The sequence below is a fragment of the Carassius gibelio genome, chromosome A20 (assembly GCF_023724105.1).
Source record: "Carassius gibelio isolate Cgi1373 ecotype wild population from Czech Republic chromosome A20, carGib1.2-hapl.c, whole genome shotgun sequence".
NCBI classification, from domain to species: Eukaryota; Metazoa; Chordata; class Actinopteri; order Cypriniformes; family Cyprinidae; genus Carassius; species Carassius gibelio.
The window spans coordinates 15,366,441-15,510,619 of record NC_068390.1 but is presented as its reverse complement, the minus strand read 5'-3'; the positions used below and the strand labels follow the sequence as shown (position 1 = coordinate 15,510,619).

Below are 144,179 nucleotides of genomic sequence, written 5' to 3'. Positions count from 1 at the left end.
TCAAGCAATCATGTCGCAAGAGCCCTTGCCATTTTTCACGGAGATAGTGTTTTGATTGCCTGGGAAGAAAATAATACCATTTACTTCTCTAAATTGCCAGGCTGGATTTCCATTGGCTGAGAAGGAAGCCCCAGTATAAACATAACTCTCTCCTTGGCCTTTCACTTCCTCTCCTCCTCATCCAGGTGAAGCTCTGTTTAGTCAAAAAGTGTTTGAATGCTGAGCTTTCCAGACCTGAAAAACAGTCTTTAGAGCTAAAGGACTCCCAGATAGACGGGCAGAGTGGACTACTTGCAAACAGCAGGTGTTTACAGACGTGTTTTGCGAAATGAGACTCTCTCACCGGGATGAACTGAACAATGTCAGAGGAGGTTTAAAGGTTAACCTTAACCATGACTTAAAACTTACTGTGCTTTCAGAAAGCAACTTGACATGGCATGGCGACACCGATAGAAGCATAGGTATTAAATTCCATCCTTCTTTTGCATAAATTGACACTGGATTATAACAGGTTTATGTAATCAGTCAATAATTAAAGGTACAATCTCATACAAGTGTACAGAAGCTGCTTGCAAATAAGTTTAAACTCAACAGATGGACACTGAAACCACACTGAACAAAGAGCCTTTAAAAAGTTATACTTAGAGATTCGCCCAAAAATGAAAATTCTTTCATTTATATTCTTTTGTATTCTTCAGGAAGAAAGTCATACAGGTTTGGAGTGGCATAAGGATGAGTAAATTATGAAAATTTTCATTTTTTTATGAACTCTTTATTTGAATACTTTATATGTAACATTTTTAGGTTTCCTGACCATTTTCCACTGTATTCGCTTCAAGTGTAATCAGTGAAATTTGCTCTCGCAGCTCTGTTTCTCGACACTTCTGTTTCAGGGTTAAAGGTTAGGTGGTCTTGTCAGAATAAATGACCCTGCGAAACACTGGGGTCAAATAGATATAAATAAATATCTCTCTAAGCAGTTCTTACAAGGCATCTATATCATTTCTATGATAAAAGTGTGAAGCATTCCCAGAGGTGGGTAGTAACGGGTTACATTTACTTTGTTACATTTACTTGAGGAAATTGTTTTCTTATCAGCTCCAGTCAAACAAACAAAGCTCAGACTAACCCAAACGTGACTCTGGGCTGTGCTCAGACTGATCACCACAGAACAGTTCATCTCCAGCTCTTCATTCACTCTTTTTCAAGATGGCTGCCATGCTCTGTCTCTGAGGTCTCTAGCTCTCTACAATCTAATACAAATCATTGTAATCACATATTGGACCATTACTTTAAGGTCAACATTTGGTCAATATATGCATTTAGTCTTCACATTTTGAATATTGGACTTGTGCGGCGAGTGAATTGGACTGTTTTCATTGTTTCAACTGTTTGAGAGGCTTCTGGGTTTGGTGGGCCTGCCACTCCTATCTTAGTACATCTTGGTAAGATTGTGGAATCATGCCTCCCAAAGGTAGTAAACAACCATCAGAGGATGATACAGTTGTAACTATGGGTGTGTTGACCCACATGATGGATCAGCAGAGAGAATTTTATAAGGAAATGTTAAAACAACAACAGGACAACTTCAAGAGTTTCATTCAAATTATTATGGATGGAAATGCGAAAAGGTTGGATGGTGTGATTAGAGATGTACAAGAACTAAAAACTAGTCTACAGTTCACACAAGGCATCATGGATGAGATGAAAGCTAAGAAGAATGACATTGATATAAAAATTCGATCATTTGAGAGCAGCATTTTAAAATCAAAGCAGGAATTGGAGGATCTGTTTGAGAAGCTGGATCACATTGAAAATCAGTTAAGGAGATCTAATCTACTAATTGATGGGATCGATGAGGAAAAAGGCGAAACAATTAGTGGATTAGAAATGAAGATTCAACAAATGCTGTCTAATAACTTGGGTCTGGATAGTTCTACAATTGAGATGGAAAGGGTCCACCGGATTGGCCAATTCCATGAGGGAAGAAAGCCAAGAAAAATTGTTGTGAAGCTTCTTAGATTGAAAGACCGACAGCGCATCCTTTCCTCCACCAAGAAATTAAAGGGTACAAACATTTATATCAATGAAGACTTTTCTGATTTGGTGCAGCAAAGGAGACGTGAACTGCTGCCAAAACTGAAAGAGGCAAGAGAGAAAGGTGAAAGAGCCAGCTTAAGGTATGATAAGCTTATAATTTGGCCGGCAAATGGACAAAAGCAAGCATCTGACTAACTGCTTATGACCTTTATTTAGATTCTTATCCTGATGGTTTTGTTTTGATGTTTTAATCTTATTAATATGTCAAATTTACTTTCAAACTTGCCTAAGAAAGGTTTAGTTTTAGCTCATTTGAACATTTGTAGTCTCAGAAATAAGGTTCATGAAATTATAAACATCTGTTCCAATGGGATTCATGTATTGGCCTTATCAGAAACACACTTAGACCGCAGTTTTGATAATTCACAGCTAGCTGTTGAGGGGTACAGACTATTTAGAAAAGATAGAAATCAAAATGGTGGGGGTGTTGCATTCTATATTAGAGAAAATATTGCAGTCACTCCAAGGGAAGATTTGATGGGCAGCGATATTGAAATGATATGGTTACAGTTAAATATTCAGTTTAACAAACCCATTTTAGTGGGCTGCTGTTACCGACCTCCCAGTTCAAATATAGATTACTTGGAAAAGATATGTGTTAACATTGAGAAGGCATCTGCTCAAACCAAAGATATCTTTCTTTTGGGGGATTTCAACATTGATTGGTTTTCAAAGAAGTGTTATTTACGTAGAAAGATGATTACTATAACTAATGCTTCTAACCTTAAGCAGATTGTTACACAACCCACAAGAATTTCTTTGAATGGTAAATTTAAATCAACATGCATTGACCACATTTTTACCAATGTGTATGAGTTGTGTTCACAGGTCATCTCAGTTGGAGTAGGATGCAGTGATCATAATTTAATCATCACAACAAAGAAAACTAAATTACCTAAATTTGGTGCAAGGATTGTCTATCGTAGGTCTTATAAAACATTCGATCCTAATGCGTTTGTGGAAGATGTTGAGAGGTCCAGTTGGTCGGTGGTTTGTGACGAGGAGGATGTTAATGCTTCTTTACGTATTTTTATGGATAGGTTTGTGAAAATAGTTGACAAACATGCACCAATTAGAAAAAGGTCGATAAAAAGCAATAATGCTCCTTGGTTAGATGCAGAGCTAAAATCTATAATGAGGGAAAGGGATAATGCCAAAGCTGAAACTCTAAAATCTAAAAGTGATATGGATGAAAGGTATTATTGTAAGTTGAGAAATAAAGTGACAAAATTAAATAGATTAAAAAAGAAAATATATTTTAGCCAAAAGATTAGTAACTCATCAAATAATAGTAAGCAATTGTGGAAAGTTATAAATGAAATAATGTGTAAAAAACCAAAATGTTATAATATGTATTTGGAAACAGCAGCAGAAATAATCACTAAACCTTTAGATATAGCAAATCATTTGAATGACTTTTTTATAAAGAAAACTGCAAATTTAAGATCTAGTATGTTATCATACCCTAAGGATTCACCTTGTAGTAATGTGAAGACCATTATGAGGAATAAATCTTGTTCATTGATATTTGGTACAGTTAAAGAGGAAATTGTTGAAAAGATGTTGCTTTCTCTCCCGGAGGAAAAAACTGCAGGTATAGATCACTTGGATGGCAAAATATTTAAAACTGTTGCTAATATCTTATGCAAGCCTATCAGTCACATTTTTAATAGATCTGTGATAAGTGGGGTGTTTCCGGAAATTTGGAAGCAGTCTAAAATTATACCTTTAGTGAAAGATGATAGATTAGGTCTCACTGAATCAAATTGTAGACCAATTAACATTTTACCTATATTGAGCAAAATATTTGAAAAGTTACTTTTTAATCAAATGATGCAGTACTTTGTATCAAATAATTTGCTCTCCAATTCACAGCATGCTTATAAGCCAGGACACTCCACTAACACTGCATTGGTACAAATGGTAGACCAGTGGCTAACTTTTATGGATGACAAAAAGCTTGTGGGTGCTGTGCTGCTGGATTTCACAGCAGCTTTTGATGTTATTGACCATGACATTTTACTGTCTAAGCTTAAGTGCTATGGGTTTTCACATCAGTCTGTGTCCTTGATAGGCAGTTATCTCTCTGGTAGAAGTCAGCGGGTATTTTTCAACGGGAGCTTTTCTGATTGTAAACAGTTGTCATGTGGTATTCCTCAGGGCAGCTGTTTGGGTCCATTGTTGTTTTCTGTGTTTGTCAATGATTTGCCACATGCTGTTTCAAGAGCAGATGTTGTACTGTATGCAGATGATGCTACAATGTTTTATGCATCACCTACAATTACTGATATAAGTTGTACCTTGCAGAATGAACTTAATGCCATTACAAATTGGGTGAAACTTAATAAACTAGCTCTCAATATATCTAAAACCAAATGTATAGTCTTTGGTACTAAACGTATGCTTGGCAAGCCTTGCAACTTAAATCTAATTATTGATACATCTGTGGTAGAGCAGGTGAGTCAGACTAAACTCTTGGGTGTGAAGCTGGATAGTCAGCTCTCTTGGGCTGATCAGATTGACCACATTGTGTCTAAAATGGCCAAAGGCATTGCTTTTTCCCGGAGATGTTCAGTATATTGTCCACCATTAGTTATGAAAACAGTTGTCCAATCTTTAGTTCTGTCACATCTGGGGTACTGCCCAGTAATTTGGTCCAGTGCTGCACAGGGACATCTGAAAAAATTACAAATTGTTCAGAACAGAGCCGCAAGAGTAGCCCTTGGTTGCTCTTTTCGCTCCAGTGTGGATAAAATGCATACCTGTTTGGGCTGGCTAAAGGTGGAGGACAAACTTAATATAAGTCTTCTCTGTTATATGCATAATGCTCTATTTAAAAGCAATCCAAAATCTTTTGTAGATAAATTGGTTTTTAGTGGGAATTGTCACGCACATGTTACGCGTCAGGTGAGCTCAGGTGTGTTAGTGGTTCCATCCGCAAGGTCCAATTGTATGACAAGAACAGTTTTAGTTAGATCGTCATCTGCTTGGAATAAATTGGACTTAAGAACAAGGTATATATCCAACATATGTAATTTTAAGAAGACTCTAAAACAGATTATTATTAATAGCATTACACCAGTTAATTTGTGACTTATATAGGTACTGACATTTTCAAATGTTGTATGTGTGTGAATGTGTATATGTGGATAAATGTATACATGTGGTTATGTTATATGTAAGTTATATGTATATTATATTTGTGTATTTTTAATTGTACATACGTTTCAGCACATTATGGGCCCCAGGAAGACTAGCAACCACATTGTGGAAGCTAATGGGGACCCAAATAAATAAACAAATAAACAAATAAACTAATACTTTTGGAGTATATTTAAAGATGGGTACTTTTAAGCCCTGTTTACACCAAGAACGATATCTATAAAAATAACTATAAAGATAATGATATTAGCGTCCACACCAGCGAACGATATCGTCTTTTTATTCTGAGCGCACGTGCATCTAATTCAATTTGAAAAAATAAATAAATAACTTGTGCCCTCTCAAAAATAATGAGTGAATGAACTCTTCTAAATGAGTGAACTTTTCTAAATATATGAATACAAATGGACTATAGATATTCAGTATATGATCCAAAGTACCTAGTAACTAACTACTTGAGTAGGTTTTTTTTTTTTATCCAATACTTCTGTACTCTTACTCAAGTAATTATTCAGACTACTACTTTTACTTCTACTAGAGTAAATATTTCTATAAGTACTTTTACTTTTACTTGAGAACAGTTTTTGATTACCAACCTCTGAGAGTTAATTTTTGAGTTATTTAATAAAATATATCAGCCATTTATCCAGTGTCATTACTGCAATTGAATGGAAGCCTTGTATAGCTTGAGGTGCACTCAAAATTTTCTCTTCATTACAAGGTCTTACACATACAAAATGAATATTACATTCAACAAATATATGAAAAATTATTTTCAACCAGTTGAAAGTCATATAGCCTAATAAAAAGCTGATTTATTTTACATGGAGCAGGTTGCCTCATAAGAGCACCATGTTGAGATCACACTATTCGCTCTCAGTAACTTTAACGAAGAATTAATGAAGAAATAATTGCTGAATGTGGATAGCTCATTTCTATGATGGCATCGGAGTTTTAATGTGATGCTGCCTGCACACCAATAGATGTCAGTACAAAATAATTGGCATAATATATATATATATATATAATAATTGCCATAATATATATATATATATATATATATATATATATATATATATATATATATATATATATATATATATATATATATATCATCTATTGGTGTGCAGGCAGCATCACATTACAACTCAGATGCCATCATATATATATATATATATATATATATATATATATATATATATATATATATATATATATATATATATATATATATATATATATATATATCATCTATTGGTGTGCAGGCAGCATCACATTAAAACTCAGATGCCATCATATATATATATATATATATATATATATATATATATATATATATATATATATATAAAATTGACTTTGACATGAAAATGTTTTCCCCCAAAACAATTTGAAATAAAAAAACTCCCTGCAGCAAATTTCATTGGTCTACTCAATCATGCAATCACCTGTCAAGAAAAGTCCATGGATTCACTTTAGAGTGTAGGGAAAAAATTGTATATTTCTGATCACAACAAACAATACTGCTATATATCAGGATATCAGGGTTAGGTTACATGTTAGTATTTGCTTCAGCATTGTGTGGAAAATTTGCACTGTGATTGACCAATGAAATAATCATAATGGCTGGGGACAGGGTTTAAGAAATACTGGCTTTGGGGGAAAAAAAAAAACAAAAAAAACAATGTAAACCCAATTGGAGGATGATGTGCACCAATTATGCTGCAGAAAGCTGCAGTTAATGTCTGGTTATTTTAACCTAATGTAATTGTTCAAAAAATACAAACAAAAGTGCACCATTTAAACTCAATATTTCAGGAAGAGTCAACTCCAAAATGAAAATTCTCTCATCATTTCAATTTAAAACATTAATTTCAAAATCCAAAACGGCCCCAAATGATTTCACTCAGATATTTTTGGAAATATTTGAAATTGTTTTATATCAGGGAACACATATTTTACATTCGGCTCTGCTTGATTTTCTATGCCTTTATCTGCATTTCGGCACCTGCTTTTCCCAATTTATAGCTCCTATCATTTTACAATGCCTGCAAACCAAATGAAAACAATATGATTCGATCACAGTTGTTCTTTTCCACAACATGTTACGTTATTGGTAATAAAATCAGTGCCACTCTGGTCATTCAGAGTAACAAGCCCATGAGTGTGATCATATTTCATGCTGTGATTAGAATGTTCTGTGTCAGAGGGTTCCAGCAATTACCGTCCAATCAGCCACTTTAATAATCAATATCAATAAAGTTTGCAACAACCATGCCGCTCACACCCCTCTGGTGAAGCCCGTCTTCCACTTAACATTCCACCCATGGAAATCAGCCGGCAATTAATTCCTAATAAGTGTTCGAAAATGCCTAATTGCTTCTCGTGCCCATTCTATTCAGCTGTAGTGAGCAAATGAGCTTGGTGCTAATGATGCATTGCCTCTCAACAAGTCGCTGGCTTTAGCCACTGTCTTTTAATTAAATAGTGTGTGTAGTGCAACATCTTCTGCCACCACTGGCTCCTCTGCTCCCCACGGGTTTGAGGCCCCTGACAGCATGTGCTATCCCTGTCTGAGACAAATTAATTAAAATATGTGGCCTACTTCAAACCTAAGAATGTTACTGCTTCTGAGAGAGAGAAGAAGAAGAGAGAGAGAAACCACAGCAAGGCATTTCTTCCATCTGGCTTGATTCCATTATTCAAAGCTCACAAATTTGTAAATGGCTTTGTATCAGCTAAAAGAAGCAGATAAGATAGAGATGTCTGTGGTAAAAGCCTTTGAAAATGAAACCCGCCAACGGCACAATTTGCATTGTGCAATTAAAACAAACTAAACTGGGTTTTAGTTGATAAAATGCATGTTTGGGGGTTAAAAACATTAAAAAAGGCTCAAGTCTCTATAGGTTTGTTTTGCTGTCAAAAATGATGATGAAAACACAATGCTTAGATTCAGGAGGCCTTCAGTTTTAGACCATTTCAAAACACATCCTCTTCAGTTACTGTCTTTTATGTCTGTTGACCAGTCTTTGCCTTCGTTGTGGCGGCTCTTTAACTCCATTTATCTCTCTTTCTGTTTTCTTCTCTCATCTGGCCATTCACCCAGCTCTAATATAATCAGAAGTGCTGTGAAATTTGAAGCACAACATGCAAAAGTGGCTGCCTTGTTGGGGTTTCTTTTCCCATTATTTCGCCAATGGACATTATTTTTGATATAGTACCATGAGGGATTTTTCTCTCCCGCTGTTTGGCATCCTCAAATTTTCTTGGGGGCATAAAAAGCTCTTTCACTTGCTGTGTTTGAATTTTGGTTTCTATGGGTAATGACATCAGCATTCTTAACCTACATATTTCAGCAAATATATATTATGCAGAGCAAAAATTTCTCAGGCTATTATCTTTTAAAACAAGCAATTTATATTTCTCATTTCCAGTGCTGTAACATATAGAAAGAAATTAATAAGTGTTTTGAAATCCAGAAAAGAGGCAATTCCTGTCTGTGAACCTCATCTCAACAGTCTAGCAGCTAAAGGTGCAAACAACTGCACTTTCGTACTTGACTTTAATGTATAGTATTATCAAGGGACAGCAGTACCAACCCCATAAGCTATTATCAACCCCGCAGGCCATTATCAGCTATCACTCTGCTCTTTCTGAGGGAATACATGTTTTTTACATTTATATATAACAAAAATATGGTTGGAATGTCAAATGTATGAAATAGTTCTCTTGGTTGTAATCCAAAATACATTATGGAACCCTTAAACTAACTTTTAAAGATATTTAATAAGGTTCAATTACATAATTATTTTGTCCAGATATATTAATTTATGCAAAAATGTTATTTACATTTCTGAATTAAAATTAGTATTGTTATTGTTAACTAAAGCTAAAGGCATTTAACTGAAATAAAGCAGAAATAAAATAAAATACAGATTTAGGATGAACAACTTTGCCTTGGAAACTACCTGGCATAAAAATAAATTAAACCTAAGTAATAACACTTAAAAAAAATACAAATAAAAGCCTTTTTGTATAAATGTAATAATAATGTAATAACTTTGTATAAATGTAATAATAAGTGTAATAACATAAAGATAACAATCACATAATAAAATTTGTAAAATATTATAAAAAAATACTTAATGATATTATGTATTAATAATAAATGATGTAAACATAATGTACATTACATACTACAAAACATTACAAACCTACTGAAAAATATTACAAATAATTTACATTTATTTATTTTTATTTATTAATTATTTTACTTACACCACCATTTGTCATTTAATTTAATATTATATTTGAAGCCAACATAAATACATAAAAAATAAATGCAGAATTTAAGAACTTGAGACATTTAAAATGTTTTACGCTAGACACTCTTATTTGTCAATGACCCATATAAACAAATATAATATTTTAGTCAAAAATATTAAAATTGGATACAGGCATATTACAAAACAATGTAACCCAGATGCTTGTTTTGCTTCCATTCTATCCTTTGTTCCTTAAAATGAAAGGATGCATGTTTTGGGCTAAGTCCAAGTAAATGGAAAAGCTCAGACAAATTGAGTCATAAACATTTTTTTCTTCTTTCTAATTCCACAGGCTTCATCAACTTCACTGTATGGCACTTTTAGTATTAACATTCATCTCTCCTTCACTTTTGGCTTCTAGCAGGTGAGGACGTCTTTTCATGGGCATACAGTCAGACAGCAGCAGACGCCTGAGGGGGCGGTGGGATGGAAGTAAAGCGCAGGGAGCTGTTTGGAAAAAGTTACCTGCAAGGACACAACTCATTTTCAGTGAGTGGGTGCAATCCCTTAAAACTACAGCAAAAGTTGTGAAGAGTGTGGCGGTTGCCTATACATACATTATATATATATATATATATATATATATATATATATATATATATATATATATATATATATATATATATATATATATATATATATATATCCATTAAATCTTGTGAAGTGAAAAAGCATTTGCAAGAAATAAATACATCATTTTAATATTAAACCATCACTTCTGACAAAAAACACCAGTCCATAACCAATAATAACACTTCCTCCAATGAAAAAGTTCATCCCCTTTTGTCCTCTTACATTAAAACCCAGCAATGTATTTATTTAGAACTGCTTCGGACTGTTTTTGCTAGTAGGCACTTGATCTGTGCGTATTTGTCTCCTGATTCAGATTACTTTTTAATCAAAAGAAAGCAATATTATCGATAGAGGACTCATATTTTAGTTAAAAGTTCTTAATGACTGATTTTTTTATTACAAGCACACAGCTTGTGGATTACTTGTGGATTATTGTGATGTTTTTATCATCTGTTTGTACTCTCATTCTGATGGCACCCAATCACAGCAAGTGATGTACACTGTAAAAAATTTCTTGTTGTTTTTACAAAAACTTTTTGGCAGCTGTGGTTGCCAGAATAATTTTGTAAAAATACAGAAAACTGTAAACACATTTACGTCAAAAACTGTTAATTTTACAATATAAAGCTGTAATTTACAAACAAGAAAATGTGAATATAAACCAGTAAATTCAACAACACACAAAATTAAATCTGTTTTGTACCTTGAAAAATACTGACAACCACCATAATAATAAAGATGGTACTGTATAAGAGAAAGTCACATGAAGTATCAAAGCTCATCACAAGTAGCTTCACCACAAGCAGAAGTATATATATATTAACATATAGAAGGTGCACATTTATGGAAACACAAAACACCATCATGGTAACACACGTGATACTTAAATAATGCAAAAAACTTTCATTAAGCAACAGAAGATGTAACATAAAGCTCAAATGTACATAACTGATAACAAGAACTATTTAAAAACATGATTATTTAAACAAAATACTTTCAAACGTGGAGTGTCACGCAGGGAATTCTGGGAATATCAGTTTACAGTTTTAGACTGTAAATTATACATTGATTTGTTATTTTTTTACTTCTAAAAGCTGTATAATTAACAGAATTTTACTGTAAATTTACATTAAATGCTTTGTTAGATCTTTTACAGTTTTTCCCTGTATATAGTACGGGAACTTACTGTTAACCTATTATCAGTTTTTTTCCGTAGCGTTTTTACAAAATTTTACAGTTAAAATTACACTTATTTTTTACAGTGTACTGCTACTATTTTTTTATAAAAAAAAAAAAAAATCTAATCTTTTCCAGTAAAGAAACAAACTGACCTATACCTTGGATAACCTTTTTCATACATTTTTTTATTTATTTCTGGGTGTACTTTTCTTTTAATATCTTCACTGCTACAAAATATTAAATTATTTTTCTAAAAATCCTCTATTCAGCAGAGGTATGATTGACTGCTGCTGCATTGCCCTGATTGTGATGTTCCACAGAATTCGGAGTGACTGACAAGCCTCCTGGATAGGTCCCCACAGCAGAATATATTAAGACACTGTCCAAGCATGCAGAGAATGAAATCATCAGCAAAGATGGCAGTCAGTCAATCTGCTTGTCATCGTCACTGATGAAGAAGAAGAGAAGTTATTTTTCTCAGTTTCCTCACAAAAACACTACATGATATCACCAGCATCAAAGTGCAACCTGTCAATCACAGATGGTAAACTTAATTAAATTATATATATATATATATATATATATATATATATATATATATATATATATATATACACACAAACACACACACACACACACACACACACACACACCTTTAAGATTTCTTTGGGATTGGTTTCAAATATTTTAGAAATTCCATTCAGTAATTAGTTAATTAATTAATTATTTAGTTGTCAAACTTATCAATTTATTAGTTTAAAAAAAAATTTATTACTTTTTCACACAGCCACAACATTACAATGCAACTGCAATAAATGAAAATAATGAATATTTTCTCATTTGTTTGTTTGTTTATTTGTGACTATTTGTCCTTTGTTTATTCTTTAGATGTCAAAGTGGAACGCATCTGAAGTAAATAAATAAATGTGTATTTGTTTATATTCATTAATGAATTTTATGAATTTATTTACTGAAACGTATTTATTAACTGAAACGCATTTGCAATAAATATTAATAAGTGAATGAATAAATAAAATCAAAGATGTAGCCTAAGTCAAGCTAAGTCACACATTCGTGCATGGAAGCAGGAATATCATGGTACTCAAGGCAACATGCGAGTGTGTAAAGTACAAACAAATTAACGTCATCAAACGCCCCCAAACATCGGCAGACTCTGAAATAAAAGAAATAGATTTTTGACTCTCACGGTTGTACTTCAAGCAGATGACAAAAATTGGCTAAAATTAGACTGAAGCTCCGATGTGTGTGGCTTAAAGATGCTTTCTGGACAGAACACTTCACAGATCCATCTGTGCTAATTGACATTTATTTTCCGTTAGCAGCAGGGTGAGATCTAATGCTGATGAAGCGGCCATATTGCCGCAATATCGCCTGTCTGTCAGGTTTATGTGTCAACGCCAGCACATATCGGACCCTGGGGAGGTTCATGCCACAAACTCCTCTTGTTCTAAATGAGATTTATTGGCCTAATCTAATACAAAAACAGCTTTTTGACCAAATTACTCTGTCCTTAGTCTCCAGACAGTCTTGGGGATCTTCTGGAGAATCAGCAGTGAGCTAGCTGCACTCTCGAAATCAATTAGTTGCCTACCAGGTTCACTGATGTGATTGAACCTGTGTGTAATGGAAAATTCTAGCTAATTAAATTGGCAAAGAAGAAATGAGGGTAAAGAGAAGAAAGGGCGAGAGAGATTTAGAGACTTTAGCATTTTAGTGAGATTGTGCCTCGCGGCGGCTTGTGCTGCGTATTGGCATTTTAAAACTGAGAATTATGCCAGCCATTTGAAACAAGTCAATTAAAGAAAGCCCATTGCAAAAAATGCCATCCAGCACAGATAAAACTGATGATCTATAAAGCGTGTGACTTCCGAACAGGGTGGATCTCCGCTAAATACCTGTCATACATTTTTCAAAAACAAATAGAGCACAGTAGCTCGATCGATTTGCTCTTTGCTCGGTTATCACAGTCGTGCATGTTTGAAAGGGAGCAAAACATTGACTTTGTTACAGACTGGACATCTGACAGCTTCTTCTCAAGCAGCTGATTTATGGCTTGTGCAAATAGGGGGAAATTCACATTACACTGGCCGCCCTGGGAATGATGCATCCAGGTGAAGAACAAAAATAAGCAGTTCTGAATTACGCTCGGGCCGCCTAAACATCGGCTTTCCTCCTCTTTGACCTCTGCTTGGCAGTTTTGCTGATGTGTAAGCTGGTGCTGGCAGGTATAAATGAATCTCAATTTCCTTTATTAATTTTCCATGTCACTACAAACTTGCTTCTGAAGAGACCTCTCCAGGCATTTATGCTTGGTGGAGTCGAAAGCCTATTACAAGGTTCTACATGAGTAATTTTTGAACGTGCGTAGCAACTATTGACTGTACCTCAACTTTTAACAATGGCCTTTTTTCCTTTTTTTAGTTTTTCCTTAAACCTCTAAAGCCAACAATAATCAGCAGCAAATCTGCATATTTGAATGATTTTCAAAAGACCATGTGACAAACTAAAAACTGATGTAATGGCTGCTGAAAATTCAGATTGCATCAAAGGAATAAATTATATTTTAAAATACATTCAAATAGAAAACTAAAAATTTAAATAGTAATAATTTTTTTTTTTTTTTTTTTTTTTTTTTTTTTTTTTTTATGGGAGTATACACACTGGCATTGTGCAATTATGGTTAAACTGCAGTAACTTGGATTTTTTACTGCAATTATGGTTACTCATATGGCCGTGCGCTGTGCACCTGCATCAAGAAGCTTCCGGTGTCATGCCTGCCTCCTTTGAGGGTTTTGTTAGTATCTGGTGTCAAACATGCTAACTGACTTTCACACTCAAACCGGGCATGCATTTTAATCTAGGTGCAATGCAAGCACACCTGTTTACAAACAAACAAATAAACAAGCCTAAGATAAGCATCCCTAGCGTTAGCCTTTGGCATCTGACGAGAAAATGCAGCGTGTGAGTGAGTGAAAGAGAGAGAGGAAGAGACAGGAGGAGAATAACTTTATTTGAGATATGATGGCATGTGTCTCTCAAGCAAGCAGGCTGCTCATTACAGGCACTTTCTTTGACTGGCTCCTCAGATGTCAGCTGTCACAGTTCATCATGCTGTGCTGAGGTGAAGTAAAAACAAACAGCTGCCATCTCTCCCTTGGCAGGAACCATGCAGGGAAACACTGAATAATACTCAATTCCCCTTCACCAGTGTGAGACTCCACAGATCCAAATACCTCCACACTGCATTGACTCCATTATTTTAGGAAATGAAATGATTTTCAGAGAAGGGGGGGGGGGGGGAATCAAGCAGTAAGCGGTTCCTCGGCACAACGGTGCAGTTCTGAACAGAAACTGAGCTGTTCCTCAAAATGGTGGACGACAAAAGTGAGGAAATGAGGAATGACTGTCTGCACATAAACACTGTCTTAGAGAAGGGGTCCGTGGTTCTCCTGGTGGGGATTCACCACCCATTTTTTGGGAAACTTCAACACAGGTAATGATAAATTTAAGTTCAGCTAAATGTTTCATTGTCCCTCTCGTGTTAAAACGCCTTCAATGCAAATGTATATATACAAGTATAACTCCAGTATACACTCAGTAATGATTCTTCTTAAATGAATCGCAAAGTAAACATTATAAAATAGTATGTAATATGGTATTATATGCATATTTCTAAAGGCCAGGCTTAAACTGCAACACTACTTTTTTTTGTATGCAAGATCCCACCCCTATTTCTTAATGCCTGTTCAAAACAACATAGTGTGCTTATAATGTCTTGTTAATTGAAAGTCTTTCACAGGTTCCAAAGGTTAAGTTAAAACAGAAAAGGAGATTAGGTAAGATATTTATTTAATGTTTTTGAAGGAAGTTTCTCATGCTCAGCAAGGTTGCAGTTAATATACAGTTCTGTCATGACAACACTTGGAGAGTTTAGCATGGTAATATACATGGCAATGTTAATGTGTTTGGTCTTGGCGGAATAGATCTGCCACACTGCTGCTACTGCGGCAAAGCAAGTACCGAGATTTGCTACTGCATATACATCCCACAGACATGCTGGTGTGAGCATGTAAGAAATACTGCTGCTGCACATATAACACATATGAAATAACCACCATATACAACATACATGAAATTCCCCCATAGCAGATCTATACAGGTGGAGCTGGGGAAGGTGGAGGGTTTCTGAAGCACACTGCAACTACTACAGCAAGCACTAACAGAGTATTTGAATGTTGAGCAGCAAGCTCATTGGCCAATCAGCTGAGCCATGTGAATAGTGATGTCATTATGCCAGATTGCACCATCTAGAGTTTCATGACAGAACTTTGGATAAATATTGTCTAATATTATTAATATAACAAAAAACAACTATTTGAATATAGTTTTAAATTTAATTTATTTCTGTGATGGCAAAGCTGATTTTTCAGAAACATTTCTTGATGAAAACATATCTGATTAACATTTTGTGGGAACCATGATACTTTCTTGATGAACAGAACATTCCAAAGAACTGCATTTATTTCAAGCATAAATCTTTAACTGTAAAATTTGATCAATGTATTGTTTCCTTGCTGAATAAAAGAACAATTATTTTAAACAGTAGTGTTTATTTTCATGATTAAGTACCTGAAGTACCTGAAGTACCTGAAGAAGTTAGGGGAGGTTAGGATCTTGCATGACACCAGCTCTCCTCCAAGGTCTCCTCGGCTTAAAAAAGGCTAAAACTCCTTCATTATGTGCTCAACCAAAAAATAAAATAACAGAGACTAGAAGTAGAATAAATCAGAGCCTTTATATCAGGTCCCAGCTGACAATCTTAGAAACAAGCTTCAAACTCTCTCCTGACAAACGGAAAACAGCCTGATGCCCATTGTTCACACCCATACACCAAAGGCCAAGCTTTACCTCCAATGTTAAACTCAGTGGTCAGCTGTATGGACTGATGGCTAACGGGGTGGTCCTAATCCCACCGAATCCCCCAGTTTCCCGCACACCTGACCCAGTGGCATTGAAGAGAAATTAGCTGATGTCTTCAGCCGTATCCTGCCCCACAGAAAGCTCCTCTTAAAATCTCCTTTGAGACATCTGCCTTTTTTATCAGTCCAGTCCTCTACAGAAAGCAGGAGAAGAGATAGCAGGAGGAATAATCACAAATAACAAGAATGTCCTTGATCCCTGTCTGTCTGGTGCAGCAGACAGCCTATGGTGTATGATAGAGCTCTTCCCCTCTTTCTTTCCCTCAGCAGGGGGTTCTGCAGATGCAGACATTAACCAACAGATGCCCCTTTATCCAGAGAAGCCAGACACGGCTCTCCTCTCCTTTTCTGCACACTTCTTTTTATTGCAGCTTTTCTCCTGAGTGCTCTTTCCCTCATTATGAATGCTGCTCTCTTCTCATCACAGAAATGGACCTATGACTGAATAAAGTGCCAGTGACCACAAAATCTGAGGCCTTGACAGAAGGACGCACGCATTTCAGGCCACTCTGACTCCAATGTGCCGGGTTTGACGGACAGCATAATGAGGGACAAAGAATGTCACGGAGAAAGGCAGAAAGTGGCACATTAGTGCTTGGATTTTTTATTTATTTGACACGGGCATTTATGGTCTGAAAAACTTTTTGAAGAAGTTTTGGATATGTCTTATTAGTATATGACCAGTATTTAAATGGATTTTAAAAGTTCACCCAGAAATTAAAGTGGTTCCGACACAGAAGATCTGAAGAAGGTGGTTTTGTCCATATAATGAATGTTAATGGGGTCCAACAGTTTCAGGCTTCAAAAAGGACTTGCAGATAGCGTATTGTAAAGTAATCCACAAATCTCCAGTGGTTTAATCCAAGTCTTCGGAAGTGATTTGATAAACAGTGAAATTCAAGTAGCTATTTGTTCCCAAATCCAATCAAATCATTGATCTTCTATATAAAGACCAAATCAAACATGGATACATGTCAATAACATCAAAACAATTTTCTTTTTCTATTCTCTGGTGGAGATTTTTTCTGAATAATTCTGCTGTTAAATATACTTATTTAAAAATAAGTCTGCAGACTGATGGCTTAAAAGAGCATATACAGTACTATTGATTAACAACTTTGTAGCTCACACTAATTCTGTCTGTAAAGGTTTATAAGTTAGTTAAAAATCAACTCCCAATGGAGAAAATGAATTGGGAATTTTTTAGAAACTGACTGGCATTCTATTGGTTCTTTTGTGTCAAAGTCATGAGGGCATCACCAATGAAGCTTCAGAAGACTTAGATTAAACCATCAAAATTGGATGGATTATTTTTACGCTACCATTATGTCCTTGAAATTTTGGACCCCATTTACTTTTTTATGTACAAAAGAAATGTGTGTTCTGCAGAAGAAAGAAACACGTTTAGAACAACATAGAAGTGAGTAAAAGAATTTTCATTTTGGCTGAAATATTCCTTTAATTAGTTACTCTAAAAATCACAGCAAAGCCTGAGCTACACGGAGTTAGAGAGGTTAGATAAGTGCCTTGGCCACAATTTTTTTTTTTTTTCGAAGCTACTGCAGCCCATATGCTACAATCACAACGAGTCATTTATTCAGAGACGATGTGACCCTGAAAAAAGAAAAAGGCTGACCTCGGGGTCCCAAAAAAGCGAGTGTTTACTGGGCTGAATCCCTTGGAGACTGCTTTAAAGAACTAATCTACTGCTCTGGACACCATCCACATGGCATAAATCACTTTTTAAAATGATTGATTCTCTTTGAAATAAGATGTAGGCACTGCATAACAAATGGAGTGAAGCTAAGACAGAAAATAAGCAAAAGTGTGTCATAAAGAACAGAACACAGTGACTCACAGATATTCAGCAGGCCTCTTTCTGTAGCACTGCTGATAATGGTAAAGCTCTGGCCCTCACAGCTCATTACCAGACAAATGCTGTTCCTTTGGTTCACAGTGTTCATCTATATTCATGCTCTCATGAGATCATTGTTATTATTTTGTTTATTTTTGCACTTTACCACTGCATCATTATGAGGTAGAGTTGCAGGACTTTAGTTTAACGGATGCAAATATTTAGCCTTTGGCTATAAATTCCAATGAAAATTCCCTATAAAAGGTTTAGATTTAGCAAGGTTGTTGTTCCTTAAGATAAAAGATATTATACTTCAGAAAATTTTACATCACTTATTTCCTGAGAGAGAATATTTTGAACTTAATAATGTTTAATTTTTTACCACGGACTGCTGTGAAATTTGCATGACAACTTTGCATCAAATAAGAAATAGTACTCGCTCCATTTTTTCAGATAAAAAGATTTCAGATAGTCATATATCAGGTCACTTGAGGATAATGCTCTCATCTACTTATATGCATCTTTTAAAGATTAATAACGTCTGACGCCTTTGATAGAAAGGCCTGGCTCTAAAGAGGCGATGCAGCAGCCGCAACAGACAGAAAAGGTCATTCCCTGTGCTTGTTTCCATCCTCTTTAAACTTTGACTGACAAATTATCACAGGAGAGAGAGTTCTTATCGCTGGGATCTGCGTGGTCTGAGCAAGGCGCTGGAGCGCTGTGGTACAGACTCAGCCCCTGATGACCCCGCTTCTCGCTTGGCACTACTTATCAAGCGCAATGTCCCCCAGCTCGGGTAGAACAATTCGGAAAGGTCAGTCTCAGCTGGTCCCCATGCTCAGCAGTTGGTCTCCTTGGCTGTGCAGCCAGACTCCAGCTGAGAGCAGCTGCAGTAACTCTGTAACCCAACACCCTGCAGGGACGGCTGAGCTCAAATTATGCTTTACTAAAGAGAGAAGAAGTCATTTTTTCAAATGCTGTTATGAGGCATTCAAATAACTAAGTTCAGTGTGAAACAGCAATATCATGTATTATGTGATATATCATTGTTAACTCACACTATAAAAAAAAATAGGTTCTTTAATAAAATAAATGTTTGTAAAATCTATAAGTTCCTACAATGCTCTATTTTTGGCACCACTTTTCTGCAGGCTACATTGCTACAGGAGTAGGTGGCAGTAATAGACTGCCTTTATAAGTCATGATTCGTTCAGCTGATTCTTTCAAAAACACAATCCATTCAGTTATTAAACAAGTAAATTTGTTTTTAATGAAAGGATCATTGCATCAATAATTCAAGCAATTTGTTCAGAAGCCCTGATTGATTCTGGAACAAACAATTACTGTCTTTATGAGTGATACACAGAGGTATTCACTTAACCAATAAGTTTAAGAATGAGTCATTGAATAATACATTTCAAATATTTGTTCAAAAGCACTGATTCAATTAGGGGGCAAAATGACTGCCTTCATGAATGAGAAAGAGAATAAGTCACTAAACTGATTAATTTGTAAACACTGATTCACTCAGGATTTAAAAAAAGGGATTCTTTATAAATGAGTCACTGATTCATTAATTCGAACATTCTTTATGAAGCATTGACAACAAAAAAAAAAACAACTGCCTTCATAAGTAAGAATCAAATTAAATCATTTCATAAATTTCATGTTCATTCAAGAGCAAAACTAGTGGCTAAATTCAGAATGGAAATGGCTGAATTTGATACTGTCTTGGAAACATCAACTATCTTTACCTGCAATACATAATGCAGCAGAATTTCATTTCATTGGGGCTTCTGCACCAGTAAAAATAATGACATCCCTGCCTATGATTGGCTGGTCTGATATTGCATAAGGTACTTCTTTTAAGTAATTACATTCTATGAATAGTATGGATCTTTTCAATATGAAAGAAATCCGGATGTACTAAATTCATCATGTTGTTCTTATCATGTGGCCTATCGGCAAGAGTTGCATTGTTTCACAGCCATTCACAAATCCTTTCCTATGGCCTCAACTGTCCACTGGATGTGCACTTCTTTTTCTCACCAGAAGAAGTAAGACATCCAGGTTATTTTTGACTGTTTTAGGAATACTCTGAATTCGAACAATAACTCTTTTCACATATTGTAGAGTATGGAAGTATGAGTATTCAATGTATGAGTGACTTAATGAATCATTCTCTTAACTGATTCACTTTAAGGGATAAACAACCTCGTAAGTAATACATAATATATTTTTTTAAAAAAAGGAAAAGCAACATTCACCAAAATACAGTGTTTGTCAAAGACAATAATATTTGTATATGCAGCATTTGTGGTAACAGGCCATGTGCACATCAAACCACACTACAGATACAATTTGTTTATTTTGCTCTAGGCTTTTGCTGCGGGAAATGCAAGAACAGCACTCAGTGAGCATAGCAATTTCTCACAGGGCTCTTTTATATGGGTGCTCAAAGTTACAGCAGCAGCAGTAGACTATAGTACTAATCAGCTTGTTGGGTTTATTCTTCAGCTGATTTATTTTAAGTGTCACATAAATCCAGAGCAAATGAATGGAGCATTTAGATAGAGTTAAAATTCTTTAAGAAAATGACTGCACACAGTCCCCTGGTGCTCTCTCTGTTTTGCTTGTCTGGCTGCAGCTGAGGGAATTGTTCTACTTATACAAAATGATCTGCATGAATATTTACAAAGAACAGCCTTTTCTTGCACCCCAACCCCACACGCATACACACTCTTCCTACTCCAATTAAACATTGTTTGTCTTATTTGGGACATGGATATTCATAATGCCAAGCTTAAGAGCTTACGGCATCTAAAAAGGCCATAAACGAAAGACAAATGTTTGTCAGCTGCAGAAACATTATGCAATCAATCAACTTATTAGAGGCAAAAGATTATTTCCACTTCAACAGAGTGCTGATACCGGTATAAGGAAATTAATGAATTTATTCTAATTGTATCACAGCAATTCATACAGTATGTACCTACGAAGTGTCCTGTGGCTGCTTCAACACTTTATCATGGTGAAGGTAATGGAGCGCTTCCTACTGGTGATGCAAACGGGATAGAGCACCAGTGACACCATGTGGTGGGACAACAAAGTCAATGGGATTGCTTTTCACTTTTTTCTGTTAGTCCTTTAAAGAAACCACCAATAGAGTTAATAATATAGCTCAACATTTCGACTGTGTTGATGGCAAAGTGCACAGATGAACTCTCACTAAGGTTCTTGTTAGACAGAATGATGCCTGTTCCCACGCCTCGATAAAAAGCAGAAGAGGGCAATGTTGTGTGTCTAGGGGCATTCTGGATGAAGACAACCTAGCAACACAAGGTAAGCAAATATCATCTGTTAAGAGTGCAGATCCCTTACCATATGCCTACCTTTGTACTTATCTCAGACGAACTTGAATTAGTATTCTAATGAGCCATTTGGCTTTATCATTAAGCCTAATTATTACAAATGGCACCTCTGTGGCCACAATTCACAATTTAATATATCCGCTCAGCTTAATTACTATCACTGCATCATCATAATGGCATTATGTTTAAGAGAATCGATTGCATTCATCAGAATGTACTGAAAAGTCTATTTTGGATATTTATTAGGAGTATTTGTTTATGGATTTTAGATTTCTGTATTCTCCTAAAAATGTCCATAAGTATGTTTTTTTTTACACAACATTTTTGCTGTTTATTTAATTGTTTTGTGTTTCGTAATTGAATATATTTTGTTGAAAGCCAGTAACAAGGAACTGTATCTTTTTAAGTCGATTATTTATTTATTTTATTTTTATTCCAGACATTACAGGTAAGTGGCTATACACAAATTGAAAAATCAACAATAAACATACGCTGAGAAATATTCACCAGGGTAAAATGTTTGACTACTAGCCCCGGCCTTTGCTACTTCCTGCCAGTAGCACTATCTAAATTAAATGAAAGAAACAGCACCATTACTCATTCCGTGGAACCCACATTGAAAATGATGTCAGCGGTTCCCCAGAGAGGACAGCGCACCGCTGGAAAGGTTACTTCCTCTCAGTAACCTTGTTTGCATATGAACGAATGTTGTTTATGGTTTTCCGGCAGTATTTTTTCCAGTGGTGAATAGGGATCATTTGCAGCTGTCATGAAATGATGGTTGAAATTCTGGGTTTATATTTAGCTCACCGAGGGCATGTGACCAGTTCCCTCCACAAATTTGATTTGTTGATCAGTTTGATGTCATTCCAGTTAATGACACAACACTGTACAAATATACTTGGATAGGTGTGGATCACAAATGCTTTTAGACAGCTGTTAGTACAAGTGATAAAAAAAAAAAAAAACTTTTATGTATGTAATTCTTTAAAAAGTCATTCTAATGCAGCACTACAAAATTCTGTCAGTGGACAATTAAAGGTACATGTTCAGCTGTGATTAATACTTTGATATCACTTACCTCTAAAATTATTTTCAAACAAAACGGGTCTAATCAAAACATCTTCCCTATGGAACCTATAGTTATAGAGAAGAACCCTATTAATGACATTACTGGTAATCTAAAGTACCATGAAGTCAAATTAAGCCTCATGCACTATAGCTTTTGAAATATGTGAATAGTCAGCTTTTTCCATATTTCACCTGTTATGATTTCAAAAGTCACACATGCTTTGATCATTTTTATGTTTCTAATATAATTTCAAGTAATTGTGCTTATATTTTCTGTAACAACCCTGACATTTCATCTTTGTCCCATTATATTCGATAATTCCCAACTTATCTGGTCAACAGTCATTAGGCAACTGTGGTGACAATGGAGCTGAAAATCAGTTTGGAAATGCATTCCTTCATTTAAGTAAATTCTACATAGGTGTATTGAATGTTGAACATATTTATACATATGTAAATAAATACATATATCCCGTTTTGTCCCAAAACTCAATAAGTTCTTAAATAAGAAATTTATTTCATATTTTTGTAGGCCTCAATACGTTACCTGGTGCAGTAAAGATGCAACTCAGTAATTAAATGTATCCTTTTTTCTTATCATTAGAAACACACCTCCAGATAAATAATACAACAAGGCGAATGCCCCGTTATAACGACTGGAAATAATTCTGGCAGGCCTTGCTTGACTCCAATCTTGGAGACATTTCAGTTGGCATGGACTAGAGGGGGCACAATACAGAGAGCGCACACTTCCTGGAGCTCAAAACCAGCTCCGCAGAAAACAAGAAAACAAACGAGCCCATGGAGGCGAGAGCTGGAAAGTTCTAGCACCGCGTCCGATGGCCCGGATGGTTTGTCCTGGTTAATGGGACACGAAAAAGCAGGTTTTACTGAGCGTTATTTTCGGATACATAGAAAGGCCGATGCGCGGAGTGGCAGCGACGGTGTGGAGTGAGTGTTGCGCGGAGGGAAGATCCATCAACCGGACCAGCGCGAGCCAACAAGCGGCCTAGCGCTAACACACAACAAGCCAGCGCTTTTATGTTGATGGGATACCCTTAAGTGTACTTCACAGAGACTCTAGGACGTATTCCCCTTATGAATGAAAACATTTTTTCCGTCGTCTGGCATGTCTGGCATACTTTAATCTGGTTTGGAGCCTAGTAGCCGCTTGGCTAACGGATTAGGCTGACAGGTTAGCTCGTTAGCCGCTAAACAAGTTTTTAAAGTGACTTATCATACACGTATGTCTGTGTAATGCAGACCGTGTCGAGGGAAGAGCTTCAGCTTCCGTTTTTATTCTGAAACTATTCGGTTGTGAAGTCTGCAGAGTTTTTGGGACTATAAAGTCTGTTGTGTGTGTATTCATGACTAGCTGGCTAACGAGCTAGCGATGTCTATGTTCTCCGCCGAAATGCTGGAAACAACAACACCTAACGTTATGTACCCGTTTGAGGAGATAGACGATGATGATATTGTGGTGGAGGAGGTGAGTGGCATGATAAGCAGGTGACGGATTTAATAAACACACTGACAGGAGCGTGGAAATGCCCTGCAAACATTCTCGTGATAGCTAATACTATCAGTGTGATGTTTGACATTATATCTCAGTAACGTTAAACATAACCTCATTTTTGTTTTACGTAGTCTCTGTTAAAGCATACTGTTTTTGAAGTAGGCCTACTGATACATGTCTTTGTAGTTTGATTAATGAAACACCTTTACATCGTTCTAGGTGTCATTCTGTGTTGTGTTCTCCTATAGACTCTTGAGTTTTTGTGCTAGATTTGTTTTGAAATGTTCTGCACTGCTGTGAGATTGTCAGTGTGTGCTTTCTTTTGGTGTGTGATGTTCTTTTACACACGTGTTGTATAGGTGGTTGGCAGAGGGGCATTTGGTGTTGTGAACAAGGCCAAGTGGAAAGGCAGAGATGTGGCCATCAAGAAAATAGAGAGTGAATCGGAGAGAAATGCCTTCTTTGTTGAGGTACTATAGTATTCTGTTTCACTTGTTCACGTTAGTAACTATAGTCAGAAACAATATATTGTGCATATACAGACAATTGGTCTGTTTTGTTTCAAAAACGCATTTGATTGAGTCTTCTCCATTCTCTCTGCTCCAGCTTCGTCAGTTGTCCCGTGTAAATCATCCCAACATTGTAAAGCTGTATGGTTCCTGCAATAACCCTGTAAGTCTTGACAACATGTTGGGATTTGGTAGATTTTGATCATGAAACTTGATGTTGAAGTGTTTGCCATGGTCAAACTTCTTTTTTTTTTCTTGTGAACTGCAGGTATATCTGGTGATGGAATATGCAGAGGGGGGATCATTGTATAATGGTAAGTATTTAGTAAATTACATTACAACACTTTATTTACACAGTAACACTACAAGATCTTTTAAAAATTTTGCACACAATTATTAATATCAAAATTGGTGAAGAAGGGTAGTAAATATCAAAAATCCTTTGTGAGTCAACAGAAGAAGAAAAAACATTAATCAACAATGATTTGAATCATACATTTTGTCAATATGAATACTCTACCATTTAAAAGTTTGAAGTTAATAAGCCTTTTAAAACAATTTCATACTTATATTCTGCAAGGATGGATTAAATTGATCAAAAGTGAAAGTGAAGACGTTATAAATATTCTATATATATTATTATATATATATATATATATATATATATATATATATATATATATATATATATATATATATAGGGACACAACTGTTTTCAGTATGATACTAATAAGAAATTTTTCAACACTAAATCAGCATATTAGAATGTTTTCTAAAGGATCATGACTGGAGTAATTGAGCTGAAATTCAGCCTTGTGGTAGCAGAAATAAAATACATTTAAAAATAGAATAGAAAAGTTATTTTAAATTGTGATAATATTTCACAGTATTACTGTTTTGTTATTATATTTTAAATAAATGCAATCTTCTTAGTGAGCTTAAAAGACTTCTTTCGAAAGAAAGAACCGACCCCAAACTTCTAAATGGTAGTGTATGGTTTTCAATCAGGGGTTTGGGTCCCAGTAGGGGACTTGGCAAACACTTTTTGACTTATTAGACGTCATGCATCCAGTTGTTGTCGGATCATATTTGGTTTGTTCTTTTGTAGATTAGAATTAATTTACAATGATGTGTAAAATTCTTTGGTGTTTATATGCAAATTTGCATAGGCTCTCAAATAATCACAACAGGTTCCCTTATGCAGTATTTTTTTGTGGTCCAATTTTACATGTTGTTTGATTCCGTGGCCCTTTACAATAAACATTAACAACCAGTTTGTTTGAAATTGCTTCTTATCCCTGGGTTTATAGTAATAGCAATTGCTAAAGTTCTTCCAAGCACACAAGGCTGTTCCACAAGTGAGTGAGTGTTCTCTTTAGCATGTATATGTGCTTGTGTTTATGACTGTTCTGTGTCGACAGTGCTGCACGGTGCAGAGCCTCTTCCTCACTACACTGCATCTCACGCCATGAGCTGGTGCCTGCAGTGTTCTCAGGGGGTCTCGTATCTCCACGGCATGAAACCAAAGGCTCTCATCCACAGGGACCTCAAACCTCCCAAGTATGCACCTCCATCATTTCTCTCTCATTACACTGCCTTGCATCATGTCACTGAAAACAATGTTCAGTCCTTTTTCTCCTCACCCATGTGATTTTTACAGTTAGTCTTTGTCAAGTTCTCCCTGTCCATGAAGATTTGTTTTTGCTTAAACGCACCTGATGACTTTGAGTATTGCCTGACTCCTTATGATCAAATCACCTGAGAATAAAACCAGGCGTAAACAGACCATTTGTTTTCACTCTACATGTGTTACTGTATCATTCAGGGCTGCCATTAATCATAAATGCTGTCCGGTCCAGGTGTCAGAGGGTCTGTGTTCTGGAGTCTTATGCTGCATCACTTTCATCATGGTGTTGTCCAGGCAAGGGCTGGTTATTTATGAGGCTCTGTTTGAAAAATGCCCTGGCAGCACACCATGGAAATGGTCAGCTGGCTTCTCTCCCAGACACTGAGAATGAAGTTCTCGAGAAGAATATATATTACAGATCACTAAAGCTTGCATCAAACACCCATGAACCATTCAGAAGTGCTTGAACTGCATTTAATAGTACTAAAGCGCAGTTTGTGACTTGATAACTGCCATCTGTATACCTCCATTTCTATTCAGAATATTGCAGCAGTTTCCAGTTGAAGTGTACTTTAAAAATATGTTCTTAATGTCTGTTCTCAAGCCTTTCTACTTTCTCTTCTCTTTAACCCTTAAGACATATAGTATTGTTCAAACATTTTGGGGTCTGAATAATTTATTTATATTTTTTTTTTTATCAAGAAATCAGTACTTTTGTTTACCAAGGATGCATTCATTTGATCAAAAGTGACTGTAAAGACAATTATTGTGTTACAATAGATTTATTCCAAATAATTGCTGTTCTTTTAATCGTTCTAGTCAACTGAAAAAAAAAACACCACATCAGCATAATTCAATGATTTCTGAAGCATCCTGTGATGCTAATGATTAGAGTACTAACTGCTGAAAATCACAGGAATAAGGCAGGAATAAATGTAAAAAGAAATAAATGTTCAATATATATTCAAACAAAACAATTATTTTAAATTGTATTAATAATTCACAGTATTGCTGTTTTTACTGTTTTTGATCAAGTACATTGAGCCGTAATGAGCATCTTTCACGAGAGGTTTCTTTCATAAACAATAAAAGCATCATCAGCTCCAAATATTTAAACAGTAGGGTATTTGTGTTTAACTTAAGTAATGGGTTTTTTTCTGAAGCGACTTAAGGGCATCGCAATAAATTTATAATATGAAAGCCAACAATATCTACAATGCTTGAGAACAAAAATGCACGCTTTTTGCAACTGGTATTTCAGTAAATGGGAATGCTAAACTTGCTAAGCACACCACTTAATAGACTAATAAGCAAAAAAAAAAAAAAAAAAAAAGAACTTAAAGGTTACAGGATATGTCTTAATTTGGTGACTTACTCTGAGACTTTTGCCATAGTACTCCAATGATATCTAAAATGTAGTCTGTGAAGTCTTCCAGGGTTTGCGTGGGGGCTTAAAGTCTTAAATTTAGTATCAGATTTAAGGCCTTAAAAAGTCTTCAATTGTACAAGAAAGTCTTAATTATGATATCAAGAGGTCTTAAAGGGGGGTGGAATGCTATTTCATGCATACTGAGTTTTTTAGACTGTTAAAGAGTTGGATTCCCATGCTAAACATGGAAAAAGTTTCAAAAATTAAGTTGTAGGTTTGAAGGAGTATTTCTGTTCCAAAAATACTCCTTCCGGTTTGTCACAAGTTTTGGAAAGTTTTTTTCGAGTATGGCCTTGTGTGATGTTAGATGGAGCGGAATTTCCTTATATGGGTCCTGAGGGCACGTTTGCCGGAAGAGCGCACGCTCCCGTATAGCAGAGCAGAGAGAGGCTGTGCACAGACAATCACTGATCAGAGCGAGAGCGTCGCGAAATGTCACAAAAGGAGTGTGTTTTTGGTTGCCAGGGCAAGACAACCCTGCACAGATTACCAAAGAAAAAACAGCATCAAGGGACCAGTGGATGGAGTTTATTTTTACAGAGCATCAACGGAGTTTGATCGGAGCAAGTGTTTGTGTTTGTTCCCTGCATTTCTAAAATGCTTGTTTTACAAACAAAGCCCAGTTTGACGACGGATTTGCTATCGTTTATTTCTTAAGGATGATGCAATTCGAGCCCCACGCGGAGCGAGTCCTTGCTGCTGCTGCTCTCGTTCAGTTTCAGCCTTCACAGCTGTCACAGCTTCCAAACGCTCTCAACACAAAAGCCTACTGGCGATCGTGATTCTTTAGCTCCGCCCACACGTCACGCCTCCAGGCGCTCATGTTTTTCCGGGAAAAATTGGTACAGACTATCTTTCTCTTATGAATATAATAAAACTAAATACTTTTTGGAGTTATGAAGGATGCAGTACTACTCTATAGGTATTCAAGATTAACAGGATATTGAGTGAAAATGAGCATTTCACCCCCCCTTTAAATTTGAGGATGGAAATATCAGAATTGTGATATGGCTTAATGTGACGATTAAACTTCAAAAGGCTATGATTTCATGAAAAGAAATGGCTTTGCATTCTGCCATTACAGGGGAAACAGTTATATTTCTACCAAACGCTCCACTTGAAGAGAATGAATGATCCATTTCAGTACAACTGTTGTTTTGTTCAGAGTTCAGACCAATGCAAAAATAAAACCCATGTTTTTATCCTGCAAACACGCAGAGCTTTAAATGTGAACTGGTGGATCGATAAGACAATGCATTATAAAAATCTAAACAGTATAGGGTTGTCCAGTAATATCTTAACTAGGGCTGCACGACATTGGGAAAAAATGACATTGCAATATTTTACTTTTCTGCGATATATATTGCGATATGAAATCTAATATAATTTTTTCTTACAAACAAAAATGGGATGAGCACACTTACATTCTCATTTTAAATGATTTCAACATCGACACCATCGTGTCAATTGATTAATATGCGCGAGGGAGAGAGAGCAAGACAGCGTTCGTGTTGTTTGAAGACGGTGAGCGTGTGGCAAGTTTCACTCTCTCTGCCCTGTTAAACTCACAGGACTTAAAAGCACATGCAAATAATAATTTTCACTCTATGATGGTTAAGCTGTGAAATTAATCCGCGAATCCTGCGATGTGTCTATCGTAGATACGTACATCACGATATCGATGCTTAAACGATACATCGTGCAGCCATAATCCTAACTGTTGTTTTAATGATGTGCGATTTGATATTATCGATCATATAGCGAAAAGCAAACAAAACACACCTAAAGAGTGCGCGCATACATTACATGGTGATGTCTAGTAGGTTAGAATAGTGCACATGAGCATTTAGAGTGCGCTCTTCACTGCATGAATCAGTCCTTTAAAAATGCATTTAGAATGATCATATAATTCAAGATATAGGGCAGAAAAAATATATATTTATGTAATTTCATATAGTTAATATCAGAAGAGGAGTGCCATTTTATTTCCAAAAGCAAGCATGATTACAAATGTGATATTGATTTTATACAACATTTCAATAAACAAGTAAGTTAATAATAAGAGTCTTATGTTTTTGACACCGTATTTCCTGTTTTTGCTCTATTTCTTCAACAAAAATCATTCCAAACAGCAACAGCAGTGTTAGCGTCTCTATGCAACATGATGATGTTTCATTCCTGAATGAATCAACCATTTAAATGATCACAATGACTCACTTAACAGTGACTTTGCCACCTACTGGCAGTTTAAATTTCACATTTAAGGTACCTTTTCATTTTTTTTTTTTTATAATTTCAAACATCAGTTTTCAATGTTTTATGTTTAAAATATTAAATCATTAGTCAATTATTTATAATTGCAGGTTAAAGTATTTAATGTCCCTCAGAGCTTCATTAAACAGTGTGTAAATGCATCTAAATTACATTTCTAATGCAGTCTCTGTGTTTCCTTTGCATTGCAAAGATCAGTTTTGTTGATACTGATTTAATTTGCTTGGTAACAGCCCAAATGCAGGGATGTGACCCTAATGATGGTGCACACTTCTAGAAAAATTTTTTCAATTAATGTAGTAATTTTTCTTACTAATTTATTTTCTTTAAAATGGTTTAAAGGCTGAAATATGAAGTTTGTAATTTTATACAACTTACAGTAATTTTGCAGTTTAATATGGTACTATAGACTTTGCCCTTCCCCAATCATATGGTATTAATTTTATTTGTGCAGGTCTTAAAAAGTCTTAAATTTGATCTTCAAAATCCTGCACAAACCCTGGATTTCGCTAGATGTTTTTCTTCTTCCCGGAGATGTCTCTGTTTATATCTTTTGTATTTTTTTTGCTCCTAGTCTGCTCCTGGTTGCTGGAGGTACAGTGCTGAAGATCTGTGACTTTGGGACAGCATGTGACATCCAGACACACATGACTAATAACAAGGGAAGCGCAGCCTGGATGGCCCCAGAGGTGTTTGAAGGCAAGTTCCAGGAACTGGCCAAGAACTTTTGTTCAATTATGTACAGCCATTGGCTTATAAATAGGCTCTTTTTTTTTCTTTTTTTTTTCTTTTTTTCTGATGCCAAAACTTACTTGCTGTTCTTCTTTTAACCTTTTTCCCGTTTCTCATGAATTGACTTCTCATAGGCCATTTCACTCTTCACTATTATACAAATATTTCCCCCAAATCAGGCTTGGTAGATGTTCCTGTTCTAGATGATGGATGAAATCATTATAATTGAATGCATGCATTCGCAATCAACCGGTAATGGGTTTCAATTTTACCAAAACACGTTCAGGGGTACTCAGCTGTCTGGGGGGTCGGAGGAAGCATCAATTAGTAGCAAGTTGTTGTCTTGTTTGTTTGGGGAGGAGCAGAAATCCCATGTTATTACTCCACTAGCGATGCCAGCAGAGGAGACGCAGCAGAGCTCATTTGCCACACTGACAACAGTATTATCAGAAGACCAGGGTAAGGCAGTGTAAAGACATACTAGCACGAGGCACTGTAATTTAAGAATAATAAGAGCAGCAATTAAGGCTCTCTGGGGCAGCATGAGAGGAAATGAGCTCATCTGTTCAAAAGGGCCGACAAGATGTAGGCTCCCCCACCCTGGATGGCAGAAAATGAGCTTATGGGAAATAGCTTTGACTCTTTATGTTGCATGTTACCATTTGCAGTTTAATGTAATTGTCAAACATACCAAGAATAATTCATTAGTTACCAGAGGAGACAGACCCCTTGAAAAAAGTTTATTTAGGTCTATATTTTATCGTATTTAACATCTATAATTGTTAAAATTAAATATTAAATTAATGTAAGGAAATGTATTTATCAAAGGGCATTTATTAGCGTAAAATTTTTGTAACAATATAAATATCTTGACTGTCAAGTTTTATCCATGTAATGCGTCCTTATTTAAGCACTTTAAAAATGTTAATGTAGTAATAATAATTTCTTTCACAGAAATATTTAAAAACCTTTTTTGTAGGTTGGTAAATACAGGAATACCCAATAGCTGTGAAGCATGTTAATGTCTTTTTCAGAATAAAGGAAACTAGAATGTGGATCTTAATCAGGAAATTAGGAGCTTGTGAAGGTAATTGCTGTCTGTATGTGTGTGTGTGCTGCAGGCAGTAACTACAGTGAGAAGTGTGACGTGTTCAGTTGGGGTATTATTCTCTGGGAGGTGATCACACGCCGGAAGCCCTTTGATGAAATCGGAGGCCCTGCTTTCCGCATCATGTGGGCTGTGCACCGTGGTAAGTTTCACGTTTGCTTGTTTGTGCCCCATCTAAGACTCTGTCTTTTTATTCAAGCTTCAATCACCTTTTTGTCTGTAGGCACGCGTCCACCTCTCATTAAGAACCTACCGAAGCCCTTAGAGAGTTTGATGACTCGTTGCTGGTCTAAAGACCCATCGCAGCGGCCTTCCATGGAGGAGATAGTGAAGATTATGAGCCACCTTATGAGGGTAACACCACACCGGCAGCATGCTTGGCAAATCATCCCAGTGTTCCTGGCTGTCTATTCTGCCTCTTCAGTCTGATCCCTCTCTCCCCCTCTAGTATTTCCCAGGATCAGATGAGCCTCTTCAGTACCCTTATCAGTATTCAGATGAAGGCCAGAGTAACTCTGCTGCCAGCACAGGTAAGGAATAGCAAAATAGGCTTGAATAATAAATACTTGTTAATGGCTATTTGATATGATTTGATGATTGTGCGGGTGAGAAAACAAATGGTTTAGATTTGACTAAATTCTTCCATACTGTTAGACTATCAGTCAAAAGTCTGAGGTCAGTAAGATTTTATGTTTGAAAATACATTTATTTAACAAGGATTATAACAAATAGATCAAAAGTGACAGTAAAAGCTTTTACATTACTACAAAATAAATTTATTTCAAATGAATGATGTTTTTTTTTTACATTTTGTATTCAAAGAATTCTGAAAAGCTTATCAGTTTCTACAGAAATATTAAGCATTACAACTATTTTTCGATGTTTCTAGAGCACCAAATTAACATTTTAGAATAAATTCTGAAGCTCAGTGTGACACTAAAAGACTAGAATAATGGCTGCTGAAATTCTTTAATATATTAAAATAGAAAGTTATTTTAAATTGTAATAATATTTCATAGTATTTTGTGCTTATTGTGTCAAATTAAGCATAAGAGACTACTTTCAATAAAATTAAATAAATACATCTTACTGCCATGAAACTTTAACAACAGTGTATATAGGAATGTTTTTTTAATTTTTGGATAATTTTAGAAAGGTACTTTTACTTTAGAAGTCACACGTAAAGTTTGTAAAATTAAATAACACATCTCTCTTATGCAGGCTCATATTTAGACTATACATGTACCAGCAGCAGGAACGATATCAGCATGGAGCGCACAAACTCCCCTGGCAGCAACGACACCATCAAGTTCCCATATAAACCAAAGGTAACAGATCTGTAGTCTACATAACCAGACAAATACAGTGTCCTCTAAGAAAGCTCAGAAGTGGAATTTATATTTGTGTATGTTTCAGGGCGACCCGTTAAGACCTGGTCCCTCTCTCTCCAGAGGGGGCAGTGTAGAGAGTCTTTCTGGCAGGCCGCAATTTCTGGCTTCCTCCGACAGCAAACGAATGAGCACCGATCTCTCTGAACTGGAGCACAGATTGCCCTTTGCTCCCGCAGGTAACTTGACTCCTCAGTGCTGAATTGTCTTATCTTCCCAAAAATTCATTTAGAGACTGTGACCATTTAAATTTCATATATTTGATTTAGATTCATTAATGTGGAGTTTTTCTCTCTCTCTCTTTTGCAGTAGAAACAAATATTGATGTATTTGTAAACTCCACCTTTCTATTCCTGTTACCAATTTTGTCCTCAGGTTGACATGTTAATAAAGAACACACACCACTAACAGTGTCCCTTTTATAGACATTGACCTCACATTTCTGTATTTACACTGGCTGAATAGTGCATACACTAGTACCTAGTGTTCTGCCGACCTCAGCCAGTGCGCCCAAACGCACATCAGACACAAAGAGCTGTATGGCATCTCCATTCATCCTTTGATCTGTCCTTCTGCAGTCACTCATTCCAGCAGGCTTCCTGCCTCTGCGCGGATGTATGTGTTTTGTGTATGTGTGTTGCATGTATGTTCTAATGTAGCTGAAGAATGGAGCGACATCCCTTACCCAGTCTGCTTTGCTGGCTGCGCTACTGTCTCTCTCTGTCTCAGTACATACATTGTCTGCATGCCTGTGTTCGTCGCTACATGCGCGTGTCTGTATGTGTGTTTTTGCAGCACGTCCACAATTTAAGCGAGGTCACCGTAAAACGGCATCACATGGCACCATTCTGGACATTCCCAAGATCATCGTCACAGGTACCGGGAGTCCAGGGGAACCCAGCAAACAGCTTCTTATCAGAGAAGGGCGTCATGTGACGCACAAGCACGCATTGGTTGTTACTTCAGAATTTCTCATATCCTCCGTCACCCTGACTTAGTGGAAAAGAGTAGAAAAAGATGTTAAAGAACATTAACGGATGATCATTATCCAAGTATTTGCATGGACATGCAAATTGCAGTGATGCGCAATTATAATTTCAAACTGTCAAATGATGATGGAAAATGTATCAATTAAATACCACAAATACTGCAAAAATAGCAAATATAAGAAGAGATGAGTAATTTAGTTTATTAAAATACCTTTAGAATTCCCACAAAAATCAAGATAAGGGGGCAAAAATTTCCCATATATTTAAAATGTATGTCTTCTAATATAGTTAATATCACTTTATCGTGAAGAGTAGTGTTTTTTGTTTTTTTTCTAAATATGAGCATGATTGCAAATTAGATTTATTGAATAAAACAGTGCAGTAAACAAAAAGTTAATATTAATTGACTTTTACTAACCTGGTTTACTGACTTTTGATAGGGCGCACCAGAAAATCTCGAGATATCATTTGTCATTATCGCATACCCCTAGTATGCCGTGTCAAACATCAGTTTATAAATATCCAGAATTAATTGTTATTCTGTGGTCAGTTAGTAGCATTGTGAAACGCAAAGAAAGATAACCCAGGACACTGTTAACTTGTTCAAGTGTGAAAAGCCTTTTTGTGAGTGCAGTCTATGCACTCGTTACACTTGCTATAAATGATTATTAGATTAGTGTTTGATTCTCGGTGTCCTTGTATTTAAATCCAAAAGAAATTGGTTACATTTTCTGTATTGATCTTATATCCAGCTAATATTTTCAGCTAGTTTTTCCAATCAATATTTTTTGTGTCAGATTTGACGGTGAATAGTGTTCCTGGAGTAACAGCCATTTTAATCAGTTCTTTCTCTTTCTCTCCCTTTGCTCTTTTTGATTGTAGTGAACTGCAGGCAATGATTTTCACATCCCATGCTCATGACTGCTTCTGCCTCTTACCACTAGAGGCACTTTTTTAATGCTATTAAAAAAGAAATAAATCAGGAAAATCCCATAAGTACAGATTTTAAAGAGAGATTGGGATGTGGATTGATATGCCTGCCTCAGTCTTCCTGTTTGGCTTTGTAGAAGGTGAAAGGAGATCAGTCAACGTGTGTGTTTGTGTGTGTGTCTCTCTCTCTCAGTGGTCGAACACTAGCTCACCTTTGTCTTGCCTGCAGAAAGGATATCGCAATATGGTCTGCTTTTTGTTCGTGCTTCCTCCACATACTGTACACACACGTTCATTAATTCAGTGGATGTGGGTATAAATCTCCTTCATTTTGAGGGTCATTGCCATTATTATCTTCATCCTAAATAAAGCTGAAGGAAATGGGGACATTGAAGGATTGCGGGATTAAAAAAAAAAATCAAAGCAGGAGTTGCATGATGAAGAGGTTATTAATTTGGTGTAACAATGAAAAAAATTAGATTTACATCATAATTTTATCCCTCCTGCATGCACACTCTTAATCTGTCAATCATTTTTGTTATTCTCATAATCAATGTGGCATGGAATTGACCTCTTCCGTCATTATTAATAATAAAGAAGTTATGGGAATATTCATTCATTCATTCATTGTATCCTTGGGAGAATAAAAAGTAACAGGGTTTACTTTAAGGTAGACAGGACTTTAGTTGAAAGGTTGGATGCAACTTTGCATAGACCAGGTTACTAAACAATTGTTACACTTGTCCTATGCTAACTTGAAAGACAATGGGTACACTTTCGGAACAGAGAACCGTTTCTGTTTTTATATTATTTACTTTATTGTTTCATACACTACAGGATTAATTAATTTTTTTTAATTTATTTTTTTAACCTGCCACAGATCAATTTTTGTACATATAGTAAATCATATTTAGTAAGTTGCAGTCTATTGTTAATGGTTGCATTTAATTTCTGCTGGTTCTGTTCTAGATGCTTTACCTGAATAATAGTTTGCCTACATTTAGATCTGTGTGTGTGTGAGTGTAATAGTCCTCTAATAGTCATGATTGAGAGTACAGCTCCTGTCATCATTGCTGCTTCATGTTCCATAAATACAAACTTATTAAATTCCAAAACCAAAAAAAAAAAAAAGTAATTTCTATGATAGGAGCTGTCCGATCAGTGCAGACCAAGCTGCCTGTGTGATTCTGTTGGTGTGGTCTGCTGATTTTGGTGTAAGGTGTGTGTTTGTTTTTGCTGGGATGGCCTTGTGAGGGGTTTGGTCACGTGAAGGCCACATTCGACGAGATGCTGTCATGGTAGTGAGTTGGGAATTTAATCAGTGCAGCTGTCTGAGTGTCACATCCCTCTTGCTTCAGCCCTGGGGCGAGAGCTCATGCACTACCAATAAGACTTATCAGATTCCTCTTTTCTTTCCTTTCTCTCTCTTTCGTCTCTTTTTACAGCAACCTGTGAGCCTCATAGACGCAGTTCAGTGCAGGATCTTCCTGCCATTGGTACGGAGTCCAGTCAGGTAGGATACTTCAGTTTTCATTTTTCAGAGATGCAATGTGTAAGGAACTGGGAAGAGTTTAGATACAACAAAAAATCTTCACTATAGCATTTTTACTAAAAGCTGTTCCATATTTTATGCAAAAGTATCGCACATCTGATTATGCACTGGGAGGACACAGTGGTTCATTGAATAAAAAATTTATTTGTAAGAGGAGACAGTGGTGTTGTGGATCTAGATTTCCCCAAAGGGCTGTTGAACGGACTTAAATTCTAACATCTAGTTCTGCTCCCTCACATTTGTCCTCCGTGCTCTTGGGAGTTCATCCACAGTTTGTTTGTTTGTTTTTCTTTACTATTTTCTCTCTCCAAGTACTGCATTTTCATATGCTTTTTTATTTTAGATGGGTGAATTCCATTCAGATGTAAATATCGCTATGTGCTAGTAATAATACACTGTAGATAATAAGTTTTAATGCTTTTAAAATGTTTTAATCTCAGCAAGGTTGTATTTGATCAAAAATACAGTAAAAATAGTAATATTGTGAAAAAATATTTTACAATTCAAAAATAAGTTTAATATATTTTAAATTGTCATATATTCCTGTGATTCCTATTCATTACTCTAGTAATATTATTATCAATGTTAAAAAAAAAGGTTGTGCCGCATAATTTTTTGGGGGAAACTATGATGCTTTCTTCCAGGATGAATAGAAAGTTCAAAGGAACAGCATTACTATTTGAAATAGATATCATTTGTATCATTATAAAAGTCTTTACTGTCACTCTTGATAGTTTTTATGCATTTCTTAAATTTCAACTTGCATGCTAATAAATATTAATAAAGATATAATGTCCTCTGAATGTATGAGAGCAGTTAAAATCCCAGGTAGGACTTTCAGTATTAGATCTTGGGTTTCAAAATGAATTGTAACTATTGTTGCACACATGAATGTAAATAGCTATATTGCTTCCATAAGGTGACCATAATATGCACACTTTTTTTATAAGGGCCTTTTATAAAAGGATCTGTAGCATCTTCTCCCTGCAGTGCCCTTCAAGAGCCTTTAGAATCCCTAATATTTTATTGTCATTATCAAAAGTCATTTTATAACTGATATATTGTTTGACCAATTACAGGATAGTAGGAACAGCAGCAGAGCATCCAGTCCCAGTGTGAGGATGTTTACGCCAGACAAGACGGGTACAGTCAAGAGTTTTCCTCTTAACCATCAAACTCTCACATATACACATCTACATTTGAACAATGGATTGTATAAATGTTTAATAACCTGGGGTTATAGTTGATGCATTATTATCTGACAGCTTTGTGCACGCTTGAAATGACATCATTGCAGAATGTGAAATTTTATAAAGAGATTATGAGCACACTGCTTATGTTCCCTTCGTGTGACCTCAAAGTTCACGTCCTCAGTGTGTTTGCATGTGTAAATCAGTATCTGTGACATTAAACAACTCAGGCAGAGCTGCAGACGTTACGTAATCAGCAATGATTTAAGATGCTTTTCTGCCTGACAGTCACAGTCCTGGACTGAGATGAGAGACTGCTGTTTATCACTCTCTGTTTCTGCAGATTACCAGAGTTTACTGTTAGCATTAAATAACAAACTAAAAACGCTTGAGGCCCATTCACATCAAGCACGATAACTATAAAGATAACAATAAAGATATAATTCTAAAAATCGTTCTCAATATTAAAGAATAGCGGAGTCCACACCACAACTATAACGATAAAGGCACAGAGAAACGATATCGTTGGAATCACTTTCAGAACGATTTTTTTTTTCTGATGAACGATAAAAACACTTCCAACCAATCAGAATCAATCCTGCTGTTATGAGCTCGAGAATTTAAAGCAGCAGACGCGCGTCCGCTTAGAATACACAGACAATATCGTTTGCTGGTGTGGACGCTAATATAGTTATCTTTATAGTTATCGTTCTTGGTGCGAACACAGGCCTTTACTGCTTCAGATCTACTTCAGATCAAAATATTATAAATAAGCAGTGATACAGATGGAATAAATCAGATCTTCTGTCCTCAGTTGATGGTTTTCTGATGTTTCTTCATTCTTGTAGACACCAATGGCTCAGATAACTCCATCCCCATGGCCTATTTGACCCTGGACCATCAGCTACAGGTACACACTTCTAAGTTGAGCTATTAGAGAGAAAGTTATAGATGTGTACGATATGATGCAATACAGAATTTGGTATGATTTTGGCCCCAAAAATAGACTTAAATGTGAAACTATGAAATGCTTCACATTAAAAAAAAAAAAAAAACAGCAGCATTTTCTGTTTTTCAGCACACACTGTCTGGAATTTTCATTTTGGTGCATCACTAATTGTGAAGCATGACTGCACGTGCATGGAAACTGTTTAGTCTATATCTGTGGTGTGGATGGTTTTGTTTCCAGGGTGCTGCGGTATCCCTCCTCTCAGAAAAGTTTCCCAAGATGTTAAAACAGCCCTCTAATTGAATCAAGGCTGGGTTTTAATGGCTATTTATATGGTGTAATTCAGCTATAAATACATGGCAGCTGATTTAGAGTGAGGCATTTTGATATTTTGGGGATTCAGACCATGGCTGGTATAAATATCACTTGTCCATTTCAGATTAATTAGCCAAAAGCGGTGACATTTGATGAAAGAATCTGGGTTTGTTTGCAGCCTCTAGCCCCGTGTCCAAACTCCAAAGAATCAATGGCAGTGTTTGAGCAGCACTGTAAGATGGCACAAGAGTACCTGAAGGTGCAGACAGAGATCGCTCTTCTCATACAGAGGAAGTAAGTCTGGAATCCCAGTCAATTCATAGAATTAGTATGGTGTTCCCCAGGATTTTTATTGTGAACTAGAGCTATTACAAATTTATTTTAATAACTGAAATATCCTTATAGCTAATTTAAAATATAAACTTTAATAGTATATAAATAATAGTAAAACAGCACTGGAGTTTCCACAATGCCAATATCAGTGCAGTTTCACAGTAAATGCAGTATAATGTCTATAACAGTTGTTCAAACTCCATTAAACGTATTAAATGATAAACGTAAAATAAAATGTGTAATGAAATGTTTGTACTACAGATACTAAAACAACAATGCCATGATAAACTATACACCAGAGTCTAATTCTCTAATGTACTCTAATGTACCAATCTCTTCAGGAAAGAGCTGATAGATGAGCTGGACCAGGATGAGAAGGATCAGCAGAACGCGTGTCGCCTCGCTCAGGAGCACAAGAAGCTCCTAGAGGAGAACAAGAGTTTGTCGACTTACTACCAGCAGTGCAAGAAACAACTGGAGCTGATCCGAGCGCAGCAGCAAAAGAGACAGGGCACCTCATGAACCTCTTTCATTATGAAACAGAGCTAGGCTGAACTCTATAATCACAGTTATCCCTGTTATCTTGTCCTCCCTGATCCAAACAATGGGGTGGTTAATCTATAGTTTGGCCCAGAAACCCCTTAATTCTGCCTGTTAAAGCACCCATGAAACCTGTGAAGATGGTAACCGAATGAAATGTGCTTCACAGTTCAGGTGACCGTGTGTCATTTCCATCAGTGAAATCTGCTCCAAGATCCTTCACTCAACTGCACAAACATACAGCGTTCCAGGTGTCCATGAATCCTGCAGGATATGCAATAGCAGGGCCACAATTAAAGCCAGGTGGGTGTGAAATACAGACTGATAAACACGCGCAGATCTTCAGAGATCTACAAGTCTAAATGAGCCAGCAAATGCTTTTTATTTTCAAAAGAGGAAACCTGCATTTTAAGTAGCGAGATGTTTAAAAGAAAGGATGTAAAATGAGGTCTTTCCCCTTCCTCGGACATCCCAGAATTCCCTGTGGGGTTTGCCGTTCCCCTCGATTAGGTGTTGGTCCTTGAGAATGTGAAAGCAAAGTTATATACAAAAGCTATTTTTAATCGTTTTAAATTTAGATTTTAATTTTGTTCCATTCGCTTTGCGTGTACTTTTCATTTTATTAACCCCTTTTTATGAAAAAAAAAAGTGCTATAGACGTTTCCTTTTTTCTTTTTTGATTTGTCTGCCCTAAAAAGTGTTAGAATGTATTGATTGAAATCGGGGGATGTATCTTACATATGCCTTGCATGTCAACCTTGTGTTCATGAAAAAACAAAGGACAGTCTGTTTGTATGTGCAGCCTCACAACGAAATGCAGTTTGTAATCCATTTCCTGTAACATCCCATCCATTTGAAAACCATCGCTCTAGAAGAACAAAAGAAATGGACTTGAGTGTATGTGATTGTGCGTACAAACATTTTAATCATGACTTCAGTGTTCTTGTGTTTCTTTGCTTTATCTAGATCTGTATGGTAATTCCTCCAGGGTTTTCAGAGATCCGCTTTATAGTTTTTGTCGCAAGTGCGGGAAAGACGCTGTTTCTCCGAGCTTGATTTATCTCTTTTTAGTTCACGTGATGCCTTGGGGTTGTATCGCTTGCATTTTACTTGACTTGTTTTGTTGCTTTTACTGCAATGAGACAACTCTCATTATGCGCTTAATGCAATTAGGAGTTTAGAAACGCGAGTGAGAGGTTTAAAAGGCCTGCGAATGCAACTTGAATGAAATCAAGAGAGATCAGATTGTTGTCTGATCTGAAAGATCTTGTCAATATGCTGCAGAAATCATGAAATTAAAGGGCAGTTGACCCACTCTGGTTCATTTTAGTTCAGTTCCTTGTTCTTACCACTAGTTTTACATCCCTGTACTTAATTTAAGAGAAATCGGACCCATGTTGATATAAAACGTATGAATACCTTTTACATTGTCATAGTTTTACTTTGTTGCCCCCAATACAAACTCGACCCACGTTTTTGCACAATCCCACCATGACTGGCTCTCACTGAAAGCTCACTATACCGTGAACATCTTGAGCAGGGTAAAGACACATTTGGATGTTAAAGATCTTCAAGTGAGTTAGTTCTCTGCAAATCTTTTTGCTTAACAGTGAAGTGGTGTATTTTATTTTAGTATTTTAGAGTTCAATGTTCATAATTATTAGTTTCTGTACTGTGCTGTAAATAAGATGTCTGATTTCTTAAGCTGTTGGGAACGGGAATACACAGGTGAAGGTGGCATCTTGAAATAAATGGAACAGGTAAACATGCCTTGGGACTGTCTGTGCTGTTTCTGGTCTTCACGTCAACATTTTTATAAACAGGATGTTGTTCACAAACTCTCTCTCTCTTTATTTCTATGCATACATTAATTTGGATTTAGAATAAAATTGTTCACGTAAATGCAAATACATATATTATGTAACCATAAATTTAAGTTAGCAGATGTATACAATGTATAAAATTTATTTTTATCTTATTTGATAATATAAAGAAATAAGTTTGGTGTTCTGCAGTGACTGGATATGCAGTTTAATTATGTGTAATTATGTATAGGTGTTGCTGTAGAAGTATTTAGTATTATATGCATGCATATATTTAAGCAAGGTAAAGACGCAGGATTCTAGTGTTGATCTAGATTAATTCTATGTGTACATAATAACATTATACCAGCAACTGGGTTTTAGAATACATCTTTCATTAGAGCAGTCATGCTAAGAATGGCAGGATATTCCTTAAGAGAAATTGCATTTAATGCCTGTAAATATACAAATTCTAAATGAAAGATAAATTAATAATTAAAAAATATTTTCTCCATTATTTATATACAGGTCCTTCTCAAAAATTTGCATATTGTGAAAAAGTTCATTATTTTCCATAATGTAATGATCAAAATTAAACTTTCATATATTTTAGATTCATTGCACACCAACTGAAATATTTCAGGTCTTTTATTGTTTTAATACTGATGATTTTGGTATACAGCTCATGAAAACCCAAAATCCCTAAAATGTTATCACTATTGTATATTCAGAGTGCCCTGCGGTTACTGGGAATTATTTATTCAGAGTGCCCTGCAGTTACTTTGGACATCTTTTATAGAAAAGGAAGCACCAGTGGAAGTTATATCTTGGAATCAACACTTAGCCATCGATTGGGTTAACCTTGGAATATTCCTTTAATGTTTTGACGATGTAATACTTATTTCAACCAGAAGAGAGAGATAGAGCTTACGCCATTCATTGCTCTTCATCCGCAAACCCTTCCTGTCTCAAACAAAGGAATCTGGTGTGATGCTGATCAAACACACACAATTGACACTGACAAACACTACATACATCAAGTATTTCTTCAAAAATTACTGAACCATAATTTCTTGAGGTAAACATAAAGTAGTAAATAAACGGAATCATTAGCAAAAGAAGTAATAGCCAGTATCTTCAGATAAATGAACTTGAGGGAGGTGGTGTGTATTACAGCCAAGAATAACAAGTATTGTGCAAATCAGGTTCAAATTTTACCTGCGCTGTACAGTTGCATGTGCTTGAGGTTGGAGCGAATTGAATCAAACTCATTCAATCTACATGATGTAATTCTGTCTCTTTGGTGAGGTATTGTGTTGTGGCTTCTCTGGCCAGTGTTTAGTGTTCAGGAGGTTGAGAAAGGGACTGAGGGTATTGTTTAGGGGCCATCGGATGAGATGCTGTCATCCTGGCCTTTTGTTTTTTGTTGTTCAGAGCGATGGCGAGAAATGAGAAACAGATTATGGGGGGTTTAGGGTGACCGGAGGAACCCTGGGCTTCAATGAGGTCATCAGGAACAGTTAGTTATACATTACAGAAACTGCAGGGCAGTCGTGACATTTCTGTATCTCTGTGTGCCGGGTTACAGTTTGTGAAGCAATTGTGAGTTAGAAGCTGATGCAATAAAATCATACAAGTTGTTAATACCAATGTGAAGCATTCCCCAGACAGCAAAGCATTTATTTATTTTTTTATCTTGCACACTATCACCAGTATTCCTTGGAAATACTTGTCATTTTCAATGCATCAACATTCTCTTTTGTTGTTGTTGGTGGTGAGAAAGTTTCTCTGAAATTTGTATTAGATCTCTCTCATCCTCTCTCTCTCTCTCTCCCGCTCTCCCTGTAACCATGGTAACTGCCTGGAAATAGGCTAGGAATGGTAGAGGTGGTTGCAGTTTTTAGTAATGGCCAGAATTTGGGTCACAATATCTGTATATCAGTCTATAAATTCCACAGTGTTCCAGATAACTTCTTTCATTAATCAGAATGATTCCCTGGCCAGCACTTTTCAAATGTGGCTACAGGCGATTCTTCGCATGCTTGTGAGCACAGATCCTCTGAGACCCTTCAGAGGAGACAAAGAGAGCTCGGCTCACTGCTGTTGGTGCACCAGTCTCAGGTCTTTGATTCGCTTGTTTTCCTCTAGCATCTAAAGGATGGAGAGAATAAAAATGAGCTTCTGGTACATAATGTGAATAGTTTGTCCCTGAAATAAATTGGTAAATGGTTTATGTATGCTGATACAATGCTTTAGATCTTTTAAAGAGAGACATGTTCCCTCTCACTCAAATCTGCACTTTTTATTTTAACAGTGCCATTTTCACACATTGCATTTGTTGAAACTGTGAGTCCCTGTTGTTGATTTGAGGGAGCCTGTGGCTTACAAACCATAATGAGCAGGTTTTCACTTCATCATTTACATCTTCCCTGTTTCTTCAAGTGCAAGACAACGAATATATGAACATTTAAGAATATATCTGACTCTGTGCTTTGCCTTCAGCTTGTCACTTTGTATTGAATAACTTCCATTTTAGAAACAATATTGTTCTTCACTGAAAATAGTTCCAAATGAAGTCAAATCAAATGAACCTCCGTGCACATCCGAGATTAGATGGTAGTGGAAATTTCTTTCCTGAATGAGTCAGGAAATGAATCAATTGGCTGTTATTCAAATGACTCATTCTTAAAATGAAGTAGTGTTATTGAACAAATCAGTTGAGTAATTGATTCAATGGCTCGCTCATAAAGGAAGTCATTTGTTGGACACTGTACTATCATTGTGTAGCAACACAGCTGATGCTGGTAGGTTAAGTGATAGTACAACATGGTGGATGTGATACGTCTGAATTTCAGCCATATTCATACTTTTTAACAGTTGTGAAAGAAGTTCAAATTCAAATGTAGTACCTGCTCAGACAATATATGATTTTAGACGCACTGTCATTTGTTTTTCATTCTTGAATGAATAGGTTCTTGAATGATTCAATGACTCGTTCATAGTTCAAATGTTATTGAACGAATTGGCTGGGTAATTAATTAACTTATAAAGCCCGTCGGTTGTTCAATTTCTTAATAAATCTGTGTTTGAAAGAATCGGTTGAGATAATAGACTTGTTTCATACTCAAAAGAATCAGTATTGTTTATCATTATAAAACAATTGGGTTGACTGAATAATTAAAATGACTGACTCATGAAGACAGCCACTTGTTGCCATCGTCTGACATAAAAACCTGCAGAAAGCCTTTGAAAAATCCCCTCCGCTGATGAAATGCTCAAACACAGACGGCCGCAGTGATGCAAACAGTGAAAAGTCCCAGTTCTGCTGGACTCTTGCTCATCAGATTAGAGAAGCAGATGACTATGCTCAATAGTATATACACAAGAATTCAAGATAATCATGGCTTTTTATTCTTAAAAACCTTCGGTTCAGCCGAGGAAAACGAATCGAGACAAAGAATCGAAATAATTGAATGATAATGTGACTGTGAGAGAGACGGAGAGTCAAACCGCAACCAGCTATTTTTGTGATCGCCTGTGTGATTGGGTGACACGGAGTGGGTGGAAAGGTAATGGTTTTGAGCATGTGGAGTGATGAACATCTCCCTGCACAGCACAGGAGCTTCCGAGTCTCAGCTTCAAAACTGATGAGTCATCACGCGCACCGTTTGTTCGGATTCAGTCAGACATGTCCCAGAGAGTGTACTGTAACTGCTCACCTACAGAAATCTAATTAGAGAGTCTGGATGTACAGGATTTCATCCGTTTAATCCAGCTAACAGGGGCTGAATACACACAGCCTCTAGTATACAGTGAAGAGCAGACCACATGGGGGGGGAGATGATAGCCTGAGTGCATAACTGGATCCCGTTTACGTAGTCTTATCATCTTCAGGCATTATGAGCAAACAGGATGTTAATTTAGCATTTATAGAGTCTCAAGGGCCTCTAACATTTTTTTTAAAGGGAGCAGATTTGCTTTGGAAGAAGCTTTGATATTTTTAATTTACGATTGAGTGTACAATCCGTAATTGGCAACACCTTTGAACAGCAACGCTCTCTCATGCCTCTGTGGTGAGGTGTTTTCAAGCTTTGTTTTCAACGTCAGTATTAATTCCTGTGGTTCTTCGTGTGCTAACTCATCAGTTATAGACATTTAGTGTTTTTAGACATAGATGTGCTTGCACTTAGGTGAGCTTTCAGAGCAAAGGTAGCTCTGTTTACAGATTCTCATTTTATAAACCGCACAAAGGATTTGCTTCAGTGGCCAGCCTGTAGAACATAGTTTCTGTTTCTGCACTTCATAACGGTGTACAAAGTTGTTTAATGTGTACAAATGGATTAGATTTATTGTTATGCTGATCTCGTGCATTTATAGAATGCCCATACGTCTATTTTAAACAAGTGCATGCATTTTGAAAGTATCATCCTGAAGATAATTGTGATATTAAGATTCAAAGGGATTTTTCTCCTGATTCATCACTGATAAATCTGGTACAAATGTCATTTCCTTTTTCCTCTCTTTTGACATAAACTTAATCACTATGGTAAACAGGGCAGTAAACACTGGTTTGCTTTCAGTACAAGATGTGGCTGATCAAGAAATGCAGGGTTTCTACTGCCAAGAACAAAACTATTAGTTTGGCTCTGGTTTGAATTCTAAAACAACCTTTAATCACCCACACACACACGCGCGTATATACATGCATAAACACCCGCACTTGGCCTCAGCTGACAAGTGTCCCATATAACAGCCTGTCAAATATGCAAGTTCTGTCTTTTATCTGAATGTCTAAAGATATTCTGCAGAGTAACAACTTTTTGTCCAAGATTTGAAGGAGAGGTCCTCCAAAAGTGGAAGATTAGTTCAACCAGATATGAAGGATCTATCATCATTCACTTACCCTCATGTCGTTCCAAAACCTGTCTGACATGCTTTCTTCTGAATGGGGACTGAGGCATTCAGGCACAAAAATATGATTTTTGAACATGAATAGATATTATCTATTAAAAAAAATAGTTTTCTGTAGTTGAAATAAAGATGATAAATAGGTGAAAAATTGAAATAAAATACTACTAAAATATATAAGCCTAAATATAAATGTTAAAATAAACTAGCATGTGACAAAAGCACATAAAAATGACAATTAAAATTTGAATTAAAACAAAGTATAAACAAATGCAAATTCAATAATTACTATAATATGTGTATAAATAGAACTGAAATACTTTTTTAGAGTTCTCTCATGAACAAGCCATTAACAAGGTTATAGGTTAAGGCTCATGAACAAGCCAATAAGAAGGTTATTTATTAGCTACAGCCTCAGTTCTCTTTGAAAATATTGGCCAAAGTATTCTTCAAAAATTCTCTCTTTGTGTCGCACAGAAGTAAGTCATATGGGTTGTTGTGAACGATATTTTTTTTTAACAAGCATTTACCTTAATAATAGGATGTTATGAATATGTCTATTATTAGTATTAGTAGTATTACTATTATTATTACAAACCAAGAACAATCTTTTTGGCCTATCTTCTATTTTTGTAATGTGTGCAATTCTTTATATGAGTGAGAGTATGGGTGAAAGTGTACCGTCCTGTGTGCGCAGAGGTGTACAGTGTTCTCAGGGGGGAAGTGTTACCTGTCCTTTAGGTAACCTGAGCTGTTGTTAGTATCTGTGTGGTGTCTGTGTTGTGAATGGCGGTTAGCCTGCTCCCTGAGGCTCTGCTGGGGAAGCAGCAATTGACGTAATCAAAGCATTTGACTTGAAATTCAATGTTGGCTGGCCTCTGAGGATACGGCTGAGTTTACGTCTTTGTGCCTCTGTCGGGGCTTGCCTCGCACCTTAGCGATCCAGTATGTGGATGTCATTTGGCACCGTGTTGCACTGCAGTAACCGCAAAGTCAATTAATCTCCTCTGAAATGAGTCATCAAGTGTGGCCGACTGTTGTGTATTCGGCTGGTTCAAGGGGGCCTGTTTTGATTTGACACCAGTCCTTACTGTTATGACTCATACCTTTCGGCAGCTGGCGGGATTTGACATGTCGTCTGATATTGCGTTGTGCTTCGCTGAACTTTTTGGGCAATTTTCATGCAGCTGTACCGCAATTTTCATATTTTTCTAGAGTTTCTGATCATCTTTTGCAAGGTAACTTTTAAAAATAACGTTAAAGGAACACTCATTTTCGAACTCCCAGAGTTAAACAGTTGAGTTTTACTGTTTTCGAATCCATTTAGCTGATCTCTGGGTCTGGTGGTAGCACTTTTAGCTTAGTTCAGCATTGAATCTGATTAGACCATTAGCATTGACCAAAGAGTTTCAATATATTTTTCCTATTGGAAACTTGACTTCTGTAGTTTCATGTAGTTTTCGTGTACTAAGACCGACAGCAAATGAAACAGCATCTTTAGCATGCTGTCCTTTTGAACTTACTGCTCATCAAAGAATCCTCTAACAACAATGCATCATATAAATATTAAGCAACAACTGTTTTCAACATTAATAATAATAAATATTTTTTGAGCACCAAATCAGCATACTGGAATGATTTCTGAAGGATCATGTGACACTGAAGACTGGAGTAATGGCTGCTCAAAATTCAGCTTTACCATCACAGGAATAAATTACAGTTTTAAAATATATTCAAACAGAAAACCGCTATTTTAAATTGTATATGTACATGCATGTATGAATATATACCTTCTACCCTATGCATACATATACATGTTAGTACTTGTCCACTGTCTTGGTGGAGGAGGTTCAGAGAAATTCATTCTGCAAGCGCTCCATTTGAGCCTTAAATATGACAATGTGTTGAAGTGGTAATTGCAGAGGGAAGTTTCAGAGCTTTTTGTTTGTTTAAGCTGCAGTGGGGCCACTTTCTCTCACTTTAGGTTAGTTCATAAAATAAAAGGTCCCATCCAAAATGCAAAGTCTACATTGTATCTTGCTTGTTCTCCCTATATCTACCTGTCTGTTTGTCCGATAGAATGGTGGTGGGAATCAGAAGTCTCATGACTTTGATGGTCTGCCTTAAATCAATCAGTAACTCAATCTCAATCCGACGGTGCGGGGGGCCCCTGGGAGAAGACCACAGGGAAAGGTCAGCAAGTGCAGGAATGCCACTTGAACTCCTTGGCTTTTCATATGGGGACATTGAGTCCTTGTGAATTTGTCTTGTGCAACAGTCAGCACCATAAATGACTGTTCTAATCCTTCAGACAACTAAGAATATTCTATATGCATATAAGCTGAAACAGTGTGAGAGATTTTTCTAATTATTTTGCATGTGAATCACTATAATAATTGTAATATTCTTTAAAGCTCTCTATGTTGTTCTCATAGTGTAAAGAAAAGGGTAACTTGATAATTAGGCTAAGTACACATATTTCATAGCCAGAAGAAGCAATATTTGTTTTTTGTTTTTTTTAATGCATTTCTATTTCTTTTTTTAAATTCCTCTTTATACGACTCAACTGGACTGTTTCTTGTATACACTTAATCCAACATTGAGACAGGGAGCCCTGAATTATAAAATAAGAAAAACAAATTAAATGTCTGTGGCTGCTAAATAATTCATGATTACATGCATGTTCCCTCGGGGAAGGATTCTACACTATAAATGAGAATATTTCTCAAGCTCTCTGGTGCAAAATATGCTGAAATTAGGAGCTGATCCCCGGGTAGACTGCATACACAGTCATCTCTCTTTATGTGCAAGTACTTGGTTGCTTACAATAATTAATATAGCCTATTGTTGTCGTTATTGCATTAAAAGTGATTGTTATATTATGGATTTTTGGGGGGGGGGGGGGGGGGTGGGCCTGTGTTTTTGTTTTGTTTTGTTTTGTTTTTTGCCAGTTTTGTGCAGTATGTTGGTTTTGAACACCTATAGTTCAAAACCCCCAGACTAAAATGTTAGCATTTTCATATTTGTATACAAATATATAAATGCAGTACAACCACACTGGCATAGATGAATTCGATAGTGAACTATATAATGAAGGAAGATTTGACTGAAAGGTTGAACATTCACAGGACAAGTGCATTTTTAATGCATGACAGGGCAAGTCATATTTGCTTTATTTTACAAATGTACTGATAATAATATTTGTTGGCCAAAATATGTATTTAATGCTTTCACATTTTTGTAAGTTATCTTTTAAGTAATTTTAGATGCACAAATGCAAAATTTTTTTCTTCTTTTTTTATAATCAAATGTTGTCAGTGTGTTTGCTGAAATCATTTTTGTTTCAATAACGGTGGAAATTTTCAGTTTATTTTTGTGTAGCCAATACTTTAAGCTATATGCCGATATATGAATTAATATTAATAATGAAAAACCTACACTGATAAATATTCACACGTAAAATCTGCTACTTTTTAAAAATTAAAAATAAGTATTCAAAATGACATTTTCTGAATAAACGAATTTGATATTACAAATTTTAAATAAAGCTTAATAAAAAGATACTGTATGTGCCTATACGCAGACTGATCAAATAAATTTAAACTAATATATTTCTCATTTTAGGTTTATTTTTCAGTGCAATCACAGCATAGTATATAGAATTTGTCTTTATATAATTCTTTTTTTAAATAGTAATAAATAACAAATACAAATTAAAATATTTTTGAGTGAACTAATTTAATATTACAAAGAGTGAATTTACAGCATAGTAGATAACGATGTAATGTTCGTAATGAACAGGTCAGTAGCCCGCACATCCACACGTTTCAAACGTCCAGTTAGTTTCAATTTGTATGTATCGTCCTTTAAAGTTTTTCAAGACGTGATCTGAGTCCTCGTCTAGGATCAGCCTGTACTCGTGAAACTGGCTTCGGAACACACATCGACTGTCCCCGCCACTCTAATTCGCGAATCGCGGCTGTGCACATATTTGGAGTAAGGTACCTTGCCGCTGGAGGCAGCAACGCAATGCGCAGCGCGCGCTATGTTGTGAATGAGGGATGGGATGACGTCAGTGCGCGAATGTCAACAATGTAGCGATTGAGAGTAGGCGTTTCATTCGAGTGTAACAAACAGAGGAGACGGAGCCGCACGCTGTAGAGATCACCACACACATTTATATACATTCACACATTTTTATAAACACTTTTACAACCATAAACGTGCTTTTTTCCTCCTAAAGGAAAATATTGAAAGAGTGCACCGCAAAACGTGATCTCCCTGCAACCCGGGGGCTTTAGGAGTCTGCAAGGAAGTCATCATGTGAAAAAACATATATATATTTGCTAACCGGACAAAAGGGCTGTATCACAAGGAAAAAAAGCTAGACTGAAGGTGAGTTGCATGATAATATTTTTGTTCGATGCGTCCTGTGCGTTACATGTGATTCGTCTGTCGCAAATGGAAACGGAGCGCCAAACTTGTGTTTTTGAGTGGGCTATTTCACATTCACAGCTACCAGGTTCTTGGGAGGATTTGTGTCACAAAATATTGGCAAATATCACAGAAGGGGAAAAACTCGACCGCATGCTACTTGGGTTTTCTTCAGCTGAAAACACACTCCTTTTAAACGTAAGGTTACCACATCCTGTTGTGCAGCAGTGACAATAGTTTGAGTGTGTTTGCTAGTAGTGGGATGCACTGCGATCCCGGGGGGAGGAGGGGTCAGGCATGGCTTGTTTTCGCTTAAAGAAAAGAAGTTGTCACTCGGCCTTGACCGATCATAACAACGACAGAGACCCCCGGTGTAGATTCCCGCCTCCCTTTCTCCCTATTGAATGGATACGTTGAGAAATAAAGCGGGTTTCGGTTGTTTAATAATTATCGCAACGGTTTTTTTATTAACATTATTATTATTTGCCGTAATGATTACCCAGTTCATATATTGTATACAAATTTGCACGAGGGTTTAATCTAGCGTGCATGGTGCTGCATATCAGCTCATTGCAGTTTCAAAGCTCAATCAGATAAAAATACACGGCTGTCGGAAATGTGCTTACTGCAGTGGGTTGTAAAAATGGGAAGCAAGCTGTCTTTGTTTTGCGCAGCACATCTCTGATGTAAACCACAGCCAATGCATTACACACTCTGATTAATCCGCATAAAATCAGCAGAATATTTGCTGTGTAAGGGACGGCGAGCCTTATTTGGTTCAGCAGCCAATGCAAACATCTCGACTACCATTTAAAGGAACGAGGGAAGGCTGGATCACCGGTCTTCATAAAGCAACCGATGAACTTCCTTCATGCAGGTGTTTCGCATTAAGTTCCGCGTTGAATAATGCGACTAATTTAACGGACACCAGCAGAGGTGGATGTAATAAGCGCGGGCGCGAGCGTTCGGGAATGTTGTGTCATACTTCTCTTTCTGCTGCTGCATGACGCTGAAGCGCACTTTTTTTTTTTTTTTTTTTTTTTTGGTGCAGGAGTTTATGTGGTTATAAGTTGTTATGAACGAGTTAGTGGTTTTATTTCCCAAATTTAAGTCACCAATTCCCGCTTATGCTTTAATAAAGACAATACGAATGTAGATTTATGTTGTAGCCTATATGTAGCTAGATATAGATATGGTTTGTGCTGAGAATCCTGGACTATAATAAATATATATATGTACATAGGCTAAACATATTTCAGTCACTTCAATTAACGAATTAATTCCGGTTATTCAGAGTGAGTTGACAGGCGTCTGAATGAATCAATGTTATGAGGGCATTTGAAATGAGGTGATGCAGCAGTTTGAGCTGCGCGTGCATTCCTTTGTTTGCGACGCTACTGAACCATCCAGGATATTTTTCCTTTGCCCCAGATAGGCTACATGACGGACTGAAATGTTGATGTCTTTGTTGTATATTTTTGCATCAATTTCGAATTTGCTATACATTTCCTATCGCCCTAATAGCCTATTAATAGGATCGCTCTTTTTAACACTTGTCCCTTATGAAACTGTTTACACTTGCCCATTCCCCTTTCTATGCGTTCAATGTAGACTGTAGTAAAACCATAGCTAGCAAAACCTACGTTATTGTCTCATTTTAACTGAGTGTGCTTTTATGTTTGTAAATTGATTTGAATAGATATAGAAACACGTGCATAATCTCGTGTTGCAGATTTGACGCCATGTTTTTTTTATATATATATACAGTCTCATGCGTTCAAGCTCAACACTGTCCCTCCCCTGATGGAGATCAAAGATATCCATTTTGCATCAGCAGATGTCGTAAAGTGATAGTTATTTAAAATAGTGTACATTCTTTAATCACTTTGTTTGACACACACAATTTCAAATTGTTCACTTTCTTCTTTTCGTTAAACACAAACGATGTAGTAAGGTAGAATGAGAGAGGGGGTAAAATCTTTGCGTGGCAGGGGCAGCTGCCACTGAGACCTGTCACTCGACCCGTCACTGCTATGTGCGCCTGTCACTCAACATGCCACTGCTGCCACTAGATCTGTCACTGATATACGCGCCGTTCACTCGATCTGTCACTGATATACGCGCCGTTCACTCGACCCGTCACTGCTATACGCGCCTGTCACTCGACCCGTCACTGCTATACGCGCCGTTCACTCGACCCGTCACTGATATACGCGCCTGTCACTCGACCCGTCACTGCTATACGCGCCTTTCACTCGACCCGTCACTGATATACGCGCCTGTCACTCGACCCGTCACTGATATACGCGCCTGTCACTCGACCCGTCACTGCTATACGCGCCGTTCACTCGACCCGTCACTGATATACGCGCCTGTCACTCGACCCGTCACTGCTATACGCGCACCTGTCACGGATACCCAGGTGAAAAAAAAGTACAATTCTATAATGTATTTAAAGTGCTCTGTTTTCGCGCACTAATTTCGTTCTTTACATAAGCGTTGTAAAGTTGGTTTTAGGTTTGATATTCGCTGGATATTCGCCTAGGCTGCTTTAGGGACCGTCTGCAAATTTACCTCTCAGTACAAAACGAAGTCCAATAATTAATACAAATTATATTTACAATGCCATAGTAAATGCCATAGTAAATTTTCTGGCAAACTGACAGAAAATATTTAACCAATATGTTGCTACAGACAATATCTCCCTTAATGTATGTACAGTACATAATTATTGTTAGAAAACAATTACTGTAATTCATCAAAAAAGGTTTTTATGTTCTAACGGTTGTATAACATTCCTAGTGGCGAGACTGAGTTACTACAGGTGAACGTTTGCCAATATAACCCTTACTGTACATACAGTACATAATTAATTATCGAATACATATACTGTATTTGACCAAAAGGGTTTTTATGTTCCAAAGGTTAATTATTCTTAGAAAAAAGTTTTTTTTCCCCAAAGGTTGCTGTACATTCCTAGTGACCAGACTGACTCTCTACAGGTTACATTTTCACAATAACAGCCTTACTGCTTGTATGGCACTCACATGTTTTAATTAAAAACTAATTCACCAAAATTCACCTAATTCACATTTTTCATGTTCTAAAGGTTGTAGTACGCTCCTAGTGGCTTTTTATTCTACAGCAGATTATTTATATTCATATTTGTTAATTTTTTATTTATTTATTTTTGTGTTATATATGGTTTATGAGGACACAAATGTGTATAATGTCATGGGTACTACAACATAATCATGTTTTATGAGGAAATTTCCTGTGTCCCAGTAAAACAAAAGGCTTAAAAAACAAACAAAACCGTTTTTTCTGAAATTCAAATGTTGCCGTAAGTTTTCTGTGAAGGGTAGGTTTAGGTGTAGGGTTTGTGTAGGGTGATAGAAAATACAGTTTATATAGTATAAAAACTTTTACACCTATGGAGAGTCCCCGCAAACCACAAAGTGTGTGTGTCTGTGTCTGTGTACAGTGCATTCATACATTTTAGGCAAGTAATCATAATTTTAAACCAAGCACATTTTACAAATTCCAAAACCACATCAATCTTAATAACTTTTTTTCCTCATTTTATTGTTAAAAGAAAATATACACTGAAAATAATGACTCTGTGGTATGGTAAAATCTATTACATTAATTAATGTAATTTATACATTGTAAAATCAAGATTATGTTGGAACTTTAATATATTAAGTAAAAATTACACTTATATAATAATAATTATGCACACCTTGATATATGAATGTTTTCACTTCCAGCCTTCATGGACAATTATATATCACTTATAAATGATTAAATTAAATATAAAATTAATTGTAGTTATTAAAATTAATGTGGTGTGGAATTGGTTAAATCTGCTTGTTAAAATAAAAACTATGGTCAGAATATCAACTTGTCTAATAATTAGGCATGCACAATACATACAAACACAAGTGCACAAACACACACACACATACATCCATACATAAATGAATATGAATAATTTGCTATAAAATCCAAGGCCATTAGGAGAGTACTACAACCTTTAGAACATGAAAACCTTTGGAAAACAAAAAACCCATTTGTTGAATTACAGTAGCTGTTTTTGAATATGAATGACGTACTGCATGTACAGTAAGGGAGATATTGGCAAATGTTCACCTGTAGTAAATCAGTCTTGTAACTACTAACTTACTACAGCCTTTGGAACATGAAAAAAAAACCTTTTGGTGAATGACAGTAATTGTTTTCAAATAATAATTATGTACTGTACGTACTATACAGTAAGATAGAAATTGGCAAAATTTCACCTGTAGTAAATCAGTCTTGTAACTACAAACATACGACAGCCTTATGTACTATAAAAACCTTTTTTGGTGAACCACAGTATTTTTTTCTAAGAAATTATGTACTGTACGTGCAGTAAGGAAGATATTGGCAAAATCGCACCTGCATGAAGTCAGCATTATAACTACAAATGTATTACAGCCTTTGGAACATGAGAAAATCCTTTAGGTCAATTACAGTTTTTGTAAAGATGAATTATGTACTGTATGTACAGTAAGGTTGATATTTGCTAAATTTAAACTGTAGTGAGTTAGTCTCACCACTAGGAACATACTACAACCTTTCAGAACATAAAAAACCCATTTGTTGAATTACAGTAATTGTTTTCTTAGAATAATTATGTACTGTATGTACAGTAAAGGAGATGTTGGCAAAATTTTACCAGTAATAAGTCTGAAATGTACTACAGCCTTTGGAGGATTAAAAAAAAAAACATTTGTTGAATTAAAGTAATTTTTCATAAATTTGTGTAGCATACATTCAGTAAGGAAGATATAGCAAAATGTAACCTGTAGAAAGTCAGCCTTGTATGTACAAACATTCTACAGCCTTTAGAATACCGAAAAAAGCAGGGCTACTAAAAATTTAAAATAGAAATTTACTTTTTTTCACCTGGGTAACCCACCTGTCACTCGACCCATGTTCCATCAAACCTTCTGTCAAAGTCACCAATAAATGTGTTTGGCTTGCCTTCAGCTTTGAATATGTATGCTAGTTGGATATTGCCAGAGGGCCTTACTGCTTTTATTGTAGCAAATTCCTTAAGTATGTATACACAATAGCAGATCGAAATAGTAGGCTAGCCTATAGTATAGTAGCTAGTATTACTTTTTCAGGATTTAATTATTAATAAAAAGTTAAAAAGAAGAGCATTTATAGAAAATATAAATCTTTTTTAACAATGTAAGTGTTAAATGTCACTTTTCCTCAATTTAACACATCTTTGCTGCATAAAGGTATTACTTTCTTTCAAAAAATAAAGGAAAAATTACTGACCCCAACTTTTGAACGGTAGTGTATATTGTTACAAAATAGTTCCATTTTAAATAAATGCTGTAATTTTTTACTTTTTATTCATTAAAAGAATCCTGACAAATTTATTTATATTAAGCAGCACAACATTTTTCAACATTAATAATAAATCAGCTTATTGATTTCTGAAGGATCATGTGAAACTGAAGACTGAAGTAATGATGCTGAAAATTCGACTTGGATCACAGTAATAAATGACACTTTAAAGTGTATTATGTGTGTGTGTGTGCGTGCGTGCGTGCGGTGCTTGTGTGTGTATATATATATATATATATATATATATATATATATATATATATATATATATATAACCTATAAACCCATTATTACACTAACCATTATTTTAAATTGTAATAATATTTGACAATAGTACTGTTTTTTTCATTGAATTTTTTATTAAATAAATGCAGGCTTAATGGGCATAAAATACTTATTTTAAAAACATTACAAATAGCAATGCGTGTAAACTTTTGACCAGTACTGTAAATATTTATTTTATATTATATATATATATATATATATATATATATATATATATATATATATATATATATATATATATATATATATATATCAATATTTTTATAAAATGTATGTAAATAACAAATATTTCTTAAAATGCATGCAAATTGCAATAGTGCACTTTTTGGAAGTTTTAGCACAGCAAATTGTTGGTGAAATACTTAAACTTTAATAAACATTCTTTTTATATACATGTATTGCATTTTTGTGTGATTTTTTTTATAATTATTTTAGGTTACTGTTGTATAACTTGGTTTCAGAGCTACATCAGTGTGTATTTCAAATCTTGCCTAAACATTGTTAGACTTTAACTAGTCTAACAAAACTTTAACTAGACTTAACAAAACAGGCCTTTAAAATAAGAATTAGTTTTCCTAGTCATCTTTTATTACGAAGTAGTTACTTAAGAAAATATAACTATAACTGGTTACGTGACAGTTATACGGTGGTAGGAGAGGCGCAAGGCAGATTTATTCAGCAGTGACAGTTCCAGGCGCGTTTACCTGTTGCAGGTCGGGGGGCAGTTGCGTATAGCCGTGACCGGTCGAGTGACCGGCGCGTATAGCCGTGACCGGTCGAGTGACAGACGCGTACACCCGTGCGTATAACCGTGACCGGTCGAGTGACAGGCGCGTATAACCGTGACCGGTCGAGTGACAGGCGCGTTTAGCAGTGACGGGTCGAGTGAACGGCGGGTATATCAGTGACAGATCGAGTGAACAGCGCGTATATCAGTGACAGATCGAATGAACGGCGCGTATATCAGTGACAGATCGAATGAACGGCGCGTATATCAGTGACAGATCGAGTGAACGGCGCGTATATCAGTGACAGATCGAATGAACAGCGCGTATATCAGTGACAGATCGAATGAACGGCGCGTATATCAGTGACAGATCGAATGAACGGCGCGTATATCAGTGACAGATCGAGTGAACGGCGCGTATATCAGTGACAGATCGAATGAACAGCGCGTTTATCAGTGACAGATCGAATGAACGGCGCGTATATCAGTGACAGATCGAGTGGCAGCAGTGGCAGGTTGAGTGACAGGCGCACATAGCAGTGACAGGTCTCAGTGGCAGCTGCCCCTGCCACGCAAAGATTTTACTCCTACTGGAGAATGACAGCCTCAGTTACCATTCACTACGTTGCATCTTTTTTGCATCATACAGTGAAAGTGCATGTTGACTGGCTCTCATTGTGCCTAAAATCTTCTTTTGTGTCCAACAGAAGGAGGACCTATGGGTTTTGATTGCATGTAAATGATGCAAACATAAGCTTAACAAGCCTAACTTTAGTAGCTGTAAAAATATTTTTGTTGCACTATAGGTCTGGGTTTAAGGGAAATTTACCTGAAGTGTATGCTGATCAGTCCATAAGAAACATATTTGAATAAGTAAAAAAAAAAGTGTCTTCTTCATTCTTTTAGATGCCATGGACCTCTAAATTAGCTTATCCCTTTTGCAAAACTGAATTAGCAACTGAATATATTTTGTAAGGACGAAAGAACCTGAGATACTTTGAGCTCCTGAGAAACAGACAATACAAACATACACAGGCATCTTCGAGACACCCCGCAGAGTGGAGGAGCAGGAGCCCTCCTCCCCTTCTGGCCATTTGTTTCATTTCAAACCCCTTCACCCATTCTTCCTTCTACTCAGTCTGCTCAAAATGATTACATGAAAATGTCAATGCAAGTGAACTAACACTCATGTTTAGTATCATTGGAAATGTCTCAGTGCAACTGGTACAATGGTCTCACTCTCACAAAAGTAGATTAGAAGATAATACAGATCTGAAGAGTCAGGAGATATCTTGATTACTGTGATGGGAGTGTCCTTTCCTAGGGCCCTCCATGTAAATTACCCTCTGTTCCCATTGAGTTGTAAAACCACCCAGGCTTGGGACCTGAGGTAATGCAAATTCCAATTGTTAGTTTCTGTCTTCATCTCGGGGGATGTTTGTCTTGGTCTGAGGTATTTAAATGATTGCAGCAAGAGGATCAGGGCGATTTCTGTAGCCAGAAAGCCCGTAGTGTGTTGTGTGTCTCTTCACTTCATACTATGTATTTTCTAAGGTCAGGTATGCATATTTTACTTTTAGATTCATCTTTGAGAATTTGATGTTTTGTATTGATATGATTTGATGTGTTTCAATTGGATATGTAATTGGCAAAATACATATCTACCTGACTGTAAATAAATTGTTACATTTTGATTCTATTCTGTCTTACTCTGTAATTATTGACTAGTAGATTACATTGTATCCTTGTTAGCAACATGAGCACCCAAATGAATGAGTTAATATAAAAATAGAGTTAACTAGAATAATCATATGTCAGAAGAATATTAATTAAAAAGGCATACAACCAATTTGCATTTCAACCTAAATTCGAGGTCATACTAAAATGGAGTCAGATTAAATAATAAAATGGAGTCAGATTTGAGTTTAACCTAAACTGAATAACTTTACGCGCTGAAAGACAGAACACGCAGGAAACCTTCATCCAGCACCGGATACCTTCCTTGGGCCGAGTGTCTGGACCTTACAGTGGTGACCAGCCTCCGTGATCTCCCTACTTAGGCGAGTGACGTCTTTCCAGCGCGAAATTCAGATTAATTCTCACAGAGAATATGAGGTTTGAGCTCCTTCTTCCCTGTCTACAACTGCTGTGGTAAGTTCGTTCCTTTTTCCTATTAGAAGTGTTGAGGGAAAGTTTTTTGCACCTCACATATAGACACATTTTTAGAACGGGTCGACATACCCATTGTTAGACCGGAGACCGTAGAAATCCGGTGGGTGGATAATTAACTGGGGAAACATGGCTTTTCAGGGACAATACAGCGACAGTGTAGATCAGGAGATCATGGAAATTCAAGCCCTGCAAATAAAAGACACTCTTCTTCGTTTAAACGATAAAGGATTCAACCTTAAATGGAAGAACAATGAAATAATATCCTGGTTTTTGGCCGAGGGCAAAAAATTGACGTCTAAAGCGAAATATAAAAAAATCCCGACTGCCATCATCTACCTTCTTCGCAAAAATGACCTAGAGACAATAGCTGAAAACGAACGCGCGATAACAAGCATAAAAGAAATTGAAAAGGCACGCTCTGAAGAATTGCAAAAGTTAAGAGCACAGGTCGAGGCATTTACTTTCGAAAGACAAGGTTGGGCAAGACAGAGTGAGATGATGTCTAGAAAAATCGAAGAACTTCAAAACAAACTCCAAAACGGCAACAATTACATATCAGCTCTTGAAGACTGCTGTGATAATGCAGGCTTCCCAGTGGCTGCAGTTAAGCAAGCGGCACTGGATGAAACCTTTGATTATGATAGAAACAGCGATAGTGATGATGATGATGTTGCCGCATTAGATTCTCAGAGAAACCGAGATCCCGTTCAGAGACACGGAGAACAAAATCAGCGAAGTCCGATTAAAACCAGAGCAAAATCCAGCGAAAAACCCTCCAAATCAGTTAAAATTGCTGTACTCAAAACCATAACAAATACAAATGATGAAATAACCACGATTAGCCGCCCATTAACATGCGAAGAGTGTACAACACACAAACAGATCGTGGGAATGATGCCCAGAAGAGGGCCATTCCAACCCTATTGGGAAACACTGATGCTACAAGCCACAGTGTATAAATTGGAAACTAGGGATGTATGGCAAATCGCACTCTTAACCATTCCTGAAGAGCTCCGATCTAAATTAACCCCTCAAATGAAATCTGGAGACATAATCAAGCGAAACAATAACGAAACTGATGAAAGTATCTTTGAACGATTAAAACAGGCATTGCTAGATATAAGGGGTCCAACGAGCGCGGATTGGAGCAGGATACTACAAATTAAGCAGGAAAGCAATGAACCGTTTGAAACATTCGCTGAACGTCTGTGGACGACATACAAAGAATATTCCGGTCTAGAAAATGCAAGCCGTGATCACGAACCATTGTTACAACTCATAAAGAACAATGCTGGCACTCCAGTCCAAAATGCATTGTTAAACGGAGCAGATTCAGCCGAAAACACATTCAGAGCGATTGTAGATTGGGGTTCAAGGATAGAAAACAGATGGAAATCAAAGCCCCACAGTATTGCATCTGCACATTGGATGACAGAAGGGAATTATTCTAAAAGCAGTGGGACTGAAAAGCATGTCCACTTCTTGGAGGAGGTGACTTGCTGTGATGAATCTAGAACTTTTAGTTCAGAGGAAGCCTGTGCCACTGCTCAAGATAGTGTGCCGATTTCAGTTCTTAAGGAGATGCAGCACCATAATAGCGCAGAGTCGTGGACCAGTGCGCAAGGTGTAAAAAAATCATTAGAGATTCATAAAAATCCTCAAACTTCAGGAGAACACAGCAAACAAACCTGTGGCAAAGATAGCAGGTTTTGTTCTTCCTGTCAGAAAATAGGCCATACAGAGGAAAAATGCTGGTCACTGGGAAGGGGTAGACCTCCACCTTATTTTCAGAAACGTAGGATATCACTTTCTAAAGGAAAAGATCAGGGGTTGACATGTAACAAGTCTACCTCTGGTAACACTATTAGTGAGTTGACTGCATTGATTATGCAAGGCCTTCAGCTACTGACTTCACTTACTAGTGGGTTAGCAGTTTAATAGCAATGAGTTTAATATGGAAACATCCAAATTTCAATAATCCTGCTTGCATTTTCAAATTTATAATTGTGCTGAACATTGTGAGCATAGAAAACACATTATGGTTGTTGGTGCTACTAAATGTACACATAGCTTAGTTTAGTTTATTCTTAAAAAAACACATGACTGCTTTACTGTAAGTGTGTAAACACTTAGGTTTAAGGTTGTAGATGCTACATGCATTCTAGACCATGTGTCTTGTGTAAAATTGGAATAACTTTAATACTGGAATTGCATCGCAATTTCAAGTTGCATGTGTGTCTGTGTTGAATTTGTTTGTCTCCTGAGTGGTACACTCTGCTATTTTCTGTATAGCTGCAGTTAAACCATGTAGAGGAGCATAGAATAGCCATGTGGCCACAGTGTGACATGTGAGAACTTAAACCGTGTGGCAGATTGATTTGCTTCACAGTGCCAAAAGGGAGGAAGTGTGATTTCATTTCAATAGTGTGGCACAAGCGATAGCAAACCAAGTCATCCTTCACTGAGGAGCACCAACTAAAAATTTGATCTGATCAGAGAGAATGGCTAACATTATTTGGAAATGGCAACTCTGATTTTGTTACTAATCTTGCAATAATAAAAACATTTTATGGAAGTATTTTGAGCCAGATCTCACCTCACACTCGCTCTTAGAGGCTATTACCTGTTACAGCAACAGGACCAAATTTACATAACAATTGTAAAACTTCCTTTCCTTTGTTTGGAGCATGACAGCATTTACACAAAGCCACAGTCATATAGAGCCACAAAACACCATTTGATCTTTTAATCTTTTAAATTGACTTGAAAAATAATGAGAGGGGGGTGTAAAATACAAGAAGTTTTTATGTGCCACAGAGATCTGCATGTGTGAACAACACCATAAAACAACAATTGTCAAACAGACAACACCAAAACAGGTGAACACATTTCTGCCCACAGATCTGACTGTAATGAAAGCAACAGCAACTAAAGCCATGGACACTGGTCCATTGGAATTCATGATGACATGGGTGATAAAAACACCAATTAATCTAGAAAATGTCCCCAGTAGAACTGGGGTCTCTAATGCTCATGACACAGCAGACTGTGAGGGCTAGACTGCAAGAGCAGCATCAGGTGTTACACACTCAGACTGCACTGAAACAGGAGCAGTGATTCACATCTGACCAACCGAACTCCGTTTCATGTGACATCTGGATTAAAACTGCAGTACATGAGGATGAATGTAGTTAAAATAATTCCACATGCCACATGAAACTGATGACAAGTTCAAAATTAACTGTGGTTATCTTTGTATCTGTTTCTGTCTCAGGTTGACCACTGCAATTCTTTAGAGGACAGATACCAGGAGGGTGTCTTGTCCCCTCTGCACCAAGCCAGGACAACAGAATTGTTACATAACCTGAAATGTGGGAGATGAATGTGAAGACACTTGAAGGGGCCATTCACACCTCACAGGAGAACATCACCACACAAATATCTACATGGCCTCCCGGATTAGAACCGGAACTAAATTTTTGCAACACAGATTGCTATAGATTAGACTCCATTCATCTCCCAGACATGACCATAGAACACACATCTCACCCATTGCATCATCACCTCATCTAGACTATCCAGTCTGTACACTACAATCAGAAGACAATGATGGCTTAGATCACAAACGTGGTACTCCACTAAAGATCTATTGTCCATCATCACACTGACAGAACCACATAGCCTCACACACACAGGACAATAGAATTGATTACATTCCCAAAAGATACAACATATCTACTATCTGCAACTGTCTAAAAAAAACTCATGGAACAACACTGTAACACATTTGCACAACAAGTCACAGATTGATGGTGCAAAATTTTTGAACACAGAGGCAAACAAGCCTTTACAATTTAAAATATTGAATCTTTCTGATTGTTATTAGGATGGTTGACAAGCCAGAGGGCCCCTGGTTTCCCAACACATCACTAATGACAATAAGCATTATTAAAATGATCAAATATGAAGTGCCTGCACTCTCTATCAATCAATCATAAAATTTTAAACTTTACCAAACCATCAACTGTGACTTAACCTTTATATCAGATACCCATTCTCTCTCTTTCTCTCTCACACACACACACACACACACACACACACACACACACACACACACACACACATGTTACAAGGAATTTAGGATTTACATTGTAGAAAAATGTTTTAATCGAGTTTCTAAGTCACTTCTTAAAAACCTTACATCTTCTAAAGTGACTTTCAATAGAAAATTCCTGAATTAACAGTGTGATTATTGTATATACCTTCATAATTGTGATTGAATGTTCTTATTTTCATTATATGACTTGTTTATTGTTTGCATACCTCTAAATTAATGCTCAAATTATACTGACCTCTTGCTGCATTTCCTTTGAGACATTCATACCAAAATGTATGTTTACATGGGACCACTTTTAACATCAGATGTACCACTTGCACTGGCTGACATGAATTCATCAGGTTTCTTTTTTGTTTTATTGCTCTTATATTAACTTATGAGTTTTCTTTCTTACTCCATGGGTGATGACATTAAGCTGATCAGAATACAGTCATTGGATGGCCACTAAGATGCTTTTCAGGTGTCCCACACAAATCAGTGTGTAAGCAAGGAGAACACCTTCACCTACTGAAGTCTGCTTAAAAAACTGCACCGCTGGAGGTGAGAGGATTCACGAAGATGGGTCAGACTACCGTCCTAGAAAAGGTGCCATAAGGAGCAGAGGTTTCTCCACAAAGGAATGACACGTAAACTGAACAAGTCGTAAAGGCTCAGATTGACCCACTGAACTGTGCTCACATGCTGAGCTCAACCACAGGTAGAAACCCTGGAGACATTCATCCACCTGCCAAACTCAAGCGACACACACATGCTGAGACTGAGTGTTCTGCAGATGTTTACAGCCCTCAGAAGGTTTCTAAAGCTGCTTACATCACAAAGACAATTTTGAGATAACATCTCGAAGATAAACAATCATCTAACGGTGACCCCATTGGATTCATCTGAATGTGACCCATTGGGGGTCAAACGGAGGAACTGTAAGGACGAAAGAACCTGAGATACTTTGAGCTCCTGAGAAACAGACAATACAAACATACACAGGCATCTTCGAGACACCCCGCAGAGTGGAGGAGCAGGAGCCCTCCTCCCCTTCTGGCCATTTGTTTCATTTCAAACCCCTTCACCCATTCTTCCTTCTACTCAGTCTGCTCAAAATGATTACATGAAAATGTCAATGCAAGTGAACTAACACTCATGTTTAGTATCATTGGAAATGTCTCAGTGCAACTGGTACAATGGTCTCACTCTCACAAAAGTAGATTAGAAGATAATACAGATCTGAAGAGTCAGGAGATATCTTGATTACTGTGATGGGAGTGTCCTTTCCTAGGGCCCTCCATGTAAATTACCCTCTGTTCCCATTGAGTTGTAAAACCACCCAGGCTTGGGACCTGAGGTAATGCAAATTCCAATTGTTAGTTTCTGTCTTCATCTCGGGGGATGTTTGTCTTGGTCTGAGGTATTTAAATGATTGCAGCAAGAGGATCAGGGCGATTTCTGTAGCCAGAAAGCCCGTAGTGTGTTGTGTGTCTCTTCACTTCATACTATGTATTTTCTAAGGTCAGGTATGCATATTTTACTTTTAGATTCATCTTTGAGAATTTGATGTTTTGTATTGATATGATTTGATGTGTTTCAATTGGATATGTAATTGGCAAAATACATATCTACCTGACTGTAAATAAATTGTTACATTTTGATTCTATTCTGTCTTACTCTGTAATTATTGACTAGTAGATTACATTGTATCCTTGTTAGCAACATGAGCACCCAAATGAATGAGTTAATATAAAAATAGAGTTAACTAGAATAATCATATGTCAGAAGAATATTAATTAAAAAGGCATACAACCAATTTGCATTTCAACCTAAATTCGAGGTCATACTAAAATGGAGTCAGATTAAATAATAAAATGGAGTCAGATTTGAGTTTAACCTAAACTGAATAACTTTACGCGCTGAAAGACAGAACACGCAGGAAACCTTCATCCAGCACCGGATACCTTCCTTGGGCCGAGTGTCTGGACCTTACAATTTCAATGAAAAAAAAAAAAAAATTGTACTGTGAACAATTTATATTATAAAAATATGGGAAAATAATGTGTGAAAAATAAATTACATTATTACATGCATTATATTATTACATTGCATTATGTTTTTTTTCTATTCATTGTAATACTGTACTGTCAGACGTATTATTTATTCAAATAGATTTAATGTATTTTAACACATTTTTAATTGTTTAAATTAAATTTGAATTTAAACATTTTTATTTATTTTATGATTTTACTTCATTAGTAGTAGTATTTATGTTAGTATACATTAGTATTTATTTATTCAGTTTAATCTTATTTATTTTTACATTATATACAGTTTTTCATGGACCCCCAAACACTCTTATGACAGACCCCGGACCCTAATTTGAAAACCCCTATTACCATACATAACAGATGAACATTTGAACAGATGTACATTTTCTTATATATAGAAAGTGAGTGCAAAAAAGCCCCAATTCTTATGATTTTTATTCTATATTTTCGAAAAATTGTCTAAATATACTCTATTGAAGATCACATAACCATTTAACAGCAGTTTTTTTGTCCAAGCGTTCTCATTCTGATGATTCATCAACTGACAGGAATTAAGAATAATTTTTCTTTGGAGCCTATCCCATTGTTGTTGATTGTTTTGGATGGCATTGAGTAACTAGAGTAGGAAAATATACCAGTATTTCACATCAACCTCATTAATGCCTAATGATTGATATTGGATTAAGTAGATTTTAAACTCTCATGCATCATAGTACTGGAACAGCAGTGTTCTGGTACATTTAAGATTTTACAAGTTTTAGCATTTTTTCTCTCCCGCCTGTTTAAATAAGCTCACCAGGAAAGCTCTTCACAGAGAATAAGAGCCTTGGGTATGAAAACATGTTCCCATAGCCGTCCCACGTCAGCACTAAGGCATGTTTGACTGAGTTCCAACCTCTGAGAGGGAAAAAAAGGAAAAGAGAAAGATTGAGAGAGAGCAAGCTGAGCCATTTAAGTTCAGACAGGGCTTTTTTTCTGTTCTCACATGGCATTTTGGGTGGCAGTGAGTGACTGGCATCACATGGGTTTTTGTGCCAAGGCAAATCTCACTGGCTGTTGCCACAGGCCAAATCTTGATTGGATTGTTTTGTTCTGGGATTTTTGGGATTGCCTGCTTGTGTTGTTACCTTAGTCAGATTATAAATCAGTTCATCCGGGTAAAACTGTCTCATTTGAAAGGTTCTTAAAAGGTGTTAAAATGCAACAACAACAACAACAAATACATAAAAATGATTGACAGTCCGGTCCACATCTGGCCTGAATTGAGCTCCAGTTAAAAACAACACGCGCAAACGAGCAGGAAGTTTATGGGTGGAATAGTGGAAGCGTTCAACTCAATGGAAGCCCATAAAAACCACACCAGGAATTCCGTAACAGTCAACAGTCTCTCCGGCCCACAGCAGCGTGCGGAAAGAGAATTCCACTCGGAGCGCTGAATTAACACAATTACTGTCACGTTCGGATCATTGCTTTTTAAACTCCTTCTTTGTGGGAGTTCTGTTTTAAGCTGAATCGAGGGATTTATGTGTGTGGTTATTAATGGATGACGTGTGTCTGTCGGATTTTCGGTGCTTCCTCCTGGCGGCGTCAGCTCTGAGCGAGCAGTAAACACACAGCACAGCTGCTGTTTTGATACTGTCAGCCTCTCTCGCACATAGTTAACCTCTCCCGTTCTGCTCTCTTTCTCATTGATCCTTTTCTCAGTATACACTAGAATACAAAAGTATAGGGTTTACTGGGTCAGTAAGATTTTTTTTTAGTAAATTAGTACTTTAACTAAGCAAGGCTGCGTTCGATTGATCAAAAGTGACAGTAAAGACATTTAGAAAGATTTCTGTTTCAAAAATAAATGGTGTTCTTTTGGCCTTTTTATCCGTCAAAGAATCCTGAAAAAGTTAATTACCAAAAATAATAAGCAACTCAACTGTTTTTAATTTCAATTACAATAAGAAATGTTTCTTGAGCACTAAAACAGCATATTAGAATATTTCTGAAGAATCATACGACACTGAGGATCATTGTGAGCATAAGAGTCGAGATAACTTATACCATATATACTTACATGAAAACTTATATGTATGGTGTTTGATCAGATATATTATTGATATAAGTTGTTCTGACTGAGACTCAAATAAAGGTCTTTTAGGACCACTAGTGATAATTGTCATAATCAGTGTTGCTTAATTATTTCATTTTAAATCCAAGTCATTATGAATCGTTTCCTAATTTAATATTGTGGATGTGTAGGACTTTAGAAGCAGTCGTAGTGTTAGCCAAACTATGTCAAGAGAAAAATGGAAACTAGCTGTACCTGTCTGATTAACAATGAGGGGCGAAATGCAGTTTCATGTATCTTCTTTTTTTAGATCAAGCCGATAAGTGTCATAGTTTTCTCAGCTTTCGCTCTTTTTTTAATTACGGAGCACATCATCTGAGTCATTTGTTATTTTTTCCTGTTTCTGTAGCAGGTATTTACCGCAAAGTTGTTTGCCATTGTGAAACTATTCTGTTTCAATTTACAAGTTTCAAGTTTGGTTTCACCATTTGAGCGTGTTGCCCTGCAGGTTTTAGAGTATGCTTGTGTATAAGGCTATATGCACATGCTTGCAGTACATGTACATGTTTGATATTATTTCTGATGATTTTTTCCCACCATACTGGCCAGAACTTCCACATAAAATTATTTGTATCTAAAAAAAACACACAAAAAAAACAACAACAACAAAAAACAAGTTCTAGTATAAAATGCTGTGGAAGAAATCATGCATTTAGATGTCCAGTTGAGTCACACCTTCAGCATATTATTTGCTTTAAAATGAATGTCTGTCATCGTCTACCCATCCTTATGAATGACAAGCTCATGATTGTTTCATGAACCCAAAGTTCAAAAGAACAGCATTTATTTGATATAGACATTTAGTAACATTATAAATGTCTAAACAGTCACTTTTGATCAATTTAAAGAATTATTTAACTTCCAGAATAAACATTTCATGATAATATATTCACCCTCATGCAGTCCAAGATGTTCATGTTCATGCCGTGTTCATGTCGCAAAGACATTCCAGGATTTTTCTCCATATAATGGACTTAAATGGTGGCCAACAGGTTGAAGGTCCAAAATGCAGGGAATAGGTGACTCATCTAGTAAAATGATCGTTCATTTTCTTAACAAAATAAAAACATATATACTTTTTAACCACAAATGCTCATCTTGCACTAGCTCGATGCGCATCCGCAAATTCTTATCTAGTGAAACGATCATTAATTTTCTTAACAAAATAAAAATGTATATACTTTTTAACTACAAATTCTTTTTAGTTAGGGTTAGGGTTGGGTGAAAAACTCCATCTCATTTTGCCCTCCTATTTCAAAATAATCTGACATTGATGTTTTACCTTTTTTTGTAAAGGGCGTTTGGCTTTCTTTGCTCGTTTGCTTTGTAAAAACTGGGTTGGTACTTCCGCCTACCTCACATGGGACCTTTTTAATGTAAATATGTAATGCTTGAAGTCAAGATAGTGCAAGACGAGCGTTTTTGGTTATTTGTGGTTAAAAAGTATATACATTTTTACTTTTTTTAAGAAAATGACACTTTGATTGGCTGGGATCGTGTAGAGCCCTTTGAAGCTGCACTGAAACTGAAATTTGGACTTTCAGCCTGTTGTTCCCCATTGAGGCCCATTATATAGAGAAATATCCTGGAATGTTTTCCTCAAAAACCTTAATTTCTTTGAAACTGAAGAAAGAAAGACGTGAACATATTGGATGACATGGGGCTAAGTAAACTATCAGGAAATTGTTATTGTGGAAGTGAACTAATAATTTAATGCATCCTTGCTGAATAAAATAATTCATTTCTTTCCGCCCATGTAAGTCTAAAGCTAAGTGCATCTCCTCTTGGAGATTTGTGTGTGTGTGTGTGTGTTTGTTCTGCGGTTATATTTGGATCTGTCATCCCTGTCAGAATATTCATGCCTGCAGCTGCTGAGTCACATGTGCATTGCAACTGGAGAGCCCTGGAGAACGGCAGACCACTATCACGCTGTTTTTCCGTCTTTCAGACTTCTTTGGTTAATTTCACTGGGCTTTGCATGCTCATTCATGTAACTGTTCTTTACTCTGCAGACGCTCGTTCATTCTCACGCTTTCCATATGCCAAACATCTCCCTCCTCTGCTCTGCGTTCCCCTTAGAGTGGGAGTTTAAGCCAATAGAAAGTTTAGATCAAAGTGAGGCTGACTCATTCTGTCCTCAACATACATCTTATACTGTTCTGACTGTGGAAACGGTTAGGTCCGACAGGTGTCTCACCACCATTAGAGCTGTTAGGTCCAACTGGTAGCCCTCAAAGATTCCCATTCATAGTAAGTGTATATGTATAGTCTGAAAGACACTGCAGCTGATAATGGAAACAAGTCTGTATCTATCGCATCATATGTCTTAATAGTAGGTGAAGAGAGAAATTTACCCACCAAATTTTGACCACAGCCTACACAAAGTGTGACACCATGTCTGGCTAAAATAAATGTTGTTAAAGAGTTGAGTCTAATGTGTCGGGGGCTTTTTTTTTTTTTGGTTAAACTCTTATTTATCTCTGTCTCTATGGTTTGTGGATGTAAATCCCGAAAGATGCAACTGTTACAATGAAACATACATTTAATAAATTAAACATTGTTTTACATGACAGTCATTTGTAATTTTAGAGATTTTGACTGACAATTTATATTCATTTAAACATTTTGATCTATATTATATTTCTGTTTAAATGCACACCATCTGCAAGATTTTTTAAAGGTTTTGAAAGAAGTCCCTTATGCTCATCAAAGCTGCATTTATTTGGCCATAAATACAATAAAAACAGTAATATTGTGAAAAAAAAGTTATATATATTTTTATATATTTATAAAATTATATAAGAAATCTATTCCCGTGATGCAAAGGTGAATTTTGTGTTGCTTAAATCATTTGCTTTTTCCCCAAAATAAGTTTGTAAGATTTGTATTCTTCATCAGTTTGTTGATTAATAATATTAAGTTATTAAAAGTATCCTTTTCTTTCAAAAAAATCTTACTGACCCCAAAATTTTGAATGATAGCATATTTAAAATGTTTTTTTTTTTAAACTATATATTTAACATTGCAGGGTATTCTAAATGAACAGAATTTGTCTAGAAAAGTGAACTTCTACAGAAATCCCCTGGCCAGTATGCAGGGCACAGTGTACATTAGTAGGCACCATGGGAATTGAAAACAGCTTGTGCAGTGTCACTGGCTCTCAGTTTGCATTTCTCCCTCTCTTTTTCACACTCTTAACTGTTCCAGCATTATTTATGCGCTGATGTGCTGCTGTCTGCAGAAATCTCCAGGCCACCTTATCAATGCTTGACTGCTCCAAAGCCTTAAGCTCCGAGTTCTTCAGTGCTTCTCTTCCCAGAAATGACAAACAGGCAATCAGTGACCTGAGTGAAGCAGGCAGGAGTCTCTTAACTGCCTGCAAAACAGCCACTCCAAGTGCTGCAGTGAATGTGGGCCAGGCACAGCCTCAGGATGTTACACAGACACACAATCTTATATACATTAGATACCTGGACAAACTGTCACACACACAGAAATCAAAATGGTTTCACACCACAATAGGGCTAAGGAAACCTGCGCGGGAGGGCAGGGGTGTCACTGGCCTGTGTCGGTACAGATGAGTCATATATGCAGTGTGCTGTGTCAATATTGATGCTCAGTCTAAATATAACCTACACACCATACCACAAAACTTACTAAAGCACACACACACACACACCGCCCAGACTGGAAAATGTGTTTGTTGTGTCTTTTTTTCTTTTTCCTTTTTCCCCCATCTGTCAGGATGACGCTGTTGAATGCTTCCCTGCATATTTTAGCATATATGAAAAATAGAGCTTTCCAGGGAATATGTTGCTATGAATGTTTCATGCCCTTACACATTTATGTGAATGGTTCAGAATTGGAGATTAATGCCCGACTGGATATGTGTGCCAGCAGAAGTCAGATTTATACAAGTGTCAGTGTTTTTTCTCCTCGCCATAAGTGCGTCATTGGATGCTCTGTCGAGGCTTATCCCAGGTGAACATACCACAGCTATGCTGTCAAAACCTCCACTTCACACTCTTCAACAGAGGATTGTTGGACTGAAAAAACAAAAGAGATGCTTCCTGTACCTTGGCAGCTTCATTTTCAGATTCCTTAGAGTTGGAGCCAACCATAACTTGCAAAAAACATGTGGATGTTTTGACCTCTCTCGCTCTGTCTCTCTCTCTCTCTCTTTCTTTTTCTTCATTACTCTATATTGGATTGCTGCATTGTACAGCAGTAATTTAAAACAATGTCGGCTTAGAGCCTGAATGAACTGTGTCTCAGGCATGCTTGATAATAAACTTTCTGCCAAGGTCAGTTTCTTTCCCCCTCTGACATTTTTTCCCGCTATTTTCTGGATGGAAACAAGTGACTTGAGTCCACAAGAGTGGAAGGTATTTAAAACAATCAGCGGATTCCTGGTAAGTGGGTGAGATCATTGTTTTAGAGAGAGACCGCAAGTTAAAAGAGATTGGGAGCGAGGGATGGAGGGCAGTGGGGGTGACCTCTGTGTCAAGTTGTTTTCCGTTTGCCAGAGAGACTCAGCAGGCAGAGTGCCGTCCGAGGGAATGCTGGATCTGGCAAAGGTCAGAATTTTATCCCGGATGGATTTATTTGTATTGCTTTGCACTTCAGAACGAATAACAAAACAGTCCCATTGTGTGCGTGGAAATTGTTGTACACCGAATTCTATTGGAAACATCTGTGGAGGAGGAACGCTTGTATGAATAATCATGAATAAATAATAATCCTTCGGCAGAGGTCAGCGCAAACAAGTCAGCGGTGTTTAACACTCTAGAGGAGTTTAACCTCTGGTTGGACAGCTTTCATCACTGGTTTGGGTTTTAATAAAATGTTCATTTCAAATTGTGTGTGTGTATGAAAACATAGAAATATTCTAAACAGATTTTTCTTGGCTTTACTACTTAACACTAGAAGTGGCAGACAGCTTTAATAGTTTAACAAAAACTGGGAACACCTGCACTGTAAGAAATTATTTTTCAAAGATGTGTATTTCACATTTTGATTCCATGTGTTACTCGCAATTTCTTTTTAATTGTTTGTGAAATCTACTAGTGATTTCTGATTTAAAATAGTCTCTACACCATAGTCTGTTTTCAATTTTAACACCCCAGGGGGGGAACTACAGTTTTATGTAGTGTGACACCGGCTCATTTGGGTTCTTTAGCTAAATCTATTATTGTATTTTTGTTTATTTCAGACTAATGTGTGTTTTGGGGAGCTTATGAACCTAAATGATCCTTAAGCCTAAAACAGAAACATTTGATCAAAAATGTACATTAACACACTTAGTTCAGTATCATTCATCTAGTAGTCTTTGTATATTTGGTTAAATCATGTTGGTTGTTGGTGTTTTTTGTCAATTGTAAAAATATTTAATAATATAACAAATTCGTTTTTATACAGATTTATTTTTAAATGTTATATTTTGTATAATAGAATTATCTTTTACATTCAGCATTCTTATTAATTCATATAAAAATAGATTTTTAGGAGTGAGGACCATCTTATATCTGATGTAAATAATAAAATAAATAATAATAATTATCAACTAGACAGTTTGCGAGCCACACTCACTTTCATTTGTTTTAGAGTTTCATTGTTTTTATCCCATTATGATTTCAGCGCTCATCAGTGACATGTTAAATTAGTAGTAACCTGAAAAAAACAACAGTTTATTGTCTGAGAGGCATTTCACGGTGTCCGGAGTAAATTACTGATTTGTGGGGCACTGAGGTGTGAATGAATAAAAACAAGTATGATGTGTGGTTTTAGTCTTTGTGCAGCTGGAGGTGTGTAAGTGTCTGTGCATCCTGTGAGACTCACACAGGTGGTGAGGGGGAGGGGTAAGAGGTGGGCGTGGAGCAGCAGGGGCGGCATGACCACTTCCTGTTTCAAATGTACAGTAAATCGGTCGTGTCTTTACCAAATCAACACCGTGCACCGGTGGTGGCTTTACGCTGCCTGACAGAAACCTCTTATTGGTTGAGCTTTTGCAGTGTGGCTTGAATAACAAGACAGCTTTTCTTTGTTCTGTCTTCATTTGCGTAGAGATGTTTTCGTGGTGTCTTAAAGGAGAACGATAACAACAGTTTATTACAATTAAGGTTAGAAACCATACACAAGTGCACAAACGCACACAAAATTTTGTTGACATTTTTATAAAATGTTGCAGTGGTAAACAAAAGACCGAGGTCAAAGGAAATGATGCTTCTGAGGAATGGAAAAGATTAAACGCGGTGTTTGGGAGTTCACTGTCACATAGTTGTGTTTAAAGCACGTAATGCTGCTTTGATTTGCCTGAGGTGGGAAGTTTGACGTGGGTTTGCACAGGACAGAATTACAGTTTCTTAACCTGAGAGTGTAATGGTCACGACCACAGACCTAAAAAGCTTTGAATGTTCTATACTCACACCATATAATACTGCTATGATGAATGCATTGATCCATAAATGGATCTCTCGCTGCATGCCGGTCAGAGTCAAGCTCGATTTATCAGGTAGCTGATAAAGAAGCTGGTGTTCCCACTGTTAGGTACGGACAGATTTATTTTCCTGCCGCTCTGTGCTGCAGTCAATAGCTGTGACCTTAACTTACAGTCGACATGTTTAAGTGCCAAGGTTCAATGAGTCCAAGCCCCATCATTCCAGTGATGAGATCCTTGAAAAAAGAAAACATGCTGCAGCGTTTAATTGTCTAGCTAAGAACCCAGAAAGAATCTTTAGATTGCTGTCAGTGTTATAGGTTTATATCTGACTTATTGCATATTGTTTCTTTAGATGCTTAAAATGTTAATGTAGACATTTCCACACACAAGAAAAATGTCTGTTGATCTGTTGATGTACTGTGATATGTATGATTACTTTTTAAATGGTTAACTAGTAAGCAAACAATCATTTCTAATAATAAAATAATAGTTTTAAAGAAGTATTGACAATGTTAATTGTTTAAAAAAATTGTTTGGCTTTTTTTTCAAAATACAAAATTATTCCAATTATTTTAAAAAGTTTTAAATAGTTTTTGTTAAGTTAGATGATTTGTCTTAAAGAAAAAGGAAAGAGACAACATTCATTTACAAATTAAAAAAAAAAATTCTGAAACAAAAATTTTGAAAATGCTCATGTACAATATTTTCTGGATATTCTGGATTATTTGTATTAAGAATGAAAACTTTCTAAAAAATAAATCATTTATTTTTCATCTCCTTTTAGGTTTTAGCCTTTTTATTTTAACCTTTTATTATTTTCTCAGTAATTTGTGGTTCTTGTTCTGTTTGTGACCCAGGTGTTCGTGTTATATTTTTATGTGTGTTTTATGTGTTTATTAACACGTACATTTACATTTATATTTAAATCATGTATGTATAAACACATATTTGTATAGTTTCATAAAGGCAATGGAATGGTTATTTGAGGATACACATAAACCTGAGATAACTAGTCAGGGTTGTTTGTCTTCTCAAATAGACCTTTACAGGGAAGATCTTGCAGAACAGGACTCCACCTTCGCCTATAGACAAATGCTTACAGCAACTACTAAGTAAAAAAAAAATGAAAACAAGAAGCCAAAAATGTGGGGTGATGTGTAACATTTCAGCCTCTCAGATTAGCTCTCTGACACATAGCTGCGTGGTTTGTAACATTTAAAAATGTTTCCATGAAGCATGCTCCAAGAAAAAGAAACAAACATATTATCACATGAATCTAACAAATCTTTCAGTGATTTTTTTGTTTTCTAATAAATGGAGTAATTTGATATAATATTTTAAACATATATTGTGGAACTTAACATGATTTTATTTTATGCTTATTTTAAGTTTAGATTATCGTCTTTAGATATTTTTCTTATCTTTTACCATTAAATTGTTTGCAATACAACCAATGCAAGTTTATGAATACATTTTTTCACCAACTGTGACAGAAAAATCATTTACAATGCCTGAAAATCACACACAAAAAAAAATGCTATTACAATGCTATAACTTGAGAAAATGAGAAAAAAGAGATATATAGAATATAGAATATACAGAGAAGCCTTAGATAAAAAGAAATAGTTTTGCAATTAATAGCTTTAGACTTTAGTAAAACCTTGGTTAAAATCTCAATAAAATCCGACCAAAATAAAATAATTAATTAAAAGAAAAGGACACATGTATATTTAAGATAATAAGTGCAAAAATAATGGCAAAGAATTTTGATTTTTTTTTTTTCATGCCTTTTTTATATTTTAATGTTATAGTTGGTGATGAATGTATGTACAGGTGAAATAAAGCAGCACTTGTAATTTTTATTAACATCTGAAAACAGTGTTAGCTGTCAGAGAACTAAACGTAGTTTGACATTCATTAACAAGAATTCACAATTTAGGTTTACAATGTTTCTAAAACTACAAATGATGTTGATCACTTTACAAACACGACATGATGACTTCGTAAACTGTAATTCACAAGTGTTTCTGTTGTCGTTCTGACAGAAGTTTGTTACATCATTCATTTATTTGTTGTTGTGATTATCTGAGAAAGATATAATGTATGATAATAAGAAATTCACTGTTCATTACAGGAAAGGAAGTATGGCTGAGGTTTACAGTCAATGAAGTCCGAGGGGCATGTGTTAGCGTGCAGAGGTGGAGCTTTCTCCACACAGAGAGACGTTCCTCTGTTAGGAGGCCTGTGCTATCAACCCTGAAAACCCAGCCGAAAACTGTTGCTGGCGCTGCACCACAACATGCATCTCGGCGCATGCTAACACTTGGAGCTGTCATTGTCACCTCCCGTCAGAGCAGTCAAACAATGGAACAAACCACTGTGAGTGATCAAATTTGAGTTGAATTTCATGGCTTTTGCTTTTACACCTCAATGCATGTGCACAAAAGATGGGCGCCTTGTTCTGTCAGCCTGTATCACCAGGTTTAGGATTGCTATCTTGTTTTGTTGTATGTGTTTGCAAGTCAGAAAGACTTAAGACAGTGTCAGATTTTATATGGACCCAACAGCCTTAAAAGATCATGGAACTGGATCACGTTGACAGAGGTATCAGGTCAGTTGTGGGGCGGGTAAATGTTTGACAGGTGTCCTCAAACGTCCCTCCAAATCTCCAGTGGTCCTCTTGTAGAGCTTGAATGAAACAACCTGAAATCTTGCAAAAAGATCTCTATTAAACATTGCATATCTAGTGCTTAGTTTCAGTTAGGAAGTCTGCCATTTTGAATAGAGGGCACTTCGAGTGCGAAATTGCACCAATAAAATTAGATCCGGTAAAGTGTTGTTTTCCTACTGTTGTAGTTCGCGTATTTCCATTTTTGAAGTCTCTTGCAAAGGAAATAAAGCTTCCTTTACACCGTTTCCTCTCCAGGTGCTGCAAATATCAACTGTTTAAATAAATATCAAGCCGCAAACTGACTGCAATATTAACTCGATATAGAAAAACAACTTTCATCGTAGCTGAATGCCTGCCAGAAGGTTCAATCTAATTGTGACAGCATCATAGTACCTTGTCGGATCTGTTTTCTCTTTCTTTCACTGAAGGTTCATTCATATATTCCAGTTGAACTTTTAATATGGTGAAGCAGCGTTCATTGCTGGGAGAGGAGAAGATTTGAACGGCCTCACATCAACGTTGTGTGTATGTAGTCAAGCCTCATATCCCGTCTTCATTAGAGGACTATTAAACAGGACAAAAGAAAGCTCTGTCTCGTGGTCATTAGTCTCACTCACAGACTTCCACTGGTAAAGCTGCTTGTTATTCAGCCTAGAAAGTTAGGTATGACATGTTGGAGTGCAGATTTATCGGCATGATGCAGGCCAGAAAAAGACACAATCCCATGATTTTTGTTTGAGGAGGAGAACTTATCCAGATCTTCTGATGTTGTAAATGTCAGCCATGCCACACCAATAAAGTGACAAAATGTGGAATCCAGATGTTTGAGACCACTATTAAAAATGCTTCTGTTTTGCTTTTTGCTAATTAAATACAAAATGTTTCAGAGCAAATTATATGAAAAGTATAACAATTTGAGTGAAAAATTGACATTAAAAAATGAAGACGAATTTCAGAATGTCTTCAAATTTGATTCAGCCCTCTTTTGCTTTAATGACAGCAGCACTCAAGCTGCACAAGTTTGTCATTCCTGATGATAATCATGTTCTTCAGCATGATTTGTGATGATCCAAAGAACATCTTGAGCTTCAAGTTCAAGTTCAGTTTTATTTCTAGAGCACATTTAAGCACAAAACAAGGCCGACCAAAGTGCTGCACAACAACAATAAATAACGAGGAGAAAATCAGTAAGCAGAATAAAACAATTCAAAGGCCCATATTAGTACATGCTAAAAGCCAGAGAGAAAAGATGTGTTTTAAGATATGATTTAAACTCAGAAAAAGTGGAAGCCATTCTGATGTGAATTGGTAAGTTGTTCCAGAGGGTGGGATGATCAAACTTTTTACACCCCTTCCAAGAATCTAGCTGCTGCATTTTGAACTACTTGTAACCAAGAGATTTGGGACTTTGATATACTGAAATACAGGGCGTTACAATAATCCAGCAGAGGCGTAATAAAGGCATGGATAGCAGCCTCTAGAGAGCTTTTTTAGAGAAATTACTTGATTTTAGAAAGGGAGCGAAGATGGAAGAAGCCAGAACCTACTACAGGACTAATTTGTTCATCAAATTTTAAAGACTTATCAAACACCACACCCAGATTTTGATCTTCAGTGGAAGAACATCTGAACATCTGCAAAAAGAGTAACATGGACCCATTTGTTCTTTGAAAAGTGTCCTAGAAATTCATTTTACTTGTTTTATGGCATTGCTTTCTTTAAAGTCACTTTTAAAAAACTAAAGTAATGACAGATCTTTTCTACTTAATATTATAAGATGTAGGCGTTGCTTGCGAGCTTGAAGGGCAGGGTTTAAGGGGACTAAATGATTGGAGAAGTCTGGCATTCATCACCAGAGGAAGCTCAGATTTGAATGCCATGAAAAACATGTTGGCTTTAAAGCAGATAGAGATAAAGCAGATAGATTGATTTTGTACAACTTTTTTTGCCATATTCAAAAATGTATCATTTGCTATGTTTTATTTAAAAAGTCTGTAATTAATGACATTGCAAGTTTACTGTATATCCTCCATATATGGCTATCGTCTGTATCTGTCTTCGGTTCTTCCTCAGAGCGTGTGCACACAGTGAGGCAGCGAACTGTCCCATTCCCAGCATGCTTTTCTGCATGTGCAGCATGGGGTGAAGCCAATGAAAGAGGACATTGTTTGTGTTCGTAGTGAGGCATGTTGCATGCACTTATAACTCTTGAGTGGGTGAAGTTTCCCCCATCATGCACCAGGAATGCCTTTGAATGACTGGATTGTGTGGAAGGGAAAAGTAGCAGGCATTCAACACTTTTGTTTTTATTTTTCGCTCACCCATCACTGTCTCAAACTCAGCGACACCTTTACTTAGCCTTATTAAAGGAATCATTCAAATAAACAAAAAAAGAAAATTGTCATTTCCAAACCTGTAATGCGTTCTTTCTTCTGTGGAACACAAAAGAAGATATTTTGTGCATATAATGAAAGTGATTGGGGTCCAACACAACATTGGACCCCATTGACTTTCATTTTATGGTCAAAACATTTGATGGTGAGTAGATGATTTTTTTTGGGTGAACTATCCCTTTAAGTAGTGTAACCGGAGAATATAACTCACTTTACGACTTTATGTGTTTTGCATTAAGCCAGCTAACAAAGTGGATGGAGGAAAAAGAACATAAAGGAAAGATTGATTGGAGTATGTTGTAATGTCATGGATTAAGATGCCCGGCGCAGCTGCATCAGGGCCGAACTGTACAGTGGTGTGTTTCTCATTCTCTCCCATGTCCGAGAGCAATGACTCGTTAAAATGTGTGACTCAGAACGGCTTGTTTGTGAGCAGACCACCTCCAGAGTTTGATTCACATGCTTCAGCTATTGATTCAAGTCTTCCGCTTGTGCCTAACAAAGAAAACAAATGGCTTTCACCTCTCTCTCTCTCCATCTCATGCATTCTTTTCACTCAAAGGGCATTGATTAATGAAACCACACGAGTGAAGAGTCCCGATGCCATCGGGGGAGTTCGGCTCTCAGTGGAGCAATGTTCCTCAGGTCTGATAAACGAGTGGATTGATGCAAATATGAAAACAAAAGCGTTTAAGATTTTTCTAAACATGCTCGTTTGTTTTCCCTGAGTCTCAGAGGAGAGTTCGCTCTCTGTGAGTTTTGGCACTTACGTCATGGAATTTGCCGTCATTTATGTCCATTCAGCAAGGGAGACCTTATGTGGGAAATCAGTCGGTAAGAATTTCCAAAGATTAAATGACACAAAATTGCCTTTTGATTTCAAAATAGGAGCGCGAGCGAACATTTCGTCATATCCCAATGAATGCCTTACAATCCCACCCTTCAGTGACACCCTGAGGGGTTACATGGGTAACTTAAGGTGCTTTTTAATAAGACCGGTAAACCTTTGGAAATGACTGCTGCCTTCAGTTTGTAAATGACCATTTTGTGTTGGCTTGCATAGCTTCTTTTCAGCCAAACCCTTTAGTTCTTTTATAAATCTCAAATGCGACACCGGCCACTGAGTTCATTTTACTGCCCCGTGAGAAACTTCTGGCTATGACACCATCTCCTGTTCTGGGTGTGTTTGGGTTCGAGGAGTCTCCTCTGTGTCAAAGAGCTGCATGTTCAGGCTTCCTCTGACGCTCCGAGCGGTAAGGAGAGCACGAAGTGAAAGGTCATGGAGAACGTTTGAGAGAGAGAGAGAGAGAGGCTATTTTTAAGCCTGCTCTATCATCTATCACCTCCTGCCATGAGATTAGGTGAGGGAAGATATTTCGGGGAGCTCTTGGGTAGCCATTTAGGCCAGGTGAAACCAGGTGCTGTTTTGGGCTAATTGGATTTCTGAAGAAGAAAAACCCATAGAAGTTGTTATCAAGAGGGTGCAGGGTGGTCAGTGCCACTTATCTGGTCTGTTGCTAGTCAGTGTTTCACATCTAAACTTTGTGAGTGGCAGTGGATGGAGTGTTTACCACAGCTGTAGTAACAGATGGTACTGTACAGTAGCCTTGCAGTGCTCTGAAGCTGGCGAAACATATGGGAAATAGTTGAGGAATGCTTTGCTTATGCCTGCGAGGGTATGAGCAAATGTATTTTGGGATGACATTGGAGGACATGACCTGAGAAAGATGACACTGAATCCTTCGCACCTCCTCTCTTTTATTTGCTTTCCTTTGTAGGTGTCTCTTTCTTTCCTTTTGGTCTGTGGGAATGGCCTAATTTTCATTTTTTCCCATCACGCAGCCTTTCTCGACCTGTTTATGTGGGGTGTTGTATAGAGACATCCGGTAGAGTACAGTACATTTTTTTGAAAGCTGATTTCTGTACCAAGTAATTACATGTTTACAATGTTGCTGCACTTCAAGAGGAAACACATGTTGACCTTTCGTGACAATAGTGGGGCATGTTGTCACGTATATGGAGCAAGTTGTCACACTTATGAAATGCACAACAATTATTAAAATGGAATTATCATTAAATGGGTTTATCAAATCATTTTGTCCTGTCCAACTTGTTTTGTCTGATAAACATTACATAATTCATAACAGTAATATTTTTTAAAATAAAGATTTTAAGCAAGTCTGTTATGCTTACCAGTGCTGTATTTATTTGAACAATACAGTAAAATCAATAATATTGTTACAACTTAAAATAACAGTTTTTTTTTTGTCTTCTATATTTTAAAATATAATTTATCCCTGTGATGCCAAAGCTGAATTTTCAGCATCATTACTCCAGTCTTTAGCGTCCCATAATTTTTCAGAAGTCATTCTAATATTCTGATTTGCTGCTCAGTGAATTTCTTATTAGTATCAATGTTGACAACAATTATGCCACTTAATGTTTTTGTGGAAACCGTAATACATTTTTTATCTATATTGTTTAATTAGACAGGTGTTTTGTGTCCCCTTCGTCTCTCTTTTTCTCTCCCTGGTGCTTTCTCACTGTCTGGACTTTGGGAAAAGGGGGGGCGTTTGTTTCTAGAATGCACTTCCACGCTTGGCATCAGAACATCTTTGTTCGAAAGCGAGGGAAGAAGGTCCGGAGTTGCCGCCAAGGGTTATCGTGGAGTGTTTTCTTTTTTGTTTTTGTTTTTTGGATGGGGTAGGGGGTAAAGCTGCAGAAAAGTTCTTTCATTCATTCGTCCGGCCGTCATGGGCCTCCACTTTCTTTTATTTTTAGACAAAAATACATCAGACTTGACAAGCGGGAAATTTGAGCCAGTGCGGGGCAGTGCTCCAGAACCCCCCACTCCACACCGTCATTCCTCTCCCGCTCTCTCCCTCTCCATGCCCACACTCACTTTCCCTCTCCCCCCTGGGAAAAACAGAGCTGAGTTGAGGCTGGATTCAGACTGCCAGAGATGTTGAGTCATGTGAGTCTGTGTACACAGATACAACGCTACTTTATACTGATAGAGGGAGGAAGAGGAGGGACACTCCAAAATTAGCATTTTTGCCAATATTATATTAATATAAATTATAAATTTATTTGCACAATTATATATATATATATATATATATATATATATATATATATATATATATATATATATATATATATATATATATATATATAATTGGGGGGGGGGGTTAAAAAACACAATTATAAAATAATAATTTAAGCATAAATCTAACAATTTTTCCTAAAAAATGAAATATATATATATATATATATATTTATATAAATAAAATAAAACAAAATGGTTTAAATCATAAATCTAACTATTGTCTTAAAAATAACAAAACATTTGGGAAAATAAAATGAAATTTCTGCATAAATCTAAAAAAAATTCTCAAAGTAAGTTAATTTAAATTATTTATAAAGATACAAATAAATAAAATAAAATACTGCAATTTCAGTAAATGTATCTGTTTTAAGGATTGTTTTAAATATGCTTACTGGAAAACACCAGAAACATTTATTTCAGACAGTGCAGATGAAGTCAAGCGGTGGTTCTGTGATTAGGGTTGAGAGAGTTCCTCTGGTTCTTTTATAAGGTAATGTCTGGTGACTCTAGAAGGGGAGACATGTGCATGGATTTATTTTAACCCACAGCAGGCAGACGGAGAGCAAGGGGGGGTAGAGGTGCCTGCCAGCTTCCTCTCTACCCATCTCCCTTTCTCTTGTCCTGCCTGCCTGCCCAGTCTAGCATTTGCAGCAGACAGGAACATAGCAGTAAAGTAAAGCCAGAACAAGCCGAAAAGCACACACACATTAAAAGGCAAGTGCCAGCCTTGAGTTTGACCTATTAACCTGCATGTTAATGTCTGACTGTTTCTCTTCTGGCTGTGAGGTGTTTACATTAAATCTAGACAGAGACTCCAGTTCTGCTCTAAAGCAGCATGTTTTGAGTTGGTGCCCACTACACTTATCTTTTGCATTATGCAAGGGCCATACCGTATTATGTTTCTCTTAAGATATATGGTGGAAAGGAGATGAGTGTGTGTTTGCACACGTGTCTGTGTGCGTGTGAGAGAGACGGGTTTCACTGCTCAGTCCTGTTTGAATACGCTTGAATTGGAAAGCAGACTGATGGGAATTAGAACATGTGGAATGTTAAGAGTAACAGATAGGATAGAGAAAGAAATGATAATGAAAAGGATACATATTAACTGTTTAAAAGACTAGTTTAGACTGGAAGGTATTTCCTTGGTTATTGCTGGTTTGGTACTGTTGGCGCTGGTCAACCTAACAGACAAAGCTAGTTTAGTTTTGTTTATTTTTTACACAACACTGTGTTTATACATTTTAGAAACATTTAACGTTGAACATAAAATAAAAATAATAACAAGAAAAAATATTTAATTATTATTAATTATTATTATTAATAATAATTTTATTTTTAGTTATTTGTTTCTTTTTCAATTTATAATTATTTTCTGTTTATTCATTTATTTGTTTTTTTATCTGTTTATGTGTTTTTGTTTTATCTTTCTATTTGTTTTTTATCTGTTTATTTGTTTTTGTTTTATCTTTGTATATTATTTTATTTTTTCAATTTCGTTTTCAGTTTTTTATTTAGTTGTTTGTTATCTGTTTGTTTATTTGTTCTGTTTATTTATTGTTTTTATTTATTTTACTGCTTATTTAATCTTATTTATTTTTGTTTATTTCTGTTTTTCATTCATATTTTTGTTTGTTTTTTATCTGTTTGTTTATTTTTGGTTTATATATTTTTTTCAGTTCTTTTTAGCTAATTTGCTTATTTATTTTAGTTTTTTTTATATATATATTTTTAACCAGCCAATTATTTTAAATAAGTACAGTTTACATGTTTTCATTTAGCAGGCACTTTTATTTATTACATTACAAAAAAGGAAATGCAGCTTCACAACTATTGATGAGTTTGTCAACAATTGGCTTCTGATGAGCTGATTCCACAAAACTAATGTCTGAAATGTAGTGAAATCTTGAAAAGTTTGTGGGAGACCCCATTCCACCCCCCTTTAAAGACAACAACAACTCTGAACCAGTTTGCATGAATTGCATTTGTATAAAAGTATTTGCATGAATTTCAGCTCATGTACAGTATTTCTCAGAACAGCATTAGTATCTTTAGTATGTGGGACATGAACGTGTAACATCTGTGCCCAGCTCCATCCCTCCAGTGTTGTCAGAGCTATTCTCATTCACAGCACCTCTCAAATCTAATTTGACTATTATGGTGTCAGCATCAGTGCTGCCTGTCAGCCCGGGGCAGGGATCAGACCACGGTTAAGTACAAGCTTCAGCAGGCGCTGGCACGGTCCTGCTGAACCCTCAGTTATCGGTCTGTTTCTACATCCTCTCCACTACATCTCATCCAGTGTGACATCACTGCACAGGCTGCTGCCACCAGACTGTGTGTGAACATGCTGTCTGATTCTAATGTACGTTTTCAGTTGTTTTTACAGGCATCTTTTGAGCATCCGACCATGAGCATTGCATTTTGAAGATTGACTATCAAGAAAACTTTAAAAATATGGTTTATATAAATGTGTCTTGAGGCGCCAGAGTTCTTATCCATTGCTCTGTACTCTTTTTTTAATTGTTTTTAAGACTTGCAAACTAACAAATGTTATTTTATTATTATTTTATTATTTTATTTTATATTCACAAGTCATAAACAGTGAAACGCACCCTCTAGTGTCTAGTAGATTTTTTTATTATATAACAATGTTTTAAATTAACAACAGTTTATTTTATTTTTATTTATTTTTGTACAAATGTTTTCTTATTTCTTACCAAATCTCCAGTATCTCTAACCTTCATTCTCATCATTTTATTTTATTTTTCATGCTCTTTCACACCTATTGATCAGGTCTCTTGCTGTCATTGGGATTCAGTTAGATAGTGTTTGATTGAGTGGGTCTTGTAAAGCTGTTAAAGCGGTTGTTAGCGGCCAGCTCTCCGATCATTTATCCCACTCTTGCTGTATTTGTTGGTCAGGTCCTAAAGAAACAGAAAAGCTAGTGAGGTGCTTTATAATGTAAGCGTCAAAAAAAAAAAAAAAAAAAAAAAAATTCAGTCAGCTCTAACCTGGTTTCAGCTGTGTGTTGCTGAATGACAAATATCCACATTATGAACTCCTGCGCTCTGTTTCAAAGGGAAAACCCCTCTGGGGTTCAAACAGGTCCAGACATTGTAATTCCTTTCTACAGCTTGATGGCAGCCATTTTACATCAATATACTCACTATTTAATATGCACTTGTTGTATAATGTCTTAGCTGAAGTGACCATGCTAAACATCCCCCCAGGCATATTAAATCCCACCCTGTGCTGAAAAACTGAAAGTAGAGTGAATTCCCATGGTAAGCTATTAACGCTTCTGGGGCTTGACCGATGTGTGTGAGACAGAAGCCTCAACAGCACATGAAATGTAAAGGAAAGCCTGCATAACATAATTCACATCATTGGAAACATAAGTATACAAACCATATTCTTTTTTTCACCTGTTCTATATTATTTAAGAATGCATTTTCGACTGTAATGATGCATACAGCTTCATAAAAGCATTAATGTTGTCGTCACCAATGCTGTAAGTTTGAAAGGCTTTCTTTTCACGCTGTGAAGTCACGATCGCCATGGTTACCGCTATAATGGGTAACTGGAAGCTGAACATATTTGACTGGTTGCAAAGCCGTGCTTTTGTCACTGCATGCAGTTTGCTTCCTACATGAGTAACACGGAGTTATTCACCATTCCTCTTGATATTGATCTTAATTGTGAATTTTGTGAATCAGGCATCAGGTGAATGAACCATTGCAGGTTGATAGTAGTATTCACATGTGTGTTTTTTATATATAGCATCCATTGAGAAATATCCACTGTTGCAATGACTCAAGTCCAGACCTATTGACTGAGAGCTGAGCTGAATACTAAGGCCTGATTTCCCTTCACAGAGCCATCTGAGGAATGTGGATTTGTCAATAGTCTAAGATGGCCGGCTCCACTATTGTGGACCTAATCTAAGCTAAATCTGACTTTTGAAAATGCTTTAAGGTTAAATCCTGTAATCATGTGACAGGACGGAGATTATGTTGAGTTAAGTGTGAGATATAACAATAAGAAGCATTATTAATAAGGTTCGAGTGAGGTGAATAAATGATCCCTGCTCTGTTTGTGTTACCCTGCACTTTTGACAACAGGAGGATTGTTGCAGGAACGCTCTCAAAAACAAATAAAGAAAGAAATAAACCCTCCCTATTGTCTTCCATCTGGCGGAGGTGATTAGCTGAAGTTGGGCAGATGGTGTCATGGCTAGGTTCCTCATAGCTTTGGGGGTAATCTACACACACTTCCTTACAAGGCCAGTTGGATCAGCGTGTTCTGTTCGCAGAGCTCATCGCTATTCCTGCACTCACAGGATTTCACAGAAAGCTGTATTCCAGTTAAAATACGAAACAACCTTTAAACAAGAGACCGTTATTTGAGAAGCAAGAATATGTACGATTATTATATTTGAATACATATCTTCATAAAAACAAAAATGTTATCATATTAATTACAAAACTATACAAGCGAGTCTACTACCGTATATAACGTTTGCGGTCAGTAAGATAAAAAAAAAATGTTTTTGAAAGAAGCTAAAATAATGGTTTTCTATTTTAATATATTTTAACCCAAATTTGCTATGATGTTTTCTCTAAATATGTCCTAATAACATAATTATTTGTTTTAAGCATCATTTGATCATTTTATTGGCAATAACAAGATCATTTAGTGTTTTCGCAGAATTGCTGCATGTCATTTCACAAAAAAAATCTTATGACATATTTCTGGCAGAATTTTCACTGTGTTTTCATTGACATACTTTAGCAGAATTCCCCAGATGTTCCCTCACAATCAATCTAGAAATTCTGCAAAATATGCACAGATTCTGAATGGGCCTACTTTTTATTATTATTATTATTATTTAGCAAGCTATACTGTTCAGTTTAGCATATGCTAACTTCAATACTGTGTCGCTCACAAAGCCTCTGAATCATTGTTTCCAGAAGAACATCCTTTTTTCTAGCTAATAACACATTGTCTGGGTCTGTGCCTGGCTTCTGCTCAATCCCTGTTTCCTGTAGTGGAGCCCTGAGTCGGCCTGGCCCTCAGGATGTTTTTGTTTGGGACGAAGCGAGAGGGGCGGGGGGGGGGGGCTGCGATTCTGTTCTTGTGTGGCAATTAAAAATGCCGCGGTCAGTGAGTGGACCTGGCAGAGTGTGATTCTGGAAGTGTTGACATACCAAGAATGAGGAAAAGAAAGAAAGAGAGAGAGAGAAAACCCAGGCATCACCCTGGAAAAAAGGCACGAGGGGTTGGGCGGGCGTCTGTTAGGGGGGAAGGGAGCAGGGTGAATCAAGGCTGTGGAATGCACTCCGTTTAGTCACATATTCACTCACTAAACACCAGGAACTCCTGAGTCAGCGGCTTCCTCATCAGCCCGCCGCAGTCAGGGACTCGTCCTTTTTCAACCCCGGTCCCTCTTTCTTTTGTCTCTCTCTCTGTAGTCCCTTCTTTTTCTGGTTCCCTACCCCCCTCATCGATTGAGACTCAAGCTGTTGCTGTGTGATTGGCAGAAATCCTGGCTCAGTGTCAAAACAACCCCTCCGCCCCGCTCCTGACTCCGCCTCCTCTGGCCCTTCTCTCTGGGCTGAGGTCAGGATGAACATATGCTGAAAATGGGTGATGAAACATCTATGGCATTGAGATTCTTAGTTGTGGTGAACGTAAAACTCCTAGTAGATGTAAAAGCAATTAATAACATTACCAAAACCACGTAAACCTCTTGGGCTAGAGTCATTTTTGTTACAGTAAATATCGTTATCTGCAGTTTAGCCCTCACCCCCTTAATTTTAGGCTTGATAATCTGTCTGTTGGCATTTTAAGACGCACACCTCTCTCTCTCTCTCTCTCTCTCTCTCTCTCGCTCTCCCCCTAATGGTCTGAAGTGCTTCACTGATCTTTGTTTATCTCTAATGAAGAACTGTGTGTCGGTAATCATTGCACATTCTGTCCTAAGCTGTCATGTACATCAGTGCTGCTATGATTGCAGAACATATGCAAAGATCATATGCAATTAGATCCATGAATTTTTTTTAAAATAATGTGTTTGAAAATATTAAAATAAATTAAATTGAACTTGGACTACATTTCTGAAAAGTCACCTCTTGGCAACCAGTGAGATAGTAGCAGAAACTTTTTTACTTTTTTTTTTTTTGTCAGCTCAACATGATTTATAGCACTTCTATCCAGGAGCTCATCACATTTTATGATCCAGTGATGTGTGAGTGTGTGGTTGATTCAGAAGTTCTTTTGCTGTGTGTGTGTGTGTGAGTATGTGTATGCTTGAGTGTGTGTGGGTGTGATATAGTAGTTGTAAAGCATTCTGCAAACCTGTACTGCATGCTGCTAACTGTGGTGAGGGAATCTATCTTTAGCTCTGAGGGGGATTGTGAACAGTTGGCCTCCAATGCTGGCGCTAACTCCGCTCGCTCAATTAGCACTACAGAGCTGCTAAAACATGCAGAGAGATGTGCCTCTTTGTGTGGTGTTCTTCACAAACTTACAATAATATTAGTCCTTTTTCCAAGATAATGACGTGAGATGCATCACTGTTTATAAGATGGAAAGGCTTTATACCTGTACACATGATTCACGTCCATAGTGGATGTGACTTACAGAAAACAAAATGTTGTCATCATTTTTTTAAATGTATTTATTTATTTATTGCTACTCCTGATTTTCTCTATATTTAGATTTTTTTTGCACCCTCAGATTACAGATTTTCAAATAGTTGTATCTCGGCCAACTAATGTCCTATCCTAAAAAAATTGCTTCGTTTTTTACAAGTCAATTAGCTGACTGTTTATATATATATATATATATATATATATATATATATATATATATATATATATATATATATATATATATATATATATATATATATATATATATAGATAGATAGATGCTGTTTAAAAAAAATGCTATATTTTTAATCATGCATGATACACTTATTCATTGAGCAAAACTATACCAAAGACTTTAGAATACCCAAGACATGTCACTTGTATAGTTTTGAATGGGGAAAAAATGCAATGCTCAATATGGCCGCTCAATCGCAGGACGCCCCGCCTTCTGAATGAAAGAGCCAATCGCCAATCACAGTTACTATAGAAACAGTCAGCGCTCTGAGACGTGCTCTTAGTACTGCGCAAGCACACTGGTGGATCTAGCCTTAGAAATAAGCTTTTAATAACGCTATTTAAGCAAAATAAACAACATTTATTAAGCAGTTGAAGATTTATTTGGTGATTTCAAATATGAAATTTAATCGTGAGCTTAACATTTTTGGAGAATTTGATGTTTCCCCATTCAAAGAAATAGGAGTTGCACTTGCATGCCTTGTATCTAGGCATTTCAAAGATTACCGCCGGGTGAAATGACTTGTCTTAAAAGTACTTTGACTATACTAAACCATGGGAATGTTCACTTTTTATTCAAATACTAGTCGGCTGGTTATGTGATTGCAACATGGGGGCTTCAGCTTCATGCAAAATAACTGAATCATAGCCATATTCATTTCTTTTTGCGGGAAAATATGAAATATCTCCACCTTAACGCTTGTTCAAAATCTTTGCGGTTTGTTGTTGTATTGTTGGGTTGCACAGTTGCAAGCTGAGTTTGTGTTGGAAGTGGGTCAGTGAAATATCGCAGGTAAAGACAAATTGTGAGACAGCACTTTTACAAAAAAACAGGCACACACATACACAAAAATGGAGAGAGACCTCATGTTTCAGGAAGTCCGCTGAGCAGGAGACGTTAAACACTCAGTTCCTTTTTTGACATGTGTTTCCATCACCCTCCATAAGACGAGAGCAGCAGGCAGTGGGGCCACATACACTCACACTCACACTGACACACACACATCCTCACCCCATGTTTCATGAGGGTAAAAAGACGCCACCGCCACATTTCAGTTTAACTGTTATTTTAGCCTGTCCCCTGGAAACCTCTTATATTATGGTGACTCTTCTATCGTTTGAACCCAGGCCTAGAAAAACAAGCAGCGCAGATAAGATCAAACCTAACAAGATCCTACACTGTTTGGTTGCTCCACCGAGAACCCACAGACCTGACAGCCGTTTGCCAGGTGGATTTGTGGGAAAAAGTCATTCTCTCTCACCAGAGCACAAGAGTGTTTCATACATGGTTGATTTTTATCATAGATATCATGGGCTAAACTAAAATGCACGTGCAAAACTAAAAACTTTTATGTTAAAACTATTAAAATAGTGTATTGCAGCTATTGTGAATTTTTGGTGGATTTTTGCATGAAAAATAACATTTAAAAATTACACAGAGATTGTGGCTTTTTGGCATGGATTTTCAGTTATTAATAATTAGTAATTATCGATGCACAATACGATACCGTATTGCTATGAGGTGACATTAGAGATTATTTTTTTAGTTTATTAAATTGATCGATATTGCATATATTGCTTCTTCTCAGTTAATTTAGATTTATGTTCAATGATGAACCTTAAGCTAGCCTTATAATTATGATTAAAATCAAATAAAAAATGTCGTTCAGAATTGTCATTTTCCAAAAATGCATATATAGTCCATGCTGCTTTGGCCTGTTTTTACTTGCACAAAAATTATATTTAATTTAATTTAATTTTTAAATGATCAAACCTTATATTCTGTCATTTGAATTGTGAGCCCTTTATTGGCTATCGGTTTTCTTATATTGTGCATCCTTTGAGTGGTTCTACAAGAATAGTTCACATTTCTTTCAGATAAAAAGAACATATTAGACAGACCGTTTATCATCAGCCATAAACAGTACTGTAATTTCACTCCATTTCATCCATTAAACCCCTGTAGAAGGATGAGGTCATTCCATTGAGAGACAGTGTTTTGATGGGTAACTAAAGTCCGTGAGAAGGTAACCTGATGTGTTGGCCTTTTTGATTGAAGCTTGCAAAAGCATAAATCCATTCCTCTTCCAGTCCTCCTCAAGTTTCTGATGATGTCAAAAGAGCATTTGGGAGCATTCTCATCCCTCTCGGGTCGCCGCGGATATGCATCTCATCTGTCTTTTTCCGTTTTTCCGAAATCCTTCCCTTCTACTGTTTTCGGAGCTCCCATGCACATGGGGATATTTTTAGAGATGCAGGTAGTGTATCCTACCAGATTGCAGAAGACCAATTAAAAATTGTGTACATTTACATGAAAGGGCAGTATGGAAGAGCGAGGATGGACGGAGAAAGGAGGAGATGCGAGCCTCGGGTCTAGATGATGTCATAACACCACAATGAAACTGTTTCCTCTTTGGCAGTCATCCTTTATTTTGCTTCATATTATCTAAATGGCTGTGTGCCATATTCATTTTGTGGAAAATGATCCTTTAGCGGGAAAGCCACTCACTGAGAACTTCCAGTCATGTCTGGGTTTATTGGCTCTCTAATGGACATGAGAGGCAGCAAAAACACACACCGCTCAGTCATCAATACTCTCTTTAAACCACAAAAAGGAGCGAAATTACGCTGTTGTTTAATCAGATTTTTTTTTCACGACATATTCTGCAGATAAAAGATCATCGGTCATGATGGTGATGGTGATACAGAAAAGAAAACATTTCTTGATTCCCTTCATGGAAATTCTGAGGGAGAGACCCAGCCCACGTTTCTTTGATTCCTTTCCTTTTTAAATTTCATTAAATGTTACAGTGGGTGGCTCAAAGTTTCCATCATTGAGGCCTACAGTGTATTATGATATCTTAGATTCTGAGTCATTTTTTTTCAGTGCATAGGAGTAGATAAACATTTTATACTGTATTCATATTAGGACGGGGTGATGAACTGATTATTTATAATGTATTAGCAATGATTTTGCTGTTGACGTAAAATTAAGCAACACTGTGAATATCTAGATCATCTTATAATTAGTGCTATTAAGCTTCAGTTGTGAGATTCCTTCCTTGTCTTACAATTCAAAAGTATGAAATATATTTGTATTTTTGCTTATTTAAAAAAAATTTTTTGGGTCAGTATGATTGATTGATTGGTTTTGTTTAAAGAAGATACTTTCATTCGGGAACAATGCATTTAATTAATCAAAAGTGGCAGGAAAATAATTTATAATCATACAAAATTGTTCCATTTCAACTAAATGTGGCGTTTTGTAGACACACAATTGCCGATTTTCATATGCTGTGACCTTACAGTTTTCTCCACTCTGCTTGATTTATATTTGCATGAGTGGTTGAATCATTGCTGTTATTAATGGAATTCTTCATGTTCGGGTCACCAAGGCAAGTGCTGGTGATGTAAGTCGAAAAAGAGAGACCACACAATCACTACACTTCCCCCCTCAGGCTGAGATCAGACTCATCAACTGCAGGGATAATGTGGTGATGCGCGCTATGACATCAGGATCTGGTGCTGAGATCTTGGTGCTCTATTGTGTTTCCATCCCCTCCATGTTCAGACACTGAGAGAACCATGGGACACTGACAGCCATTGATGAGACTTGTAGCCTCTCAACGACTCTATGTATTGTCTAAGAGACTGCACACTGCTGAATGTGCACTTGTTCATCTTATTTTCTACAGTCTCACCTAGGGATGTCAAAAGAACTTTGGTACAACTTGATACTAAAAACAAATGCAGCTCCGTTGACTTGCTGCTGTCTATTATGTTAATAATCAATGTAAAATGGGGGGAGAAATATGCTGTACGATTATAACAAAAATCATAATTGTTGATTTATTGCCCTGCATATTGTAGCATTTAAAATAATTTATTTATTTAGACCAAAAAATTATAGATTTTTATTATGAGCCATATATTGGTTATTACTTTTTATTTTTTTATATCCCTAAATTCTGAAGCTCTAAGTAAAAAAAAAAAACTTACCGTTTATTTATTTATAAAATAAATTATTAACTTTGCTGGCTTAAAGTTAGAATAACTTGGAAAATCTTGAAGAGATGCTATTATTTAATTTAGCCTATTTATATTTAAAGTACAAACATAAAGTGTGATCGATAGCATATTAGTTTTAGCTGTGGTTTGGAATTTGGTCTCTAAAATCATAAAGTTTTACTGATATTAATATTGACTACTAATTTTGCTATCATAACTACACTAGTTGAATCTCTGGTGTTAAGGCTGTTGAAGATGACACATAAAAGAAGGTTTAGTGATTTGATCACAGTTAAAATGATGATCTCAGAGCTTTTGGACGTTGATTGATTGTTGTGAGGTTTTGTGCAGTAATTTATTGAATCATAAAATAATCATTTTGACATCTGCCTCCCATAGTCATCGTATAGAAGGAGGTAAATTTATTGTTGGCCTCCGTGGGTTTATTGACAACCCCCTTCCTTTGGACATCAGAAGAAGATGCAGACCACCTCTTAGTGACAGTGCAGCATAAAGTCTCATAAGTGTTGTGACTGTAAATCGATATTTATTACTGCAAGAATAGAGCTTGCTGGAAGCCGCTGATGGCATCTTGCACTGCACGCTAACCCAATAAAGGAAGCAATAAATCAGACTGATTCTGAATAATCCCTCTCCATCAGAAGAGATTACCACTTCTTAATGCACAAAACAGCACCTGTACCTTCACCATACAAGAACCTCGAGAATCCAACATTTGCTAGTGGAAGACAAGAGAAAAATCCTTTCCCCCATGTTTGATTTGGACTATTTAAGGAATGCGTCCTCCATCATAAAGTGTCTGCTTGAAGAGCTTTGAAACAGACGTTAAGAAAACAACCACTGTACACTGGCTGCACGCACAGTAGACATCTCTTCTTCACAAAAGACCCTTTTCACCTTCTCTATATTACTCTGGTGGCTCTGGAGGTTTGATGAATGGCTCTAATTCCTTTGAGACTCACGTGGTAACAATAAATGTGAAGGAAGAGGAACGCTCTCGTTTCACGAGCCGGGAACCAACGCTTTGTGTCGCTGGGCTTCAAATGCTAATCCTTTCTTTTGCCTTCTCCCGGGGAGTCAAGTGGCTCAACCTCTGCTGAGAAACTGCAGTAGTACCCATAGGCAGATCCTCCTGATGCAGGGCTGTCTTTGTTGGGGACAAAAATGGTAGATCTTGATTTACTTTCGCCACATTATCAGTATGTAAGCAACATGTTGGCCCTTTCTTGAATCACTCCTGGCAATATATATTATGCATATAAATTATGATGTGTACAGTTCTGTTCAAAATTTTGGGGTTGGGTAAGAATTTTATTTTTTAAAGAGATTCATAGTTTTATAAAGCAAGGATGCATTAAATTGTTCAAACGTGACCGTAAAGCATTTATAGTGCTACAAAAATATATATATTTCTAATAAATGCTGTTCTTTTAAATGCTTCTATTTACTCTTGATGGGGAAAAATCATCACGGTTTCCACAAAAATATTAAAACAGCAAATTAGAATGTTCGAATTTTTTATGAGGGATCATGTGAAGACTGGAGTAACGGCTAGAAGGAAAATACTGTCCAATCAAAAAAGTAACTTTTATACCTCAAAACCAGTATTTTGTTGAAAGCTTCTGCTGAGGTTAAGTGATCGTGCTCCTTTTTCCACATGTAGAGGGAATCCTACTCTAGCTTGTTTCTGATTGGAGGAACTGAGTGTGTTAAAATTGCTCCCCATCTCCCCCTGACAATTTTCTCGAAAATGGTATAAAATTAACTCAAAACCATATTATTGTACATCAGCATGGATATGAGTATATTTTAAACACTTAAAACATTCCTCATTGACCCAGCTAAGCTCCATAGAAGAACATACAGTACAGAACAGGGTTTTAAATGGCCACCATCAACACACACACAGTAGTGAGCGAGAGCCAGACATCAGCCATGTGATCACAGTCTGTTCACAGGAGGCTTTCCTCTGTGGCCCACTTCAACCAAGCCAAATGAGATCGTGTTGTATATTATCACATGCTCCTGTAAGTGTGAGGATCGATGCAGACCGGCCAAATTTATGCACAGCTGTCTGGATAATCCATACAATGATGTGGGTGCTCCCCCTAACCGTTTTTGGAAAGTGCTCTCATGTCTGGAGCCATCTAGGGAGAATTATCAAATACATGAGTGGGACTTGTCTCTGCCACACCCTGCTCATCAGTTATTCCCGTATTTCATTAAAACAAGCAGGCCTGTTACCAGCTATGAGGTCACCGAAGTCCAGACTTCTGTAAATTTTTCATGTTCAAAAGGAGAATTTGTTCTCTGAATGACTAACTTGCTGTTAAACTCCTCATAATGAATGTCTGCATGTATGATTGAGTTTAGACAGTTTGCAAAAAATGTTTAGCATCCATGGTATAAAAATGATCGCTGCGAGATGCTGACGGAGTGAAGTGAACGAGTCTCTCTGTTGCCAGATCCAGCTATTATACGTGTTTTTTTGGACTGGTCTTTTCCACTAATTTGACATTTTAGAAAGTTAATCAAGTAAAAAGTTGCGCTTTACGTTCAGCGTTATTATTTTATCTTATTTTGAAAATATACGATTTGAAATTTTTTCGGCTTGATTTTTATTTATTTATCGTTTTTGTTTGTTTTAATAGCAATATCTGGAAACTGCATAAACTGAAAGTAATCATGAAAGCCCATGGACAGGTTGTTACGGACAGGATAGCACATTCGGTAAGGCAAATGCAAAAATAAATGTATACATTTATTTCTAATTATATTACCTGTCAGAAACTTTATCAACGCTACCAAAAACAGTAGCATTTAACACTAGTGTAGAGATCTGTAGAACAAGTATAGGTTACAGAATTAAATGAAATACGCAAACACTAGCCATGAAGAAGTCTATGCGAAGTCATTCAGTATAGTAGTTAATTTTCACAAATCATGCTATAAACATCCATAAGAGCACTAGACAATGTTATCAGCAGTGGTTATTAATACAAACTATAACCACAATATGTATTGTTGCATGAATAATAAACAACTGATAAAAGTATTAATTTCGATGCAATAAATAGGATATGATTTAAAAATGATCATCCCTCCACAAACATTTACATTTCTGTTTCTTTTAAATTGTGAATAGTTTATATCATGATGAGTTGTATTTATAGGGGTTATTATAGCACAATTCTATAATAAGGGGGTTATTATAGCGTCCCCCCACTGGACCTCACTCTTTTTCAAAGCCTGGCTATGGCCTTGAACACAAGGGAGGCCCGCTCTAATTGAACTTCCTTTGATGTGATCCATGTTTGCTAAGGCTCCTTATTCAAGACTCATTTAACACTTTATTTCTCACTTTTTCTTGCAAAAGCTATTAATTTCAGAACAGAATTGAATTTCAAAGACGATGGGTGAAGGGAAATAAAGCACTAATGTCAAATTCACATTAAATGATGAATGCAGTGCTCCATAGTTTTACAGCTGTTTCGTTCTATGACCTGAAATACAAAAAGGAAAAACCTATGAGAAGAAAACAACTACAGCATAGGAACAGTATTGTATCAAGGGATAAGTTGAATCAGTGATGCATATGTGATCATTTAATTTCTAATAAAGATCTGAGCATAAATAAGAAAAATGATCAAAGCATTCCAAAGTCTTATTTTGCTTCATATTATTTACACTTTCAGAAAACAGTCAGAACAAAAACTCAATATTTAGAATATGAATATAATTTTTAGGCAAAGCTTTCAGTTTTCCATTTACCACAATATACATACTATATGATGTCACGGCAAACATTATGCACAGTTCACTGGCACATCTTACCCTACTCTTTATGCAGTTTTGACACGTGTGTAGAGAAAAACTGCTGCATTGGCATTTAAATAATAGGTTACTTGAGGTGACATTATACCTGAGTGGACACTTATAGTATGTCATTAGACTGTTTGTTCATTCAGTAAATAATAGTGGCACAAATGTGATTTGTTTACCTAAGTGTGGACAGAATATGAATAGTGTGTTTGGAGTCTGTACTATTGAGCTTGTGGAACATTCTGTGATTCATCTCTGGCACCCACTGAAAAATTATGATTCAGAGGAATTAACACACACACATCTCAGAACATTCTTTGTGTTCTGTGCCATAAGTGTGAGAGACGTTTCGTTCTTGTGAACTGTGTGTTTTTAAGAATATATGAATCAGAACAATGTGACAGTTGAACTGTGAAACTCTTTGTTTGGTCTGTTAATACATTTGGAAAACCATGTGCATTTTTTTGTTTGTTTGTTTGTTTTACACCCTCATCTCAACCACGTCTGCTCGGTTAGTGTGTTGCATGTATACGTGTCTGTTCTGCTTGTGGGTGTGCATGCATGTTAATATGTGGGATTATATGTGCAACCTCGGCCACAGTTTTCCATGTGCGCATAAGCATGTTTACAGACTTTATCGGTGGGTGTACATGGAGTTTATGAGGCCCTTTGAACGAGAGCTGTGGTCCCAATTATCTGTTAAACCCCTCGCCCTCGCCCACACAATCTAATTCTTCATCTCGTCTCTCACCCCCTGCCCGGTCTACCCTACTCAACCTGTCATTTTCTCCTCTTAAAGGGGACAGCACCACCTCGAGAGCTCTGGAAAAGGGCATTTCTTCACATAAAGTGGAAAAGAGGATTATCATGTAGTAGAGTTCTCCCCTCAGGGGCAATGTCTTTGCTTTGGTCTTTTTTGTGCAAAGTAAAAAAATAAAAAAACTCACATATATTGTACATCCAGCACCGTCTAGCAAGGTGCATCCTTTAATCTTAAGTATGCATGTGGGTTTGTGTGGTGTGCAGGGACCACATGCTGTATCTAGAAGTTACAGTAGATAAGTTACTTTATAGTGGATTCAAAAAGTATTTGGACACCTGTAAAATATTTAAGGTATATGAAAGTTGTTGCATTGACCAAGCTGCAATGAACTTCACTTCATTTTTTTAAGCAACTGATCCAAAGGTAAATTTCCCCTCAAGTTGATTTTTTAAGACTTTAAGATGTTTATATTATGTCCCATATTTTCATGTTTAGATTGTCATAGCACTGCACAATTCTGCCACAAATGAGAATCTCATGTTTCTATTTCAATAGATAAATGAATCAAAATAAAAATGTGCACGTATCATAAACTTACATACATTAACAATTACACGAAGTATTCAGTTTACACAATTTTAAGGTAATATGCCAAATACTTGAAGAAAAACATTGCAAGTGAGTGGAGAAAAGATTACTAAAGCTTCAAAATGTTCATTTATAAATGAATACATCTAGTCTGATTAATACAATTATGCATTTACACTCTCTACAGTTTGAGTCAATTTATGAAGAGATATAAAATCTAGCCTCTTGAAGGCTGTTGCTAAACTTACTACACAGAAATTGAGAACACATATGTAAACAGGAAGCTCATTTGTTGTTGTGAAGTCTGCCAGGTTACATGGGGTCGGTGGTTGAGGCTGTTAGAAGGGGAAGGGTATATGTTACACACAGGTGTTTTCAGGCGGTGAAAGTGCGTCAGCGCTCCCCTTCAATGACCTGCAAGTTTGCTGTAACTGAGTCACGGTGCAGTGAGGTGATGGATGCCTGGTGAGTCATCGCTCGAGATTGCTTGCAGGTGGAGTGCTGTGAAAAGGCTTTTATCGGCCTCAATGATTACAGTATGAGAGGCACAGCTTGATGCGTGGTGATTCATTGTCACAATACTCAGTGTAATTATTAGGTTCGAACTCCAGCTAAAATGTACTTTTAAATATAAAGGTGTTTGCGTCCCCATTCATTTCACTGACAGTTACGTGATTAGCAGACTATGCAACTATGGATATTTGCTATAGTAGCATATATTGGTGTTTTTCACCTGAGATGTATATGCCATGTGATTAAATTATATTAATCTCATCAGTGTTCATTTGCCATCAGCTCTCATGTGAGGCATCGATCACAGAATATAACTGCACATACAGTATGCAACAAAAGGAATCAATGGTCGGGGTACACGTGAGGTTTTTTGACGCAAATATATTGAGCAGATATGTGACACGGCTGTAAATGACCACACAGACATCCTGAGAGAGAGCGGGTTGTTGTGAAATGATTTTATTAGCTGTTTTGTGTAAGACGGCTGTGGAATATAGCTGGATATTGCTTTCAAAACAGTTCTTCAAATTTCAGCAAGTCAGAGACAATAGTCGTCAACTAAATTATAGATTGGCAGTGTGAAATAAGATTCAATCTTTTTTACATTTTTATCTGTCTGTCTGTCTGTCTGTCTACCATTCAAAAGTTTGAGGTCTGTGAGATTTTTTATGTTTTTATATTTTTGAAATACATTTTTGATGCTTACTCAGGCTGCACTTATTTGATAAAAAAAGATAGTAAATACATTAATATTGTAACATTTATTACAGTTAAAAATATCTGTTTCCTATTTTTTATATATTTTAAAATATAATTTATTGGCAAAGCTGTATTTTCAGCAGCCATTACTCAGTCTTCACTGTCACATGATCCTCAAGAAATATGCTGCTTTGCTTTCTTAAAAAAAAAAACATTTCCTATTACTATCAGTGCTGAAATCAGTTATGCTGCTTTATATCTTCGTGGAAACCATGATATGTTGTTTTTCAAAATCCTTTGATGAAATGAAAGTACAGCATGTAAGAACAGCATATACTAATGGAAAGGGAAGTCTTTTGCATCCAGTCAGAGAGAGGCATGAACCATCTCACTGTCTGAGCAGGATGCTGTTACTGCTCCCTCAGCTGGCTAAGAGAGAGAGAGCTGAGAGTTTATTTAGCACTGAAAGATGACACTCACCTTGACTCATCTTGATGCAGTGGTTATACAAATAACGCCTCGTTTCTAAACTTAACTTTATGTAAATTACTTTATTTATTTTGCTGGCCAATACATCATCATGAAAAATCAAACATTCATTTGTAGAAATGCCCAAGCTGCTGATATATTTGTGAGTTAAGATAAAGGCAAGTTTACTAAGACGCAAGTAGCTGATCATGTGATCTCAAAATGTCTGCCCCCGTGATGAGACCCGCACTGTGTAAATGAAAACTTCACAAAGTGACAGATGGGATGCCACACCGATGGAGAAGATGCTGATTATTTATCTTTATATTTATAGCGTCTGATCTCTTTATATCGCTTTATAGCAAACACGTTTTTGAACATTGTGGATTACCATGTACTATGTCCTCTCCATGTAGTATCATCTCTAGAGTAGTTATATATTGGATAATATGGGTATAAATCTAAATATTGACTGTAAATTTGACACTGGAAAATGCTGGAAATGCAGGTTCCTTCTCATTCTTTTTCCGTGCTATTCATGTTTTTATTATTATTATTTTTTGTTTTTGTTTTCATATCTGCAGTCTGAGCCATTACAAATCCATTGAAGGATTAAAGGCGCTAAAAATAGGCACTTACGCAGAGTGGGACTTAGTGCACCGCCTCGTTCTAAACAAACAAGCGTGGATCTGCGCCGCTGGCCTAGGCGGGCCCGTCTGCCCAGTGCTACAGGGAGTCATTTGCGGCCTGTGGGAGGTTGACCTCTGCCAGACACTGTTGGACTGTCCCTCCATGAGTCCTCGGAGGCTGGTGTCCAGCGTGTAGGAGTAGTAACACCACAGACGGGCTAAAACGCTTAATGATGCTAAACCGCATCCGTGGCTAGAGGCACGCACTGGCCCTCGCTTTCTGAGAACTCAGGCCAGACCAGACCAGACCCGGACCGACAGTCTCAGACGTGTCATTTCAGACTGCTGAACTGCTACATCGTCTGTCTGCAAATAGAAACAGCTACCGTGAGGGTTTTCACAACGGGGTGAAACTAGCGAGGGCTGTTACTGAGTTCAGAAAGGACATTTTTATTTCTCTCTTTCTATTCTCTCTTGCTAATTGTCGGTCATCCTCCTGTTTTTCACATCTGCATCTTTCTTTCATTCTCATATTCTTAGACCTAGATAGTGTGATGAAATCTTAGTGGGTCTCTATATTACACAGCACTTGAAGCATCAAATCAGAAAGAGGGAGGTAAATCATTTGTAATTAAAAAAATGGAAATTTCATCCATGTTTGTGGTGTCCAATAATTACCATGTACAGCTGTACCATGATAGTTCACCAATAACATGTTCACCTGCATAACTGGACTTTCTTCTGTGAAACACAAAAGAAGATATTCAAAATAATTTGGACTTATGTTGTATATGCAGAAAACAACAGTTTCTCAAAATATCTTCTTTTGTGATCTGCAGTGGAAGTAAAGTCATACAGGTTTGGACTGACTTGAGAGTGAGTAAATGATGACAGAACTTTCATTTTCGGGGGAACTATCCCTTTAAGCTCTATTTTAAGTAACAGTTTAATTTAGTCAAATGAAAGCTCGTAGTTTTACGAAAACGTCTCTCCAACTATGGAAAATGTGGTTTACAAAGAGGGGCTCACTTTTACCTGTCCTCACTGTAGTGCTGAGTCATTTGTATTGACATAGCTGAGTGAAAAATTTAATTCAAAATTATCTCAGTAATTATCTCACAAAATTGTCTCAGTATTCAGACTGAAATGCTTTTGCTTAAATAACAGTTGAGCTGCATAAACTCTGTTAGTTTGTTTCAAATCCAATGATCATGTTGTTCTTCCATGAAATCAAGAATATCTAACCGTATGCACAAAGAGTCACGTCAGCAAAAATGTACTTGTTTGACTCATGACCTCGAAATAGTGCCGAATCTGAAATATCTCTGATCCAATTTACATCATACCAATTTTTGGTTTTAAACTTTTCTCAATCTATTGTCTATTTCTAGTTTTAAAGAGACATTTTAGGGATCAACACCCTGGTCAGTGGTGATTTTATTTATCACACCTTTACTGGGTTCAAACCTACAGACTTTCCATTACAAACCAAGTTTTTAACCTCTAAGTTACAATCCAATCTACAAAGTTTTACTTAAATGCTGATTGCACTGACTTTCCCAATGTTTGCTATGTTACTTGCCATATACTCGACAAAACTCTGAAGGCACTTACATTAAATTAAATGCACATAAAGTCCATGTGGAGCAACACTGGTTTAAGAAAACAGCTCTACAATTCAGCTGGTCAGCAGTACACCTCCAGAGGTTGGCACTTTATGCAGATGTATGTGAATGCACCCTGCATCCCTGGATTGAATCTGATGGAAAGCAGAAAGATCTGCATTGCTGTTCTCCCAGGCCACACACCGTGTTAAGATTCAGTGTTTTAATCAAGATCAAATCAATATTCTGTAAGAGTCATATTGATCTCTCAATCCTGCCAGTGAGCCTACATTGGATAGCAAAATTCTGCGGCATAATCAGTATGAAAACAGATGCTACAATCTTTACTGAGACAAAAAGGCCTGACCAAGTATATGTGTGTGTGGGTGGATGTCAGTGTGCAAGAAAAAGAAGCAGATCTCTGGCATTTCAGAGCCTCTTGTTGACTGAAATGTTAAGTTTTTTGAAAACCTTGAAAATAAAAACTGTTAACGGTTAATATTTGAATAGGTCAGCAGCAAGAATCCCACATCCCAAATGTCAAATGGCTGATAAAGGCAACCCTGTCGCCAGCACGAAGCAAGCAGTGGGCAGAAGCCTCCTACAGTCTGACATTAGTTGCACACTCCATAGGTTTAAGCTGATCTGAATATTTCCACCATGTTTAAGTGTGCCTTTAAGAGAGAGAGAGAGAGAGAGAAATATTTGTCTTCTCGTTTTGAGTCAGCCTCAGATGTGTTTAACCCCAAACCCACAGCAAGTCTCAGTTGTGCAGGCTTTGGATCATAACCTTTAAAACTATGATTTATCTGAAGGAGCATAGACACGCAAACACAGACAAATACACAGCCGTTTAGTGGGGAAAAAACATGGGTTATGACTTCACAGATCAAGAAAGGGGAAAATGGAAATGGCAATAATATTGTCTTGAAATACTGGTGATTTCTCACAATGTCTAGACCTCTTCACAACCACCCAAATGTTTTTTTAGTTGCCTGTATTTTAATTGAGGTTGCAAATTAAATGCAATTAGAATTTGAATGTAAAGACACTATCTAGTAATTTTTAAATGTAAAAGATGTAAAAAAAAAAAATTGAATGAAGATTTATGAGAAGATAGACAGGCAATGATAAACAGATAGATGGACAGTTAGATGATAGATAAGTAGACAGACAGGCAGAAAATAGATTGATAGACAGATGACAAAGATAGACACGGGGATAAAAAAAGGAAATGCGTCTTTTGACAGGCTAATATTAGACCGCTATAAATAGTAGCACGGGGCCTTAGTGATTACTTAGTGACCTGTGCTCTGTGTCTTTAGCTTCCTTTAACAGTTTCGGACCATGTGGTCTAAGACTTTTGTGGGCCCTTATAGCCTGAGGCTCACTCAGGCCCCGTCCATAATCATGTCTTCTCTGCTATTTTCAAATGAATCATGTTTTCATGCCTTTATTTTCTTGTTTGCTATATTTGTCTCTCAGCAGCTAAGTCCCATGAACGGCAAACTGCAGTCGTTTTGGAAACCTACGTGTCTTAGGTGTGTATCAGACACACTTTCAAACAAATGTACTCCTCTATGTGCTTATATTAGCTCTTAGCATTTTGTCACCTGGGTCGCCAGCACGTTATCTGATCCTGAGAGAGTCCGTTCTCTATTTCTACTGTGTAACTTGTCTAAACACATTCAGAGACTGCATTTTACTCAAGGGTAGACAGCATGTAGTTGTATTTGGAGTACAATAGTAATATAATGATTGACAGCCTTAGCATAAAGCCACTGTTCCCTTCTGAATAAATATTTCTTTGAGTGAATACTGGACAGGTTTGCAGAACAGGAACAAGCTACTTTATCAGTGAAGCAAAGGTTATCCGTGAACATTGGTCAAACACTGATGTAACCGTTTCCATCAAAACTGAAGGAGAAATATATCCCTGACATGGGAGATGCAGTTTAAATAGTAACAAGCACTTTTACTTTCTGTGTCTGTCAGATAATAGAAATCATGTGCAAAGAGAGTTGTACAGTACTAAACTGCACATATTTAATATGTTCATAATCCATTTTGACTCAAAAACACATGACACACACAGTTTGTAACACACTTACCCTGAGAGTGCAGATGTGGGAGGCGCTACGTGTCACTTCTTTCCTATGGGGAGATTTTCCATCAGTCTGTTTGTTTTGTGTAAAATAAAATCCTGCCAAATCTAATATGAATTTGCTATGTGCAATTGAAATCTTCCAGTGATGCAGATGTGCATCGCATATTCTAAAATAGTCTTCTGACAGATCTAACCACCAGTTAACAGGGTTTGTCGATTCAGCAGTGGTCAGGCTTGTGTGTGATACAATATCTCTGTGTGAATGGAGTTATGAGTATGTGAGTGCATGCATTTTGTAATTTTATAAATAATATCTGTGAGGTCTTATGTGAAAGCCTGTAAAGGGCTGCTGCAATAATGCATGTAACAGTACAGACCAAAAGTTTGGACACACTTTCTCATTCAAAGAGTTTTCTTTATTTTCATGACTATGAAAATTGTAGAGTCACACTGAAGGCATGAAGGGCTATTTGACCAAGAAGGAGAGTGATGGGGTGCTGCGCCAGATGACCTGGCCTCCACAGTCACCAGACCTGAACCCAATCGAGATGGTTTAGGGGTGAGCTGGACCGCAGACAGAAGGCAAAAGGGCCAACAAGTGCTAAGCATCTCTCGGGGAACTCCTTCAAGACTGTTGGAAGACCATTTCAGGTGACTACCTCTTGAAGCTCATCAAGAGAATGCCAAGAGTGTGCAGACTGCAGAGCAGTAATCAAAGCAAAAGGTGGCTACTTTGAAGAACCTAGAATATGAAATATTTTCAGTTGTTTCACACTTTTTTGTTATGTATATAATTCCATATGTAATTCCACATGTGTTAATTCATAGATTTGATGCCTTCAGTGTGAATCTACAATTTTCATAGTCATGAAAATAAAGAAAACTCTTTGAATGAAAAGGTGTGTCCAAACTTTTGGTCTGTACTGTACGTGTGTGTGTGTGTGTGTGTGTAAATGCAAAGAATTAGCTCAAGGGGCTTGAGGATTATCATTGCAGGATATTATGATTCATCACGCCTATAATAAGTAATGTGATCTCAGTTGACGTCACTTTTTTAATGACGTATGACTTGCATTTACTGGGGAATATCCGATTTGTCTGCTTACTTGGCACATGTCCGATTCATATTGAAATTTATTACCACATATGAACTAGGCCTGAATCCGATCTGAGAAAATCTGAATCCATGCGTTTTTTTTTTTCCTGCTTACATGTTCACCTGTCATATCCGATCTGTGCCACATGAGGGGAAAAAATCGGAATTGGGTCACTGGAATCATGCAGTGTAAATGGGGACTTAGTCTGCTCAAATGCGACTATATATTGCATGTATGCATGAAGTGTCGACTTCTGTTCTATAGATGGACAGACAGATAGACAGACAGACAAATGTTTTCTGTAATCAAACTGACTCCTTTAAATTTGTAGCAAACAGTTCCACATTTTTAAGTAAATTGCATTAAACTGGTGTTTTTTATAGCTTTCCCAAGAATATAAAAGGTGTTTGACTTCACTTCTACAAGCTGAAGTGTGAACAGGACGATTTTAGGTTCGCACCTGTTTGTGTGAATACGGTTGTTGATGACTGCTTTTACAAGAACACTGATATGTCTTAACTAATTGCATTTTACCTTGATTCATGAGGTGATTAGTTTAGATTAGTTATGGATTAGTTCTCTGATTCAGGGTGTAACGGTTACAGATCAACAGCAGAGACCTGCATCCATTCAAGCATAACATAATGAGAGTATGTGTGCCCCTTTCTGTTACCATATAAGACTTGCTCATGACTCATGCTGCTTTGTGAACTGCTATGTGGGAAGTCATGATTCATACAAGCTACATATAATCAAACTCAGCTCAAAATACTCCGGCATGCGTGACCCTCCTCCCCTCCACTAACACACATACAGAAATGATCAGCTCCCCAGATGCCGCCACACTTGTGTCATTGTGCTTGCAGCAGCTTGAGTTCAAAGTTAGGTTACCTAGAGTTGAAACAACATGAACCTTAGTTATTCAGTGGAATGGTTTTGGTTATCATTGGAATTTCCAGACTACCACATCATCCCTTGCACTGACATGGTTCTGCTGTGACATCATTCAGAGGTAACGCTGCTTCCATCAGTTCGCATGCTTTCCGTTGTGAAGGATTTTTTACAGGAGTAACCAATTTTATTCATGTGTGGATGTTCTCGTTTACATTTATTCAACTGAAATTAGCTTTTCCAATTATATGTATTTTAAGTATTTTAATATAATAATATAATGTAATATAGACTTTAATGTTAATAATTTATATTATATTAATTATATTAGATTACATTATTCCATATTATATAATGAAATATTTAAAATGTGCTTTTTGCTAATGAGTTCAAATTTGTGATATTATATTATATTATATTATATTATATTATATTATATTATATTTATATTATACGGAAGAGGAATACAATGTTCTAGTGATAACAGCAACTTTATGATGGCTGTTGTTGTTTAATATTATTAAATAAATAATATTTTATAAAAATGGTAGTATTTAATAATAATATTTAGTATTGAGAAACTTTGTGTGTGTGAGTGTGTGTTTTCATGATGGTGATTTTAGTTACATTGTTCTGCTGTTAGATGACGGCAAGAAACCTTTTTTTTCTGATTGAGTAAGCAGTAAAGACTTTTATATTGAAAAAAACTGAAACAGGGTTGTAAACAAGGAAGTAATTTTTACTTTCAACAACACCATGTTAGACTCGACCAAAAATTCTACTAAGCAGCGCTGTCATCGGAAATCACCCTTAACAGATGAAATGATAGTACAATAAAGATATCGCTTTCTTCAGTGGATATTCAAAGTTACAGCATAGACGGATACTCGATTTTAAATTCAGACATAATCTTAAGTAGCCTGCACAAAGCAAACTGTTGACCCATTAAAAGAGTAGAAAAGATGTGCTGTGAATCAATCTTCTCCGATCAGTACAACCAGAATATGAGTGGAGAGGAGAGGCACACAGATGAGAATATGTGCCCTGCCATACAACCTGAATGTCTCATATTTTAGCCCAGATAAACTAGGTGAGGCAAGGCAGACATTATGATTTTTTTACTGATTGTTTTTCCTGAATGCCTGATCTCATGTTTATTTATTATTGATTTATTCAAAGAGGATTTTAGTCTGTCCAACGGTGAGAGAATGAAAGGGATCAATTTCTATAGCTGCTCTACCAAAAATGGCAAAAATAGCATCTGAGGGTCAGTAATATTGTCCATGTGTAGTTGCATTGTGACTTTTGTTGTTTTTACTGTGCGATATGTCTGCAACACACAGATCCTCAGGCAGTAGGGGTCGTCAGAGATTGATGATGATGGGATCCGGGCTTCTGTCTACACCAGCTGTACAATAACTCAAGCAAAGCCGTGCCCCCTCAACATTTTCCATTATGAATAAGTCACACTCTCACACAACTGGCAGTCCCAGTCATGAATAATTAACAATTTCTCAGTGTACTCCATGAAAGAGAGAGAGAAAGGAATGATGCATTGCTTTTTTTCTCCCCAGGGGTGTAGCACAAGCAGACAATACTATTGATTTCTGCCTGAGCAAGAGGCACTTGAATCCATTTAGAGACAGAGCTTGGCTTAATGAACACAGACATGGCTTCTTACCTCTACCTTGAACTCTCCACACACATACAGATCAACATCTTCGCATTTGTAAAGATGTTTATGATGCCAGCAGTTTAAAATACTTGTCCCATTCATCTTAATTTATAATATTTAACTTTGTATTAGTCTGCTGAACACTTCAAATTAAAAATATATATTACATAAAAAAAAGTCAGACAGAGCATGCATAATTTATATTTAATCAACTTTTTCGACTTAATATTTACAGATTCTATTCCAAATCATGATTTGATTTAAGTGTAATGACCTACTTTTGATTAATTCATTCAAAATTTGACAAATTCTGTGACATTCCTTGTTAAACCTGTGAATTCAGTTTTTATGACTGGATAAAGACTACACTGCATCATTTTCCCACTTATCATGCAGCCACTTGCCTGATTTGAACATAAAATATCTTACATACCACTACCGATGAACAAGCCCGTGTAATGCAAATATATCTGAAAGGTGTGCACAAGGATATCGTTACCAGTCAGATCTCGCGAGACACGTCGGATCTTATCACATCTAATATAAAAAAAAAAAAATCAGAAATATTTTAATTATGTCTAGTGTGATTCAGGGTTATTAAGTTAAACTAAAACAGTGTATATATAAATAGAGAGAGAGTTTAAAAATCAAGAAGGAAAAATATCTGACCTTTATCTCCAGTGAGGTCATAAAATAGTTATCTGTGTATCATATACGTAGAATATTCTTATTACGTCTGCTGTGGCCACTGCTTGTGAAATCGTGCAGTTGGGTTGACTTTAATCTGATAAGCGTGTCTGAAGTATGACAGAAGTGAGCTCAGATAACACTTAGTTGTGTATTCAGCACAAAAGAGCTCAGTCAGGATGTCGGTCAAAGCTTTCAGGGGTATTATGGTATGTCTGCATTGTACAGGCACATTCCCAGTCGATACAAAGATCTCATTAACTTCATCACTATGCCCAGGATTCCTTGTTATCTTCACAGCCTGGAATCAGTTAGATCATATCTTAAACAAAACAGCCAAATATGTGAATGCCATGTATTCCCAACCAGAAGTAAAAACATGGCTTTGCTAAAGGTGAAGTGTGTAATGATGGGTTAAAAAAAAAATTTTGGGGAAATACTATGTGAAGCTTTGTGCATGCAGACACAGAGGTCACCAGTTGATTATCTACATGTGGCTGAACTGGAAAGCCCCAATGAAAGAATAAAGAAAATCCCTTCTTCCTGTCTATCATTTCTAAGTCTGTCTGTTTCTGTCGTTTCACGCTCTAGTCATCTGCTTTTTGCAGTTGTCTGTCTCCTTGTCTCTCTGTCTGTCTGTACCCGTCATGTCAATGTAAATCACTGACAAACCTGTTAGTAATATTGAAAGCAGGTTGTTGAATGGAGCGGAAAGCGAAGACGAGCGATTTGGTTTCTCACACTTTCACAAGACCTTGTTCCTCTTGTCAGATGTTTGGGGGGGGGGGTATACTTTTGACCTAAATCTACACATAAGACTGTGTCAATGCCACTGTGTCCTTATTAGCCCTCTGCCATCATGTAAAACACCAGAACTCATTGACCTCTGCTGACAACAGGTGCCCTGCGCGATACTTACTGTATGTCCATGAGCATTTGTGAATTATTGTGTCAAGACCCAGCAAAAGTAAAAGAGGCTTTAATTAGTTCTGAAGTAGATTTATTGGGGATGAAACTCTCCCGTGGTCCCAGACAAGGGCAGGATAGGAGTTAAGTGCTCTGTGAATGAGCCATTATTAGCTGTATAATGATGAGGAGGAGGAATGATGGTGAAAAATGAATATTTTGGGCTGAAACTCCCGGTCAGGTTGATAAAACGATCAAAACAAAAAGTGCTCTTGCATTTATTTTTATCGATGCTAAAAGCAGCTGAATAATCAGTTTAATGCATCCTTGCTAGATAAGTGTTAAATTCTGGATACACAAACAGAGCAGAACAACAGGCTATCTTAGATGTGTGCTCAGATAATCACACATCAAACACTTGGCACCCACACATGAAATCTAGACTGCAACTTTTGCATAAATTATGAAATTGTAAGAATTAAGTGGGAAAGTGGAAATTTTCTGCAGTAATAAGAAGTAAGTTGGTAAAGTCTCTTGACCTTTAAAAAAGAAAAAAAAAAGGTACATTCCTCTTAAGTGCGTAGGAGAGCCACACAGCGAAACCATAGTCTGATTATGTTTGGCACTAATGAAGCATGATTATGTATCCTGGAGATTCAGTTAGCATTGAGAATAGTAATTGCATTCCATTAAGAAACTAATGTAAATGACTCTTAAAGTCATTTTATTCTTATCAAGAGCTTATTACATGTGATTGTCCAAGGTTAAGGTTTTTTACATTTATAGATCTATTTGATGGCCCTTGAGGAGCCCTACCTTTATTATTTTATCCATAAAAAAGGATAATATACTACCCTTTGATTATTGCAAAATAAAAACAAATAAACAATAAAATGATTTTGTATCATCCTGAACGGTATTTTGCTATAACAACTGTCTGAAAGTACAATTTCCCGCTAATTACAAGGCTTCTTGCCAAATTAGTAATGAAAGTATATGAATTATGTATTTGAGAAATTATTTTAATGTGAAAAGAGAGTGATGTAGGAAATCAGCTGCCTATGATGATCATGCAGTTATGCGAAAATATTTGACCACACGCTGTGACTAGCCAATCGGAATCAGGTATTCCAGTGAGTTGTGTTAAGAAAAAAGGGATGGTACAGATACATAGAACATTACAAAATCTTACAAAAATATTTTTTTTCCTCCAACTTCTACATATTGAGCAAAACGTAATGCTTGTTTTTTATATCTTGTGTTGTTTTGTGATCTTTTCCCAGAGGCTACAGTTAATCATGTAATTATTTCCACCACATCCAGCACCAGTTTTCCCTTAGTCAGTAGAAGTATGATTAAAAAACATGACAAAAATCAACATTCATTCTAAGCTTAATTAAAAACATCTGGCAGGGACTGCAAACAGGTCTCCTGATGATGCATTCGTGACTGTGTTTGTTTTTACTGTTTTCATTCATTAAATGTCTGGCAACCATGCAGTCCCATGTGTTTCTAGCAGTAAAAAAAAAAGTTTCATCCTTTAAATCCAATAAATAAATCATATCATACATGTGGCACAGTATAAACAAAAAACACTTAGTAAGCCATATCCTGCTTGTTTACTTCAACGGCACCCAATAATAATTTATTTTCTCTGTGTGCACAGATTAATAAGCTAAATAAGCTTATTGGTTCTTCATTTGATCTTAATCAAAGAGGCCTACAAGATCAATAGTAATGAGTGGAATCAATGAACGTGTGATGCACACTTAGATTATCATTTTGGAAACACCCACAAGCCTTTTATGTCATTTCATGCACCAGTTTTGCATGCATAACTGGAAAAGAGTGATTTCCACAGGAGAGGCACACAGATGATCTCCTTCAGACAAGCACACTCGGTGCCCGGAGAGAGCCGGAATAACTTCCCTTTGAGGGATTGAAGTACCATTTACCTTTATTACTGTAGTCAAAAGTGTGTTTGAATGAAAAAAAATCCATCTTCTGTCAACTAATAATCGAGAACAACAACACTCTGCATCTTGCAAGCCCGTGGCATGTGAGAAGGTCCAGAGAGGGCTGTTCCCACACTGCTGCGTGTGAATCTAAACGAGAATCTGTAGCCGGTAGGTAATTGTTTCAACAAAACAGAGGATTATACTCATTCCAGGCGCTTGTCTTTACACATTACTCTCTGTAACAAGAGATTTTTACTAGGATTCCTACCCAATTAGGTTAAATAATTCTAGGAGAGCTGTTAGAGTCCAGTGCGGTAACAGTCGAGACCGTCCTCTACCGCGGATGAACACTCTATTAAACGCAGCTCTAAATGTCCATTATTGTCATTCAGGCCCACTGAGACAGAACCATTAAAAGGGCTCCATTAGTGAGTGTGCACTTTTGCCAGTGTATGCGCATGTAGAATAGAAGGATTTAGTCATAGAAGCTGATGATTAATACCCAGCAGAGCTGGAATTTAATGAGCCATTTAGTCTGTTTCAGTGTCAGAAGGTTGAAGGAAATGTACTACTGCATGGAAGTCTCAGATCACAAGTCTGTTCGAGATTGCGTGCTTGTGTGTGTGTGTGTGTGTTGGTCTTTTTGTGTGTTTGCACAAGGTAAATGGTGTTTAAATAGTTAATAGCCAATACTTACTTTTTCATTCATTAATGATTGGTGTCTTTACATCTAAAACCCCTAATTAGTTCATCGGATCATTTGCTGAAATGGAGAGTTGAATGTAAACCTATATCGTGCTAGGATTTAGTGTGAGGATTAGCATAAAGCAAATCATTTGCTTGTAACACTTCATCTGCAGTAATGGTTAAATGAGTGTTAGTAATGATGATGCAATCTGCTATGATTTAACTACGCTAATGTTGACTACATTAGAGCAATGAATCTGTTGAGATTGAGAAAGATGTCATGGCACTTCTCTTAGAAAAAAAATAATATGCTAAAATTGTTTCACTGTAAAGCCACCACAAATCAATGTGAGCTATAATTGTTCAATTAAAATAAATTATTATCTGTTTGAAAACATTTTAAAATGTAATTTATATTTTTTTATTTATTTTTCCTACATAAATTATTCTACTATGCTGATTTGGTGCTAAAGTAACATTTATTATTATTATCAGTGTTTAAACAGTTGCTGGAAACAGTTGCATTTTTTTCTGTATTCTTTGAAAAGAAAGTTCAAATGAACATAATTTATTTGAAATAGAAATATTTTGTAACATTGTCGAAGTTTACATTAAAATTTGATCAGTTTGGTTCTAAACTTGAGATTTCATGCAAAATAAACTGTGTTCTGAATTCATTTACTGCCAATTTCTACATCAGCAAATCAATTTCACATTGATCCTTTTAATAGCATAACAAAACTGATTCAGTTTTGGAATAAATTACACACAAAGTGTGACCAGAATGCTCTCTTTATCCTCCCTGAATGTCACTCAGTCAGTGTTGCTGTTTATACTGCACAATAAATCTCTTATTCACAGCTTGTTTGCCCCTGTTGATATATAGTGGGTATGTTCTTTGCACGTTTTTGATGGAACGATAGTAGATCTATATCAGTGCTGTAACAGATACTTTCCATACATAATTCATGACTAATTGTAATCATGATCACGTTTTGATCAATTGTGATACCATAGTAGTGATAGTCTGTGGAATCATTTGTATTTAGAGTGGTAACTGTGGCATTTGTATGGAAACTATGATTACCATGGTATTTTTAGTAAGGGGTGTGTGGGGGCAGATGGTCACTGGTGAGTTGAGGTTTTTCTATTGACATAGCAGCGCAGGCAGCTTTATTCTGTCAGAAGTGTTCTGCTCAGCAGAGAGTGTCTATGGAGACGGAGAAGAGGACATACATCACAGAGCACATCATATGCTGTCCTCCCCCAAAACGCCATGTCAGGCTTTCCAGAAGAGCGCAGGAGAACAACTGCATACCCATTCCACACATAGCTTACACGTCTGTCAGGACTGAATCTGAGCTGTCATTTACTGATGTTAGCTGAGATATTTAAAAGATTCTTTTTTTCAATGAGTCACTATTTTAAACCGTTCATTCACAAATCAGTCTAAAATCAGGTTTAGCACAGATCATTCATTCTGAATGTGTTGTTTGTGTCAGTAATGAACTGGGTCTGCATTGCTTATTAAAAAGTTGGATGCACAATCATTCGTCATTGTCTTGGGGGTATCCGTCTCTGAAAAGTAAGGCTTCATACTCCGTCTAATCGACTGGTTTTAGATTAGTTTCTGTGCTCTGGTAGTTTTCCAGCCCCTGGAGCAGGCAAAAGTAGAATGTCAGCGACAGCTGTCGGAAACCCATCACAGAGCTCTGCTTTTGATGTGTGTGGGAGTGTTCCTCGCAAAACCCGTTAGCTGCCACGGTTAACAAGATCGAGAAAGGCCTGCAGAATAGAAAGAAGAGAGGAAACAGAGAGAGAGAATGAGACGGAGCGCAAACCCCTTGCAACCCTCAGCAGTTCTAATTGGTAACACGGCTCAAAGTAGTCATTTTGTGGTAAGTTTGTGTGCATATGCATCATCCTTTTGTGCACAAAATGCAGACATCTGAAAATCCCAGCATGGAAAGAAAGCACATTCCAATTTTGAAATAGTGTGTTTGGCATCTTTTGAACCTTGCAACCACATCTGGAAACATTATTCTTGGAAGACAGGTCATTATCCACTAAAAGGCAGCATAGAAAACATATTTAGAGCAAGGAAAAAGGAAACTAAATGAAAAACAATAATTGGAGTGACCAGTTGGGCTGTTGCTGTAAATGTCTGGGAATGTAGGACACAAACTTGCTAATACTTAGGTACGGTTCAGTCAAATCTCACAGTTGGAATCAGCGTTTCCTGCACCACTTTTCAGCAGCGGCAATCCACCGCTACTGAATCTTCAGAGACACAACAAAAGAAATCATGATTTACCTGAGATGTGAATGTGCACTTGGAAGTTGGTATTAAATGTGATCGAATAAAAAGAATATGTGCAGTGTAATAATGCAGAGAATAAGTGTGTTTCAATTGAGCTACTGCGGTGTCAACAACATGCAGCGCAACCAGCGCACTCTGATTCAGGAATAACAGACTCTTATGAACCGTTTTAATAGTGAATCAAAAACAATCTAAACATCTTGCACTGAATGTTTTGATTAGCTAAAAAGAACCAGTTCATAAGAATCATAATTTAATCAGAATCAGACTAAACCGCCTGTGCTGTATGATTCCCAATGTACTGATTCTCTGGTTCTGGTACTTTTTAGCAAAGAAAAAAGATACAGCATAATCAGTGTAACCTGGTTCCCAAATTAATGGCTCTTATGTGCCAGGTTTTTTAAGTTACAGGTTTAAATCAATCTGACTTGTCCTTCTCTGAGCTATATATATATATATATATATATATATATATATATATATATATATATATATTAGGGATGCACCGAAATGAAAATTCTTGGCCGAAACCGAAAACCGGAAAAGAGAAAACCAAGGCCGAAAACCGAAACCGAAACACCGAAATAAATTATGCCAATTATTAGTACCATTGCATTTATTGCTATGACCGTGTACTAACTTTACTAAAATTAAGACATTGCAATTGCATAAATGAATATTAAAGTTTCAAAGATAATTACAATTACATAACTTATTAAAAAAAAAAAACATAAAAATACATAATTACAAATGATGTAAATATTTATTAAGCACATTGCAACAATGCACAGTATAAAATAAAATTCAAACTAAAAATTTATCCCACTCATGTGTATATTTAATAATAATGTACAGGCCTACTGGCTGCAGAAAGGTTTTAAAATGAACAGTTCTCTCATAAAAACAAAGTGCATTTAGGTGAAGTGCATTTGAAATTTTTCTATGTAGGACTAGAAAGTGCATTACTTCTCCATTTGGCAAGACTGTTATCACTTCTGGGGATGGGGACTTCAGACAGATAACCATCTAGCTGTTGAGCAGTTGAGCTTGTCATCTGCCTGACATTTGAGAAATATTTGAGAGAGTGTATTTAAATAGGGCCAGGGCATAAATAAACATTTTTATCAAATTAAAGCAGAAATCTAGCAGAAAATCTAGCATAAATATGGCTACAAACTGATATTATGTATGTATATATGTTTGTGTGTGTGTATAAGAACAAAATAGCCAACGTATTATTATTATTTGAGGCACTTTCTTGCAGAATTCCACTGAACATATCAGACAACGATGGTGCATGCCACTCATCTGGTGCAGAGACCAGTCTTTTTTTCTGCGCTCTGATCGGTCTCCTGCGCTTGGCGCTTCTCCGTCTCCACGCGGGTTCTCCGCATCCAGCGCGGCCTGGATCATTTCTCGTGCGCGCTGCCTTATTTCCGCATCCAAGTAATGGTCATTATAACGCGGATCAAGCACATTCGCGATTAAGTGCAGAGGATCCGAAAAGATGTCAGTGAGACGTGTGCTAACAGACTCTATAAGACTGTACTTTTCTTTGTTTTTACTTCGTGGTCCGTCTTAATCTCTTTGTTAGGAGACGTTTTAGTGCTGCGAATAAAGGAATACGAAGAGAGAGAATGTTCTCACTGGTGTTAAGTGAATGTCGCGGGGAGCTCGTGGTCTTTGCTATGCAGGTGCACGTGCAGGTCGCGGTTTCTGTTTGCGTCATCACAACATTTCGGCCGTGTTGTTTCGGTGATAAAAGTCTATCGGCCGAAAACCGAAAAGGCCATTTTCGGCCGAAAATTTTCGGTGGCCGAAATTTCGGTGCATCCCCACCGGCGGCGCCAGGGGGGGTCTTGGGGGGTCTCAAGACCCTGCCAAAAAATGCCTTGACCCCCCAGCCTCTTCCTGATTAAAAAATATATATATTCGGGATAAAGATCCAAAAATGTTTCTCTTCAAACTACGCAGAACAATAATAAATAATTATTTCGATATTTATTCATACACTGAACCGAGAACCGTTTCTGTCGGACGCGTCCGATTCGAGAACCGATGAGCTGATGATACTGTGCATGTGTGATTCAGCGTGAAGCAGACTGACACAGAGCGCATCTGAACCGAACTGATTCTTTTGGTGATTGATTCTGAACTGATTCTGTGCTAATGTTATAAGCGCGGGTAAACCAAAGGCTTGAATATGAAGGGCAATCATCGCCAATGACGGCATTACATCGAGCGCAAAAGAACCGGTGAACCATTTTTTTTTCAACTGGTTTATTTGATCGAATTGTCCGAAAGAACCGGTTCACTTGAGCACCTGCTCCTTTGCCCCTTAAGTGCCCTTTTGTCAAAGCAAAATTTCCTCAAATTTTTTTTGTAATAACATAAACATTTGTGAATGCCTGGCCATGCCCAATCATAATATTAGTACAATTTATTAATAATAATTTAGGCGTAAATAAAATGACCAACATGATGACCTTTCACCTGACTACGACCTCATCCAACTGGGAAGATTCCTCATGCTGCACGCGCATTTTTTAATTGCTAGAGGATATTTTCAACATCGTGGCAGCTGGTAAGTGGTGTTTCATTCTCAGCGAAGTGATTTTGATGTTTATTTACTTATTATTATTTTACAAGAACGATGTGATGTGAGAACATGCAGATACGTTGTTTATATTGCTGTGTGTAGCCTGTAGTGTAGAAGTAACACTAGCGTGCTGTTTGAGGGAGAAAAGTTTCACAGGCATCGAGGGGTCTGGTCTTTTTTATGTTATTTGAATAAAATAATTCGTAAAAATAATTATCACAACACTGGTAAGGCTTATTCAGATTTTCTCATTCTCTGAATTATCATTATAAAAATAAAAACAACTCGGAAATAAATTAAAATATAATAATATTTTAAATGTGATGCAAATATTTTTTTCTACAATAGCAACAGTGTTTACAACAGCAAGACCACTTTAGCCTGTAAACTCAATATCTATCTGGAAATAAATGTAAAAATATCAATGTCAATAAAACTGCATAATATACCTGACATGAAAGTGCAGTGTGAAGGATATGAATAACAAATGTAGCCTGTCATTTGTTTACATTGCAAAGGTGTTTTTGTTGTTTAGTAGCAGTAATATGCAGTTATTAGCCATGTCCACTGTATTTTTTGTTGGTTTTCATGAGATCCCCCTTGAAAAGACCAGGACCCCCCATTGCCCCCCCAATCAAAATTGTCTGGAGCCGCCACTGTGCATCCCTAATATATATATATATATATATATATATATATATATATATGTGTATATATATATATGTGTATATATATATATATATATATATATATATATTGTGAGAGACAAACACATTAAATAGACACTTCTTTGTCTTTGTCTTTGCCTCATAAGTATGTGATTGTTGCTTTGCATTACAGCCAATCTCTACCTGTCTTTGTCTTTTGTTTTCTTCATTTTCATGATAACCACAGTGTCCCTCCCACACACATGCACACATGCGCATGCACACTCACACGCTGCAGTATAGGATCTCTGAACCCACATGCCGTGTGGTTTGATTTTCTCTGAGAGTGAGTGAGAGAGATAAGAGAAAGAAAGAAAGAAAGAAAGAAAGGGAGGCGTCGGGCCCACTGTTTCCATTCTTTTGGTTGAGGAGTTTCCATTTGCACGCAGCCAAGGACTACTTTCCGTTTTCATGTTTTAATTTGGGCAGCAGTAAACTGTCAGCGTTCGTCAAGGCTCACAGTTTTTGCAGACATGCTCTGATTTAAGGAGGCTTTCAACGGTAACCGTTGCATGCAACCTGCCTTGAATGGAGCTGAGCTTTGAGGGCTTGCACCCATCTGCTTCGTCTGTATGGAGTACACAGACTTGTCTGTTTTACCCAGTCAGGAGTTAAATCAGGATGACAAGGGTAAGAGATTTCAGGCCTGTGTCTTTGCGGGTCAGAGTTTGCCTAATGTGCAGTCAGTGGTGGTTGTGGAAGCAGGGAGGAGCGCTGGCTGCACAACCCTCACCACAGTGGGGCAGACAGGGGCAGCCCTGGCTTCTGGAGGGATGGAAAGAGCAGTGCTGGCTGCCGCTGGAGCTCTGGAGGAATTGTTTAGTCATGCACCGATCATTCCACGAGCAGAAGCTGGCCCCAGACAATTTAAATAGCTCAGTGTGTTATGGAAAAGACTGCTGGCAGAGACTGAAAGTAGAGATTGTGTAGTTTCAAAAGCAGTTTAAATCTGCCTGATTCAGAGCTTAAGCATCCCCTCTTTCTGTGTGTCTTTTCACGCTGTGCTTTACCTTGGTTTATCAGCTTTTTAAACACCAGGCTAAAGGCACTTTAACCCTGAGCAATGCAGTATTCACACTTGCAATTTTTTCCGAAAGCTTCTGAAGATGTGCTGCAAGTCTGTGCCACGAAGTACCATGGCTTTTAAAGTCTACCATGTTTTGTAACATGTACAATGGTACAAATGATAGATAGATGGTATTCTTGGAAATACACGTAAATACTATAGTACGATGTTTAGTACCATGGTACATATCAAAGCATTTATTCATGTTTTTTAAAAATATATATATTTAGCAAAAAATGTAGTATTATACTATAAAAAGAGTCCAAAAAAGAGATACCATAATTTTGGTTCCAAATATAAATAAGTGTTATTTTGGTATTATTGACATACTATTATAGTATTTATTTATATTTTTAACTTTTATTTTTAGATTTTAGTTTAGTTTGAGTAATTTGTTAATGTGCTTTTGTCATTTTTATCCACAACAACACTGATGTAAACCATGTAGAGTTATATTTTCAGTGAGATGTTGTAGCATCGGACAATCAATCAATCAATATACACAGTGCTTACATTATTAATTATGAATGCGCTTTTCACCGAGCCATTCATATGCTGTTTAGTTTCAGCAACTGAGAGAAAAATGAACATGTTAAATGGTGGTACAAACTGTTGTGAATTTTTTAATTATGTAATGCTTTTGTTTTATATATATATATATATAGAGAGAGAGAGAGAGAGACAGAGAGAGAGAGAAAGAGAGGTTTTTTTTATTATTAATACAGGTCATGTGCCCATGGCAAGCTGGATTCCTCTATAGTTACTGACCTTAAATTAGAGTCTGTAGCAATATAACCTAAGATTGCATTTACCTAGAGTTTAGCATGGCCTTGGGTTAAAAAGCCCACCTCTCTCTTTCCGTTCTTTCTAAATGAATGGATTTGCCTGGACTGTTATATGTTCAGATAACATATGCACACCTTGCCAATATTGCAAATAAAATTCCTTAAGAGGATCACAAGGTTATGCTTTATGCTGAGGTCTGCTCCTGACTCGTCATATTCAATCTGCACTTATTCAAATCAGCAGCAGGGCTGAATGCTAATTTGAGGTTAGTGATATTCACTTGGCAGCCAGAAGGCAGCCCATCCTGCGAGAATCCCTGATGAGATTATATGTGTCGGAGTCATTGTGAGGAGCAATTGTCAAAAGGTTCTGATACAGGACCTGGGGCACGGGGGCAGGACACATCTGTGTACACAAAGCTGATCCAGAATCCAGAGACACTTAAGTCTCTTATCACACATGCACTGGTTGAGCTGCTTTGATAGGTAAAGTCTGAGGATCACATGTGCTAGTATCTCTGTGCCCTTCCTACGTAAGAACCAGTAGCAGAGACCCCACTGTTTTGACAGCTAAATCCCCTTCCCCAGCTACTCTACCACTGTGTGTGCACATAGGATCACTGTAAAGTGTGAATGCATTACATAGATGTTAAATGAGTGAGTGTGAATGCCTCGACAGTAGCTGATCCTCGGGCTAGTCGTCTGGTAGGGTTTGGGGATTTGTTTTTGCTGTTTTGCTTTGTGTGTGTTTGTGTGATCTTTGACGAGGTGGTGGTCATGGTGAGATTGTTCAACCGTGTGGCCAGGATGCAGAAGTTTTTGTTGTAGTTTCTGCTGATTACCATTTTTACACAATTGATTAATCTAGGTTGATGTTCATTTCGATCTATATTAATTAAATATGTATATTTTATGAAATTAATGTCACTGTTAATTTATGTAATTAATAATTGTGGCGAGTGGGGCGGGGCCGAGAGGCGTGGGAACGAGGAGTGAGGCCAGGTGTAGTGATTGAAGATGAGCTACACCTGCGCCCCACCGCCAGTATCGAGTCCCACGTAGGAGATGGAAGGATATAAAACTGGAGTGACGACCGTGAAGGAGGAGAGAGGACCAGGCCTGGACAATATTTTATGTTTTGGCTTTTATTTGTGCGCGTCAGTCGCCGTGAGGGGCTGACGCGCTGTTTTGTATTTATTTTTGATTATTAAAGGATTTTGATTGTGCGCCGGTTCCCGCCTCCTTCTTCCCGATGTATATGGAGTTCTATATTGTTACAATAATATATTAATTTTAATTTATATGATATTTATATATATATATATATATATATATATATATATATATTTCATGTTAGGTATTGAATTAACTTGTTAATTTATTTAATATCACTTAGGATCATAAAACAGCACGTTTCTCTAATAAGACACCGTTAGAATAATAAACATGCATCTGAGATTGTTAGGATATACAAATCGCAACAGTCACTTAGGAGCAGAAAGAAACACTGCTTCCAGAAGATCAGAAAACTGTTTGCGATGTAAACACACCTGTCTTGGATTTCATTGGTTTAAATCACTTATATCAGATAAAACGATGGTTCCTGCTATTGAATCCATTTTGCAATTGTTCTGTAACACTTTTCCTCTCTAGATCTTTTATTATTTCCTCTCTAAAACTCAAATGTATTTACATTTGGGGTTTAAAGAGTGTTAAGTTTGGCCCAGGTTTGGACGCATTGTATTGTGTTGCACTTCTGCTGTCATCCGGATGACCTATGTTGACCCCTCTTTCTGCGCAGGGTGTGAGCGGTATGTCCGTGGATGAGAAGTCTGAAGCTCCCATGTACGTGTATGAGTCGACGGTGCACTGTACCAACATCCTGCTGGGTCTGAATGAGCAGCGGAAGCAGGGCCTGCTCTGTGATGTGACCGTGCTGGTGGAGGGGAAGGAGTTTCGTGCACACAGGGCTGTCCTAGCAGCCTGCAGCGAGTACTTCCTACAGGGGTTCGTCACCCAAAGTGACAATGAACTGGTTCTCAGCATGCCAGAGGAGGTATGGATAAACATATTATTATTATGCACATTAATGATCTAGTAAATTACTGAGAGGTTGCCAGATCATTGGGGGTTTCACTGCCATTCAAAAGTTGTGGGTCAGCAATATTATATATATATATATATATATATATATATATATATATATATATATATATATATATATATATATATATATAATATATAATATATATTGTGGGTCAGCAATATTATATATATATATATATATATATATATATATATATATATATATATATATATATATATATATATATATATATATATATAATATAATATATCCTAAAAAATTTATCAAGGTTTCATTACAAATATTAAGCAGCACAAATGTATTCACCATGAATAATAATTAGATTTATTTATTTATATATATATATATATATATATATATATATATATATATATATATATATATATATATATATAGAATAGAGAACCATTATTTTAAGTTGTAATAATGTTTCACAATATTACTGTTTACTTCTTTCATAAAACATTAAAAAAAAATCTTCCATACCCAGAATTTTTAAACTGTATTGTATGTTTAAGGTGGGCCTCACAACAAAGCTTTTGGAAGTCTGACAGCAAAAGTATTACTAGTCAAAATAGTAAAAAACAATTAATCCTGGGATGCTTTTCCATGCATCCATTTTTTAATGTATAAGGTGTAAAAATGGCTGAGTATACTAATAACTATTCTCTATACTAATTTCATACTGTGTAGTAAAGCATGACTATAATCAGCACTCATCAACTGTCTACCTACCATATGGCAGAGGCCATTATTTTACTCCTCTTTATGAGCAATAGCCGTGTCTCTCTAACACACACTCATACACTTACATGAGCAGTAGTTTGTCTTCTCTCATAGCCCAAAAACACATTTAATGAACTAGCATCTGTTGCATTAACCCTCCATCTCTGCTTTCCGGTTCATGGATCTAAAATTAAGAAGCAAAGTTTCTCGAAAGCAAAGCATTAGCATAACAAATGGATGCATTTATTATGGCTTCTATTACGAAGCTGAGTAAGAACATAGGTTGATTCTAATGAGATGTACTTGATTCATTTCCTCCTTTTAGACTGTCAATTAGCAACTTAGTGTTTTTAATGGCATGTTTGAAGTTCATATCAACTGAAAAAAAACAAGGCAGAGATTTCAATGGAGCTAAAGCTGGCAAGCTATTAAGCATCTAGCAAACAATTCACGTAGCTTTTGGTAAACAAAGCTAAACTATAATGATTGTTTTCTTCTAATAATTATAAAAAAAGACTTAGTTGTGACATAATTTCGGATTTGAAAAATCTCAAGCATTACTTTTTAATATGTTCATATGCATTATTACTATAGATAATTGAAGATTATAGAGGGCATCAGTTGAGTTCTGGAAGTAAAAAATAAAAACATTCATTTTTACCATAGGTAAATAGATATTTAATCATAACTTAACAGGACTTCTGTTGCCTACAAGGTTATTGAAGCCACCCATCCATATTATTTCAATTAATTTTTTATATAATAATTTTCAGCATAGTAAATTGCTGGTGAAAAACTACATTGCCCATGGATCTGCACTGACATCTCCGAATTTAAGCAGTCAAATCATACTAGAAGAACACTTTAGCGTCTGTCCACTCCCATAAAACACCTACGGTCTTTGTATGCATTAAATACATAATGCAATAGACGTAGATTACGTCGTTTCATTGTATATAATTGCTACATTATAGTGAGATTATAGTTCTTAAACTCACAAAAACTCACTTCCTTCATTCACATCTTGCCTCCTTCATGAATTATTCATCAGTCTTTCACTCTAATAGTCAGGTGTGAGTGTGAATGAGGCGGGAATGACATCTTTCAAAGATTAAAAAAAGAGGATTTCATAGTGCCTATCTTCACCTCAGATGTGACAGAAAATGTGTTTCTGTCTCTTACTATTAATACCGGTAAATGTCATGCATATTCCAGATCAAATTAAAGTACTGTTTTGTTTAATGCTTTTTTCAATAGCACAGAAAATGTAGGAGTAGCATTTCATATTTTTTAACCAGTTCCTTTCAGTTACAGAGCCTTCGGTGTTGTTTTGTGTTATGATGAATGATTTGTTTTGGCATGTTGATTCAAAGTCAGCAGCTGTTGAAAGACTCAGGCGGTGTGTATCTCTGCTGTAAGTGTATGGAGACTTAGTGCTCTGTGTGTCGCACACAAAGCAGCAGCATCCAGTGATTTCAGCTCCGCATTCAGGGTTTGCTGAACATCACCCTCTATATGTCACAGGAGGCAAGTGATGGTGGAGAAGAATCAGAGGGGGGGTTAAGCTGAGGTGGGGGTGTCCTGGTTGGGTGGTTGATGAAAAAAAAAATCCACTGCAGATGAAATGTGAAACAAAGAGAACTGCTACCTCCTTCTCTTCCCCTTTGAAACTCCCCTCACATCCAGCCCACCCTCCCAGATGACCTTGTTATTGTTGAGTCGTGGGGACCGCACCGGGTTAGTGACATCATCTGTGTTAGCAAGCGAATGTTGAGCTGAAAGAGAGAGAGAGAGAGAGAGAGAGAGAGAGAGAGAGAGAGGTCCTTAATCAGCTCTTTGTTGGGAATCAGATCATGAAGGGAGACGGAAAAAAGCCTTCCCCTCCACCCCCTACAGAGATGGAAGAAACCCTTTAACGTTAGGATACCAGGATTCCGATACCAAGAGATCCATGAAAAATGTACTGTCTCCAATGTTTTTATACAAAGAGATTTTCTTTGAAGATTTTAATGTCCAAAAAATAGAACTTAATGACACCGTGTGATTATCAGGTTAATTTGGTTATTATGCCAGTAGTGGTTGGTTTGTATTTGGCTCTCATATTAGAGGTTTTGCTTTGATGATGGTCTTGGATTCCCTCCAGCCACAGTAATTAAGAGACAAACCGCACATTCGATCAGTGCTTCTCAACTACGGATTTTAAATTAGACCACTAATGGCAACCAGCACATTAACAAAATTGTCATTGTACAAAATTGACCGTGAACATTTTAAATGTATTAAAATTACTGCAAAAGTCTCAACCATATGCAAAATTATTATTGTGATATAGTCGGAGTAATTTACAACTGATTTGCCAGCCTAACACATGGAATATACACTTTGCCAAATGTTTTCTATCAATCATGTTACCAAATGACAGATGAATTTGCACCAAAATACCATTTGACTTCTACAAAAGAGGATATTGGAAGCTGGGGTGTTACCAAGATGACTGCCAGGACTTTGACTGTGATTCACCAGTTAGATCCACTGCACTAGATACAGGTGTGAACTGGCCTTATTAGCTGGCTCTTTAGGAGTCGAGCGCTGTCGGTACCCAATATAAATGGCCATCCGTCACATGATGAAACCATGTGTAAGTGTTAGGTCTATCGGCTTATATCCGCCCCAGATATTTGCTTTCAGTTCGCTCTTCCGTAGACAAAGTTCAACATAAATAGTATTAAGTGTGACTGTAATTTTAAAAGTAAGTTGATTCACCACTATCTTAGTGTATTATAATTCCTTAATCATATAATTTGCCATACCTTTGTAACCTCTGCTGATTCAAATGATTCTCTCTTCTGTATTATTCTGTGACACCATCCAACAGCTCATGTTTTTATCCCAGTTTCTTCTCTTTGTTATATTTTTTTTTCCTTCACAGCTACTCTTGTGACTCGTGCATTAAGCTGTCATGCAATAAAACCACCATTCAGCTCCCTGTACCTTATTATACACACTTATGCCATCCAGCTGTCTGATATTTTCTAAAAGTCTAACAGTGCAGTCAGGTTATGGAAGTAAAGTTTCATACATTCCCTCCACAAACCTTAATTTTCTTTAAACCTTCAAAAACAGACTTACAAGCTACAAGATTGTTAATCAATGTATGGTTTTGAAGAAACCATTAGCACAGATCATTATATTTGTTTTGTGTTTTTAAATAATCCTTCAACAGTAGAATTATTGCTGAAAAACGACATTAACCTTGATTATGCAGAGATACTTTGCATTTGAAATACTTTGGGATTGTAGTTCTTTGTTTTTGTTCAAAAATTAAAGTTTGTAAAGTGGTTCACCTCGTAGCTGGTTGGATTAGTTCATGGCTTAAGTTCATTGTAATAGACTTCTTTGTTCTTAGCGGAAGCTTTTAGATAAGATGCTACATAAAACAAATGCTTGAAGTCTACTAATATGCGTTCTTGGCGAATAGCCATGTAACACTTGGGATAACGTGCACTCATTAGTCCATCATTCATCATGAACCCATCATGAACACTTAACAATAATCTTGGAACACACAAAACAAATTCCTTGTATGTGTAAACATACAGTACCTGTCAATAAAGCTCATTCTGATTCTGATTACTGCAAGACTACTGTACAACAAAGCTTGCTTAATACCCATTTAGCACCGAGTACAATTTATTTTAATGCTGGACTTCCGAGCTTGATTGAACCTGATTGAATGTATACCTGAGAGTGTTTGTGTGGTGCTGTGCTCTGCAGCTGTGTCACTGTGATTCAGCATTGCTTTAGACAGCCAGCATCGCTCTGTTTACGTATGTTTGTCTAGGCGACTCTGATTCAGCACTAGTCTGTACAGCGACCTCAAACCACCTCCTGTTAGAAAGTTTACAGTCCTCCACACGGAGCCACTTGTGAAAACCAACCACACGAAATTCAGCACCATTGCAAGACTCTTAAACAACAACACACACACACACAAAAACTGCAAAACACACATTCTTCAAAATATCCTCAATCCTCAAAACACTAGCTCTGAGAAACTATTACTGAAGGGCCTATTGGGAGGGTCGTTTCATATCAGTTTAGTTTGGGTTTCTGAATATGAAGAGATTTCCTTCCGTTGAGCTCTACAGAAATTTTGCATGCTTGATGTTTCTTCAGTGTTTTGCCCAGAACTTTTGAATATTGAAATTAAACTGCATTTTTTTATATATTGACAGAAAATGTCTTATTTGAGGGAAAATCTAAATGTTTAGCAGGTGTTACGGTTAGTTGCTGATGTACACAAACATAGTGAGAGGCTTTGAAGCAGGTCAGGACCTGGCTGGGGCAGTTGAGGGGTAATCCTGAGGGATAGAGCTGGACAGAGAGGAAGTAACAGCAGACTACATGAATGCTAGCATGAGACTATCACACATTTGCAGCCAATCATGCAGATGGAGGGAGATCTGTCTTCTATCACAGCCGGGGGTGTTGGGCACAGAAGGATAGCCAGAGAGAGGAAGTCCGTCTGTTAAATGGAAATCTAAATGAGAAGAGAAATTACTTGAGAAGGGAAACAAGAGTGAGAGAGTCTTAAAGGTCAAACAATGCAGCAATGTCCAGCTCTTAAGGACAGCGAGGTCATGTCCTTTTCTCTGTCTGGTGTTGTACTATAAACCTCACTTTGAGAGGATTAGCCAGTAGAGTATCTGATTTAATCCAACACACTAGGGAGGGCTAACTCTAAATCTGTCAAGCGTTTACCCATCTGAGTCTGCTTGTGTACTGTACGTGTCTGCCACATTAAAGAGTGGATTTGGGCACTTTAGACAGACCTATAAATGTCTGAATGGCAATGGTATTAGATACCAAAATGTGCATTTGAAAAACAAATATTTCAAAATGAACCGTACTTTTTATTAAGGTGTATGAGTGTGTATTTGTGGGGGGGGGGGGGGGTCACTAAGGTGTCCACAATAAAGAAAATGGTAAACAGAATTAAAATTCAAAGAAATAAAGGGTAATAAATTAAATAAATGAAGGAAGGAAGGAAAATTTTCATTTAAAACAAGTTCATATTGTTTGTGTAAATTCTATCAGACTTGATAGAAATGACTTTTTTGTTTTGTTTTTTGTGGAAAAATATTTTTTTTAGCAGTTTTGGTGAAATATTCTTCCATGCATACAATAATAATAAAAAGAATAATAATGGATATTTTTTTTCTTTTACAAATATATGTAAAAATGTTATGATACATTTTATAGCATTGTTTTATTGTATCAACCTTAAATTACCGTAAAAATAAATGAATAGTGGTAATAGTTTAAATGTCCAAAATCTCCCTAATTGCAAATAAGATACAAAAAAGGGACCGATTAAGTGTGAGGGTTTTCCAGATGGCAATTCAATATATATTATCCATTTTCACATTTTATTTATGCAGTATTAAAATGCTAAAATAATGAATTGCCACTATGAAATGTGGAATTGGTGGACATTTATACAGTCTGCATTTCAAAACCTACTGATTTGCCTTCCCCAACTTTGAGTACGAACCTTCGAATTGCCTATGATACCCAAAAATGCTGTCTCAGTAGGATTTGAAGCACAGCCAATAAATGCCCTTACTGTGGCCACGCATATTCCCATTCAGTGTAAGCCGTGACTTTATTTGTGCTGCACCGTGCAGGGCTCATTTGTCTGTGTCTGCATGTGGAGTTTAATGTCAGGTTAGTCAGCAGATTTCATATCGCAGGCGTCCCGTCTTCAGTAGAGGTTTTGTCTTTTTCAGACACCCTGTAAACCATTCGCTCCATTGTCATGCGGATCTTTGCCTCATTAAAATTCATGACATGCAGGAATTTGCTGGAGCGAATTTACATAAATTAGCCGTCTCTGCTACTCAGAGGGGAAAGGCAGAAGATCAAAGAGAGAGGGAATGAATGAGCGAGAGGGCAGGTGTGAGGGGTTTATTGCATTCCGTGACCTTTTTATGGAAGAAATCGCTTGGCATAATTCCCAAATAGTCCGGAGTTGTCAGGATGCATGATGTACAATTCATGTCATTTTCTGCTTTGTAACAGTATGACCCTTTTGAGGCCCAGTGAGGGAGAATAGTCTGTAGTCTGCAATTAGCATAAATGGCCCAGATCTGTCGTGGAGATAAATTTGCTCTTTTGTTTCTCACATAATAAATGTTGTTAACAGTTCCGGTGGCTCATATGTCAAAGTCTGTCCCTTAATGAGCTGAAATAGTGCTTTATTTTTCCACTTCTGTCGATGTCTTTTATCTTCTCTTTTGTTGTTTGACTTTGTAGCGCTTCATGGTTAAAGGGATGGTTTGCCCCAGAATGTTTTGTATCAGATCTTTTAATTGAACTGGTTGATCTGGTTCACAAAACCTTTCGAAATTATTTGTTCATAACTGACGTTCTGATGTCTCATTGTTCCAGTCACAACCGTTAAAGGGACAGTTCATCCAAAAATAAAAATGTAGTCATCATTTACTCACCCTCTTGCCATTCAGTGGAAGTTAATGGGAACTGAAGCTGTTTGGTGACCAACATTTTAAAAAGACGACTTCTAGGTTGTCAGGGAGTATTTAAAGATTCCTTTTAAATTCCAGTCTATTCATCACACAGAGAATTATATTTGGATTGTTATACTTTATGTTGACAAGAGGATGAGTAAATAATGAATGAATTTATATTTTTAGGGTGTTATCATTTTAAGCCTTTGTCTGGGAATGTATGACCCACCCTCCATCCCATTTTAATTCTAAACCCCTTCTAAACCCTCTATATTCCTTCTCTTTGTTTTCATATTTCCATTGCCCCATGCTTTTCATTCTCTAACTTACTTTCCACCCCTCTTGCCTTCCTTCTTTCCTTTTGTCTCCATCAGGCTGATGGGTTCGAGTCACAGAGACACTTGTAGTCACAGATGGTGCAGCCGATGCTGCCGCTGCAGCCTGTATCTGCTGATGTCAGCCGAAAAACACATTTCAGTTCTTTTTCCCCAGCAGAGAGAGCTGTTTGTCAGGCATAGCCTCTCCATACCTTTACACCTCCCGACATTACTCTCTCCACCTTCAGTCACAAACCAGCAGGGCAGAAGTACATTTAAAGGTTCAATGTAACTAATACACAAAAAAAACGTAAAATGATTTAAAGCATGTTTTCCATAATGTTTCTCTCTAAACAAACAAAGGGAAGAATACTAAATTATTTGTATTTAAATGCATCAATATAACAACAGCCGTAATCAGCCACGAATCTACTTTTTTACCGGAATATTTGAATATATGAAAAGTTTCATGCACAGAATTTTGATCAATTTAAACGTTCATTACGATTCATTTTAAGTTGACATTTTTAACTGATTATTGGAAATTAACTGAACACTAATGGCATTTTTGCTACTGAAACATAAGATTTCATTAAAACATTAATACGTAACAGCAGGGCCGTCGCCAGAACGAACCAAATGGGGGGGCATTTAATTTTCATAGGGGGGCACACTTTTTTTGATGATCTGAGACAGACCATAACAACAACCCATATTAGGCTATAACTTAAATAGACCACAATAGTCTTGTTTTGTTCAATTATTCAAATAAAATACTTCACCATATGATCTCATCGTCTCTACTACGGCGTGCGCACTATTGAACACTCGACATGGGAAGCAGAATGCTGCATCAGCTTTGACACTATATTCAAGCCAGTCACGAGTCTGATACCATGAAGACACAAAGGAGCGATTTTTATTATTATACAAGCGAGCAGGGTATTGCTGTAAAATGATCTGATTCGGTCCTTCATTTCCAAGATCATCAATGGCCTGCAGCTTTGGCCCAGTCACAGCCAGAGCGACGGCAACACGTCATCACTAGTAGTAGGCCCATTCATAATTAGACCCGCGCTGCTCTGTCTACGCTGTGAACTTGTGTCTCATTAGACAAATTCTCCAATCCTACCATCTCATTAGCTCCAGAGTCGTCTCCACACATGTTGGTGTTGGTCAAAGTCGTCTTTTTCACCGACGAATCTTTAAACCACTTTCTTATATACTGTAGCTTTTCTGTACAAAACCGCCAAAAATTTATTCTGAGATCGCATGCAAAGGAATTGCGTATAAACAATACAATACTGTATGCTTAACTAAATGAACTGCATGATTTATATATACATATACTTATACACAAACTGCATATTGTAATTTGAATTAATAAAACTACTAACACAAAAAAAAAACATATTGAAAGGTCTGCTGCTGGAGATTTGCCATTGGCTGTTGTATTTGAATAATTAATAAGGTATGTCTTTGCAAGGTTTGGGTGCTGTTTTGGGATGTTTTAACAGTCATTTATGAATACAATTATATTTTAAATTATGTTCTGTTTAATAATGCGTTGAATAATGAATTGTCTGAATCATTTCTGAAGGTAATGTGTTATGCATTTCTAGTGTTACCGTTGTAGTGATTACTGTTCCTGTGAGACAAGTTCTGCTGAAAACAACGTCATTATTGCAATGATCTAAAATTAAATCAATAACATGTAATATCAAACGTCTAATGCAAATTGGGTTAATTGTTCTGTATTGTTCTGTACGTTATGTTTAGGGGGGCACAAAATGTCATTTGGGGGGGCACTGCCCCCCGATGCCCCCCCTTGACGACGGCCCTGCGTAACAGGTAAAAAAGTATTAAAATCATTATACTATTCACAATAATGCTTAATTTTATATCTCCAGCAAACGATCGTGAATTTGAATTTATCATGAATTTTTCTTTAATTCAAGGGTTTTTACTGATAGTTTTAAGATAAGGTTGTACTGACTGCACTTGCTTTCTTTTTTTACAAAAATAAAATCCATCATATGTTTGAATGAAATCTCTCCCTCGTTCTGTTTTCTGTTCCTTTCTCTCCTAAGTGGACACACTTCCTATATAACAGCCATGATCATCCCTTCACACACATACAGACTCTACATACGATCCTCCCCCACAACCGTACACTGTACACACACATACAATACACACACTAGCGTACCATCCCCCACAAAGATTACGAGTCAGCAGCTTCCTCACAGCAGTGACTGATCAGTGCTGTTGTGTTGCCAGTGGGCAGACGAGCCCCTCTCTCTCTCTCTCGCTCTTCCGCTCTCTGTACTATAATGCGTCTACTGGACACAGACAGCCGTGGATGACTCAGAGTCGGTAGTCATCAGTTTTGTTTGTGTGCATTTTTGTGGATGCTATAGTATCCTTTGATTGTGTAAGACTGGATGAGTATGACATCTCTGGAGGAGATGGAAAATAAATGTCATCTATAATTCATTCAAATCTTTCTTAGGAATATGTGCCTGTAGATTCGTACATTATCATACATCATTACTCATATCTCTGGAATACTTGATTCTGATTGGTCAATCACAACATTTCACAGCCAAATATTATTTTATAATAAACACTAAAGAGTTTACTGTTGTCCCTGGCAAACAGTCTCCTGCACTGTGCTGGTTTCGTGTATTTGCATCATTCTGCAGTCTCTTTCTTCTCACATAAAAACGTAATATGACTGAAATTAAGGGGATAATGTACAGTCAGTTGATTATTGTCACAAAATAAACCTCTTCTGAACGTTTCTGATCACCCTGTCTGGGTTTATTTTGAGATCATATCCAGCTGACTTTACATTATCTGTTATATTTTAAAGGAGTGAAAACAAATCTTTTATGTAATCTCTTTTTATCATTTGCATTTAAGTTTCGAAATAGAACCAAAGTCTGTGCATATTCTGCTTTTCAGATACTGGCATTTTCTTTTGAATATATTTAAATATAGTTGATAATTAATAAAGGTAACATTCAAATGACTTAACAAAACCCTAAAGTTTTTTCAATATTTCTTTTTTTTTATTATACTAATGAATTCTTGGAATGTGCTTGTGTGATTTTACTTTAATCAGAGAGACAACAGTTCGATTAATCAGTAGCCTTTAACTCAGTGTTAAGAGTGATTTGTTTGTGTCTAATTAATTTCACATTCCCCCCACTACAGCAATCAGCTGTGCTTTGACTCATTGTAATAGAAAAGACTCATTTAACCTCAAGATTAGTTTTTCCCTGTTTTGTCCAAATGGAAAAATCTACAAAACAAATTCTTTGGGTCTGGTGTTAGTAGGAAAGAGTTTATCTGAACTCCCATCTAACCACAAGAAAAGTGTGATGAGAAAATCTAAGAAGACTTAGTTGTTTGTCCCCATCAACACAAGAAACAAACTCGTAGTAAGCAGTGTCCTGTTCCCCATTCACTGAATATAAAGTGTTGATCTCATTCTCTCCCATCTATGAGCACAAGTTCAGTTGTGCTGTGGAGCGCTTTACATCATTGAGGGAGAAGAGAGAGCACTTTGTGGACTGAACAAAGCTGGCACAGATCAAAGTCCATCCATTGTAGTGTGTCTGAGAATGAAGAGCACCTGCATAGATGTCTGTCCATGAAGTTTTGATTCCAGCATAGCACAGGCAGAAACGGACTGTTTTGAGACATTTTGATAGGTGTTGTATGCATTTCTAATAGATTTTCTCCCCTCTTAAATGCACTTACTCACATGCGCTAACAGTGCAAAGGCCACAGTGGGCCAGCCAAGCTTTTGCAGGCTCAGGCATTTACCTAATTATCTAGCATTAGGTCAAATGGAAGGCTTTCATATCTGTCTGCGTCTGTCTCTCTGTGTCTCAGCAGGCTCAGGAATGGGCTGTAATAGGGATAAGCCTTAAGAGTCTTAGAGCCCATTAGGATTTAAGATGTCTCACCTGAGGGATAGATGTGACATTATGTTTACAGGCTTCTACCTGTTGCTGCAATACCATTTGCAACAATCAGGGGGCGCTGGCCAAGCTTAACTTACGGGGCTAACTTGGGCAGAGAGGGGACTGTCAGATGTGTTTGTTACATAAATGAGGCTGGTCTCTCGACCTTACTGACAGCCTCCACCGTTTCACTTTTTATTTCCTGCTATATAGAACGTTCGGTGCTGACCTGATAAAAGATTAACTGGCACTTTACAGTGTTTGTTTACGGTCATCTGAGCTGTCGAGTTCTCTCAGCACACTCCAAATGCCCTGAACAATGGCAGTGCTGATGGTAACATTGGCAATTTCCCCTGTTTTTTCTGTGTGTGTGTCCGCAGGTCAGTGCCCGGGGATTCGCTCCATTGTTACAGTTTGCCTATACGGCTAAGCTGCTGCTCAGCAGAGAAAACATCCAGGAGGTCATCCGCTGTGCTGAATTCCTGCGCATGCACAACCTGGAGGACTCCTGCTTTCGCTTCCTGGAGGCCCAACTGCGCAGTGAGGAGGATGGCCTGGTCCTCTGTCGCAAGATTGCGTCTGAAAGCAATCACTCGGAGGATGAGAGCATGCAACCTGAGTTGCTGACAACAACACAAACTGCAGTTACCCTATCTGGTTCTCCACGCTCTCGTCGTTGTGCAGAGGCCCTGAACTCCTTGCGGCGGCCAGACCATGAGGATCTGGCAGTGACAGAGGAGTTCACTGATGGACAGATGGACTTTGAGAGACACGGCACCTCAGACCTGCCACGATGCCCTAAATACAGGAAGTACCAGTGGGCATGCAACAAGCACAATAACAACACCTCCTCACACACCAGTACCTCAGGTTTTCCAAGCACATTCAAGGAGATGAACAGACCAGCTGTGATGCAAATCAAGCAGGAGCCACGCAGCGAGGAAGAGTCCATCTCGCTTTGCCTGTCAGGGGACGAGCAGGACGGTGGTGAAAAGGACGGTGTGGCTGAGATGGAGATGGATGGTTCCATTGCAGTGGACCAACCGAAAGGCAGCAGCAAGTCACCCACCTGCCTAGGAACTCTCTTTCAGAAGGACCTGCCTAGCACACCCCAGCAGCTCTTTGCTAACAAACTCGTCAATGCCCAGGATAAAGGAACCACTCAGGGAGACTACAAAAAAGATTACAGGCCTTCGCTTGGCAATGAGCTTGGCATGCCTGTCGTGTTCCCCAAAGATGCAGATGGTTTCCCGCCAGGGCTTTCGTTGAAGTCAGCTTCCTGCGATGGTGTGTGCAAGCAAGAGTTGGAGCCAGACCGCCGCAGTGTCATCTTCTCCTCAGGGCCCTGTGACCGACTGGGTACACCCACCCACTCCCATCCCAGTGGGAACTCACTGGAGAAAGAGCTCTCAGAACACATGCCAAAGGGATTGTGGGCTGGTGCCAGCCAGTCCCTCCCCAGCTCCCAGACCTACTCCCCCAGCACCACAGCCAGTGACCAACCCCTGCTTTGCCGCCAAAGGCCCAATACCAGCTGCCCAGTGCCAATCAAGGTATGCCCACGATCGCCCCCCTCAGAGACCCGAACTCGGACATCCAGTTCTTGTTCGTCATATTCTTATGCTGAGGACGGGAGCGGCGGATCCCCCTGCAGCCTGCCGCAGTTCGAGTTTTCATCCTCGCCTTGCCCAAATGTGACACGGTGTCTCACGACTGACCCGCAGGAGCCAGGCAGTGGGACAGATGTGCTATTTGCACGAGTGCGGCCCAAGATAAAGTGTGAGCAGTCATATGGAACCAATTCCAGTGACGAGTCCGGGTCCTTTTCAGAGGGGGACAGTGAATCATGTCATGTTCGAGAGCAAGGCCCAGAGGTGAGTGTTTCAGATTTCTCTCTTATGTGTTTACCAGTTGTCCAACAGTTGTTCTTGCAGAAGCATACTATGCATCTCACACCCTGACGTCTATTCATGCAGAAACCAATTTGATTGTTATCATGCTATCAGAGACTTCCTCTTTGATCCCTATTCACTGATTCATTGAATAAAGCTGCAGACTCCCAATGGTCCAATAAACACTGTAATCATTTTCATGTCTGGACTGACATGAACGTGAATAATTGCAATGATATTACTCTGACCTTCTGTCTGGAAAAGACTAATAGAGTAGAATAGAGCAGATAGAAGCAAACTTGATTTGACAATCAAATCTGGATTGCTGTTTTGTATAGGGAAGGCACAGTAAGCTATCATCAAAATTGGCTATGATATGTCCTGTGACAGAAAAGTTTGGAGTAAATGATAAAGGGATAGTTCAACTAAAATTGACAATTTATTCATTATTTTTTCACCTTCATGTTGTTCCAAACCTCTATGACTGTCTTTGTTCTGCAGAACACAGATGTTTTTTGTTGTTGTTTGTTTTGTTTTTTTTGTCCATATAATGAAAGTCACTGGGATCCTGTGTTATTTTTGCACCCCAGTGAGTTTCATTGTATAGACAAAAACAGATGAAACGTTCTTCAAAATAAATGTCATGTTTCACAGAGCAAAAAAAAGTCATACAGGTTTAGAAAGGCATGAAGGATATATGATGACAGAATTTTCATTTTTGAGTGAACTATGCCTTTAAAATTGTTCAAGTATATATTCAACCAAAAACTTTTTTCTCAGGATCAGTCTTGACATGGAAGTATACAGTAAAACAAAATAGAGCAGCTAAGAATAGGTCAAAAATATATATAGCCCTACATACTGTAGTCAAAACAATAATGAAACAAAGTAGATTCACAACCTCATCCTCAGAATTTTTAGATAGATAGATAGATAGATACCAAAAAAGAGAATTAGCAGATACCAAGCCCCAATGCTTCCTTAGCTCAAGGTACATGATATTTCACATAATCTTTCTAAAGCAACTGCCCTTTAATGGTGAAAGCACCACATTGATAAAAAGAGAATAGAATAGAAATAGAAAGAGAAAGAATGGATAAACCTGAGTGAGATTTCACTAGGCATGCTGTATATTTTAAAAGAGTAAAGCACTATAAAGGAAAAGGGCAGATCTTCATCTTTATAGACTGGGGATCAGACCTTTAGGAATACATGTAGGGGCCATGTTGGAGAAACTGGTCCATTGCCATGGTAACACTGAGCACTCAGGAATGATTTGGCAGCACTTTATGCTTTGTTTCTGTGTTGTGCTTAAAATACTTGGGACACATCACCCGCACAGCAAGACAAACCTGCTAGTAATGTGTAATTGTTGCCTCTCAATGTATTTCCCTCCCCACACACCCTCTCAGAGCATCTGACTCTTCATTTGGTTTAGAAATGGAGCTTTGTAGGTCAACTAGTTTACTTATTTTTTCAGTTTATTCAGCAACAGACCAAAGATTCCTAACTTCACTTCCTATTCTTTTCAATATAAACACTCAGAGTTTTCAGGGAAGGCCCTCTGTGTGTTTTCATAGCAAATAGCAGGTGAGAGAAAGAGCACAGAGGGAGGGGGATCTGCACACAAAGAGAGAAACACTGTTTCAAAAATAGCTTCAGCCTGCTGTTTGAAACAATGAACTCAAAGGAGGAAGGAAGTTGTTAAACTGTAGGCTAATCATAGTGCTAGTCTAGGCCAGTCTTGATACTGGAGTTAAATCAGGTCCTTGAACTTTTGTCTCTCCTTCAGGAGTCATAGACGGTATCACTTACTGTCTGTGATCAGCACCTATTCAGACAGGAAGAGCTCAGGTTCAAGAGCAACTGTATTCCCATATCATTTGATTTGGCCTTACTTTAACCTGTTTCAAACACATACTTTTGAGACCGACTTGACACCTCTGGAAGATACTGGAGGAGTGAAGTCTTAAGCGCCTTTAAGGGCAACTCACTCTGACGGTTACAGAAGATTTAACTGTGGATTGACAGCAGAAATTTCAGGAGATGTGGCAAAAAAAAAAAAAACTGCCCTACTGAGAACCGTTATCATATCTTGAGATGAGATCTTTGAGGAGATTTCTCCACCATTGTCTTTATGCTTTAGTCGTTCGGTTACATTTGAGTGAAGTATTGATCTCTAGGTGAGTGGGTGTGATTAGAAAAGGCCACAGACGAAAATCTCACTCTCACTTCTACATTCTCATTCTTCATATTCATGGTGCAAGAAGCATTAACCCTTTAGCATCGCAGGAAGTGAGGAGTGAAGTCAGAACCATTTCTGTTCCTCTCATTTTGTCTTTAAAAGCCAATCCGCTCTCTCAATATGAGCCGATTGTGGTCTACAAATTATTCGTCAGATGTCGTATTGGTGAACTGTAAAACCGCACGGCTGAAATATGCTTAAGGTGAAAACCTGAAATATTATGAAAGCTCACGGTCTGTTTGTTGAAGTAGAATCGGATGTTGCATGTTTCTATTTAATGAATGGACGTCTAGAGTCAGTCTTAAACTCGGGTTAAATGTGAAACTTGGTTAGATATATAAAAAGAAAAAACATAAATGGAATGTAAATCGCTTAAGTTAAATTGCAATAGTGATTTATTCTAATTAATTGTATTATTTTGCTTCTTTTCTCAGTTTTGTGTTATTTCTGCAAGGTCAATTCATCAGGCAAGTAACTGTCTGCAATTTGGCCTTTTTGAACTTTTTATTAAAAAAATTAAATAAATGAATAAGCAGCTACTTTTTTCCGCACTGATAATACTATGAACACCAAATCAGCATATTAAAATGATTTCTGAAGGATCATGTGGCACTGAAGACACAGGAATGGGTCAAAGACGTTAAGATGTCCACATCAAGAAAAATGTACAAAAGTGGTTTTGTGTCAATAGAAAGCACATTAAATGTAAGTCAAATGTCTACTTTTAAGGTTTTAAATAAGTTTTTGGAGAATAAAATGTCAAAATTTGGTTGAAATAATGTTACATTGTCATTCAGTGTAACACAATATTTATGTTTATATTAACATGCTTATTCTGACGTGTACATATTAAAATATCTAAATGAATAATGGAGCATACTAAATTTTATTGAGTTTTAAATTAGTAAAAAATTCTTACTGACAAATGGGCAAAACCTAGGATAGTGGCAAATTTTAAAAATGTAAAATTACAACTCATTAGTATTTGGGGTGAAAGTAATTAGTCTTTTAATATGTCATAAATAGATTTTTGTGTTAAATATTCCTGACAAGATTGTTACACTGAATGACATTTTACTGGGAGTCTTCTGTAAATCAGGGCAAAATGTATTATATTTATGTTTTGCTCAGAAAAACAAAAACAAAATTGCAATTAAATAAAACTGAAAACTTTTTACATTTTTGGGGGGGAGAAACTACAACAGTTTAAAGCAGTATTACACTTTTCTTTTATGGTTAAACACTTTTTCGTCTTTGACCCAAATACATTTAATTATAAATTATATATAAATATAAAACAGTTATTTTAAGCAGTATTAAACAATACTGTATTAGCAAAAAAATAAATAAAAATAAAATTATACTGTTCAAGACATTCAGTAAAAGTATATACGAGCTATACGTTTTTTTATATGAGCTATATAGCTCAGATCATTTGGTCTTGTGATAATTTTTTCATGGGAAACATTGGATTTACATTGAAATTTCAGGTTTTTAATTGCCCTCCTCTGAAACGGACTGAGATTACTGGAGTCTGTTTCTCAGGAGAAAAATCGGAGAAGCTAGAGATTTAAGTCTCTATTAGCTCTTTATTTAAACTGATTGCCATCTAAGAGAAAATAATTGAATTCCAACAGGATGGTGCTTTTTACCCCAGATGTGTTATGTTGGGAATTTTGCCACTGACCTAGACAGGAATTCATACAGGCCATGTATCTTAGGCATACACATACATACACACATAGATGCACAAGAAGACACTTTGGTCAGTACAGACAGGCCCATCACTCAATTAGACAGAGTGAGTGTGTGCATGTGTGCCTGTCCTGTGTATTTGAGAGGGGGATGCATGCACGTGTGTGTTCATGGATAGTTTTCCCCCATTACTCAGCCCCTGTGGAGAGTTCCAGTAATAGCAACAGGGCCAAAAGAAGAAAAGCAAGAGAAGAAAGGAGGAAAGCAAAAAGAGGAATATCTTAGGGGTTGTTTCAGACTGTTTTCTTATCTGTGTCACATGGCGTCTCATTACCGAGACATGTGAGCCGAAGAGATGCACAGCAGCACAGTAACATTTCTGGGAATGTCTGAAGGACAGTAATGATATTTAGCAAATTGATGATCTAATTACTGCTAAAGGCATTTTAACTAACCAAACGGATAACTATGTGTGACCTCAGGCATTTGGCCTCTCCCATTCCCGTCGCCTTCCCACAATTCCCTGCTGCAGATGTCCATGCTTAAAAAAGGAAACAGGAGACAAAAAGAGTGGGGCCACTTTGCTCCCAGTAACAGATGAGTCCTACTTTTCAGTTCAGACCCATTTCAAGAATAATATAGAAAGAGTAAAGGGACAAGAGAAGAGAGAGAGAGACAGAACTGGGATCACGTTTGAATTTATAAGTGCCGCTGGTGTGTGTTCTGTCATCTCTGCTGGCTTTCTAAACTGGTTCTGGTGGTAAGACACTAAATATAGACATCACTCTTATACTGCCACACATACCCGCACACCTCAAACTGATACCAGAGAGGGGAAGGACACATGAGAAGGTCATAGAAAGAAAGCATTTCCTTGCACCGTGTGGAAAGACATTCCTCTCCATAAAAAAAAATGGATCATTAAGATGACACAGAAATCACACTGAGCATGTATGCAGAGCAATTCTCAGTGTCGGCTGAGCTGTGAGAGTAGAAAAGGGTCTGTCCATCATTTATTAATGATGCCGTAGAGACAGAACAGGCCGACCTGCCAGTGCTCCCGCTGCTCTGTGCCAAACTGAGCCAGATCTACACTTTCATCTTCCCTCAGTCTCACCCAGAGTCACTGTGGGTATCCCAGCAGAGCGGTTCACTTCACATGGAAGAGTAGCTGCACAGCTGTGGTTCAGGTTTAGGGTCATAGTCACACAAAGCCCATGTGAGTTCTTAAGTAGGGCAGTACTATAGTCAGTATACCGATGGTTGCCTCATTCATTAATGCCTCAACTCTAGTTTATGTGAGATTATTTTAATGGCATGGCCAATAACCCCAAAATAGCTGATATTAAAATTCTGTAATATTATGTCCAAATAAATTAAAAATAAAATGATCAGATTAAAATCTATCATTTTCAATGCTACAAATGAATTTACGCATTTGATATGTAGCATAAAAATCCATGTAAATTTTGAGATTTGCTAAAGATTACTTTTAAAAGTGAATTAATAGTGTTTTAAATCTTATGTGAGCATATGTTAGATCAGGGCTGGGCAACATCGGTGACAGTAAAAGAACTGTGTTCTGCTTCCATCTAGTGGTGAAGAAATACATTGCAAGTTCTGTTTACATTTTAGTTGTTTACTGTTTACTGGCAGTAGATGGAGAATGGTTTAAAAAAAAAATAATTAATCAATGGCATAGTGAAACAATTTGTGTTTTGCCGACTGTGTCCAGTCCCCTTGTTCTGTGATCAGCTGTCATACAGATGATCTTGATTTAATGTCTGAGCAGAACTGCTTTCAGGAAGAAACGTAAAAAGGTCACAGAATAAAGCATTGCTCATGTATGTCTTTACAGGTCAAGCTTCCATTCCCTGTCGATCAAATCACAAATCTTCCACGCAACGACTTCCAAATGATGGTGAAAATGCACAAGCTGACCTCAGAGCAGCTGGAATACATCCATGACATGCGCAGACGCAGTAAGAACCGCATCGCGGCCCAGCGCTGCCGAAAGAGGAAACTTGACTGCATCCTGAACCTTGAGTGTGAAATACGCAAACTGGTAAATACACGATCACCTCACTGTCTCTGTCCTTCTGTATGTGACAAAACATCTTTATTATACACATCGGCCTTTAGGTTCTTATCAATCACCACAAGCAGCAGGAGACCTCATTTTGGAGGCTGTCACGTTGCCATGACTGCACCGCTATGTGTCAATCACAGAGCCGGTCCCATGCTGTTTCCATGATGGAGGCGGAGCCGACTGTCTTTGATGTGTGATGCGGTGTATGTGCATGAAGCATGACAGCCTGAGCTTTGATGCCACATATGCATCCTCTATATAATCTCACAGAAAGCAGCAGGAAAGATGCCTCTGCTCCTCTTCTTCTCCTTCTCTTCCATCGTCAGAGTTTGACAGCTACTTATATAAAAGCTCATTTGAAATTAAGTTGTAGCATGACTGAATTTATGAAGATGGGAGATATGTGTAGATCGCTATGGAGATTGAGAGCAGGGAGACCGTGTTAGTGCTGCAGTGTGACGTATTTAACTCAGCTAGTCCCTTATATATTTTTTAATGTCTATTATGCTCATCAAGGAATCATTTATTTGATCAAAAATACAATAAGATTACAGATTAATAATATACAATAAGATACAAATTAAAATAACTGTTTTCTACATTGTGTTCTATATATGTGTGTGTGTGTGTGTTGACAAATGAATTTTCATCAGCCATTTCTCCAGTCTTCAGTGTCACATGATCATTCAGAAATCATTCTAATATGCTGATTTGATGTGCAAAAAAAATTTATTCCATTAATATTTGTTCCTGATTCTTTAATGAATAGAAAGTTAAAAGAAAAAAATATCTGAAATGGAAATATTTTGTAACATAAATTATAAAAAATTATATTAAAAACTGTCACTTTTTATCTATTTAATGCATTCTTGCTGAATAAAACTATTACATTGGATATGCATATACATGTATGTTTATATTCAGGATAACTATAGGTATTTTTTTTACACTGTCCTAGCAATCTCTGCAAAAGGATGTATAAAAATACTTACCATTAATCATTAATGACTGGAAAGGTCATGCATGGTTATTTATTAGTCAAAAAGTATATGAACTGTACTACACACAGGTGTCAAATATGTGTGTGTTCTCTGTGTGTCCGCACAGGTGTGTGAGAAGGAGAAGCTCTTAACAGAGCGCAACCAGTTGAAGGTGTGCATGGGAGAGTTATGGGAGAATTTCTCCTGTCTATCTGAGGAGGTGTGTCGAGACGTGCAGCTGAGCCCAGAACAGGTCCATCACTACTGCCCCATTCTGCACCCTGGCAACACCGCTTCCGTCGCCCCCGGCAACCAGGCCCTACCCACCAGCAGCATCGACCTCACCACTTGCTCCACCCCCGAACAGAGCTTCCTCAAATTGACCACAACAAAAGACGGGGAATCGCGACCGGCCCATTGGAAGACCGGGAACGTGTCCGAAGACATGAGCAATGACAGGGAGGAGCAAGAGGCCGGCTCCGCCTACCTGGAGGCGGGCCTCTCCCTGAAACAGTCCAATCAGACGGTGACAGTAGACTTCTGTCAGGAGATGACAGATAAATGTACAACTGACGAACAGCCCAACAGAAAGGACTGTACCTAATGACGGTGGTTTCTGTGTTGATTTGTTTTACAATGTTTTTTTTTTTGTTTTTTTTATTATTTAATTTAGTTACGTCTTCTGACAAACCCTCAAAAATCGAGGGCTGTTGAGATGGCCAGCCTCTGCCAGTGTTCCTGATTTATATATATATATATATATATATATATATATATAATGTCTTTTTATTGTCTTTTTTAAAACAAAGGTTGACACTACAGTTGTCTTAACAGCAGCAATACTGTTCTCCAGGTTCTCTCTCATTCAGTCATGGCAGAGTGGCTGAGACCTTCTCACAGAACTTCACGATGGTGCTACACCTTTCCAAGACAGTGGCGACACTGTCTGTTTCCATTTACAGTCCATTCAGATGGGATGGACTCTGAATACATCTCACATTCAGACCTCTACGGACCTAGCAGCAGTCTCTCTCTCGCTCTCTCTCTCTCTCTCTCTCTCTCTCTCTCTCTCTCTCTCTCTCTCTTTCTCTCTCCACCTCTGTTCACTGTTTCTGCGCTCTACCTCTAAATCTCTATTACTCCTTCTCTCTTCTCTTTCTTTTTGTGGCCCTTGTCACAGTAAATTCAAACTCAGGAAATATTCTGAATGTTCAGTATAACTCATGAAAAAAAAAAAAGAATACAGACTTTTTTTTTTCCTACAGCAGCTAGACTGTAAATGTCCATATGCAAAAATGTCTTCTGCATCATACGTTTGTAGTGTCTGTGTACCACAACACTTAATTTGTACAGATGGTGGTATCTAAAACATTCCTCCTTTGCCTTCCACAGCACTGATGATACGAAAGAAAGTACGACAGAAAGGCGAACGATTCGCATTCGAGGTTTCCGCCACCTTTTGCGTCAGCAATACTTGTACCATTGGATGTTTTCAAGAAGTGCTTGCTCGGCAGAAA

General features: G+C 37.0%; 2 protein-coding genes across 5 annotated transcripts; both read left to right on the top strand.

The window, feature by feature from the left end:
* Positions 1 to 23,318: 23,318 nt before the first annotated feature.
* LOC127938462 (mitogen-activated protein kinase kinase kinase 7) lies at positions 23,319 to 41,784 on the top strand. 2 transcript variants are annotated; one of them, XM_052535088.1, is made up of 17 exons: positions 23,387 to 24,125; positions 24,512 to 24,622; positions 24,759 to 24,824; positions 24,930 to 24,975; positions 26,083 to 26,221; positions 30,563 to 30,691; positions 31,846 to 31,970; positions 32,052 to 32,182; positions 32,277 to 32,358; positions 33,050 to 33,156; positions 33,245 to 33,395; positions 34,012 to 34,092; positions 36,581 to 36,648; positions 37,767 to 37,830; positions 38,726 to 38,787; positions 39,320 to 39,435; positions 39,816 to 41,784. In XM_052535088.1, the coding sequence occupies exons 1-17, from the start codon at positions 24,030 to 24,032 to the stop codon at positions 39,994 to 39,996; spliced, it is 1,755 nt and encodes a 584-aa protein (XP_052391048.1). In that variant the 5' UTR covers positions 23,387 to 24,029; the 3' UTR covers positions 39,997 to 41,784. The 2 variants fall into 2 exon arrangements, with proteins under 2 accessions (XP_052391049.1, XP_052391048.1); XM_052535089.1 differs by lacking the exon at positions 34,012 to 34,092 and having other exon boundaries at positions 23,319 to 24,125.
* A 9,037-nt stretch (positions 41,785 to 50,821) lies between these two features.
* Positions 50,822 to 143,421, top strand: LOC127938344 (transcription regulator protein BACH2-like). 3 transcript variants are annotated; one of them, XM_052534885.1, is made up of 6 exons: positions 50,823 to 51,119; positions 76,585 to 76,829; positions 121,912 to 122,166; positions 134,142 to 135,635; positions 141,452 to 141,658; positions 142,790 to 143,421. In XM_052534885.1, the coding sequence occupies exons 2-6, from the start codon at positions 76,764 to 76,766 to the stop codon at positions 143,264 to 143,266; spliced, it is 2,499 nt and encodes an 832-aa protein (XP_052390845.1). In that variant the 5' UTR covers positions 50,823 to 51,119; positions 76,585 to 76,763; the 3' UTR covers positions 143,267 to 143,421. The 3 variants fall into 3 exon arrangements, with proteins under 3 accessions (XP_052390846.1, XP_052390845.1, XP_052390847.1); XM_052534886.1 differs by lacking the exon at positions 76,585 to 76,829 and having other exon boundaries at positions 50,822 to 51,119; XM_052534887.1 differs by lacking the exons at positions 50,823 to 51,119; positions 76,585 to 76,829 and adding an exon at positions 106,262 to 106,841.
* Positions 143,422 to 144,179: the final 758 nt, after the last annotated feature.

Excerpts from the sequence above, each read along its gene's own strand:
- LOC127938462 (XM_052535088.1), top strand. The coding sequence starts at position 24,030 with ATGTCTATGTTCTCCGCCGAAATGCTGGAAACAACAACACCTAACGTT. Across the intron at positions 24,825-24,929 it reads ATGGTTCCTGCAATAACCCT|GTATATCTGGTGATGGAATA; the intron begins GTAAGTCTTGAC and ends TGTGAACTGCAG. Across the intron at positions 36,649-37,766 it reads TTGGTACGGAGTCCAGTCAG|GATAGTAGGAACAGCAGCAG; the intron begins GTAGGATACTTC and ends GACCAATTACAG.
- LOC127938344 (XM_052534885.1), top strand. The coding sequence starts at position 76,764 with ATGCTAACACTTGGAGCTGTCATTGTCACCTCCCGTCAGAGCAGTCAA. Across the intron at positions 135,636-141,451 it reads TTCGAGAGCAAGGCCCAGAG|GTCAAGCTTCCATTCCCTGT; the intron begins GTGAGTGTTTCA and ends ATGTCTTTACAG. Across the intron at positions 141,659-142,789 it reads AGTGTGAAATACGCAAACTG|GTGTGTGAGAAGGAGAAGCT; the intron begins GTAAATACACGA and ends GTGTCCGCACAG.